At 33.0% G+C, this 144,179-nt stretch overlaps 4 protein-coding genes, 1 long non-coding RNA gene and 1 other non-coding gene across 7 annotated transcripts in view; 2 read left to right on the top strand and 4 right to left on the bottom strand.

Annotated features, from left to right (window-relative positions):
* Positions 1-42,367, bottom strand: part of LOC127183328 (MAM domain-containing glycosylphosphatidylinositol anchor protein 2) — a 274,658-nt gene extending 232,291 nt beyond the window's left edge. Inside the window, exon 1 of the mRNA XM_051139299.1 lies at positions 42,286-42,367. The gene's annotated coding sequence lies outside the window, so the exon portion shown is untranslated. The remainder of the gene's footprint in view (positions 1-42,285) is intronic.
* Positions 42,368-77,676: 35,309 nt separating this feature from the next.
* On the bottom strand, positions 77,677-126,528 carry LOC127183444 (uncharacterized). 2 transcript variants are annotated; one of them, XR_007830039.1, is made up of 4 exons: positions 126,464-126,528; positions 123,345-123,454; positions 95,463-95,582; positions 77,677-78,324 (listed from the first exon to the last, which is right to left on the bottom strand). It is a non-coding gene; the product is annotated as an uncharacterized LOC127183444 (long non-coding RNA). The 2 variants fall into 2 exon arrangements; XR_007830040.1 differs by lacking the exon at positions 123,345-123,454 and having other exon boundaries at positions 126,464-126,526.
* Positions 126,529-127,143: 615 nt separating this feature from the next.
* trnas-gcu (transfer RNA serine (anticodon GCU)) lies at positions 127,144-127,225 on the top strand. Its single transcript has one exon. It is a non-coding gene; the product is annotated as a tRNA-Ser (tRNA).
* A 1,520-nt stretch (positions 127,226-128,745) lies between these two features.
* On the bottom strand, positions 128,746-131,241 carry rps29 (ribosomal protein S29). Its single transcript, XM_051137770.1, has 3 exons — positions 131,088-131,241; positions 129,191-129,290; positions 128,746-129,049 (listed from the first exon to the last, which is right to left on the bottom strand). The coding sequence occupies exons 1-3, from the start codon at positions 131,147-131,149 to the stop codon at positions 129,041-129,043; spliced, it is 171 nt and encodes a 56-aa protein (XP_050993727.1). The 5' UTR covers positions 131,150-131,241; the 3' UTR covers positions 128,746-129,040.
* A 2,014-nt stretch (positions 131,242-133,255) lies between these two features.
* On the top strand, positions 133,256-139,284 carry mgat2 (alpha-1,6-mannosyl-glycoprotein 2-beta-N-acetylglucosaminyltransferase). The gene is made up of 2 exons (XM_051092191.1): positions 133,256-133,420; positions 137,147-139,284. The coding sequence occupies exon 2, from the start codon at positions 137,364-137,366 to the stop codon at positions 138,726-138,728; it is 1,365 nt and encodes a 454-aa protein (XP_050948148.1). The 5' UTR covers positions 133,256-133,420; positions 137,147-137,363; the 3' UTR covers positions 138,729-139,284.
* A 3,996-nt stretch (positions 139,285-143,280) lies between these two features.
* Positions 143,281-144,179, bottom strand: part of wdr20b (WD repeat domain 20b) — a 9,833-nt gene continuing 8,934 nt past the window's right edge. The window contains exon 4 of the mRNA XM_051092146.1: positions 143,281-144,179. This exon is cut by the window's right edge and continues 224 nt beyond it. The gene's annotated coding sequence lies outside the window, so the exon portion shown is untranslated.

The raw sequence follows: 144,179 nt of genomic DNA, 5'->3' as shown, positions 1-144,179 counted from the left end.
AGCGAGAGAGACTGATGAGGAACTTAATGACGAGCTTTATCACGGATCCATCAGGTACGGCGCTAAAGCAAAAGCGGCTCAATTAAAGAATCATTACGGCGAAGCGCTTCCTCCCAGCTGCTGCGTGTCATTTGCATTGACGACTGACGGCTACAGAGCAGCACTTCCCTCCTTTGTTTTACCAAGTTGCTTCAAATTCACGTTCGCCCTTCACTGAAAGTTTCTGAGGGTGAACGGGCGATGATTTTGCTGCGGGGTAGAGCTGGAACACGTCAGAATGAAGTCCACAGAGGAGGAAACGTGATGACGGACCCGCAACCTGCATATTAACACACAAGATCTGCTGCCAAACCTCTCGAAACCAACACGGGCACACTTCATCCTCACAGCCTTCACTAACAGCTTTTATACGTTATATCAGTGTTGGGACAAAATGTTATTAAAGTAACGTTTATGGAATGTTCAATGTTAATATTTGATATGCATTCTCATAATGTTTAAATTAGATCAGCATTCTCAAAATCTTGGCCATAGAGTTCACGCGCTCAACAGACATGACTATGTAATATATAATCATCATTAATGTAATGCTAATACATAAATCATAAAACAATTTCCTTAATTGTCAAAAAAAAAAGTTACAGTGCAAAAAAGTCAGATTTTAAAATGTCAATTTTTTTTCATTAAGTTAATAAAAATGGACTATATTATTAATACAGAAATAAAGAAAATACAAATAAATCATGCCAGATTTTAAAACGTCTTTAGTTTGGTTGTTAATATGTAATATAATTACTAATATTTCTTGTAACGTTTCCATTTTCGGTTACATTACTGTATAAACTAAAAATGCTAAAACAAAAATTTAAAAACACAATAACATTGCAAATACTAAATATAAATAAAACTAAATGAAACAGAAAATATTAAAATACAAACAAATTAAAAATAATACATTTTTTATAATAAAATGTTTTTAATATTTACATCATATTAGGTTTTATTTTGAAAAAAATCAACAAAATCTCCTTATGATGTTATTTGTATTTCATGAACATTCTAAAAACGTTTTTGTAACCTTTAAATAACATTCTAATCAAATCAAGACAACGTTGAACTTTCGTAGAATATTCTAAATAAACATTCAAATAACTATATTAAGGGTAAAAAATAAAGTTAGTAGAACTTGGTAAGGAATGTTTTTGTAACCTTTAAATAATGTTATAATCATGACATTTTGTAATATTTACATCATATTAGGCCATTTTTTGGAAAATCATCATTTTGCAAATCATGCAGGGTTGTTATCGTTAATGTAATGCAAATAATATCAGACAAAAACATTTTATAAACACTTAAAAGTATAAATCATGTTAGCATTTGCTGTAATGCATTTTAATTTAATGAAAAAATTATGCTTTTGTATCACAGTAATAAGTATAATTTTTCTTTAATCACCAGGGTTATTATACAGTTCTCAACTAAAACTAAAAAGTAAAACATTAAAAATAATAATAATAATAATAATAATAATAATAATAATAACTTAAAAATATATATATAAATATAAAATTACTATAATTTAAATTTATTTTTGCATTATTTTAATGATAATTAGGAAAAAATATGCTTAATTGTCGAAAAAGGCATAATGCATTTAAAAAGTATGATTTTCAGTTTTGCATTTAAAAAAACTTATCTTTTTTTATATATATCTTAATGGTGATCAGGAAAATTTTGCTTAATTGTCCAAAAAAAAAGTTACAAAGTGTAAAAAAACAAGTCAGATTTTAAAATGTCATTTTTTTCACAATGATAACATTATTTCAATTGTGTTTTATTATGTTAATAATAACTGGGGGAAATTTGCTAAATTATTAATAAAGAAATAAATATAAATCTTGCCAGATTTTAAAATGTCCGATTTAAAGATTATTTTCAGTTTTCCTTTTTCTTATTATTATATATTATATTATATTATATTATATTATATTACATTGCATTACATTATATATAAAATCAATGGTCATTTAGAAAATTTTGCTTAATTTAAAATAAAAAAAGGTTATTATAAACATTATATATAAACATTATTTCATTTTCCAGGTCAGATTTTAAAATGTAAATTTTTTTCAGATTAATAACATTATTTCTATGTATTTTTTTATTATTAATAATAAATGGGGAAAATTTGCTGAATTATTTTATAAATAAATAAATAAAAATCTTTATTTTTGTTTGATAATTTGTAATATAATTACGAATATTTTGTGTAGTATTTCAGTTTTTTGTTACATTATTATATAAACTAAAAATGACAAAAAACACAAAAACATTACCAAATACAAGAAAACAGAACATATAAAAATATAAACTGATTCAAAATATTAATAAAAACTATAACAGTATCTCAGTGATACTAAAATAACAGTAATCACTGCACATCATTTAGAAAAAAAAAAACAACAACTGTAAATTACTGTAAATTCCTTTTCTGCTCTATTTATCTCATACAGAAACACGAAAAAGAACAAGGGCAAAAACTTTGGATTGAATGCTTTCATTTTTTGGTTTTATTTTGGCAAAAACAACAACTAAGCACGCATTATAAGTCATAGGTGCACGTCTGACATGACATGAAAGCCTGTACCTCAATCACAATGCTTTATTTTGCCCATGCGTCCTTCACCAGGATTACCTTCTCAATGAAGGACGCATTTAATGTGCTCAGAGGTCGCTGCTTTAATGCTGATGCATGCATTTGGAAACAGTCTTCACACCCTGACTGTATTTGTGATGTTTTCTAGTTAGGCTGGCTATATTTTGGAGCAGATCTTCAGTGTTTTTCCTCAGTTCACTGTAATCATCAGCTGATCATTTATTCATTAGATCATTTCTGTGTTTCAGTCTTATGAGCGGAGAGCATCAATAATGCACGTGTCAGCGAGTGTTTGTGAACGTCGCATACGCGCTCTTCTGAATGATTGCATGTGGAACGTCTTTGCGTGTGGTCCATCACGAGCGACTGCTTTGAAGCTGCTTATGTTTATTAAAATGTGAGAATTATCTTCTGGCTGAAAACTGGCGTATAATTTCAGTCCTTCCAGACAAATCAGACTCAAACCTCCAGATTCCCACAGAATTCAATCGTGCACTCTGTGTTCATTTATTAAATAGTTTGGCTAATTTGATGATGCTTTCTGCTTTCAGTTAGACTACAATCAAAAGAAACATCAGTATCAGTTAACTTAAAGCCTTGATGTATAATGCATAATAAAGATCAATACATTATGACGCATTGTTTTGCATTACAAAACAATGCATCATAATGCATTATAATCCATGAGTATTATAAATGGGATTACAATTATTCATGAGATTATACAATACATTATAAGAGGCACTGCGAGATATATTTAAATGCATTAAAAAAATATGATGCATCAGGCTTTAAGATAAAAATATATATATATATATATATATGGTCAATAAAAACTTTAATGTTTTTGAAAGAAGTTCTGCTCACCAATACAGAAAATAATAGTTGTGAAATATTATTAGAATTTAAAATATATATGTATAATATACATAAATATTATATAATAAAATATCATAAAATAAATATTAATTATTAGAATTGTTAAATATTATTATATTACTATTATATTAATTATAAAAATATTAAAATAATTAAAATATGTATGTATATTTATATTGATGAGGTCACCAAGATAAAAAAAAAAAACAGTAAAATTGTTAAAAAGCTTTGTAAATCAAAATTTTCAGCATCATTACTCCAGTCTTCAGTGTCACATGATCCTTCAGAAATCATTCTACACTGTAAAAAAAAACAAACAAACAACAATTTGTTGAGCCAACTTAAAATAATTTGTTACCCCGCTGACTTTTTTAGTCAACTAAAACATTTCAGTTGTCACTTAAATTAACATTAAATAACTTAAAATTCCAAGCTGACTAAACTAAAAATGTTAAGTCAATGGGGTAACAAATTATATGAAGTTGAAACAACTTTTTTAAATTTCATATAATTCTCCTTAAACGCCAAAATAAGATCAAAACTGGAGAGATCAAATTCTAATAAATAAATAAATAAATAAAAAGATTGAGGAATCATTATTGCATTATAGACATTTTGAAAAGTTTGGGGTCAGATTTTTTTTTTTTTTTTTTTTTAAGTGCTCCTTTTAAGTTCAGTCAACTCAAATAAGTTTAGTCAACTTGAATTGTTAAGTTGCACTGACAATTTAGATATTTCAGTTGACTGAACTAAAAATTTTATGCAAAGTAAGATCTAAATATCGCTGGAAAAATCAAATAAATAAATAAATAAATAAATAAATAAATAAATAAATAAAATTCAAAACCTAAAATAAAAAGTTCAGATTGAGGAATCTTAATTTCATTATAAGCATTTTGAAAAGTTTGTGGTCAGGTTTTTTTTTTTTTTTTTTTTTTTTTTTTTTTTTAACGGTGCTCCTACCTTAAAAAAATTAAGTTTAGTCAACTCGAATAAGTTTAGTCAATTTGAAATGTTAAGTTGCAATAAGTGACAATTTAGATATTTAAGTTGACTAAACTAAAAAATGATTGTTAAACTTAAAAGCTGGGCTTGTTACCCAGCTGTCTTAATAATTTTATATTGAATCAACTCAATTTTTTTTTTTTTTTTTTTTTTTTTTTTTTTTTTTTGAGTTGACTGAACTTAAAACTAAGGGTAACAAATTTTAAGTTGACTCAACTATTGTTTTTTTTTTTTTAACAGAGTAATATGCTAATTTGCTGCTCAGGAAACATTTCTGATTAGTAGAATTTTGACATCAGTTGTGCTGCACAATATTTTTGTGGAAATTGATACATTTTATTTTTTTAGGATTCACTGATGAATAGAAAGTTTAAAAGAACAGGATCTAACTGAAATTGAAATAGTTTGCAACATTATAAATGTCTTTACTGTCACTTTTGATGCTAGTGTGTGTAAATTTAATTCAGATTTTCCTCCAAATTCATTATGCAGAGTGTGAGATTCTCTCCGGCCGTGTTGATATCAAGAGTGGATGTGTTATGAAGCTGCCATCAGACGTGTGGTCACACTTTAAGACGGCTAATTTTGGAGGCGGTCTGGTTTTCCACCAGCCTACGGTGATGTCAGTTCCTTTAGTCGTGGAAATAGCGATGCTTAAAATCTGCTAGTGGTGCAATTAGCTGTCAGTCTCTGCCTGTCAGTCAAAAAGCGTTAAAACAACCACCGGCCGATCAGTCAAACAGAAAGGACTGACCGCACCGGTTTTAATCGACCCCTTTTGAACTGCACAATCTGTTTTTTAATTACACGTTATTACATATGATTGTTCTTAAACAACAAAATAAGATCTAAATATCACTGGAGAGATCAAATTAAAAAAATGAAATAAAAAGTTCAGACCGAGTAATTATAATTGCATAAGCATTTTGAAAAGTTTGGGGTCAGAAAGATTTTTTAAACAGATTAATAACTTTTATTCATCAAGGATGCATTAAATTGATCAAAAGTGTAAAGGCATTTATAATGTAGTAAATGCTTTCCGTTTCAAATAAATGCTGTTCTTTTGAACTTTCTATTCATCTGTGCATCCTGAAAAATAAAATGCATTACAGTTTCCACAAAAATATTGTGGAACTGTTTTGGCATTGCTAATAATTAGAGATGTTTGTTGAGCAGCAAATCAGCATATTAGAATGATTTCTGAAGGATCATGTGACACTGAAGACTGGAGTAATGATGCTGAAAATTCAGCTGCACATCACAGAAATAAATTTTATTTTAACAGATATTTACATAGAAAACAGCTGTTTTGAACTACAAAACCATTTCACAGTTTTACTGTATTTTTAATCTTGGTGACTTCAGTGAGCTTCAAAAGACTTTTAAAAACTTATCAATCTCAACCTTTTGAATGCTAGTAAATATAAAAACACACACACACACACACACACACATTACCTGATATACATATTTTTAAGTACTGCCTATTGACTGTAGTTGAACTGCTTTCAAATTGTATTTTGAAGAAAGCTACTGATCATTGGAAGTTCATCTTGCACACAACACCAGTTCTATTTGCAGCTCAAGCCATGAAACTTTCAGGAGCTTCTGATTTTGATGTTAAAAATCAATACGCCTGTAGAGACGTCTGAGCCTGAGTCAGCCGGGCCGTGTATCGACAAGAAAGATGTTCCCAACGAGACAGACATTGATAAGAAATCCCTCTTCATCAATCCAGCCAGCTTCAGCTCAATCCAGACCAATTAGCAAAACCAATCACTGGAATATCACTGCACCACCGGCTCACTGCATGAATTTGAAGCATTGATTTCAAGCATTATTAATAATAACAGGCAAGTATCACTGTTACTAGTTCTCACACATACTGTAGGAACACTGATCTGAAATATTAAACATGGAGACCAGAAAGTATCTGAACATCCAAAAAAGCCGCTCCCTTCGCCTTTAAGATCTATTTTTAGCCCGTGAAGGAGGGAGACACAGTTTATCCCATTCTTCATGTGACACCGTTTTGCAGTTCTCCGTTCACCCGTTTCTAGTGCCGAGCAGACATGGAAATCCATCTTGACAGTGTCATTTCCCTTCAGTCTGCTGGATTGATTTCACGAGCACACGCTCACAATAACCAAACACGCTTTCAAGCTGCATTTCAGGGGGAATCAAGAAGCGCTCCAAATCCACACAACAAACACTGGTTTATTTAGACTTCTGAGGGTTTCCTTTCAAACCAAACTGACTGTTTACACACACAACAACATACACCAGAATAAAAGCTTAGTAAGATTAACGTTATTACCATTATGACGTCTATGCATCTATGAAAATTATCTGCAGAATCTATTAAAGGGGTCTACATTTTTGGAAGAAACAAGGGGTGTTTGCCCACACAAACTCACTGCCATAATAGGGTGTGATGAGCGGTTGTCAGGGTGTTGCTAAGGTATTCTGGGTGGTTGCTAGGTCATTGCTAAGGTCTCCTGGGTGGTTGCCAGGGTATTGTTGATGCCTTCTGGTCATTTTAGGAAGAAACAAGGGGTGTTTCCCCACACAAACTCATTTCCATAATGCTAGGGTGTTACAAGTGGTTGCCACGGTGTTGCTAAGGTGTTCTGGGTGGTTGCTAAGGTGTTCTAGGTGGTTGCCAGGGCATTGCTGAAGTGTTCTGGTGATTTTTGGAAGAAACAAAGGGTGTCTGGCCACACAAAACCCAGTGCCATAACGCTAGGGTGTTATAAGTGGTTGCCAATGTGTTCTGGGTGGTTGCTAGGGCATTGTTAAGGTGTTATAAATGGTTACCTGGGCATTGCAAAGGTGTTCTGGTGATTTCTAGAAGAAATGAAGGTTGTCTGGGTGTTTCCCCACACAAACTCATTTCCATAATGCTAAGGTGTTCTGGGTGGTTGCCAGGGAGTTGCTAAGGTGTTCTAGGTGGTTGCCAGGGCATTGCTGAAGTGTTCTGGTGATTTTTGGAAGAAACAAAGGGTGTCTGGTCACACAAAACTCACTGCCATAATGCTAGGGTGTTATGAGTGATTGCCAAGATGTTCTGGGTGGTTGCTAGGGCGTTGTTAAGGAGTTATGAATGCTTACCAGGACATTGCAAAGGTGTTTTGGTGATTTCTAGAAGAAATGAAGGTTGTCTGATCACACAAAAATCACCGCCATAATGCCAGGGTGTTATAAGTGGTTGCCATGGCGTTGCTAAGGTATTCTAGGTGGTTGATAGGCATTGCTTATGTGTTATGGGTGTTAGCCAGGGTAATGCTAAAGTGTTCTTGTGTTTTTTGGAAGAAATGAAGGGTGCCTTGCCACTCAGAACTTACCACAATAATTCTAGGGTGTTGTGAGTGGTTGCCACAGTGTTGCTAAGGTGGTCTGGGTGGTTGCTAGGGCGTTGTTAAGGTGTTATGAATGGTTACCAGGGCATTGCAAAGGTGTTCTGGTGATTTCTGGAAGAAATTAAGGTTATCTGGCCACACAAAACTCACCACCATATATCTAGAGTGTTATGAGTGGTTGCCACAGTGTTGCCAAGGTGTTCTGGGTTGTAGCCAGGGAGTTCCTATATTGTTCTGGGTGGTTGCCAGGGCATTGCTAAGGTGTTCTAGTGATTTTTGAAAGAAATTAATGGTGTCTTGCCACACAAAACTCACCACCATTATGCTAGAGTGTTACAAGAGGTTCCCAGGGTGTTGCAAAGGTATTCTCGGTGGTTGCCAGTGTGTTGCTAAGGTGTTATAGGTGGTTGCCCGGGCATTGCTAAGTGTTCTAATTAAGAAACGAAGGGCGTCTGACCACACAAAACTTACTGCCATAATGCTAATGTGTTACAATTGATTACCAGAGTGTTGCCAAGGTGTTATGGGTGGTTGCCAGGGTGTTTCTAAGGTGTTCTGGGTGGTTGCCAGGACATTGCTAAGGTGTTCTAGAAGGGTACCAGGACATGGTAAAGTGTTCTGGGTGTTTGCTAAGGTGTTTCTAACTTGCTTTGGTTGTTGGCAGGGCATTCCTAGAGTGATATGGGTGGTTGCTAAGGTGTTGTCAGGATATTTTGGTGACCACAAGTCCAATTTAAAAGTGCTTAAAGCACAGATGCAGCAGGATGAGTAACTGTTCAGTAATAACTCCAAATATAATCATTAGTAATAGTGATGGATGACTAAACGAGTATCACTGAAACACAATCACACAGAAGACACGCTGTTATCATTGCAGAAGTATTTAATCTGCGTGTTTAACACTCACACTCCCAGCTTTCTGCTTCAGCGCTCAAATCCATTTCATGTGTAACTTCACGGCTCCATCAACACCAGCACTAGCAGACTTGAACCAACAGCCAATTAAAGCAGGAGCAAGAGATCTGATTGGATGCTGGATGGATGGGGCATGTAATGACAGCGGTCCTTGCAGCCAATTGGCTGTCAGTCTCTGATGCTCCACAGGGACGCGCTAATTGCACCTCTTGCACTCCTGCATTTCGCCAGTGTCTGATGAGATGCCAATAGAGGCCAAAGCGCGCTTAACCGATCGATGATGGGAGCTGATAAACGAAGAGGCCGTCACACCCTTACACTACTTACTGAGAGACAAGTGCACACACACACATAACTGCAGGCTTAAATAAAATTACATTAAATTAAAGTACACCATTACACCATTTTACTAAAGCTTCACTAGAGCAATAGAATATGTAACAAACTTAAAATTAGAAATGTTGATGTGGAAATAACTGAATTACAAAAATTAGGTTGAAGTACAGATTAAACAGATTAAACATCAAATTATGCACAGTAAACTGCATCTTTCTGTTGTTGCACTGCGTTGTCATTAACTAAAACTAAATGCTAAAAGTGTCTTTATTATAAAAAAAAAGTTATATATTATAAAATGTATTATATGTAAAAACAAAATAAAATAAAATTAGATTAATACATGAAAAAGCTTAATCTTAGAAAAAATAGAAATGTTGGCTTAGCAAATACTAAAGTTATTAAACACTGACAGATATTAAGCATCTAAACTGCATATTTATGTTGTTGCACTCAGTGTTGTTATTAACTAAAACTAAACTATACAAAATATATTTATTATATAAAAAGTTATATATTACAAAATGTTACATGCAAAAAAAAAAAAAATCTAAACTGCAACTTTTTGTTGTGTTGTTACTGTTAACTAAAACAAAACATTAAAAATGGTATTCAGTAATTAAAACTGAAATGTAATATTACAAAAAAAGACAAAATAAAAATGGAAATCAGAAATATTAATTAAAATTATTTTAAATTACTAAAACAAAACGTTAAACCAATAAAGAGCATGACATTAAACTTAAAATCAAAACTAAAAATAGACAACGTTTTTAGAATATTTATAAATACTGTAACAGCACAGAAATAATACTGTATTTGCACAAGTTTTCTGTGTTTGTTGGAAAGTGAAAAAGACATCTATCCATCTATTGGCTTAATTATGACAGGTCGACTCCTAAGTGGGATCCTTCCCCCAGGGATTCTAAGAAAACATTTTTTGACATTTTATTGATCTTCAGTGATTTTGCATTATTCCAAAGACACAATAAAATCAGATCAGTAAGGTAATGCTGTCAACTGGCTGCTTTTTCCATCAAAACGCTCATAACGTGATTGGATGAGAGCTTGACAGATGGTGAAAGATGCCCCACAGCAACTTAAAAACTTTTAAAAATAAACCAATAAGCCATGTCATTATCAACGGCTAATTAAGCTTTTACCTGCTCATTAGCGTAAAAGCAACCAAGAAGAAAATGAACGTCTCAGGACCGTCTCCTCAGAAACAGCGTCTGACACTTTCGCCTGATTATTCGCATGAATCTTTCAAAACATGTCCAGGTCACATCTCATTTCACAATCAAAAGAAAACATATCTGTCCGTAAATTAAGCATAAGATTTTTTGCTTTGAGACCTTTTTATAGCAATTAAGCACATTTTGCGGAGATTTGTGTCCTTAAGAGTCAATCCCACATGAATTTCTGAAAGCTGAATCTATTCTTATACAGACACATTGTGATTTTATCTGTGGGATCTTCTGCTTTAATTACTTTTCATAATGGTTACAAATGTACATTTACATCATGCAAATGAGCAGCGTGTAGCAGTAACACACCACGATATTGCTTTTACCTCCAAATGAGTATCATTTCTAACAGCAGTAATGTTTATGTCTGTTTCAGAGCAGAACACATTAGCTCAGACGATACAGCGAGGAGACAAAATGAGAATTATTTAACATGTGGCTCAATAAACTACGCTCGATTTAATGCTCTGCATATGGAGTACTGAGAAGCACTAGAGTACGACACACTGCACTTTACTGTACACTGCTTACTATCACTTTCACAACAGTATGTGAAACCATACATAGACTCCTGTAGCTCATGTTGGATGCAGGGTTGCCAAATCTGCAATTCTTCCACAATATTGGGCTACGTTTAAACTGTTGCCATGGGGTGAAATTTAAGTATGGACATTACATATTTTGAGTTTTGAAATTTGGAAAACAGCCATTGGCTACTTTGTGCTGTATTTGACTGGCATGGGTTAGTTTTGTCGTGCAGATCTGGCAACCCTGGCTAAAGCAGAACAGACTCTTTCAGTTTATAATTATAGCATACATTTTACAGCTGAACTAAATGATTTTATTTCCATAAAAAAAGCTAAAGGACAGTGGGCATGTAATGTAATCGGTGTGTGACCAAACACAATGCAACACGCCTAGTGTTTATGGAACTCCATTATGCCCCAAATCATGGGACGGCGGGACCAAGATGACCTAGGTTTGCTTTTGAAAATGCAATGTTAAATAAATTACTAATATGAAAGCAGTGAACAACAGTAATGTTTATGTCTGTTTCAAAGCAGAACACATTAGCTCAGATGAGACTGTGAGACAAAATGAGAATTATTTAACATGTGGCTCAATAAACTATGCTTAATTTAATGCTCTACATATGGAGTATTGAGATGCACTAGAGTATGACATGTTGCACTTTACTGTACACTGTTTACTATCACTTTAAAACAGTATGTGAAACCATACAAAGACTCCTGCAACTCGTGTTGGATGCAGGGTTGCCAAATCTGCATTTTTTCTACGAAATTGGACTACATTTACACTGGTGCCATAGGGTGAAATTTAGGTATGGACATTACATATTTTGAGTTCTGATAATTGGGAAACAGCCATTGGCTACTTTGTGTTGTATATGACTGCATTGGGTTAGTTTTGTCATGCAGATCTGGCAACCCTGGCTAAAGCAATACAGACTCTTTCAGTTTAGAATTGTAGCATACATTTTCCAGCTGAACTAAATGATTTTTATTTCTATAAAAAAAAAGCTAAAGGACAGTGGGGGCAGTCCCACGGTGGGCATGTAATGTAATCGGTGTACGACCAAACACCATGTAACACGTTTATGAAACTCCATCATTATGCCCCAAATCACGGGACGGTGGGACCAAGATGACCGATGTTTGTTTTTGAAAATGCAATGTTAAGTTACTAATATGAAAGCAGTGAACAGCAGTAATCTTTATGTTTGTTTCAGAGCAGAACACATTAGCTCAGATGAGATGGTGAGACAAAATGAGAATTATTTAACGTGTGGCTCAAACTGCACTTGATATAATACTCTAAATATAGAGCGCTGAATTGCACTAGAGTGCAACACACTGCACATTTTACTGTACACTGCTTATTATCACTTTAAGTGAAACCATACACAGACTCCTGCAGCTCATGTTGGATACAGGGTTGTCAAATCCAATTTTTTTCCACGAACTGGACTACTGTTGCCATGAAATGAATTTTAGGTAAGGAAATTACATATTTTGAGCTTTGATTATGGGATATTGTCATTGGCAACTTTGGGCTGCTTTTGACTGCCATGGGCTAGTTTTGTCACAAAGATCTGGCAACCCTGGCTAAGGCAGAGCAGTCTCTTTCAGCTTAGAATTGTAGCATACGTTTTCCAGCTGAACTAAATGATTTTTATTTCTATAAAAATAGCTAAAGGACAGTTTAGACAGTCCCACATTGAGCAAGTAATGTAATCAGTGTATGACCAAACACTGTGTAACACACATAGTGTTTATGGAACTCCATCATTATGCCCCAAATCGTGGGACGGCGAGACTAAGATGACTTATGTTTATTTTTGAAAATGCAGTGTTAAAAAATTACTAATATGAAAGCAGTGAACAGCAGTAATGTTTATGTCTGTTTCAGAGCAGAACACATTAACTCAGACAACATGGTGAGGAGACAAAATGAGAATTATTTAACATGTGGCTCAATAAACTGTGCTCAATGCAGCTCATGTTGGATGCAGGGTTGCCAAATCTGCATTTTTTCCATGAAATTGGACTACATTTAAACTGTTGCGTGGCGTGAATTTTAGGTATGGAAATGGCATATTTTGAGCTTTGATTATGGGATATTGTCATTGGCAACTTTGCACCGTTTTTGACTGGCATGGGCTAATTTTGTCACAAAGACCTGGCAACCCTGACTGTATGTATCAGAGCAGGCACTTTCAGTTTAGAATTGTAGCGTACATTTACTAGGTGAACTAAATCATGCCACAAGATGGTGGGACCAAGATGACCTATGTTATGTGAAATGTTAAATAAATGACTAATCTGAAAGCAGTGAGCCATCGAGGCAACATGTGAATGTGATTTTACCATTGATTTTACCAGTAGCATACTGCGTTATTTCATGCCAGGATTAGAGCACAACTGTTCATTTTAGAATAAATATAGATTCGCTGTAAGTAAGTACAGAAACAGAGCTTTGTGTTTACTCATGGACTTTAGAAGGGCTGGTGATTATTAACATTCGCATGTAAATCCACGACTCCCGCCGCTCATGCTAATTAGATAATGCCTCACTTCTACTAGCATCACGCACTTGATGAACGCAGTCCTGCGAGATTGATTCTCCAGAGCGCCTGACAGCCCGGATTACCTTGACAAATTAATGGCTCTATAATTTGATTTTCCAAGGATAGCGATGTCTAAGTGACTCCTGAGGTGAGCAGGGAGACATTTGAAGTCCATTTTCCACAGCCGGCGGATAATCACATCTATATGCTAACGACGTCTCACGCTGGCCTTTCCCCAAACACACACACACACACACACCATAAACGTCCTTACATTCAAGCTTGTTGCTCCCTGTTGGAAACACAGATATTCCTTGTGGACAGACTGAAACTAGTGAAGGCTACTGAATGTTTTGCGAACTACAAAATGTTTCTGTTGCCTCTCGAGGGAGCGACTCTGGAGATGCAGATCTGAGATGAGTTTCTCTCTTCAGTTGTAAGTGTTTGTTTTGGTAATTCCGGGTTATTAGACAAACAAAGATCCCTTCAGAATGCAACTCTCGCTTAAACAGTTTGACAACATTTTACTGCACACTGTAAAAAATAAAAAACACAATTTGTTGAGTCAGCTTAAAATAATTTGTTACCCTGCTGCCTTAAAATTTTAAGTTCAGTCAACTAAAATAAGTTTAGTCAACTTGAAATGTTAATTTGTACTAAGTAACAACTTAGATATTTGTGTTTGCTAAACTTAACAGATGAGTAAGTAACCCAGCTGCCTTAAAAAGTTGATTCAACTCAAATATCTAAGTTGTCAGTATAATTTAACATTTCAAGTTGAATAAACTTTTTTTTTGAGTTGACTGAACTTAAAATTTCAAGGCAGCCAAGTTACAAATTACTTTAAGTTAAGGATAAATAAATATATTTAAAAAAAAATGAAACAATTATATTTAAAGTTTTATTAATGATTAAATCACTTTAAAAATAATTCTGAAAAATAAACAAACATGAATTAACATGAATAAAGTTATACTTTATTATTATTTTTTTTTTACCAGTTTCAGTTTAAATACTCAGTTAAATCAACCTAAAAAGTACTAATCATTTAAATTCTTAAGTTCAATCAACTTAAAAGTCATTTAAACATTTTATTATAGTGAGTTGAAATGACTTGTACTTTTAAGTTGATTTAATTTAAAATTAAGGCAGCTGCTGAACTTAAGTTTTTAAGTTGAAACTGGAGAAAATTTTTACAGTGTAGGTGTAGAAACTATGTAGAAACTATTTTCACTCAAAAATTGCTAATATGCCTAATTTCAGAAATAATTACGAAGAAACAAGTAACAAATCAAATTGAATGTAAACTGGTTGCAATTTCTAAAAATATAGTCTATGCTTATCATGCTGCACCATATGATTATCTTTATAATCCATTTTACACAAAGACCTCAAGCATACGTGTTGAAATGACTTATTACGCACCTAACATTAGTGATCATATTGACATGTTTGCTTCACAGCTAGAGTGACTATGGATGCGGTTTGTGAAGAGGAGCAGATCTACGGTCTGCAGACACGGGTCGCTCCGTCAGCTGCTCCTGTCGATAGTCATTGACTCCAGAAGCACAGCAGACCATCATCATCCCTGACGCTCTGCCTCAGTTAGCATTGAATTAACGGCCCATCACTGACGGCCACGGGCCATCGGTCAGATCACCGGCCACACAAAGACACAGAGGGAGCGCTGAATTAACACGACATGATGATCAGATCTGAAAGGAAATCCACATTCATACTGAATTATGCTAAACAATGGCAACTGCATGAGGTGAACGCATGCTATTGCGATGCTACCTGCACTATTTTGTAATGCAGAAGTAAGCTATTTTCTGAGAATGTGGGAGACTTCTGATTCAAGAATAACAAAAAACTAAAAATTTTTATGCTGGAAACTATAGTGTTCTTAAAATTAAGACAACACATTAAAATAATATGATCAGAAATCAGATCAGAACGTGGAATTGCAAAATATGATTTTTTTTTCCCTCGCAATTCCAACTTTTTACTCTGAATTCTGACTTGTGTTCTCACAACTTTTTTCTTTACATCATGCGATTGAGTTCACGATTCACAATTCCAATTCACAACTCACAATTCTGACTTGCAATTCTGTTCACAACTCGTAATTCTGAGTTCACAAGTTCATGACTCACAGTTCTGAGTTTACAACTCGCAATTCTTTGTTTACGACATGAAATTAGTACAAGAGTACAAGACTTACGATTCTTAACAACTCATGATTCTTTGTTTACGACTCGCAATTCTGAGTAAAAGACTCACGATTCCTTGTTTACGACTCACAATTCTGTGTACATGACTCACGATTCGTTTACGTATTGCAATTCTGAGTTTACGACTCGGAATTCTTTGTTTATGAATCACAATTATGAGTTAACGACTCACGATTCTGTGTACACGACTCGCGATTCTTTGTTTACAACTCGCAATTCTGAGTACAAGACTCATGATTCTTTGTTTACAACTCGCAATTCTGAGTTAATGACTCGCGATTGTTTACAACTCGCAATTCTGAGTACAAGACTCGTGATTCTTTGTTTACAACTCGCAATTCTGAGCTCATGACTCGCGATTCTGTTTACGTCTCACAATTCTGAGCTCATGACTCGCGATTCTGTTTACGACTTGCAATTCTGAGTTCACAACTCGTGATTCTGTTTACGACTCACAATTCTAAATTCATGACTCATGATTCGTTGTTTACAACTCGCAATTCTGTGTACATGACTCACGATTCGTTTACACATTGCAATTCTGAGTTTACGACTCGGAATTCCTTGTTTATGAATAACAATTATGAGTTAACGAATCATGATTCTGTGTACACGACTCGCGATTCTTTGTTTACATCTCGCAATTCTGAGTTCACAACCCGTGATTCTTTGTTTACGACTTGCAATTCTGAGTTTACGACTCTGAATTCTTTGTTTATGAATCACAATTATGAGTTAACAACTCACGATTCTCTGTACACGACTCGCGAATCGTTGTTTACAACTCGCAATTCTGAGTACAAGACTCATGATTCTTTGTTTACAACTCGCAATTCTGAGCTCATGACTCGCAATTCTGAGTTCACAACTCGTGATTCTGTTTACGACTCACAATTTTAAATTCATGACTCATGATTCGTTGTTTACAACTCGCAATTCTGTGTACATGACTCACGATTCGTTTACATATTGCAATTCTGAGTTTACGACTCTGAATTCCTTGTTAATGAATCACAATTATGAGTTTACAACTCACGATTCTCTGTACACGACTCGCGATTCGTTGTTTACAACTCGCAATTCTGAGTACACGACTCAATTCTTTGTTTACGTCTCACAATTCTGAGTTCACGACTCACGATTCGTTGTTTACAACTCGCAATTCTGAGTACACGACTCAATTCTTTGTTTACGTCTCACAATTCTGAGTTCACGACTCACGATTCGTTGTTTACAACTCGCAATTCTGAGTACACGACTCACAATTCTTTGTTTACGTCTCACAATTCTGAGTTCACGACTCACGATTCGTTGTTTACAACTCGCAGTTCTGAGTACACGACTCACAATTCTTTGTTTACGAATCACAATTCTGTGTACATGACTCACGATTTGTTTACGTATTGCAATTCTGAGTTTACAACTCAAAATTCTTTATGACTCACAATTCTGAATTCACGACCCGTGATTCTTTGTTTACAACTTGCAATTCTGAGTTCACAACTCATGATTCTTTGTTTGCGACACGCAGTTCTGAGTTCACAACTCGTGATTCTGTTTATGACTCACAGAACTGTGAGATAAATCGTAATTAGCGATCTTTTTTTATTCTATGGCTGAAATGGGCTTCCATAGCACAGTGAGCTATTTTCTACAGCTAAAATAACCGGCTGTAAATGACAATAGAGACCTCACACATTCAAGCTACAAATGACTGTGCCGATCTTATGTTGAAAATAAGGTGGATAATCAATCATTCATAACTGGATGACAAACGCTCCAGGACGACGCACACGCTCAACTGTAATACTTACTGCTAGAGGTTTTAAACCAACAGTAAGAGTGATGGTTGCATTAGCAAAAGCCATTAATAATTCAATAAATCCTGCGATTTCACTGTGATGTTCTTAAAACAGCACAATATACAAGCTATTCGACAGCAGTTCTGAACTCGCCTCACGCAATCAGTCAGGACTGCTTTATATTCTCATTCAATCCCACAATGTGTACTTTCCTGCTGTTCCACAATCTCTTTCAAACAATAAATAAAACATGTGATCACCCCTATACGAGCTACATCCAAACTCACTGATCCCAGCGCTGTTGAATTATGGAATACAGAATCCGCAGCACCGTAATCCCTTCAGAAACACAAATCAATACATCTCATACTAACTGTATGGAGTATGACGCTCTTTCCACATCATTTGAAACATGCACACGAGCTGTAAAACACATGAGTGCTGTACATGTAATTGGCTTGTTATCTAAACTGTCATCTAAAAAGTCGTGCCTGAAAGTCTAGAAGGTTATGTAGGTCTTATATGAATAAGAATACTTGAATACAGAAAAATAAATAAATAAATAAATAAAACCAATCAATGAATAGACAATAATAATAATAATAATAATAATAATAATAATAATAATAATAATAATAATAATGATAATAAAAAGTTAAATAAAAATAAATTAAAATAAAATAATATTTATAAAATAAATTAAATATAAATTAAATATAAATAAAAAAATAAATACAGAAATGAATATAAATCTAAAAAAATAAATTACAATAACAGTATAATCTCTGTCAAGCCAACATAACTAAATAATCTTTAAAATTTTAATTGCTAAAGACCCACACAAAAGCAGATTCAGAGCCGTGTATGTATGTGTGTGTGGGCTTCGTCATGGTGCATTATCTAATACAGGGATTTAAGTGGCTTTTAATTTGCTTTTATGGAGCAACAAGCACATTCTCCTGCAAACAATGAGTGTGGGATAATATCAGCTGCCTCATACAATTAACTGATCTCATTTACACTATATTTTTGAGATTATATTGCAAACATCTGCCAACACACCCGAACGCAAAACAGGATTAAACCGAAATTGAAGCATTTACGTTAAAACCTGGATCATCTCATTGATAGACAAAAACAAATGCAGGTTTTCTCTGATTCTCTTCAGTCTGTATCTAAGATACAGATAAATAGATTAAAAAAAAAAAAAAAAAATTTACATGAAACAATGAATTAAAAAGTGTTCAGGTGACATTTCGCCCCCAATATAAAAAAAATTATTAGTTTGCATACTATTTTTTCTTTGCATATATATATATATATATATTAAAATAAATATTAAAAAAATGAATGAATTATTATTATTATTATTATTATTATTATTATTATTATTATTAAAAGTTGTTTTTTTTTAACTTTTTCTTTTTTCTAAATTCTCTTATATTCTCTATAATAGATTAATTTTATTACATTTTTACTGCACTGTGTCAAAAAAGCAATACATAATGGTAATGGTAAAGTAGGCCGTATTTTCTAAAATATTAACCATATAATTTTGTAAAATATTAGCCATAATATTATTTAATATGGAATATTTGAAAATAAATAAATAAATATTCCATATGGAATAATATATTTTACAAAATATTTTACAAAATAAACAAACAAATAAGGAATAATACTTGCTGTAAAACATTCCTTCTATATACATATGGGTGAAATATGATTTCTCTTTAAAATTAAGCTTTCTGAAACTAATTGTGTTGCAACATAAAAAAGCATGTCATATTTTATATCTATAAATTGCACTAAGTAATGTAATTTTTGTCAGTCTGAACAGCATTTAAACAGCTCATTTTGTATTTGATTTTCATCTCAAACCCTGATGATTAACGTCGTCGGTCCATGTCGGGGTCAGAGAGCGGGTGCCTTACATGAGCGAGCATTAAAATCAGCAATAGTCGGGTCAAACGCTTCCCCTCAGACGCTGTCAGCAGATAAACTGTGGTGTGACTGAGAACAAACATGGCAACCCATCTCCAGAGCTCGGCCGACATTTGCCCTTTATGTCTCACAGCCACTCTGAATTAAGCTAACATGATCGCCGCTCAAACGCACACACACATCCGCTTCTCCAGACGGGAAAACTGACAGGGTTGAAATATAGAGCAGCATCAGTCGAGAGGTAACAGACGGGTGAGATGATGCAAGAACATGCGAGTCGGACAAACACACATCAGAGACGGACGGGTGTTACAGGAACAGTTCGGCAGAAAATAAACCAAGCGTGTGACTCAGAACAAGAACAAACATGTTTGGAGTGTCATGACAGAGTTTAAAGGGCAAGCTGCTGATTTTTTTCTTTATTAAAAATACTTCTTGTTCGCTGATACTAAATCTGTTATGTTTGGGTCTGTTTTGACCTGAAAATAAAAATAAAAATCTAAAAAAAAAAAAAAAAAAAAATCATAATAAATCAGATTTATAACTATATATTCAGATTTATATTTATATACTCAGAATTATAAGTATATATTCAGATTTGCATTTAAAAGATTTAGACTTATAAGTATCAGATTTACATATATATTCAGACTTGTTACTATATATTCAGATTTACTTCTGTACATTCAGGCTTCTATATTCAGAGTTACATTTAGATATTCAGAATTATAATTATATATTATTCAGAGATAATATATTCAGACTTATAACTATATATTCACAATTTATGTGTTTATATTTATATTTATTCAGATTTACATCTATAATTTCAGATTTATTATTTCCTGTTTGGCACCTCATAGGATTCAGACGATCTAAATTTATTTATTTATTTATTTATGAGATGACTTATTAAAGGCAAAATAACAAGTTCAAAAGACTAAATAAATAAATAAAACCTTTTTTCTACTGGTAAATTCATATAATGCTATATTAAAATTCAAATAACGACATTCCAAAAAAAAAAGTAAAATGTTTTTTGTAATTTTGTATCTTACCAATCATGTTCATGTAGGTTTTGACGTGAGAATTTAAAAAATAAAATAAAATAAATATAAAAATCTAAAAAAAAAAAAAAAAAAAAGTTTAATACATGGAGGCGAAAAAAAAAATGCATATCACAATATTATAAATAAATAAATCATTTTTATTTTATAGCAATATAAATATATATTCTGAATTTATAAATATATATATATATATATATATTTTTTTTTTTTTTTTTTTTTTGGTAATTCTTGGAAATTTGAATTGTCAATTGTCAGCTTATTTTAAAAAATTCTTCAAAACATTACTAAAAATTACAATAATATCTCAATGATACTAAAATAACATTGAACTTCATGACAAATTTGAATATTTTTTGGTGCCATAATCTAAAAACACAAAAATAAACGACTATATTGTACATTAAGCATACCGCATATTGTTTCCAAAACTGGGGTTTTTGGAGGAACTGTAAACTTGACAAAAAGAAGAAGAAAAAAAAATTAATGCAAAGTGAAATAAAAATAAATATTATAAAAAATTCACTGCCACTGTGTGGATATATAATTATTCAATGACTTAAAAAATATTCAGATTTTAAAAATACACTGCAAAAAAAAAAAAAAAAAAAAAAAAAAATTATAGCATCAGTAAGTATCAACATTACTTTAAGGGACTTCAACTTTTTGTCAGTTTAAGATCATTTAAGTTGAAGTAACAAAGCAACTGAACTGAAGTTTTCAAGTTGAGTAGAGGTTTTTTTGTTTGTTTTTTATAGTGTAATTTAATTATAAGTGCTTATTTTTTTAAATCTGATTACATAATTGATTACATATAATCAGTTATTACCCAGAACTGCATACAAATAACTCCTCATATAAAGTGCATGAGAACATCGACTCATTATTGATTTAGTTCGGTGTTCGCAGACAGAAACATGGTACTATAATAAGCATAAAAGTACATTGGTAAAAATCAATATTCAATTACACTGAATATATCTGAACTATATTTAATCAATACTTTTTTGCATTGAAAAAATCAGCACAGCGTCTTTATAAACAAGGCTTCTCTCTCTTCATGCGCCATCTCTTCACGATGAACGCTTTGCATTTGCATGCATTTAAAATGCTGTGTGCTGTGTCTGGAACGGAGCCTTTGAGCAACGGCTTCAATTATGAGCGTCAGTAAATATGAAAAACACCAAAGCAAAGTCTCTTCACAAGTCCAATGCGATGGATACAGAGGCCATCAGTGACTCTGATGCTTCGTTTTTTGTTTTTTTTGCCTTTCTTTCATGCTCAGTTTGTGAAAAAGCTGCGGTGTACATAGAAAGAGAAAGCAAAGTCAAAAGAGAGTCCTTGACAAAGGGCCCCGTCCCCTGAGGACATACAGCACCGCTTTACAGTACAGTTTGAAGGACGTAAACAACAACTTACCTGACCTGAAGTACACTGCTAAAAAAGAAAGAAATAAATAAGACTTGCTTTCAGAATTCAGTTCAGTTTTTAGATTGGATGGTTAGATATAAATAAGTTTTTTCTTGCATTAAGCATTATATATAAACCTCTGCTTTTATATATATATATATATATATATATATATATATATATATATATATATATATATATATAGACAGATAGATAGATAGATAGATAGATTAAATTACTTTCAATTTGAAAGTACATACATTTTTATTTTCCATTTTATTTTATTTATTTCTTTTTTTTTAATAATTAACTTTATTGCCATTTCAGATTAAAAAAAAATAATAATAATAACTACTTTAAATTCGAAAGTACATACATTTTTATTTTCCTTGTTATTTTATTTATTTTTTATTTTTATTTTTTTGGAATAATTAACTTTATTGCCATTTCAGATTTTTTTTTTAAAAAAAGCTTTTTTTTTAAATTACTTTAAATTTGAAAGTACATAAATTTTTTATTTTCTTTAATTAATTATTAATTAACTTCATTGCCATTTCAGATTTAAAAAAAAAAAACTTTTTTTTAATTACTTTAAATTTGAAAGTACATAGTTTTTTTTTTTTTTTTTTTTTTTTTTTTTTTTTTTTAATAATTGACTTTATTGCCATTTCAGATTTTAAAAAAATACTTTAATTTTTTTTTCCTTTTTATTTTATTTATTTATTTATTTATTTTTGAATAATTAACTTTATTGCCATTTCAGATTTAAAAAAGCTCTTTTTTAATTGCTTTAAATTTGAAAGTACATACATTTATTATTTTCCTTTTTATTTATTTTTTTTTTTTTCAGTGTAGTTTATGTTCATTTAGCAAAACTAATGGGAAAAAAAAAACTGAATATCATTAAGCTGTGAAACACAGGTTTCATTTAAAAAGGTCAGCTTTGATAAGGCTTGTCTGAAGTATATTGAAATGAATGTAGGCTGATTATAATTTATATGCACAAAATCTATATCTTGAAATGACTCAGAGCACTTATTCTGTGGGCATTGTAAATTACCAGAGCTCAGCAGTAGGTTCTTTAAGCAAAAATCCCAATCTGATCTTTAATAACATATAAACCTTTCAAGACAGACCGAGCGTGAGCTGTGATGATGATATATGTGTGATATATGTGTGCTTCTGTAGAGGACGCAAGTCAACCTTAAAAAGCTGTTTAACTGCCAAATTCCTGCTGAAGAACTGAACTTCCCTCATGGTTAAGAAGTTACTGTCACCATGGAAACAGGAAAAGTGAAGCTTTGGGAATTATGCAATCAAATCATCTCTCGATAAAACTCAAATATGTTTGTTTAAGTCTGAATGCATGCAATATACTGCAAACATGATTTTCATGCTTAGTGTTATTGTTAGGTTTTTCCAGTGCAAATATCTAAACATTCTAATATGAAGATACATTTACCTGAGATGCAAAATGACTTAAGTCTTGTTTCCTTAAAAAAAGTTATTTATTTATTTATTTATATATATATATATATATAAAGAATAAAATAAAAATTAAGTGAGTTTATGCTTAAAACAAAATGTGTGCCAGTGTGGCAAAAAAAAAAAAAAAAAAAACCTCAAACAAATTTAAAAAAAAAAAAAAAAAAAAAAAAAAGATAACTTATGACCTCATTAGTCATTATATTTTGTCTTGTTTTAAGCATAAATTTAATTTTAAACTTAGATTTTTTTTTTTTTTTTTTAAATTACTTAATATCTAACATTCAAGTATATTAACTAAGATATTCCATATAAAGTATCTTATATAATTAAACTGATCGCCATGACAGCTACAGAACATTCAGCAAACAACAGAATATACAGTACAAACATTTGATAATAAACTCCAGCAAAAACGTAAAAAAAACAAAAAAAACATACATTCATCTAAAAAGAAATAGTAATAATAAATAATAAAAATAAAATTGAATTTAAAATTTGTAAATAAATAAATCATTGTATAATAATATAATATAAGCTACCAGAGAAACAAGACAGAAAATAAAAAAAAAAAAAAAAAAAAAAAAAAAAAAATATATATATATATATATATATATATATATATATATATATATATATATATATTTATTTATTTATTTATTTATTTATTTCTCTTACAGTGTACTGTTAGCTTGTTTGTTTGTTCATGCAGTGTAGCTTATATTCTAAAGCAAAAGTCACTGAAAAGAACTGATAAGGATTGTCTGAAGTATATAGAAATTAATAAAAGCATTTTGATTTAAGAATGTGGAGATATACTGAAAAACAAGACAAAATTACTGAGCTAGAGATTGTAAACAAATATATTGTACATAATAATAATAATAATAATAAAACAAAAAAAACAAATAATTATAAAAAATAATCTTTTAAAAAATAATAATTTATAAAAAAAAAATAAAAAAAAAAAAAAAAAAAAAAAACTGTATCATGTACTTGTGATAAAACTTGTAAAAGTTTTTCTAGGTTCATCTTACAAAATAAGTCCTTCAGAGTTTATTCTAAAAAAAAAAAAAAAAAAACCAAACAAAATTGTTTTTATGACCCCACTGGCAGATATTGTTTCTTGTTTTAAGTATAATTTTTTTTTTTATTTATTTTTTTTTTTTTTTTTTTTTTTTTTTAGAAAATTACTTAATATCTATCTTTAATATCTATCTTTACTTATACATATTACATATAAAGTATCTTTATATAATTCAACTGATTGCCATGTCAGCTACAGATCACATTCAACAAACAATGGAATACAAACACACAATATTTTATATTTAACTTAAATAAAAAAAGTAAATAAATAACATAAAAAAAAAAAAAAAAATCTATAATAAAAAAAAAAATCTTGTATCATGTACTTGAAATAAAAATTGTAAAAGTGTTTCTAGGTTCATCTTACAAAAGTCCTTCAGAGTCCGTTCTAATAAAATAGTCTCATGGCATTACATTTTGGCCAGACCAAAAACTACAGACAAATGTAAGCTACCATATGAACAACACAGAAATACTGAAGAAAAAAAAAAATTATTTATTTATTTATTTATTTATTTATTTATGTGGTGTAGCTTATTTTCTAAAGCACAAGTCACTGAAAAAATAAGGGTTTTCTGTAATATATAGAAATTAATAAAAGCATTTTGATTTAGAAATGTTGATATACACTGAAAAACAAGAAAAAATACTGTGTAAACAAATATATTGTATGTTATAATAATGAATGAGTTGCAGGTTTATACTGTCAAACTTATTCATCACATTTGTAAAATGACAAGTGTACAATCTTGTACAATGTTATTTTTCTCAAATCAAATCGTGCGATTTATCTCAGAGCGAACTGATTTGTTTAAAGCGTCAGATTCTCTGCCTATGGAGGAAACGTACGAAAAACTGCTGCAACACGTGTGCTCTATAATCCTACTGAACGCCGCTTCAAAGACGCACAATATTCCATCCCAGCAATATCCACTTCTTTCTTGTTTTGCATTCGTTTGAACAGAAGCGGCATGAGTCTGGATGATACTTCCAGCTCCGCGGGGAAAGAGGCCCGTAAACCTCTAAGCTCTTCGTTACGGGGCAAGAGCGTCCCTTGATACTCAAGAACCGTGTGTATGATCCATTAGAGAAACTCTAAAGGCACTTTAGAGGAAAGAAGGCCGGGGCAGAGCAGTAAGTCGATGAGCAATGCATAAAAACACAAGCAAAATAAGCACAACAGTCAAATGTAGAATAATCAGTCAAGTATTTTGGCCTTTAGAGCTTTAGGATCTGCAGAATCCAGACCCATTTTATCATGTAAACTGTCTGGCACTTTTACATTATGGAAATATCCTTCTGTTTTGTATTGAACAACATATTGCATTTCAAAGTGCTTAAATCAAAGTGCTTGCTAAATGCATAAATGAGAAACACTGTCCATTTGAAAGATGCAATGCTCACATGCACCAAATGCATTTGCTTAGATAAAACGTATACAAAATATGATTGCAATACCAAGAAACTCAACAGAAATCAATGCATCTGCATTGCATTGCTTATCTACTCTAGCTTGGTTAGCAGGACCGTTTTGTTGACAATTGAACAGTAGGTTTGCCATTTAGTTTCATCTTTTATTTTGTGCAATGGTATTTCCGGACACATCGAGTAGGAGCATCCCACACACGACTGAACGCAATGCAGCATTAATCTGTGCGCGGTCCGTGTAGCTGCTGCTGTTAATGAGAGGGACCCGTATGAGGCACCACATCTCTTTTTTCTACGGTTCATTTGATTTCTTATTCTCTTTATGATATTGTGGGTTGGCACAGGGGCAGGATTGCGATGTTTCCAGCACATCCAGCCCACTCAAGCTCTCATTAGTGGCAGAACTAGGAGCTCGTGTTCTACACGTGAACTTCATGAGCTCTGTCGTATCTGCATCCCTCGAGAAACGACATGGGAATCGAAGCGAAGCCCCTTGTGACCCGGTTCACAGCTGCGGCGTTTGCTGCAGAAGCTCGACACGCTTCGCTAACAATGCAGCGGCGTAGCTGACGACAGCCGGACGTAACGTGGACGTTTGGGATTAACCGAGCCCGAGATGATCATAGTGAATCCCTCATCAGACCTTCAACACATTTTACATTCACAACCACACAAGCCTGAATGTGAAATATACATATTTATGCCTAATTCTCCTGCCGAAAAGATGCTGACACGGTTAAGCTGGATAATAACTGGTCATTTAAATATTGTTGTTGTCCCATAAATTAGCAAAGTTGGGAGTAATTAAATCAAGTTTTGAACAGCGTTGTTTTTGTTAACTAAAACTTAAAATACTTTTGTTAATTGAAATAAAGCTAAAATAAAACAAATATTTCATTTAAAAAGATGCATACACTAAACAAAAATGGAAAATTAAAAAAGGTTAAATACTAAAGTTCCTAACTAAAACAAAAATAAAACATTTATAAACATTAACTATTAAATATAAAACCTAATAAAAATGGCAAATGACTTAAACAAAAATGTAAATATAAAAGTTAATTTGAAATATTATTTAAAAAAGTGTAAGAGTATATAAATACTGCTAAATATATTAATGTAGTAACTTTTGCGCCAATTATAACATAAAGGAATAATCTGACCTTAAATTAATTATAATTCTGTCATCATTAACTCAACAAACCTAAATGACTTATTCTTCAACTGCACACAAAATGAAATTAAGCAAAATGGCAAACTTTTACATTCAATTCAGATGATGTTCCAAAGCTAGCACAAAAAAAAAATCATAACAGTAATTCATATGACATATGAATTCATATGAAATCATATCAAAGTTGTTTAATATTTCAGTGCTGGAAAAGGAAAAAATGTTAGTATATAAACCATAAATTTGCTTCTGTTTCTGAAACAAAGTTATTATATGATTCCAGAAGACTGGAAATATAGTGCATGAGTCAAATGAACTACTGTAGATTATCGCATAGTGGAATGTAGCATACAAACTAGAATATATGCATTAAACTACACTGTAAAAAACAAATTGTTGAGTCAACTTAAAATAATTTGTAACCTGGCTGCCTTAAAATATTAAGTTCAGTCAACCCAAAAAAAATGTATTCAACTTGAAATGTTAAATTATACTAAGTGACTACTTAGATATTTGAGTTGAATCAACTTAAAATTTTAAGGCAGCTGGGTTACTTAGCATCTGTTAAGTTTAGCAAACACAAATATCTAAGTTGTTACTTAGTACAACTTAACATTTCAAGTTGACTAAACTTATTTTAGTTGACTGAACTTAAAATTAAGGCAGCAGGGTAACAAATTATTTTAAGCTGAATCAGCAAATTGTGTTTATTTTTTTACAGTGTAGAAGCTTCTGATATATTTATCAGATCATAAGTTTTTTTTCGTACGATTTTTATGCTACGTTTTCTACAATAATTTTCACAATATTTAGGGAAAAAAATGGTAAATATACATCAAACAAATGATATATGAAAAAAAAAACAGTAAAAATCTTCAGAATATAGAAGAGAATTGAACAGTACGTTTTGGTGTATGCTGCTGAAGTGGAGGGAAAAAAAACTTTTAAAAGGTATTGGAATTAAATTCTACAGATGCAAATATATAAAGTAAAATAAAACAATTGAATGTCTATTTTGGATGTTTGTAAATTTTGGTATAAGTGTGAATATGAACAAAACCATCAGTAATAAAAACCTTTAAAATTTAGTGAGGTAAAAATCTGTAAGTTTTGGTGTTTGTAAGTGCTGCTAAAGTGAAGGAAAAACTTTTAAAGTTATGCACTGGAATTAAAATCCACAGATGCAAATAGACAAAGTAAAACAAACAGTTAAATGTCTGTTTTGGATGTTTGTAATTTTGGTGTAAATGCAAATATCATCAAACCCCTCAGTAAAAACCTTCACAATATAGAGAAGAATAAAACTCTAAGTTTTGGTGTTTGTAAGTGCTGCTGAAGGGTAGGAAAAAACCTTTAAAGATATGCATTGGAATTAAAACCTACAGATGCAAACAGATAAAGTCAAGTAAAAATATAGCTGCAAGCAGCAATTGCGGGGCCAAGCACAAAAGAGGCAGAATGAGGAGTTAAGCACGGCAAGGAGCAGCAGTGAGCAACAGTGAGTAACTTAAGCCATTTTAGGATAATATCAGTTGAAATGGCTGAAAAATCATAAATACAACCAATCGTAATAACATTTTATTGGCTTATCACTTTTGACCAACAGGTGGTGCTGTTTTCAAATTGATGTGACGTGTTCTGTGTGAAATGACAATGACACACACAAAGTTTGCGGTCATTATGTCAAAGCTTTGCAGAGATACAGCCTCATGTAGTTTGGCATCTTTCCAGCAAATTTGTTGATGCGCTAAACGAAAACGGTTTCGTATATCGACACGAAATTCATAACTTTTTGCCAGCATAGTCTGAAGATGATCTGAGTCAAATTTGGTGAAGATCAGACTAACAGTCTGGGAGGAGTTCGAAAAAGTAGGTTTTGTACATTAATCAAAATGGCGGACAGGAAGTTTGGCCAATTTCGGCATAATGGGTATCAATGTTCTCGACTTGACCCAAGGAATCTATTGGCATCAGTTTCATTCCAATAGGCTAATGTACAGAAGTTATTAGCATTTTTGTAAATTTCATTATTAATGTTTAGTGAATGGCGTATTACTTCTGACCCATAGGTGGCACTGTTACCAAATTGGTGTGGCTTGGTCAGAGTGTGGTGACAATAGCACATATAAAATTTGGTGTCAATATGTCAAAGCTTTGCAGAGATACAGACTCGGATGCAATTTGGCATCTTTCCGGTAAATTCGTTGATGCGCTAAACGAAAACGGTTTCGTGTATCGACACAAAATCCATAACTTTTTGTCAGCATGGTCTGAAGATGATCTGAGTCAAATTTGGTGAAAATTGGACTAACGGTCTAGGAGGAGTTCGAAAAAGTAGGTTTTCAACATGAATCAAAATGGCGGACAGGAAGTTCAGCCAAAATTGGCAAAATTGGTATCGGTGTTCTCAGCATGACCGAAGGAATCTATCAAAATCTGTTTCATTTCAATAGGCTAATGTACGAAAAAGTTATTAGCATTTTTTGAAATTTCGTTATAACTTTTGACCACAAGGTGGCGCTGGCCCCAAAATTTTTATGTACATTCAGGGCATGGTGCCGAACATTTTTGTAGTTAATGTCGAAACGATACGCTAATCCGTTCTCAAGATACAGCATTTTGAAGCTAAATTCAAAATGGCCGACACCCAAAATGGCTGACATGGGAAAATTGGATATGGTTCGACTCGGTATGACACACCGAATCTAAAGAGACCAGTTTTGTGATTTTTGGACAAATCATTCAGACGTTATAAAGAAAAATAGCCATTTTTCGTATCTCCTGACCACTAGGGGGCACTGCACCGAAACACTGCAGGTAGACTCAGGTCATGCTTGTTATAACACACACCAAGTTTGGTGTCAATATGACAAACTATTACGGAGATATAGCCTCACATTGATTTTTGCTAGCTTTTCGTAGAATTCTTTTGTGTGTTATTCGTGAACGGCTGGACGAATCAACTTGAATTCCATAACTTTTTGCCAGCATGGTCTGAAGATGATCTGGATCAATTTTTGTGACAATCGGTGCAACGGCCTAGGACGAGTTCGAAAAAGTAGGTTTTGCAAACAATTGAGAATAGCGAAAAAACTAAACCTTACGATTTCTGAATTTTGGTGTCCATTCGACTCGGCATAAGCCAAGGAATCAGAGGAAAAAAGAATTTTTGTTGTGTGGCTTACGGTTCAAAAGTTATTAGCATAAAATTATTGAAATTTTGGACAAGTGGTGGCGCTAGAGAGTTTGAGTTAGAGACTCCAAATTTGCTATGGTTAATGTTGGGACTGTCCTCTATCTGTGTGCAAAATTATACAACTTTCCCGCAAGCGGTTCTATGGGCTGCCATAGACTTGCAGCGGAAGAAACGGAAGAAGAAGAATAAGAACGCCAACGGATACAATAGGTGCCATCGCACCTTCGGTGCTTGGCCCCTAATAAACCCTTAAGTGTCTATTCTGGAAGTTTGTAATTTTGGTCTACATTCAAATATGAACAAACTCCTCAGTAAAAACCTTCACAATATAGAGATGAATAAAACTGTAAGTTTTGGTGTTTGTAAGTGCTGCTGTAAGGGGAGGAAAACACTTTTAAAGTTACAGATTCAATAGTAATTGAAATGTACAGACACAATTAGATAAAGAAACAAATACTTACGTGTATTTTGGATGTTTTCTTTTCACTAATCTGATCAGTGGTTCAAAATTCTTGTTTGATTATTTTCACATATTAGTGTTAAAGCTTTTACAGAGGTAATTCTGGAGTTCTCTTTTTATCATAAATTACAAAAAGTCAACAACCAGACTTTCAACCATGTTCTTAGGAATAAAATGTTGTATTAATCAGTGTGAATGTTATATTAACAAACCCCTCAGTAAAAACCTTTAGAATACAGAGAGGAATAAAACTGTAAGTTTTGGTGTTTGTAAGTGCTGCTGAAGTGAAGGAAAAACCTTTGAAAATATGTATTGGAATTAAAATTGATGCAAATAAACAGTGTAAAATAAAACAAACACTTAAATGTCTATTTTGGATGCTTGTAATTTCGGTGTAAATTCAAAAAAAAAAGAAAAGCTTCACAATATAGAGAGGAATAAAACTGTAAGTTTTGGTGTATGTAAGAGCTGCTGAAGTAGAGGAAAAACCTTTTAAAGATCTTTTCGCTAGTCTGATCAGTGGTTCAAAATTCTTGTTTGATTATGTTCACATGTTAGAGTTAAAGGTTTTCACAGAGGGGATTTTGAATTTCTCTTTTTATCACTTCATAAACCTCAAAATAATAACTTTTAAAAGGTATGTATTCAAATTAAAATTTACAGATGCTAATAGATAAAGTAAAACAAACAGTTAAATGTCTGTTTTGAATGTTTTAATTTTTGTGTAAGTGCAAATATGAACAAACTCCTCAGGAAAATCCTTCACAATATAGAGAGGAATAAAACTGTAAGTTTTGCTGTATGTAAGAGCTGCTGAAGAGGAGGAAAAACATTTTAAAGATATAGATTCAACAGTAATTGAAATGTACAGACACAAGTAGATAAAGTATAATCAAACAAATATGTATGTTTTGGCTGTTTTCTTTTCACTAGTCTGATCAGTAGTTCAAAATTCTTGTTTGATTATGTTCACACATTAGAGTTTTCACAGAGGGAATTTTGAATTTCTCCTTTTATCACTCAATAAACTTCAAAATAATGTCAACAACCAGACTTGAGCGTTCTTAGGAATAAAATGTTGTATTAATCAGTGTGAATGTTATATGAGAAAAACCCTTTAGTAAAAAACCTCCAGAATATAGAAAGGAATAGAACTGTAAGTTTTGGTGTATGCAAGTGCTGCTGAAGTGGACAAAAAAAGCTTTTAAAGGTGTGTATTCGAATTAAAAATTATAGATGCTAATAGATAAAGTAAAACAAACAGTTAAATGTCTGTTTTGGATGTTTGTAATTTTGGTGAAAATATGAACAAACTCCTCAGTAAAAACCTTCACAATATAGAGAGGAATAAAACTAAATTTTGGTGTTTGTAAGTGTTGCGGAAGTGTAGGGAAAAAAAACTTAAGATATGCATTGGAATTAAAATCTACAGATGCAAAGAAATAAAGTAAAATAAAACAAACCCTTAATTGTCTATTTCGGATGTTTGTAATTTAGGTATAAGCGCAAATATAAATAAACCCCTCAGTAAAAACCTTCACAGTATAGAGAGGAATAAAACTGTAAGTTTTAGTGTATGCAAGTGCTGCTGAAATGGAGGAAAAACGTAAAATAAATAAATAAAAAAATCTGATATTTATTGTAATTGAAATCTACAGATGCAAATAGTGTTCTTTCAACAAGCCTGAATAAAAACATGTTATGAAAAGCCAAACAGCCCAAAATCTCAAAATTGGCCATGGAGAGAAAAGGGAGAGGGAAAAGAAGAAAAAAAAAAAAAAAAAAAAACTGCTTTTGCCTGTAGTGTCTTGCTTGCTTCTCAAGTTCAGAGAGCCACTTTTCACACCAGCCAAACACAGACTCGGGTACAAAAGCTCTAGTGTGAAAGTGCCCTAATTCAGTCTCAACTTGCTTGACCTCAGTGGTTTGTAAAAAGCTCCTCTGTAGCTCAAGAGCTTTGTGACAGTTTGGCCAAAGCCATTCAACAACCAGCAGAACCCTGGAGGAGACCCTTGTGGTGAAAATGGCTCTTCCTTTGAGATGAAAGCTAAATGACTCGAGCGAGCGGCTGGCTGCCAGTGGCTTTTGTACAGAGGTAACAGTGAGACAGTTTAATGACAGAGGGGCCGTGAGAGCACGAGCGCATACGGCACGGGGACCCTCCATGAGACTTCTCCATTGTGAAACCCTCAGAGATCTCAACAGGAAGTTAAGGAACGCCAATAAAGTCATCGCGTGTCAGCGTGAATAATCGAAGGACGCTCTGCTCGATGGAGACGGCCTTTGAAAGCCATCCAGGTGGAGGATGAGAAATGAAGCCTCCCAAATGCGTGTAATGATTGCTTTATTCCATTGTGATGAGAACTGTGTTATGGACATGAATAAAGCATTAGCGTAGCCTCTGTGATATCAAAAATGCTTGGGAGAGATGTGTGTGGCGTTTAATTTTGCATGATACTGCTGATGAATGGTGAGCAGATTAAAATAAATGAAAGACAGCTTAAGTTTATTTAAGAACTCAGTGAACTGCAAATTAATGTAATCGTTGCACTGTAAAAATAAAACAATGAAATGAAACAACAATTATTAGATACTGACTTTTTCTACTTCAAAATGTAAATGCAATGTTACTTGCTGTTTCTTTGTAATTATTTTTTTTAAATGTAGCGAAAAACTTTCAAAGAAAATCCCGCAGCATTTTGGTTGCACAATTTAAATCATCACATTATTTTTTTATTTTGCTAGTAAATTATTTTACCTACTAAATTTAACAAATAATTAAATTTAAGACTTATTTGTATTTTCATACTCCAATTGTTATTGTTTTATTTACAAAAATCTTTTTTTCCCCCCGTGTACACAGAGTAAAATAACTTTTGACAGTATATTTCTGTTTTTTATATAACTTTTGCAATTTTGGTAAATTGGTGTATAAACAAATTTCACTTTGAAATTGCTATTAACAAATACTATTAAATTATTACAGATACCATATAACTAATAATTACAAAATGGCAAGTAACACATTGAATTAAACATGTAATTTTTAAGTAGAAAGACTGAAATAGTACTTTTTAGTAAAACATGAAATGTTTTGTAAAATGAGAACATCTTGTAAATAATTTGTTTTTTTTACAACTTAGTTTTCTTTTAAAGGAATAAGGAACAAAGCAAAAATCTATTAAAAAAAAAAAAGACTTTGAGCTGGTCAAATATACAATGTTCACATAAGCTGGAAAAAAAAATCATGCTAAAGAAGCTAAATGTACAATACCATTAATGACTGTACTTATTGGATATTTAATTAAAATGTCAGCTTGACAAAAGGCCTTCCGGATTTCACTTTTTCTCCCATTCAAACGGACAGAGCCTGAACTTACATGAACTTGATCAAACACAGGCCTGAGAACAGCCCGTCTCAAATCAGCTCTCAATACATGTTTACCATCCATAGAATCACAAAGAACTGAAAGAAACGAACATAGTTAGCCGAAGCAATCATCTGTCCTGAAGCCTGTGAATGGAAAATTATCCAAAGAGAGGAATTTCACTTCAGTTTATTCACTATAAAACCCATCCAAGGTCTCACCTGGTTATGCGAACGCATTCAGCACTATGACCGCGATGATTCACTTTACTTCCCACACAGATAATTATGAAGCATTCACCATCTTCAGCGCGTTATTTACTGATTTTATGAGGTTTTCATGTTTGATCACATAAAGAGAGAGTTTTCTAGCAGAATTAGCAGTGTCGATTAGACCTTGTCCAATCTGAAGATCCTAATATTGATGGAGGTTAAACATACAAACAAACATAGAGAAGCCAAGGATAAACAGATATCCGTTTATTAAAGAATCATCCTGTTTTTGTGGAGCTGTGAAATAGTTGTTTTAGGGAAGTTAGCACACATTATTGTAGATATTGATTTAACAATCACTTCTGACGTTTCTTCTTGCACTGTTCAAGGCAGGTTTATTTATATAATCACATTTTTAGATGGGATCGGTTCTTTCAGCTCATGGAAGAAATGGCAGAGAATGAGTCTACTGCATTAAAGAAACGAAAATGAAACTTAGCTGAAAATGTGCTCACGCACAGACCATCAAAGATGTAAGAGAGTTTGTTTCTTAATCAGATTTGGAGATAGGCAGCATTGCAGCACTTGCTCACCAATGGATGTGAATGGGTGCCGTCAGAGTGAGAGTCCAAACAGCTGATAAAAACATCACAATTATTCACAAGTAATCCACACCACTCCAGTCCATCAGTTAACATCTTGAGAAGACAAAAGCTGAAACAAATCCATCACTAAGACGTTTTGAACAAAAATACAAGGAGATGGACTTTTCACTATAGGAAGTGTTATTATGGATTATGGACTCTGATTTCATTTAAAAATGTCCTAATGATGGATTTGTTTCAGATTTTGTCTTCTCAAGATGTGAACTGATGGACTGGAGTGGTGTGGATTACTTGTGAATTATTGTGATGTTTTTATCAGCTGTTTGGACGCTCACTCTGACGGCACCCATTCACTGGAATGACACATTTCTTTTGCTATTAAATGTCAACTTTTCAGATCATTAGTGATACAAGGTTGGATGAGTTTGTTTATTCATCAGGATTGTACAAATGTGCCATTCCATCACTGTCTCACCAATGGATCATCTGCAGTGAATGGGTGCCATCAGAGTGAGAGTCCAAACAACTGATAAAAACATCACAATAATCCACAAATAATCCACACCACTCCAGTCCATCAGTTAACATCTTGAGAAGACAAAAGATGAAACAAATCCATCATTAAGACATTTTTAAATTAAATCAGAGTCCATAATCCATAATAACACTTCCTCTAGTGAAAAAGTGGCCTGGTCTGAATCAGGAGAGAAATCTGCACAGATCAAGCACCGTTTACAAGCCAAAACAGCTGTAAACAAATATATGCCTGGATTTTGATGTGAGAGACAACAGATAATGACGTTTTTCCACTGGAGGAAGTGCTATTATGAATTATGGACTTAGATTTTTAATTTAATACTATTTAATTTAATACTATTAAATACTATTAAATTATTACAGATACCATATAACTAATAATTACAAAATGGCAAGTAACACATTGAATTAAACATGTAATTTTTAAGTAGAAAGACTGAAATAGTACTTTATTAGTTCAAAGTGTCTTAATGTTGTATTTGTTTGAGCTTCTGTCTTCTCAAGATGTGAACTGATGGACTGGAGTGGTGTGGATTACTTGTGGATAATTGTGATGTTTTTATCAGCTGTTTGGACTGTCATTCTGACGGCACCCATTCACTGCAATGGATTCATTGGTGAGCAAGTGATGAAATTACACATTTCTCCAAATCTGAAACTCATTTACATCACATCACTGTCACATATCAGTAATATGCATAAATTATAATAATTTGCAGGATACAGGAAATAATCTGGGATTACTAAAAGAAATGCAACAGTGCTGTTGAACTTGGCAAGCATGTAAACAAAAAAAAAGTCACATTTTCTGTTACCCAAATGTAAAAATCTAGTTGGTTTTGGCATTAGATACTTCATCTTATATGTTCATGTTTATTAACTCAAGATATCAGCTACTGTAATCAAACTACTTATTTAAAATATTAAAAGCATCTGGTTCTAAACACACTAATTATTATTTTTATGAAGATGTACACTGCAGGGTCTATTGTTTATTCTGAATGATCTTGCTGGAAGACTGAGAAACGTTAATAGAATGTGCTACGAATTTATTTCCACTGCTTGATGTGAAATGTGGACAGAATAACAATGTCGCCATGCAAACAACCCTAGGCGATATAACGCACTTTACGCTTTAGCTAGTATTCCCCATACGTCTGTATGATATCATGCAACTGACGAACATACACACATTTTCAAAGGCTTGTATAAATTGATTGGGTTTTATTCCCAGTGCACTGCAATGCCAAAACTAACCTACGTGGCAGAAACTGAGCCTGTTTTCCTGTGAAGTAAAGGGGAGGTCGACTCAGGAACGCCTGGACTGAATGCTGCAGGTCAGGTGGGCGAAAGGCAAAGTGATTTTTTTCTTAAGGGAAATGATTTGCATAATGGAAGAGTGGTTTGTGTTGGAGCTGAGAGCTCCTCGCAGTGGAGTGGAAGAACTCAATCAGATAAAGGCCAAACGAAAGCTGCTCTGGGAAAAGAAATCCAGCCCCGCTTTCATCTGCTATTCTCATCACAAAGAAAAGACACCAAAAATTTGCCAAGCGGCCAACAAGCTTTGGACTTGCCGTTCTAAACTCCAGATTTTAAATTTGGACATCAATAACCTACATTCAATATGTTGCATGCTACAGATGAAAACCAAAAACTTAAATGTTATACATTTTACACATATCATTTGTGTTTCCCAATGATTAACGCTTAAAATAGCTTGTGATGTACTTTTGGTTGAGACCAGATTGCAGTTGAGAGTAAGATATTGATTGATAAATGCCAATTTACAAATGTAAACGAACCAACAAAGATAAACCTTGTGCTTTCAGTTGCTTTTAATAAATAATAATATTAATAATAATAACAAATAATAAATAAATTAAAAAAAAAAAAAAAAAAAAAAAAAAAAAAGATTCATGAACCCGCACTGGATCCCGATCTGAATCAAATGATTCGCGAACCATCATTTCACATCTAGAAAAAAAAAAAAAAAAAAAATCATTTCAAAAAAAAAAATCATTCATTTCAGTGATCTAGACTCTACTGAAGCCCGATCTGAATCAAATGAATCATTCATTTCGATCTGAAATGATTCTCAAAAGCATCATTTCACAGCCCGATCTGAATCAAATGATTCTCGAAATGATTCGCGAATCGCTCCGATGTTCCGATGTAAATCAAATGATTCTCGATCCGCGCTCCAAAGTTTCGATCTAAATAATGATTCGCAAACCATCATTTAGCATACAGACCATTTCATTTCATTTCAAATGATTCGTGAACCCGCACTGAAGCCCCGACCTGAATCAAATGAGTCGCGATCCAAAGTTGCGATCTGAATAACGATTCACGGACCATCATTTCACATCCAGACTTCGGATCGCGAATCATTCATTTCGCGAAATGATTCTCGAACCTGCACCGAAGCCCGATCTGAATCAAATGATTCTCGATCCGCGCTCCGAAGTTTCGATCTAAATAATGATTCGCAAACCATGGCCGTTTCTCAATATGCGTTCTTGTCTGTACTTGTGTTCTTGCGGACTTGTGAAACGTCATCAATCGTCGCCCAAGTACTGTTCCAATTTAAAGTTCACATCTGGCCAAGTACAGTTCAAATCCCCGGATGCGTTCTTGCTCCGCCCCTTTTATCAAGGATGCATCAAGAGGAGACTTGTGCGAACTTGAGCAGCCATGTATCCCAGAATGCATTTCGCACCAATCAGCGAGCGTTAATGGCGGAGGCGAAATCCCGCATAATTTTCAAAATATTATTCTGTCATGAAATGAAGTTTTAAGAGTATTTCAGGCGAGAATGTCGTTGTTTAAAACTCAAATCTGCAGTTTATTTACAAATACCGCGCCTATTTGAAAATTTGTTTCGCCGATTTCGGACATGTGAGTTCCAGGCGAACACCGGGAGCTCAGTGGTCGTGTATCCCGCAGAGAGAGCCTCACCACGGCCAGTCCTTCTGACGTTTGCCGCTGGTCCTCACGTCTCTGTAGTGGTTAATCGAGAGGTATAATTCGTTTTGGGTAAATCTAACAGTTAATTTTTGGTCTCGTTAATCTATTAATGGTCTCGTGAATCTTATCACAGTTATGCTTCATAAATTATTTATCAATCGTAATTCAATGCTGACTTTTTAACATGCATTCGACTGAATTGTTTTTGTCTTCATTTCCGATTACATATGTCTCTTATACGTTATACCTATACTTTTATAATGGCTAATATTGATACTGACACTGCTCAACTGACATTTAACAAAAAAGGCAGAGCTGTGCTTGTCATGTTTCATTTTATTATATATAAAGTAAAGATGTATTATACACAGTGCACATATCGTCTAAATCACATATTAATATGTTTTAATTTTTTTTAATGAGTACGAAAAGAGGGTTGTGGTTAATGTTTTGAAGAAAACAAAGAGGCAGTGGTGTTTGATATCACTTCGTTGTATTGTAATGCGTGTACGCGTTGCGTGAACCACATTTTTGTCGCTATTAATATGTTTAGATACAGAAACAGAAAAGAGGCAGTGTTGTTTGATATAACATTTCGTTTCACTGTAATGTTGTACATTCCCTGAACTACATTTTTGCAGCTATTAATATGGTTAAATTAAAACGAAAAGAGGCAGTGGTGGTTGATATCATATTTCGTCGTATTGTAAATACATACAGTGAACATAACCGGAGTAGAAAAGGCGAGCTGACTGACGTTATCAAGTACGCTGCTGTTCCATTTGCAGAATTACACGACTTGCGTCCTCCCGTCCTCGGGAGTTCGTACTCCCAAGTCAAACTACCAAGTCCGAACTACAAAGGACGCAAGTCCGAACTTTGCGTACTTGGTATTGAGAAACGGCCCATAATTTCACATCCAGACTTCGGATCGCGAATCGCGCCGATGTAAATCAAATGATTCGCTATCCGCGCTCCTAAGTTTCGATCTGAATAATGATTCGCGAACCATCATTTAGCATACAGACCATTTCATTTCATTTCAAATGATTCGTGAACCCGCACTGAAGCCCCGACCTGAATCAAATGAGTCGCGATCCAAAGTTGCGATCTGAATAACGATTCACGGACCATCATTTCACATCCAGACTTCGGATCGCGAATCATTCAGTTTCAGCGAAATGATTCGCGAACCGCGCCGATGTTCCGATCTAAATCAAATGATTCGCGATATGCGATTTGAAGTCCTATTCTGAATCTAATGATTCGCGATTCGATTGGATCGCTTTGAAAAAGTAAATCCGTTCTTTCCATAACTATACGAAATTCGAAAATGAAATGCTGTTTTGGTCTGCAAGTGAATTGCTTAAACTGAATGATCACAGTCGCAAGTTTGAATCAGTCGAAGTTGTTCCAGCGTAAATGACTCACTCAATTGACTCGGTTCATCCGTTCCTTTTTACGCGTCTTCAGCCATATTTACAGGACACTGTCAGTACTACTACTGGCTTGGCTCATTAGTTTTATGACATTAACTGAAATAAGCAGGGAAAAGAGAAAACACTGTTAATGTGACGAGCTGCAGCTCAAAATACATGTTACATTGAAACATTGTGCATTATGATCAAGTTTGTAGCTTAGTCCAAGATCATAAGATTTTAATCTTAAATTAAAATCGATTATATTGAATTTACATGAACTGATTTGATTCATCTTCAAAGCACAGAATGGGGTTAGGTTAAATTAGGTGGAAATACAGTGTAGTCTGAATTTATGAAATGTGTATTTCAGGAGAATTAAAGAACTCTACATGGTCAAATATTCTCTCCAACTAGAGTGTAGTGACCTTTGCATTACATACTAGAGCCACAAGTTTGTGCACCTATATTAAATATAATTAACCGGTTAAGGACATTCTATCAACTCTTATTGTGATATAAATCTAAAGCTACCATACTGCACATGAATGGAAACTCTAGGAATTAAACTATTACTTACTTTAAAACTGAGTCTCCTTAAAATAAAACTAGAGCAGCAGACACATTAATGACTAATAGATCGAGCAGTCGCGGCTCGCGCTACAACACCTCGTTTACAGCAGAACTAGTAATGGGGAATTTGAAGGTAACGTTCAAGTTCATTCATTTGTCATCGCAGAACGCCGTTCCTCCAGGTGCACCACGCAATTACAGTCTCAGACGATAGAGGTTGTAAACAACACGCTACACTAGTGTACACTGGATATAGACGCGCCGTGCAATTTGCCCAAAGCAAACAAATGTGACCGATGGCGGCTAAACATCAGATAACAGCAAAGCAAAGAAGCGGAAACAGCAAAAGTTCAGAATAATCAATCATAAAGCACAACAAAAAGTCAATAAACAGACCAAGGCATTACACTAAAGCAAATAAACACTGGATCCCAAAATACACATTCTCAAATGCTGGATAACACAAACGAAACAGGTTTGGAGAAACACAGCATTCCATCACTGTCACACCAACGGATCCTCTGTAGTGAATGGGTGCCGTCAGAATGAGAGTCCAAACAGCTGATAAAAACATCACAGTAATTCACAATTAATTTAAACCACTCCAGTCCATCAGTTAACATTTTGAGAAGCAAACTATTTAAAAAGTGAACAGCTAAGGACTATCCCAGGTAGCAAATGTAGGTTAATAAATAAATAAATAAATAATAATAATTATTATTATTATTATAACAACAATAATAAATCAAATATTGTGAAAATGATGCTTTAAAAGGTTTCAAAAATATTGAAATGTCCAGTTTTCTTGTCATGATTAGAACATTATTTAAACACTGCAAAATGTTTTTTTTTTTTTTTTTTTTTTTTTTTTTTTTTGTACATTTTGTACACCTTTCTACAAACTTTATTTTTACCCAAAATATAACATTATTTTTCCAAGAAACTAATATATATATATAATGTTATTGTGTTGTAAAAATGTTCCCTGTTAGCTGGGATATTCCTAAATTACTGCATTTGATTAAGAAAGCATGCAGTGATTTTTTTTGTTTGTTTGTTTTTTGTTTTTTTAAACAAAACAAGAACTTGCTTGTAGAACTTTTTTTGTAGAACTTTTTTTTTCCCATCTAGTTGCTAATGCACTGAAATGGCTTGATGTACTACAATAAAAATAAAATAAATAAAATTCATTAAAAATTAGATGCATTTAAAATTGCCATATGCTGAAACTAAACCCATAAAAAAAAAAAAAAAAAAAATCCATCAACTGATATAAAATAAAATATTTAAAAAGGCAACATTTCTCAGTTTAATGTTGAAGTAAAAAAATAAAAAATAAATAAAAACTATACAGACATATTTGTTAAAAATTACATCCATCCATTTTCCATCATTCTTGCATGAATATGAAATAGCTCAACAAACACTTTTTAATCATATTTTCGCACTCGTTTCAATATAATTACAGCTTCCAAGCTCATAAGTAAGAACTTCTCAAAACAACATGAAGGCCACAAAACGTGCAACAGCAGAAGAGATGAGCTTCAACATAAAGCCAATAAACGCTGAAGCAAATGACAAAAACACAACTGGACTAAGACAGCAAGAAGTGCACGACTGTGCTGTATGATCACATTATTCCACACCAATGCAGCTCTGCACTACAAAACCTACACGGACTCAGGTGACCCTAAACCTAAGGACACAGCAATGACTACAAACAACACTAAACAACACTCAGCTCAATGCAGCACATGTTGATTCAGAAAACCAACCAATTCAGCACAAATCAGCACAGGCAAACTTATTTTGCAGAGTTTTGGCTACTCACATGTTTTCTGGAGGGAAGCCAATGGACTCGGCGGCCATCTTGGAACAATCCCATGAAGCTTCTTTCCATCACAGGAGTACAGGCTACCAAGGGCTTGTAGTCATCCAAGAGGTCAAAGTTCAGCTGTTTGTTTCAGCAGCTGGTAGACACCATAACTACAGCATAATAGCAAAATAATTAGATCAATATATTGTTTTTATTTTATTTGTATTTATATTTATTTATACAATTTTTATTATATTTATTTTAAATATAATATAAATATTTTATTTATTTATTTATACATTTTTATTATATTTACTTATAAATATATTATAAATAAATGTATTTCAAATGTATTTATTTAGTTTATTTATTTTTCAAGCAACGTATACAGCAAATTCTCCTCAGTTTCAGTGTATTTAATATAATAGATGTTTCTCCAGTGCACAGTTTTATTTGCAGCATGAATAGACATGTTTAATGGTTTTCTGTGAGAGGTTTTAATTTGTGCTTAAGTCCTCAAGGGAAATTTCTATTTACAGTCATGATTATAGATTCATGTGATTTTGGTTAGGAAAAAATAAAGAGCAAAAGTTGTGTATTTTATTATTATCCTTTTGTCAGATAAATCATAACTCAACTAAATGAGAAACATTTAATGAAAAGACGCATTTTTATTTTTCATCAACAGAACACAGAATGCATAATTGTATAGTGAATAATCACAATCACTTGATTTCATGATTATGCGTCTGTATCTTATAATTCTGATTAATCAAACAGGACTTAAAGGCAGTAAAGCAGTGATTGGTCTCATGCCATTTATTGCAATTTATTAATACTTGTTTCTATTTTATCATTTAAGTTTTAATATGATATTATTTACACTATTAATTTTATTTATAAGTATTTTTTAATTAGCTTTTTGTTTTTGTTTTTTAAATATATCTGTATATTTCTAAAATTTCTTAATGTTTATTATTATTATTATTATTAAATAATGTATTATTTATTATATAATAATTATTATTTATTAATCATTTATTATTTATTAGACTAAATAAAAATGTGAAATGTTGAAATAAAAAATAATCTGAAATAATTTTTGTTAAATATTTAATATCAGTTGATGTTTTATAATGTTTTTTTTTTTTTTTTTCATGCAAGCCATGGTTTTAGGTTAAGTTGTAGTTAATAACCTTCATCTATGAAGAATTTCCTCCTCCTTTACTGTCACTGCTGCTATTTTTTACATTTTTTAACTTTTATTCACAAGTCGATTACAACAAAGCCAGAAGACAGAATAGGATCTCGTATCATCACAAGCTGGATCTGATCTGACACCAGCAGTTCACGGCTTTGACAAAACCCAGACCATTATAAACCGCAACTTTCACTGCGCTATGAACCGGTTAAATGCGCTTCGACCGCATCTAGTCAAAGAATCTTCTTCCAAGAACGATAAAATAAACCTCTTTCATCCAGTGTTGTTTGTGTTCAGAGGTATGATGGGCACGACTAGATATCTACAGTCACTTCAGGCCTTTGTTTCGTCAAATAAAGCTATTGAAAGAATTTATTCAGAGCGGATCGATTCAGCAGAAGGTCTTTCATGCGTGGATCGTGAGGACTTTCAGTGGAGGAAAATGATTGCCGATCGTTCAGAAGAGGCGTATAATAAAGACGAGAAACATAAATGAAAGGGCGTAAACGTGGTTTGAGACAATACTCGACTAAATCTAAAGCTCTAAAACTCAAACATGAACATCATTCATTCATCAGACTCACACTGACCTTCAGCTCGTCTTTATCTGCTTATATTCAGTCCTCAGTGTCTGTGATTTGTTAAACTCGTTCTGAAGATCATTATCAAACTCAGAACTAAATGTTTAAGGTTATGTCATCTTCAATATGATGACTGATGCGCTTGGATTATTTTTATTCATTAAATAGTAAATTAAAAGATACGTTGTATAATACTGATAATAGGTGTTCGTATGTCAATCTTCCATACAGCGGAGTAATGAGATCAGAGTAAAGAGGTTAGGAGAATGTCTTGGAAATGTTTAGAATAATGTTAAAGGATCATTAAAACATTACATTAAAAAATAGCATTCAACATTACAATAATGTTGGAATAACATTCTACAAACCAAAAGCTAACGGATTTTCCATTAAGAAACCTTTCCCGGCTAACCAAAATCAAATGAAAAATAAAAGAAACCAAAAACTAGCATTCTATTTTCATTTAGAAAACTTTCCCGGCTAACCAAAATAAACCTTAAAAATGAACACTCTGAGAATGTTCTGGGAACATTAGAATAACGTTAGAATAAAGTTCTACAAACCAAAAACTAGTGTTCTATTTCCATTTAGAAAACTGTCCCGGCTAACTAAAAATAAACCTTAAAAATGAATGCTCTGAGAACCAAAAATTAACGTTCTGGGAACATTATATTAATGTTATGGAAATGTTAGAATAATGTTTTACAAACCAAAAACTAATGTTCTATTTCCATTTAGAAAACTTTCCCGGTTAACCAAAATAAACCTTAAAAATTAACGCTCTGAGAACGTTTGAATAACGTTCGAATAAAGTTCGAATAAAGTTCTACAAAACAAAAACGGACATTCTATTTTCGTTAAGAAAACTTTCTGAGGAAAAAAAAAAGTATTTTTGGTTTAAAAATAAATAAATAAATAAATAAATAAATAAATAAATAAATACTAGATTGTATTAAGAATTTTTTTTTTTTTTTTTTTTTTTTTTTTGGAACCTTTGAATTTTGGACATTTCAACGTTTCAGAAACATTTGTGACCCTGGACCACAAAACCTAAGTAGCATGGGTATATTTGTAGCAATAAAATTATCAAATTGTCAAAATTATCATTTTTTCTTTAATGCCAAAAATCATTAGGATATTAAGTAAACATCATGTTCCATTAACATATTTCGTAAATTTCCAACTGTAAATATATCAAAACTTCTCTTCTATGTACTGTATTTCTAATCCATTTAAACTCATTCCAACTAAATTACTAATCATGCTAGTAACTTGCTAATCATGATAGAATCGTGCTAACAACATGCTAATCATGCTAGAATCATGCTAGTAACTTGCTAGTCATGCTAACAACATGGCAGTAACATGCTAATCATGCTAGAAAAATGCTAGTAACTTGCTAATCATGCTAGAATTATGCTAACAACATGCTAATAACATGCTAACCATGCTAGCAACTTGCTAATCATGCTAGAAACATGCTAGCAACATGTTAATCATGCTAATAACTTTCTAATCATGTTAATCATGCTAATAACTTTCTAATCATGCTAGAAACATGCTAGCAACATGCGAATCATGCTACCAACTTGCTAATCATGCTAGAAACATGCTAACAACATGCTAATCATGCTAATAACTTTCTAATCATGTTATAAACATGCTAGCAACGTGCTAGTAACTTGCTAATCATGCTAGAAACATGCTAGCAACATGCAAATCATGCTACTAACTTGCTAATCATGCTAGAAACATACTACCAACATGCTAACCATGCTAATAACTTTCTAATCATGTTAGAAACATGCTAGCACTGTGCTAGTAACTTGCTAATCATGCTAAGAACATGCTAGCAACACGCGAATCATGCTACCAACTTGCTAATCGTGCTCGAAACATGTTAACAACTTGCTAATCATGTTAAAAACATACTGCAAAACATGCAAATAATGCAAGGAACATGTTAGAAACATGCTAATCAAGCTAGAATCATGCTAGTAACTTGCTAGTCATGCTAACAACATGGCAGTAACATGCTAATCATGCTGGAAAAATGCTAGTAACTTGCTAATCATGCTAGAATTATGCTAATCATGCTAGAAACATGGTAGCAACTTGATAATCATGCTAGAAACATGCTAGCATCATGTTAATCATGCTAATAACTTTCTAATCATGTTATAAACATGAAACATGGTAGTAACTTGCTAATCATGCTAGAAACATGCTAGCAACATGCGAATCATGCTACCAACTTGCTAATCAAGCTAGAAACAGACTACCAACATGCTAGTAACTTGCTAGTCATGTTTGAACCATGCTAGTAACTTTCTAATCATGCTAGAAACATGCTAGCAACATGCGAATCATGCTACCAACTTGGTAATCATGCTAGAAACATGGTAACAACATGCTAATCATGCTAATAACTTTCTAATCATGTTATAAACATGCTAGCAATGTGCTAGTAACTTGCTAATCATGCTTGAAACATGCTAGCAACATGCAAATCATGCTACTAACTTGCAAATCATGCTAGAAACATACTACCAACATGCTAACCACGCTAATAACGTTCCAATCATATTAGAAACATGCTAGCACTGTGCTAGTAACTTGTTAATCATGCTAAGAACATGCTAGCAACACGCGAATCATGCTACCAACTTGCTAATCATGCTAGAAACATGTTAGCAACTTGCTAATCATGTTAAAAACATACTGCAAAACATACAAATAATGCAATGAACATGTTAGAAACATGCTAATCAAGCTAGAAACAGACTAGCAACATGCTAGTAACTTGCTAGTCATGTTTGAAACATGCTAGTAACTTTCTAATCATGCTAAAATCATACTAATAAGAACATCTTTATATCTATCCATCTATCTAATTAATCTTTACAACTACTTCAAACTGAAAACCTTCAAACTTCTAACTTTTTTTTTTTTATCTAGTTTTAATGTATTATCTTAATCATGAACACAATGGATTGTATTACAAACAGTTTTACTGTTTACTGCACTTTGTTATTCTTCTCGTTATTTCCCTACAGTGGCTAATAAACAGGAAGTCTAACACATTATCCAAAAAATAGCTTTCCGCATTGAAAAATAAGGCGGATAGCAACCCCAATGAGAAGTTCTTTCCACCAGCCATGAAGATCACAATGATGAAGTTTTATATCATCATCATATTCATCTTTTTATTCCCCATCTCTCATCATTCAGTGCATCTGTTCAATGCCTCTTTTTGAAGATTCTTCACTAAGATTCATAGTTTAATATTTGGTGTTGTCACATCATTTCCCACATCAGATGGCGTGACGTGACGTGCGCTGTCTGCTTCTGTTTGGTCTTTCTGATCACTGACATATCAAGTCCCTGTGTGTCTTTCTCCTAAAGTTGAGCAGAAAGTATCAGAATGAGTTCTGAATCGCCCTCGTAATCCACATTTTTCTGGAGGATTTGAATATTTTACTGACTGATGAAATTTAGCCTCCATGCAAATTGATTTGGTTTTCAAATTTCACCGTGGGATCTTGTCTCTAAGCTTCTAACATGGCTGGCAGCCGTGAGGATTTGCGGCTTTAGCGTCTCCCTGCATATCATCCCCGCCGGCCCGCGCCGCGTGCGCGTCCTACGGCGTCATACGTGCCGCTACGCACACCTGAATTCGTACCGATTCATGCAGAATGAGATCAGCTCATGCTTGCTGAGCATTCATTATAAAGCAAATCCTATTCTTGGACAGTTTCTTCATCTTGTTTTACAGTAAAAACAAGATGCATTTAGATGAATTAGATGTTAACGTTTGATTTCAATGAATGCACCTTATGCAAAACAAGGAGATGCATTAATGCATTGGGCATTTTCAGCTTTACATATTTTATTAGTGGCATTTGTTAAAGTTGCACTAGATTTGGCCTCTCTATCGCCACCTGTGGCTGAAACACTAAACTCAATACACACTACAACTCACTAATCAGTACTGGAGACTGCAGTTCCAGGACTGTAGTTATTTGTGACAGCACCACCTAGTCAATCCTACTCCAATTGAGAAGACATTAAACAAACAGGTGCAAAGATGGGTTATTATCCATAACTAAAAATAAAATCATAAAATAGCATGTTCATTACTTTAACAGAAAATAAAATATTTAAAAAAAACTTTTATTTCAGTTGTCAAGGCAACATTTCTCTATGTATTAAAAAGAACTAAATCTAAAAATGTTGAAAAACTATAGATATTAAAAAAAATAAAAACGACAAAACAACAAAATTACTAAAGCTTTACCTAAAATTGAAACGAAAACAGAAAAAAAAATCCAAATGCTGAATTTATTTTTATATTTAATTTATTAATTTATTTTTATATTTTCTTGTTTCATTTTAATTTTAATGAAAGTTTTAGTCATTTTGTTTTGCATTTTTGTTATTTGTTTAAGTTGTATATATATATATATAAATTAAAACTAAAACTGAAAAAGTTCATTGAAATACAATTATTTTTAACTGAAATATAAATATAAAATCTAAAATTTTTAACTGAAGAATATATATATATATATATATATATATAATACATAATTTTAATAATAATAATTTTGAATTTATTTTTATATTTTATTTTTATTTTCTGGTTTCATTTTAATTTTATTTAAGCAAAAGTTTTAGTAATTTTGTTTAGCATTTTTGTTATTTGTTTTTGTTGTTTTTAAATATTTCTATAGTTACTAATATATAATTTTTATATTAAATATAAAAATATATAAAATATTTATAAAATTAAAACTAAACCAGAAAAAGGTTATGTGAAATAAGATTATTTTTAACTAAAAAAAAAAAAAAAGGAATCTAAAAATTTAAACTGAAGAATATATATTAGTGTTAGTTGACATAAAATTTAGTACATAAAATTACACAAAATGAAAAATGATGGAAACTAGCCAAAATAAGTTTAAATTAAAAAGTTTAATTTATATTTTATTTTCTTTCTTTTAAAAATGTTATTGCAGGTATATAATTTATTTTTTATTAATTTAATTAATTAATTTTAATCTCCCTCTTTGCTTCCATTTGTTTGAACAAAAAGTCTGTCATGCTGCTTTGTATTTGTTATTATATTATTTTAATTTATTGATGTAATTATAAACATTTTACTTGATAGCGCAGATAGTTTTACCTTTGACTGCACTTTTGCATATTTATATATATACATTAAAAAAAATAAGGCGTTTCTTTCCAAAAAAAAAAAAAAAAAAGAAAGAAAAAAAAAAGAATAAATGGACTAACATAATAAAAACTGCTTAAAATTGTCAAGAAGGTTACCAGTGGTTATGTTTTAAGTTAGGGCTTATTAGGAGAATATATAAATTAAATTTCACTCATTAAAACAGTAAATTCCTGAAAACTAGTGTCCTAGATATGCAGATATCCTGAGAGGATCATATACTCCAACCCACTGACATCAACAAGCTTCTTTGTGTCATATACTGTACATAAAAAGACATGAATGATTCCTCAAATCACGTTTGTTGTTGAGGAGAGCTGTGCAGTTACTTACTAAGCAATCAGATGCACATAAAACAGGCGAAACGTTCTATTAAAAAAATATTTTCTTGTTTATAGCTGGTGATAAAACGTTATAGGGCCCATATGCCGTTGGCTCCTCTCGTGCATTATTTATCATAAGGAAGCACTAAAGCAGCTTATTTTTTAAAGTAAATGATCTTCCTCTTAAATGCGTTCAAATGACAAAAAGCGAGTTTTACCACCTTTCAGATCCTTATAGGAATATTTAGGGAGGAACATTCTCATGACGTTTTGTAAATGTCAGGACAAAACATTCTTTACTTTATAAACTTTATTAATATTTGATTTATGTTCTCATAAAGTTGAGAGAAAATGTTCTTCTCAAAACATCCTTACAATGTAATTTGTACTTGATGAATGTTTTCATAATGTTGAGGGAAAACGTTCTTAGAGTATTAAAAATAATATTTAGTAGAATGTTGTTCTAACCTAAATTTGTTACCTAGGTTTGTTGTTTTCAGGTTTGGGCTTTCGTTGTTTAGTGCTCGTTTTCTTTTACGATAGTCGCTCGTGTTCGTTTTCCCGCCAGCATAAAGTCTCGACTCAACAGATGGCGGGTGCAGTTGGTCTACATTAGCGGTCTAATCTACATACAGCGCTCAGAGAAACAAAACAATGCATAAGTTGTGTGCGAAAGCTTCCTCCGACGGGTACTAAAGTCCTGCAAACACAGTCTGCTTATTCCCCATCTGTTGTGAGGCAGAGACGCCTCTTTTATATGGAAAACAGCTCTTATATTTCCACCTGAGCGACAGATCGTCGACCGAAGCCGGCTCACCGCAGATCCATTACGATGAATGATTCTGACATTTTATTAATAGAGAAGCTGTCGGAGAGCAGCGATGAGCTTTTTATATTCAATAACGGCACCCGGGTGTGATTACACTCCGGACGGAATGACACAATAATCTGGAGGAATGGAGAGACGTGTAAAAATAAATACATGCGTCTGAGACTCTGATGAGGAGCTACTAATTAATGCTCTTGCCTCGTGAAGGTCATTAAACTATCTTCAGATCTTCAGACTGATTTATTCGAGTGTGCTGTCTCTTTTCTAACCGATCAGACGTACGGTTTTCCTAAAAATAATGATTAAAACTAGGAAAAATCCCATAGACTTACATTGACGGAATGTTCAAATGAGCCAAAACTATTCAAACTCCAATCTCTCGATCTCTCTATCACTAGCCGAGCCTAGCAACTAAAATCATGTTAGTAGCTTGCTAATCATGCTAGAAACATGTTAACAACAGGCTAGTAACTTAGTAATCAAGTTGAAAAACATGCTAACAACATGCTAACCATGCTATAAACAGGCTAGCAACATGCTAGTAACTTGCTAATCATACTAGAAACATGCTAGCAACATGCTAATCATGTTAAAAACATGTTAATAACTTACTAATCATGTTAAATCATACGACCCGTTAGCAACATGCTAATCATGTTAGAAACATGCTAACAACATGCTAGTAAGTTGCTAAACATGTTATAAACATGCTAACAACATGCTAACCATGCTTTAAACATGCTAGCAATATGATATTAACTTATTAATCATGTTAGCAATATGCTAGCAACATGCTAGTCATGTTAAAAACATGTTAATAACTTGTTAATCATGTTAAAACATACAACACGTTACCAACATGCTAATCATGCTTGAAACATACTAACAACATGCTAGTAACTTGCTAATGATGTTAAAAACATGTCAGCAACATGCTAATGATGTTAAAACATGTTAATAACGTAGTAATCATGTTAAAACTAACACAACATTAGCAACATGCTAATCATGCTAACATCATGCTAACTATGTTAGAAACATGCTAGTAACTTGCTAATCATGTTAGAAACATGTTAACAACATGCTAGTAACTTGCTAATCATGTTAAAAACATGTCATCAACATGCTAATCATGTTAAAACATGTTAATAATGTATTAATCATGGTAAAACACACTAACGCATGATTAGCAACATGTTAATCATGCTAGAAACATGATAGTAACTTGCTAATCATGTTAGAAACATGCTAACAACATGCTAGTAACTTGATAATAATGCTAAAACATGTTAACAACATGCTAATCATGTTAAAACAAACTAACAACATGTTAGCAACATGATAATCGTGTTAGAAAAAATGCTAGTAACTGGCTCATCATGCTAGAAACATGCTAGTATCTTGTTCATCATGCTAGAAACATGCTAACAACATACTAGTAACTTGTTAATCATGTCAGAAACATGCTAGTAACTTTGCTAATCATGCTAAAAACATGTTAGCAACACGTTAATCATGTTAAAAACATGTTAATAACTTGTTAATGATGTTAAAACATACTAACACAATGTTAGCAACATGCTAATCATGCTAGTAACTTGCTAATCATGTTAGAAAACATGCTAATCATGCTAGAAACATGCTAGCAAAATGCTAGGAATTTGTTAATCATGCTAGAAACATGCTAGCAACATGCTAATCAAGTTAAAAACATGTTCATAACCTGTTAATCATGTTAAAACATACTTACAACACGTTACCAACATGCTAATCATGCTAGAAACATGCTAGCAAAACGCTAGTAACTTGCTAATCATGCTAACAACATGCTATCTGTCTGTATCTATCTATCTTACAGACTATTTTGCCTTCAAAACATTTAAGCTTTAAGCTTTAAAACTACTTTAAACTTCAATCTATTTCAGACTGAAACCGTCAAACTTTTAAAATCTTTTCAAACTTTCTGGTCAGGCTTTCTCAAGCAAACTTCAAAACAAAATTTTTTTATCTAGCTATGATTTAAAATAGCTGTTTTATATGTGAATATATGGTCAAATGTAATTTATTTTTTGTGATCAAACCTGAATTTTCAACATCGTTACTCCAGTCAGAAATCATTCTGATGTGCTGATTTGCACGTTTCAAGAAACATTTATGATTATTATCAATAATACTTTTGTGGAAACCCTGATACATTTTAGTTTTCAGGATTCTACAATGAATAGAAAGTTCAAAAGAACAGCATTTTATTTTATATAGTTCTATATAATTCTAATGTTATATAATTCTAACCTAATTTAAATTCTGATGAGAAAAGTAACAATCTTTGAGTGTTGGCTTAAATCATTTTTAGTCTACATGTTTTACGAACAGAAGAGTGATAGATAGATGAATAGAGTTTAGGTATTTTGCATAACCCTGATATTAACACTTGCAAATGGGAGTCGATGTGCTTGTGTTTAATGTAAAGTGTTTGGAAATGACTTCTAGTGGATAATTATGCAGCCATTGTGAGTCAATCATCAATCAGAAGCCCTGTGAGCACCGACCAATCAGATGCAGCGCAGATTTGCTCACACACAGCGGTGTGGTCTGGATTTAATGTATGTTTGATAGTAAATAAAGACAGAAAGCAGTGTGAGAGTCTGTAATTGCATGCATGAGTCAGATCTGCATTGCACACACATAGGAAGCGCAGAGCGGAGGGACATGCCACTGAATCGCTAGAAACACTGTACATTTATGAATATTCTATCGTGGCTTTTAACTTCAGCACATGAGGCAGGAATGCATTAAATACCATGGTTTTGCACTGGACGGGATGCTAATGCTGCATGCTGCTTATATAACGCATCTTATATAATACACACACACACACACGGTGACTGTCTCTCTGCATGAAGGAAAAGACAGTGATTGTGTCTTAAATAATGTAGTTTAATTCTAACAGAGGTTTGATGCTCAGTGTCGTTTTCAGGTCAGTTTGTATGAGCGGTCTGAGAAATATAAATATTGCATGTGCTTGAATTGTTTGTACTGTAATTCTCTGTATCGCTCAATCTGGAAAAAACTACAAAAGGATGTAATGAATGAATAAAACAACAAAGGCGTGAATGCTAATCAGATTTTGTGTCTTGTTTTAGTTTTAATATCTTCAGTAGTGCTGCTGTACAGGGGGTAATAGATAAACACGGTTTCTCAGAGAGAGCTAAACGTGTTCACAGCATGTGCTGATATCACACATCACACCTGCTTATGAAGTATCATCTCTGAATTCATCCTCTAACAGGGAACATTCTTTTTGTTTGTTTTTTTCCAGTAATTTTAGCTAAAGTTTTAGTCATTTTGTTGGATTTTGTCATTTATATAATCAATTATTAATATATTTGTGAATATATTATTGTCTATATAGTTTTTACACATTTTAATTTCAGTTTTAGTTATTTTAGCATATCAAGTTAAATAAAAAAGAGAAAGGTTGCTTAAAACAAGTTTAGGGTTTAAGGCTGAAATAAAATATATATGGGTGAAAGACAAAAAGGGTTTACTGTTGCTTTAAATTAATTAATTAATTAAGTTTTCTGATAAATTTAATTGCATTTTTGTTGTTTGTTTTTAATAAATATTATACATTTCCTCTAATTTACAGAAGACACTCACTAACATGTCATTCAGTGTAACAAACTTGTCAGGCATATTTACAACAAAAATCAATTTATGACATATTAAAAGACTAATTACTTTTACCCCAAATATTAATTCGTTGTAATTTTACATTTTAAAAAATGTGTCACTATCCTAGGTTTTGCCAGTTTGTCAGTAAGATTTTTATTACTCATTTAAAACACAATAACATTTAATATGCTCCCTTATTCTTTTATATATTTAATATGTACAAGTCAAAATAAGCATGTTGTTTGAATTTTTACATAAATATTGTGTTACACTGAAAGACAATGTAACATTATTTCAACCAAATTGACATTTTATTCTCCAAAAATTTACTTGAAACCTTAAAAGTAGACACTTTACTTACATTTAACGTGCTCTCTATGGACATGAAATCACTTTTTAACATCTTTGACCCATATATATGCGTATCAATGTGTAATGTGTAACATTTTTCTGAAATATTTCAGTTGGACAGTCACATAACATTTTGAAATGTTGCTACTTGTTTCAGAATGTTTAAAAATAAGTATTTAAAAGTAACAGAAACAAAAAGTTCAAAAATATTCAAAAGTAACATTTCCATGTTTGCAAGAATTCTAAAATGGAATGTTTCCTTAACGTTTCCATAACAAAGAAAAAACATTTTTTAAACATCTAAAAAAAGACATTTTGAACACTGAATTAACAGTTTCACAACTTAAGGAAATGTTATTTATATGTTGTTGGTGGAACTCTCTTCTGAAATGTTACATTTGGATGTTCATTTGAATGTTTTTTTTTTAAATGTTACACTCGTTTCAGAACGTTCAGAGAAATTCAAAAGTAACATTACCATAATGTTTTCCCTTAGCATTTGTATAACCAAGAAAAAACTATTTTAAAACAAAAAACTGGCCGTTTTGAACATTCACAGAACATTACGCTTTTAAAATTTAATGGGAACATCAGCAAAACATTCTTAGAACATATTTCTGTTAGCTGGATAAACAAACCATCAAAGCAGCAGAAGCTCCTTGGTGAGTTCTGAAGCTCTGACTGATTCCATTCATTCATAAAACGGCACATTGAGCTTCTCGTACTGTAATGAAACAGGCCAGAATCGGCTCATGCTTGTCTGACCTGTGTGTTCAGTGACGCTCCAGAGAGCTGGACGAGATGAACCAAAGCATGAAAAGCGGCCTGATTATCTCCAGCGTGAGTCTGAAGCCGTTCGGTTGCGGTGAAGCAGGTGTTGAGTTCAGGCGGCGTGCCGCTTTGCCGCAGGTGCAGCGCCTTCCACTGCTGCCTCTCTGAACACCACAGTTCCCATGCTGTCCGCACAAACGCCAACAAAGAGTCTGGTTATGACCACTAATGAGACACTGTAAAAACTCATATGATCAATATGTCATGGCAACATGTCATCAAAACAATTTAAACAACTTCAACTTCATTACGTTCTATAAGAGTATGATTATACTTTAAAAAATTGTTGCGGCAACTAAACTTCAGTTTTAAAATTAAAGCAGTGTAATTTACTGTGATTATCATAGTAAAAAGTAATATATTTATAATGCATTTATTTTATACTAAGTATAGTTGAAGTCTACTAACACATTAACTGACAATGCACAGTGCATATTTTTTAATATTAAGCCTAAAATATGTTTTAAAGTTATAATAAAACTCAAATACTTCGCATTTAAAAAATGATATTATTTAAAGTGTATTTAAAGTATATCTGCAACAGTTCCACTTTAGCAAAATATACTTCAGTATATCTTTAGTTGGATTTCTGCACAATTAAAGTGCATTAAGTACAAAATTAGTTGTTCCAGTTTAGCAGATTAAGAGCAAATGTACTGTTTAGTACACTAAAAGTACAATTGCATGGTGTTTTTATTAAGTACATAATATGTAAATATGATTGTAGTATACTTTTGTATACTATTGTAAATACATTTATTTTTCACTAGGGTATTTACTATATCTGGACTCTGGGTTTAGATACTGTAAATACCTGCTTTATTTTGCAATTTTTTTGCATAGTTAGTTTCAATGTGATTTAAAGACAAATGTGAAAACTAGCTTAATAGCGTATATAATAATATATTTAATTTTGCTGCAAATTTACAGAAAAGACTTAATAATGTGTCTATTTTTTATACTAAAACATATAAAAATGTGCACTTCATTATTTAATGTATCATATTAATATCAAATGAATTTATCAAAGGCAGTGTTATTTTAGTATCACTGAGATTCTATTTTTATTCATATTTTAAAATTTATTATTTAAATTTTTTAAATTTACTATCTAAATTTTAAACTTTCATTTAAATTTTTGTTACTTTTTTTGTATCATTTCCCAGTTAAAATTTTAGTAATTTTGTTGTTTTATATTTTATATATTATTCATTATTAGTATCATTGTTATTTTCTATAAAAAAAATGTTTTTTTTTTGTTTTGTTTTTTTTTAGTATATAAAGTTAAACTGGCAGCTAGCAGAAATAAATTACATTTAAGGTTTAAGGCTGAAATGAGAAAATGTTTTCTTTTATACTACTAATAAATATTATTTATAATATATTATATACTATTCATAATAAATATTAATGATAACAATTAAGGCTGTAAGAAAAAAAGTTTTTATACTACTAATAAATATTATTTATAATATCATCAATACATATGATTAAAAACAATAATAATAATAATAATGTTTATAATACATTCTAAAATATTACATATTGTTATATAACTATAATAACCCTCTTAAAGCCTCAAAACAGCCAAAATAATATAAGAAAACAAATTAGAATCTAGATTCTGATTGGATGAGTTACATTTTACACTGATATAAATACGCCTGTTATGCATGTTGGATAAATTACAGATTCGTGCAAGAACTCTGTGATATTTCTCTGCATAATCGTAACCAAACTCTACATTGTTTGCTTACAAAAATCATTTAGCATCACCTCTTTCCTGATACATGGTTTATTTGGCGCTGTATTTTCTCATTACTTTATCACTTGCATGCATAAATAATGCATGTAGTCCTGCCCCTGACAGCCACATAAACATCTACATCGCAGTATAAATTATTGCCGTGATTCTACCATCACGCCACCCATGCTGAAGAGATAATGTGTTTTAACAGTTAATTCTGTTCATTACACAGCTGTCGATAGGCAGTTCCAGCAATGCCTCATGGGAAGGTGTTTTCTATACCCATGAGAAAATACAGTATATTAGCGTGAGATTGCTCAATGGTTCAATCAGCTGGATAATGTCCGTAATGCAATTTCACTTACTCAGGGGCTCACGGACTGACAAAAACAGTCTGCAGTCCATGACTTGTTAACTAACCAGTTCCCTCCGGATGGAGGCCGTCGTGTGAATGTAGACGGCAACTGAAACGCTCTGCTGGTCTGATCGATGACTGTCAATCTGCGCTCGTTCTCAGTGCTGACTGAAAGCTTATGTGTGGCACGTGGGTTTAACGTCATCACTCACTGGATGATTCAGGTTCAGATTTGAAATAATGACAGATTTTGCTTTTCTTCATAAGAACCTAACAGGTAACACATTTAAGTTATAGAAACATTGTGGAAACATTGTTTTGGAATGTTTCTGAAATGTCATTATTTAAAAGTTACAATGTTATTCAAAGATCACAAATCATTTCTTACAATGTTTTACTAAATTTGATCATGCATAAGATCCTTCCTGTTGTAGCGATTTGAATTCAAACACACACTTTGAACTTTAGTTAATTTCGTCAACAAAAACAAAAAATATGACATATAAAGACGAGACTGAAATGTATTTAAAAAAAATAAAAACTTGATGTCACAATGCAAGACTGCATAGAATACACAATCAAATCACTCAAATCTCAGCAAAAAATATGATTATGAATGTGATTTGTTCAGATTTGTTAGCAAAACAAAAAAACACTATAATATTACAATATAAATATTGTATATTTATTTTAAATAAAACATTGAATTATTGAATATTTACACATTCTGAACAATTAAATTTTTAAGCAGTGTATTGGAAGTTACTATGCAACACTTTAAGAAAAGTCTAAAAACACATATTTTTAACTCGTCAACAAGTGTGGGTACAAACTAATAACAATGTGTTATAATCATAAATTAAAGGAGAAGTCAATTTCCAGAACAAAAAATTTACATATAATGTAACCCCCTTGTCAACCAAGATGTTCATGTCTTTCTTTCGAAAATAAATTATGTTCTTTGAGGAAAACATTTCAGGATTTTTCTCCATATAATGGACTGATATGGTGCCCCGATTTTGAACTTCCAAAATGCAGTTTAAATTCGGCTTCAAAGACTCTAAACGATCCCAAATGTAGTTGTAAACGATCCCAGCCAAGGAAGAAGGGTCTTATTTTCATAAAAAAAATATATACAATTTATATACTTTTTAATCTAAAACACTCGTCTTGTCTTTCTCTCCCTGAACTCTGTGTATTCTGGCTCAAGACAGTTAGTGTATGTTGAAAAACTCCAATCGTATTTTCTCCCTCAACTTCAAAAATCATTTCAAAATCATCCTACATCGCTGCAGAAGAACAGACACAGTGTTTGCAAAGTGAACATGCAAAAAAGATCAAACGCCCTTAATAAAAAAGGTAAAACAGCGATATAGGACGATTTTGAAGTTGAGGGAGAACATGAGATGGGAGTTTTTCCACATACACTAACTGACATGAACTGAAACAAAAACAGAGTACAGGCAGAGTAAGACAAGATGAGCGTTTGACATTAAAAAGTATATAAATTGTATTTTTTTTAATGAAAATAACCAATCGTTTCGCTAGATAAGACCCTTCTTCCTCTGCTGGGATCATTTACAACCCCATTTGTGATAGTTTGAAGCTGCATTTAAACTGTATTTTGGAAGTTCAAAATCGGGGCACCATATCAGAAATGTTTTCCTCAAAAAACAATTTCTTTACAACTGAAGAAAGAAAGATGAAGAAAGACATCTGTAAATTGTTGTTCTGGAAGTGGACTTCTTTAAAATGTTGTTTTACTTGTAAAGTAAATTTATCTTGATTTAAGAATTTTTAGATATTTATACTAGAAAGCAACACAAAAATACTAAGAAAATCATGTGCTCTTGCTCTTTCTTTATAAAAGTAGAAGATTGCATGTACATGCATGACCTTTATTGAAATAACCATCAGCCTACATGAAGCTTACAACAGCTTTTGTATTATGTATGACCTCATCTACATATAATTTCCATATGCATGTGTCCATCCAGACATGACACATTACTAATAATAAGAAAAACCCCTTCTCAGAATAAGAGTTTTTATTTAAATATTGATACCGTCTAGTTTCAGGGACTATTTAAAAAGTATGTTTTTTATATATATATATATATATATATTGGACGTTTTGAACATCTAGAGAACATTCAGAAACAGCCCAAAGTTTTCATAACTTAATAGGAAATATTCTAAGAGCATATTTTTGTTAGTTGGAACTAATAAAGTGAACTTATATGACTTTATACTTTAAATATATAAATGTTTGTGCATGAACACACTTTTACAGCTAATGAAACATCCTTACGGTTTAAAAAAAAAAGTCATTTAAATGCAAACCAGTGGTCTAAACACATCACTACTTTATTAAATAAATTAATTATATCATAATATCATGACTGTATTCATATGCCTCACATTCACGTCCACGTTCCCTATCCGCGTGTCCTTCCAGCCCCGTTCCTCCTCTAGACCATCAAGCTGCATTTATTTATTCATTCATTGGGGTTCAGTACAGGAACAAGGCCACAGCGATCACATGGGGAACTTTTTAATCAAGCCGATGTGAGCAGCCGACTGAATGATGCTCGCCGACGCGTGCTTGTTTATCCGGGCCACAGCTGCCAGAGGGGAAGCGCTCCGGGTACAACACGATCCCTGGATGAAGAACCGGGCCATCCCGTACAGATAAAAAACAGCGTTGGTGATCGTTCCCATTAATGACGGGCGGAACGGTGCTTCATGTCATTTGAGATGGAATGAGGACAATTAGATTTGGAGTGGCAGCAGATTTTCTCAAGTGTTTTCTCAATGCAAAACGTGATTGGCTGGTTCTCAGCTAACAAAATATGTTCAAAGAACTTTTTGCTAACATTCCCATAAATTATAACAAATGTTATTTTTGAACATTCTCTGAGAGTTCAAAACGGCCAGATTGTTAAACGTTTTTCTTTGTTATGTGAACATTAAGTAATCTAGTGCTAAACCTACAGGAAAATAAAATTAAATGCACATTTTGCCCTGTTGCACCCCTATACTTCATGTTTAGTTTCGACTCGTTTGCAAACTGAATTTTTCACTTCAGTTTTTTCATAATAGGTTTTGTTATTGATAATATCCTCACGTGAGTTCAGCTCTTTTCAAACCAGGAGCTCTACGCACGCAATTACAGCATGGAAATGACGGGGTCAATGTGATATAAACTCATACAATGATATGCTAATTGCTCATCAGCCCCAAAAGTGCAGTGTGGGAGCTCTTTGTAATGTATTAATGTGATCCATCTAATTTATGCACTGCACATTAATCTCTATTCCATTCTGGAAATCATTTGGCATCACCATTAGCCAGCAGGTAATAGCATAACGGACGTGTCACGCGAAGAAAATGCAATATGCTAATCTGTTTGATTTGCCATTTTTATCACGGTCAATAAACTTCGGGATGATTTGTGTATTGGGGATTAAATCCAAATGCAAGTTCTATCTGAAGTTCACGGTACTTCAACAATCTTGGATGTTTTTTGTCTGTGTGTGTGTGTGTTGGAGTTGTATTTGCCTTACTGTGATGAAAAATTGCTGTTATATCACAGTCGTCTTGGAGCACATCTTCCCCGGTGATGTAGGACGAGCCGCTCAAATGGAGCATTAAAAGCATCGTGATTGCCTTTAGACAAGATCACTTACCGCACAAGTGCCAAGACCGCCGCTGAATGCATCATTCAAACCAATTCATTTACACGGCCCTTTCAATCCACACCAGCTCACTGTGAATATAAAAAAAAACCTCAACTTTAAATCAACAGAAAATTTCATTTTACCATTTATTTCTGTCTCAAAAATAAGACAAATGACATCCAGCAGCATTTTTTATAAACAGCAAGTTGGAGAGCACCAGTAAAAATGCTTCATTTTAGTATTTTTGTTTTTTCAGTTCAAACTACATTATTGTTTTGGAATTGGAGTGAAAAGTTATTTTATACTACTTTAAAAACAACAGCAATGGATTCTCTGCAGTGAATGGGTGCCGTCAGAATGAGAGTCCAAATAGCTGATAAAAACATTACAATAATTCACAAGTAACTCACACCACTCCAGTCCATCAGTTCACATCTTGAGAAGACAAAAGCTGAAACAAATCCATCAAGACATTTTTAAAATGCTAAAATACAAGTGCATAATCCATAATTTTCACTGGAGGAAGTATTATAATGGATTATGGATGTATTTTGGTTTTAAAACATCTTAAAGTGGATTACTGTGATGTTTTATTAGCTGTTTGGACTCTCATTCTGACGGCACCCATTCACTGCAGTGGATCCACTGGTGAGCAAGTGATGGAATGACACATTTCTCCAAACAAACAAACTCATCCTAATCTTGTATCACTAGTGATCTAAAAAAATGACATTTAATATTAAAAGAAATGTCATTCCATCACTTGCCCACCAATAGATCCTCTGCAGTGAATGGGTGCCGTCAGAATGAGAGTCCAAACAGCTGATAAAAACATCACAATAGTCCACAAGTAATCCACACCACTCCAGTCCATCAGTTAACATCTTGAGAAGACAGAACTTAAAACAAAACCATCACTGTTTTTGATGTTTTTAACTAAAATATGAGTTCATAATCTATAATAACGCCATAATGTGTTGTCTCTCACATCAAAATCCAGCCACACATTTGTTTAAAGCTCTTTTGGACTGTTTTGGCTTGTAAACATTGCTTGATCTGTGCAGATTTCTCTCCTGATTCAGACCAGACCACGTTTTCAATGGAGAAAGTGTTATTATGCATTATGGACCTTTAGTTACAAACGTCTTAATGATGGATTTGTTTCATCTTTTGTCTTCTCAAGATGTGAACTGATGGACTGGAGTGGTGTGGATTACTTGTGGATTATTGTGATATTTTTATCAGCTGTTTGGACTCTCATTCTGACGGCACCCATTCACATCCATGGGTGAGACAGTGATGGAATGACACATTTCTCCAAATCTGATCAACAAACAAACTCATCCTAACCTTGTATCACTAATGATCTAAAAAGATGACTGTGACGAGTGGGGCGGGGCCGAAAGCCATGGGAACGGAACGAGGCCGGTGGAGTATAATGATAATGAGCGACACCTGCGCCACTCACCGGTCTCGAGTCGCACGGAGGAGCTCCGGAAGGATAAAAGGAGGAGCGACAACAGTGGAAGACTTTATTTTGTGTTTTGTGTGTGGCAGTCACCCGTGAGGGGCTGCCGCTTTACTTTTGTGTTTGTTTATTTTATTATTAAAGTGTTAAATGTTCGCTGGTTCCCGCCTCCTTCTTCCCGTTCTACGAACCTTGTTACAATGACATTTAATATCAAAAGAAATGTGTCATTCCATCACTTGCTCACCAATGGATACTCTGCAGTGAATGGGTGCCGTCAGAACGACAGTCTAAAAAGCTGATAAAAACATCACAATAATCCACAAGTAATCCACACCACTCCAGTCCATCAGTTAACATTAACATTAACAAAAATATGAGTCCATAATCCATAGTAATGCTTCCTCCAGTGGAAAAAAAAGTCCATCTCCTGTTGTCTCTCACATATTCAGCCACATATTTGTTTAGAGCTGTTTTGGCTTGTGAAGAATGTTTGATCTGTGCAGATTTCTCTCCTGATTCAGACCAGACCACTTTTTCACTGCAGGAAGTGTTATTATGGATTATGGACTCAATGTATTTTAGTTAAAAATGTCTTAATGGTGGATTTGTTTCAGCTTTTGTTTTCTCAAGACTGATGGACTGGAGTGGTGTGGATTACTTGTGGATTATTGTGATGGTTTTTATCAGCTGTTTGGACTCTCATTCTGATGGCACCCATTCACTGCAGAGGATCTATTGGTGAGACATGGAATGATACATTTCTCCAAATCTTTCTCCAATGTATATATATATATATATATATATATATCTACAGGGTTTATATAGTAAAAACAACACTAACATTTATAGTGCTACTGGTAATAGTAATAGTTAAAATATTAGCCTTATGTGATATAGCATAATGATGAAGCCATAAAGCCCAGTCTATCTGTTGCTGTTTGAATTAGTTACATGTGTTATATAGTTATCTGAAGGTTACCGCGGTACTTATGCAGCTGTGGTTCAGCACACCGGAGTAAAATGCCACATTTCCATATTGATTAAAGGTGACGCTGTGGCCTGAAAATACACACATCATCGTTACTGGCTGGGAATAAGCAGATAAAGCTGCTCTTGATACAATATATAACACGAAAAGAAGTTGTTGCACTGCATATCATTTTAGATTTAGATATGCATGATGAAAATAAAACAAAAACTAGAATGAGCATGCATGTGCATGCACTGCAAAAGATTTGTGAATGTTTCATATGCACAATGCACATGAAGTGGTCAGTGTGCTGATGAGAGACCATTTCTCATTGCATTTGTGTCACATTGTGCCAAAAGTCACTGGCACACATTCAAACACTCTTCATCTCAGTTTCACATCGGCAGATCGGCTTGTTTTCCGGGAATCTGTCAGCTCCGTTCGGAAGCCCGACGGCACGTCATCTATTTGAGAGACTAAATTATTTTCTGTGGTATCAGCAGCTTGAGACAGACGGACGCAGACATGAGTTGTATAAGCTAAATAATACATGAAACTGTGATAGAATCTGTGCAAACAATGAAATCTGTCCAACTACATTTTTGCATCCCATCAGCATCTGAAAGCAATTCTAACTACAATATCAGCTTCAGACTTTATACCCAAATCCTTCACTGGATTATGGCCGCCAAATAAGGGTCTCGATTTGGTTATCAAATCACTGATTCAATAGAGAAGCTGTTTTCATTGACCTTTAAATGATTGATCTATTCATACGTTTCAGTCGTGGGTTTACCAGATGCTGCCTCTCGCTCTGTATTTATACTCTTTATGCTGCTCGCTATTTCTTTAGATCAAACTAATTCACTGCTTTTCATGATTCAGATCAACTTTGGTGTGCTGTTCTATTTTTAAAGCAAAACTTACACTTGATCAAATTTATAATTCAGATGCTTCTGAAAGAAGGTTCTTTTGCTCACCACGGATGCATATATTTATTCAAAAATACAGTAAAAATTGTGAAATATTATTACAATTTAAAACAACTATTTTCTATGTGAATATCTGTTAAAATATTATTTATTTCTGTGATGCGCAGCTGAATTTTCAGCATCATTACTCCAGTCTTCAATGTCACATGATCTTTCAGAAATCATTCTAATATGCTGATTTGCTGCTCAACAAACATTTCTGATTATTATCAATGTTGAAAACAGTTGTGCTGCACAATATTTTTGTGGAAACTGTCATACATTTTATTTTTTAGGATTCACAGACGAATAGAAAGTTCAAAAGAACATTTTTACAACAACAAAAGAGCATTTATTTGAAATATTTCTTTGAGATTTTGTAACGTTATAAATATCTTTACTGTCACTTTTGATCAATTTATTGCATCCTTGATGAATAAATATATATATGGGTCATTGAGGGTCATTGAGGATCATTAATTTCCTTAACATGTTCTCAGTATTTAAAGTGTTTAGAAACAAAGTATTTGCATTTATTTTGAGTTTCTGTAAATACTGATCTCATATTTTTGTTGTATAATTTCAGAGTTGCCTTCTTAAATGTAGTTAGCAGACTTATTTTTCCTGTAAATTGCATAAAACTGATAAAAATGTTTTGAAAATACCATTCGCTTAAGCATGCTGTAGCAGTGATTCATATTTCAATATTTCACAGAAATTAGGTCTATTTTTATTTTTATTTTCATACAGTTATTCCTATTATTGGTCGCACCACATGATGAGTGGTTGCTCTAAATGACGCAAAGGCCTTATATCATTCAGCGATCTGTCAGGACACATTAAAGAGCCACAAAACAGTATTTGTTGTTTGAATTTCTTAAAAAAAAAAGTAACCAGCTCTGTCTTGTTTGTCGGCGTGTTGTCAGTGTCCTTTTTGCTACGTGATGTATTTTTCACTGAGAACATGATGTTTGGCATAAAAGTGCCATGGTTTGTCGGACGTAGCAATAGTAACTAAGGAAGGGGCGGGTCTTTGCGAAGGGTCAATGTAGCGAGAGGTTGCTGGCTCAGGTTTTGAGATGACAACATGAACATCTTTCTTACAGTAAAAAATGAAGTCTTAAGTTTGTGCTTGACTGCAGCATCAGAATGAACATGTTGCCCAAGGCGAGTATTTATTTTACTTTGCCTGACAGTGAAATCTGGTAGAACAGATTAAAATTGTTAGTAGTAAATAAATAATAAATAACTAATAAATGCATAATTACCAAACTAAAATGACATGCTCTAAATTACTTTTTTGCATTTTGTCTCATATTGTACAAAGATTAAACATAAACCGTCTGAAATGACCCAAAATGCATAAAAATCTTTTCCAAATGATACTAAAATAATAAGACACTAAAGTATTTTATGTATATAAACCATCAATTGATTATAAAAGCACAAAAACTGCCAATCTGGGACATAAATCTATAATGGAAAACACTCTGCAATGGTCGCACCACATGACATTTGGTCACACCACATGACATTTTAAATTTAGTCAAAATTTAAACACAACAAGCTAGCTTCCCACAAAATGTCACTATGAAATATATAGTAAAAATAAATACTTAAAGAAATAACTGAATATTCAATGTTTTTTAGGTCATACCACATGATATCCAAACGTGGTAACTACATAGTCATTAAAAAGGTTGTTGTTTTCCGAATCTGAAAGAGAGTTACAAAACAGCTTGATGCTTCAAAGGGTCACTGGCAAATTGCTATATGAAGCAAAGTTCTATCTCTGAATGGATTTCAACATAAAAGCCCCAAAATGGTAGTTTCTTGCTGGTCGCACCACATGATATTTCATCGAATGGAAATCATCGGATAAAGTTTGTTTGTGTATTATGATGGAAACATAAATACAAATGCTTTGCAATTTTATACAGGATTAGAAAACACTTTGAAAATCTTGCCAAATAGTGCAGAGTAGTTTTATCATTTTAAACCAACATAACATTAAATGCAATGTTTACTGCTAAAAATGGCAAACCCACATACTGTAAAATAAAGGTCAAATGAAGCCACTCACATAATACAGTTTGACCTTCTAGGGTTGAGAATCAAAATAAATGTGAACTGACTGTATTAGCACACATTAGGTTTGTGAGCTCCGGGTGAGTTTCAGGCTTTATGAATTACACCAGGAACACGCTGGGTATGAATAGGCAATTAGAATACAAATCCGCACCTTTAATTACCTTCATCATGGATCAGAGAGCCAAATAGCAGGACTGGAGCTAACGCTCGACTCGGGATGCGGCGACACACATTATAACGGATCCGACGCTCTCGCACAAACAGCTCTAAATCCTTCTCGTTTATTCATCTCTGTATGCTAATCAGCCGACATTTCACACAAGTTCAGACAATGAAAGAGCAAGGTCGAATTTAGTACTCGCCGATTTTGATTTACAATATAATGTTGGACCGCAGGACACGAACTATAATTTGAAACGGCCATACGCTTGACATTTTATGACTTTGGCCAAAGTCTACTCATTATTTTTACATTCAAATGCCTATTTGTACTCTGGGATCAAGCTGCCATTGAGAAAAGCAACATGTTCAGGCTGTCAGGTGTCAATGACCTGAATTTCAGTAGAATTGTTGTTGTTTTTCTTTGCTTAGCCTATTTTTAAGACCATTAAAATATTGCATTATGACATTATTTCATCACATTTTCCTCACAGAATTATAGTGGTTGTAAGATTATAGACTTTCTTCATGCAAAATATATGATGGTGTATTTATTTAATTTAATTATTTACACAAATGCCCTGATGATTAAAGTCTAAGCATCTAAACTAAACAAAGAATTGTAAAATATAATTTACTTTTTTTGATAGCGTTTTTTGATCACCACTTCTGTTGCTTCTTAAAAAAATAAATAAATAAATAAATTAAAAAAAAAAATAGATAAAAGTAATAAATAAAAGTAAAATAAATTTGTTAAAATAATAATAATCTTTAGATTAAATATTAAATTAAATTGAATTAAAATATTTACATAATTGCCCTGCTGATTTAATAGTCTAAGCATCTAAATTCAACAAAGAATTGCAAAATATGATAAATCATTTTATATTGATATTAATATTAATAATAATCTACAGTATGCCTTTCATGATTGTATATTTAATTTTTTACACAATTGCCTTGCTGATTAAATAGTCTAAGCATCAAAATGCAATAAAGAATCATAAAATAGCATTTATTATTTTGACATTGATTTTGATTGCAACTTCCACAAAAATAATTGTATAAAACTGTAACATAAATAAATAAAATCATCCTCATCATCATTTTAGGTATGCCTATTACCATAAAATATTTAATTTATTTAATTATTTTTACATTTTAAATTTTAAATTATTTACATATTTTATTCTGCTGCAATCACAAAATATCATTTACTATTTTTGATACTGATATTGATTGCCACATAAAACTGTTAAAATAATATTCTTCAATATGCCTTTCACCGTGATAAATTTAATTAAATATTTACATAATTGCCCTGCTGATTAAATAGTCTAAGCATCTAAACTGAACAAAGAATTGCAAAATATGATTTATTATTTCTGGCATTGATTTTGATTGTCACTGCCACAAAAATAATTGTATAACACTGAAAAAATATTAATAATAATCTACAGTATGCATTTTATGGTAGTATATTTTTATTTAATTATTTACATAATTGCCTTGCTGATTAAATAGTCTAAGAATCTAAACTCATCAAAGAATTGCAAAAACAAATCATGTTTTGACACTGATTTTCATTGCCACTTCCTCAAAAATAATTGAATAAAATTGAAAAAATATTCATAATAATTTAAAGTATGTGTTTCACCAATATGGTATATTTAATTAACTGCATTATTTACATAATTGCTTTGTTGATAAAATAGTCTAAGTATCTAAACTCAACAAAGAATCTCGACTACATCATCTTCAAGCCGTCACGTCTTGACAGGCAGCATATTCTGCTTGAAAGCCGCCATCAGTGTAATCCAGCACATTTGAAGTCGAAATAAGAAGAGACAAAGTCAGTGTGACTAATAATTCCAGCACTTTCCTCATAAAAACACATGACAACTCGCCTCTGAAGTGTGACGCTCGCACTGCGCTCAAATTCAAATCGTGTCGGGCTTTAAGAAGCTCATGAATAAACATGAGGCGCGTTTAATTATTGCCCCAATTTGAGAATTTCGGCAGTCTGGGGAAGTTAATCTGCAGAGGAGGGGATTATGATATTACACCTGCGAGATGAGACACGTATCTCAAGATGAGGCAGAAGCGCGTCCAACCAAAGCCTTTAATTGGGACGATATTAGTCGTACCTGCTCAATCCGGTCCGAGGTTGAAGATGTCCAGATGTTTGTGTTCGCCACCCATCTTATCAGAATCCGTAGAGGCTGATTACAGACTGAGGAACAGGAAAAGACTAAATAAAATAAAAAACAGCATCAGTAGAGCACAAACTGAGGTCAGATGGAGCGCTGATGCTCGACTGTGAAACTGATTTAATGAGCTGTTGATGTGACTCATGTCAGATTTTTCACATTTTCAGAGCTGAGAGTTTGGAAAAATTCCGAAATTCTTAAGAAGCATGTCAAAACATTGCACATCTAAGCTAAATATTTAAGGCAAGACACTGCAGGTGAATAATGTAAAAACGTACCAAATAAATATTTCTTACAAATCCACTTGGTTGCATTAAGAACTGCAAACAATTTTTGTATTCCAAATTTTCTTAAATGTCATGTTTAAATATGCAAATGATGCAGTAGTTATTTAAATATGCACTTGAATTGCAGACATTTTCAGAACAGAAAGATTCAAAATTTTTGTTTGATTTAGTTGACATATTAAATGTTTTTACAGGAGACTTTGGATTTCTCCTTTCATCACTTCATAAACCAGAAAATTATCAACGCCTGTTTCCACCACAGGATAAAAAAATAATAAGAATAATAAGAATAATACAATTGTTACTTTTGATTTCAAAGTTAGGAAAAAAGGAAAGTAAAAGTTGCAATTACCTTCATTATTTTTTATTCTGTGGTGGGAAAAAAAAAAAAAAAAGAGAGAGAGATGTAAACTTAGAATTGCAAGAAATAAGCTCGCAATTATGAGGGAAAAAATCAGATTTTCTGATTATGTAAGAAAAAAGTTAGAATTGCAAGATTTAAACTCAGAATTGTGAGAAAAATATGCAGTGAATTGCATAAATCAGAAAATACTGTCAAGAGACAAAAAATCTAAACACACTTTCACCTAAAATGTTATATAAAACCAGACACATGATATATGAACAAACCCCTCAGTAAAAACCTTCAGAATATAGAGAAGAATAAAACTAAGTTTTGGTGTATGTAAGTGCTGTTAAAGTGGAGGAAAAACTTTTAAAAACATGCATTATAACTGAAATTTATAGACAAAAGCAAATGCTTAAATGTGTATTTTGGATGTTTTTTTCTCTCTCTGCTATAACATTGATTCAAAATCCTTGTTTGGTTTCACTGACATATTAGAGATGAAGGTTTTTCCAGAAGGGATTTTGGATTTCTCTTGTTATCACTCCATAAATCAGAAAATACCGCCAAGAGACGAAAAATCTAAATACATTTTTAGCTACGATGTTATATAAAACCAGGCAAATGATATATGAACAAACCCCTCAGTAAAAACCTTCAGAATACAGAGAGGAATAAAACTGTAAGTTTTGGTGCATGTGCACGCTACTGAAGTGGAGAAACAAACTTTTAAAAATATGTATTGAAACTGAAATTTACAGACACAAGTAAATGTTTAAAATGTGTGTGTGTTTTCTTTCTACTAGTGTGAACAGTCAAAATTTTTGTTTGGTTTTGTTGACATTTTAGAGTTGAAGGTTTTTCCAGAATGCCTTTTTGGATTTCTCTTTATATCCCTGTATAAATCAGAAAATACTGACAAGAGACGAAAAATCAAAATGCACTTTTATCTAAAATGTTATATAAAACCAGACAATTTTGTTATATGTACAAACCCCTCAGTAAAAACCTTTAGAATATATATGGGAATAAATCTGTAAGTTTTAGTGTATGTGCACGCTACTGAATTGAAGGAAAAACTTTTATATTCATTGAAATTAAAATCTACAAGCACAAATCGATAAAGTGCAACAAAATAAACACTTAAAACTCTATTGTGGATGTTTTCTTTCCACTAGTCTGAAACCACACATTACAAACAGCCAAACAATCTCCAAATTGACCAGTGTTTGACAAAACAATGTTTATGCCTGTAGTGTCTTGCTTTAATAAACAAAAACAAGATTTAGCAGATGTTTAGAGCATCTTTAATGATGTTGCAGTTCTGTGGATTTTTTTCAGTGTTTTTCTGAATTCCCTGCAGGTTTGGTTACATTCAAAACTGAACTGAAGAGCATTTTTGGGGCTTTAGTTCAGTTCTGCTGCTCGGCAGAAGATTCTGCTTGATCTCGTTGGATGGCTGCGTTTTTTTTTTTTTTTTCTTTGCGCTGAAGCCAAACAAAACGGTTTTGAAAAGCTGCTTGTCTGGAAATAAACAGGCTTTGGAGCGCGTCCTGCGTTCTTCACCTCTCATAGCATACATCAAGTGAGTGTGAAGTTTTGGTGGTAAATCCAAAGAGACAAATACTTCAGAAAACATCAGCTGCAGGTGATACTCACCCTCATGACACCAGTGTACCACGGTACAAACCCAAAAACACAGTCTGGAAGAAACGTGTGGTGCGAGACGCGGAGGAGGTGATCAAATCAAGAGTCAAAACTGTTTAGAAAAAGATGATATGATTATACATTATAACAGAATGTACTATAATATGATAAATTTATTAATAATGATAAATATGAGACATGGTTTGGAGGATCTGGCATATGCTTTGATGTGTTTCTCCCATCCTCATTTCTCAAGCCTGGACTCTAAAATCATATGGATTTTTCTCATTTTCATTTTCATTTTAGTCAGAATCTTCGTAGTTTTTCTAGTGTGTTTTTTATTTATTTATTTTCTGTTTTTGTTTTTCTAAATGTTTTATATACATAGTACAGTTAAACTAAATTAAAAAAAATAGGAATGTTGCCTTAGCAACTAGTTATAATAAAAAAAAAGTTTGAGTTTTTATATATATTTATTTTATTTTAAATAAACCATTTTTTTTCAGATTTACTTTTAGTTATTGTAGAAAATCAATTAAACTACATGAAAATGAAAAATGTTTTTTGAAAACTAAATAAAATATATATGAAGAGTTTAACTTTTTAAAAATTTTCAAAAATCATGTTTTTCATTGTGCATTCTAATTTCAATGAAACAGTTGGGTTGTTTTGATTAAGTAAAAATAACTAAAATAAAAGACAGCTATAAAAACATGATAACATAATAAAAAACATGATTTTTGAACATTTAAATTAAACACTTCATATATAAAGTTAAATATAAAATACAATATATACACCGCTCAAAAGTTTGGGATCAGTAAGACGTGTAATGTTTTTTAAAGAAGTCTCTTATGCTCATCAAGGCTGCATTTATTTGATCAAAAATACAGATAAAAACTATAATATTGCAAAATGTTATTATAATATAAAATAATGTTTTTTATTTGAATATACTTTAAAATATAATTTATTCCTGTGATGCAAAGCTAAATTTTCATCAGCTGTTACTCCAGTCTTAAGGGTCACATGATCCTTCAGAAATCATTCTAATATGCTGACGCCACAGCCATTTCACCCTGCAGCCCAAGACTGGCTACCCACTGAAGCTAAGCAGGGCTGAGCCTGGTCAGTACCTGGATGGGAGACCACCTGGGAAAACTAGGTTGCTGTTGGAAGAGGTGTTAGTGAGGCCAGCAGGGGGTGCTCACCCTGTGGTCTATGTGGGTCCTAATGCCCCAGTGTAGTGATGGGGACACTATACTGTAAAAAGCACCGTCATTCGGATGAGACGTTAAACCGAGGTCCTGACTCTTTGTGGTCATTAAAAACCCCATGGCACTTCTCGTAAAGAGTAGGGGTGTATCCCGGTGTCCTGGCCAAATTCCCTCCTCTGGCCCTTGTCAATCATGGCCTCCTAATACATTGAATTGGCTCTATCACTCTCTCTCCTCTCCACCTGTAGCTGGTGTGCGGTGAGCGCCGTTGTCCTGTGGCTGCCGTCGCATCATACAAGTGGAGGCTGCACACTGGTGGTGGTTGAGGAGAGATCCCCCCCCATATGACTGTAAAGCGCTTTGGGTCAGTGGCGATTTCTTTAAGACTGCAAGGGAAGCTCAGCTTCCCCTATAATGTCACAAAATTAATGGTCAAATTATGTACTATTGTATTAACATTTTATTGACTAAAAATGCGTTAGAAAACGTTCATCTCAAAGACGAGTTCGTTCAGAATCAGTTAGATATAGCAGGTCGGCTGACTTGACTTTCTTCTCATACATTCCCGTAGCGTCACAGTGCATTTCCCCCGTTGAAGCCCAGCGTCCAATGACTTCAATGGGGCTGCTTTGAACGTTTTTTTTTCAGTGCTTTGAAACTAGACGGTCATTGGATAAACGCTGCGATTATGTCCCGCCCACGGACGCTCAGCGTCTCTGGGGGTGAATGAGGAGCAAATGAGGAGTGGGCTGGCCTGGACGCCGAGCTTCTGCGTGATGATTGGAGGGTCTGTCGAAAGATTGCATCTCCTTTTGACTGACAGCGATTTTGTACTATAAGGAATCGCTGAAGCTATTCGCGCTCAGTCCCATCGTGGATTTCTCAAGTTCAGTCGAAATAAAACTGCTGCAACCTATTTCTTTATATTTGCTTGGCGAAATTGCTTGATTTTCATCATACATTTCACACAATTATACACCACATTCCTTGTTTCACTTTTACAGAGTTTAATATTTTTTTTAGATCGTTCATTCATTCATTCATGTTAATATTTAATGTAGTAATCATATATATATATATAGATTACTACATTAAATATTAACATGGAGGATGACTATAAATTAATATAATATATATATATATATATATATATATATATAGTAATCTTGAAAAATTTTAACATAACATAATGAAACCTTATATTTCTATTAAAATACTTTAGAAATAAATAAATAAATAAATCTCCATAATAACCTTATTTAAATTGCAAAATATTTATACTATATAGTAGCATCTGACTAAAAGAAAAAATACATCATATTTTGCATAATAAAACTAAAGCTTTTTTTTTTACGATTGTTTGCATTGTGACTTACTTATGACAATAAGGCACATTCTTGTGAATAAATAAATAGACAATTTTACGATGTAGGCCGAAAATGAGCTTCCCCTATTTGACAGACCAGTAGCCGCCACTGCATTGGGTGTATAGCAATACACAATGAAAGCGCTATATAAATGCGATCATTCATTCATTCATTATTATTAGAATTATCAACAAATGTTGAAAACAGTCGTGCTGCTTAATATTTTTTTTTTGGAACCTGTGATTCTTTTTTTCAGGATTCTTTGATGAATGACAAGTTAAGAAGAACAGCATTTATTCAAAATGTATTTTTTTAACAATGTAAATCTATGCTATCACTTTTTTTATTAATTTAACACATTCTTGGTGAATAAAAGTATTCATTTCTTTAAAACAAAATGTTGTTTTTTTTCGCATTTTTGATCAAATAAATGCAGCCTTGATGAACATAAGAGACTTCTTTAAAAAAACATGACAAGTCTTACTGATCTTTTGAGTGTTATAGTGTGTGTGTCTGTGTATATATAAATATCTATATATACACATATACACATATATATATATATATATATACACACACACACACACATTATCCACAAACATAAATGTCAAGTTTTGCCAAACCTTTAATGATGCACATGTGTAAGTATCCCACAATGAAAAGTGCTGGACTTGCTTTTCCAGTGTTCCGAATATCAGCTGACTTATGATCAGGATGTGAAAAGAAAAAACAATAATAGAAAAAACATGCAATAATTGTATTGGACGGACAGCATTAAACATGCAACATACTGAGGTGATTTGACAACAATACTAAATCCTACTGTTTGATCACATACTGTAGCTGGATGCAAATTATTTTTTGGTGAAAAAACTTCACTTAATATGCAGCATCTACTAGACGAGAAGACAAACGTGAGTTCTCTGTAATTCTGCGGCTATTTCATCTATTGTTTATTAAACCAGCGACTACATGAATGCAGAGACACACAAGTGTGTGACATGACAAAGGCTTGTCAGTGACATTTCACATTTAATTGACTGTAATTCTCTTTCCTTGTACCTGCGTCACATTAACAGAGACATCAGCCTAACCTGTCAGCATGCAAAACACAATCACTGTCTCATTAAGGGACCTTGTACACCTCAGACTTCTGGAAACGTCAACCGCCGCGGCCTGTGTGAAACTAAAGCCGACTCCAATTATACAGATAACACCTTCTGCTTTATATGACAACTAGTAGTACATCAGTGTCAGAACACGTCTGTGTTCACAGGACGAGCGGCGCTGCAGGTGTGACGCGTCGCTGCTGCAGGAGAGAAACTTTACGTCATCCTTATGTCTCCTTCATGTCGCTCTAAACCCGCGTGACGTTCTTTAAGATTCGCACAAGATGTTAGGAAGGATATTCATGCTGCTCTTTTCAATGAAACAAAAGTGGCGCACCCTGCTAACTTCAGAAGTGGCAAAAAACACTGAAGGCATCACATCAGAAGACTTGTATCATGGCGCTCGCAACACAAGGTCATGGGTTTGATTCTCAAAGATTCTCAAAGAATGCATGAAGTGATATAATACCTTGAATACAGTGTAAACTGCAAATATAAATGTAAACTATAAAAAATGATTTGGTGTTAAAACCATGCTAGTATCTTAATCATGCTAACAACATGCTTGTAACACGCTAGTCATGCTAGAATCATGCTAGTAACTTATTCATGCTAGCAACATGCTAATCATGTTAGAAAACATGCTAGCAAAACATGCTAATCATACTAGAAACATGCTAACAACATGCAAGTAACTTGTTAATCATGCTAGCTTCATGTTAGTAACATGCTAATCATGTTAGAAAACATGCTAGCAACATGCTAGTAGCTTGTTAATAATGCTAACAACATGCTTAGTTACATGCTAATCATGTTAGAAGCATGCTAGCAAAACATGCTAATCATACTAGAAACATGCTAACAACATGCAAGTAACTTGTTAATCATGCTAGCTTCATGTTAGTAACATGCTAATCATGCTAGAATCATGTTAGTAACTTGTTAATCATGCTACAATCATGCTAGTAACTTGTTAATTATGCTAATAACATGCTAGTAACTTGCTAATCATGCTAACAACATGCTAATCATGTTAGAAGCATGCTAGTAAAACATGCTAATCATACTAGAAACATGGTAACAACATGCTAGTAACTTGTTAATCATGCTAGCTTCATGTTAGTAACATGCTAATCATGCTAAAATCATGTTAGTAACTTGTTAATCATGCTACAATCATGCTAGTAACTTGTTAATTATGCTAACAACATGCTAGTAACTTGCTAATTGTGTTAACAACATGCTAATCATGTTAGAAGCATGCTAGCAAAACATGCTAATCGTACTAGAAACATGCTAACAAAATGCTAGTAACTTGTTAATCATGCTAGAATCATGTTAGTAACTTGTTAATAATAATGAAAACAACATGTAACTTCTTGATTATGCTAACAACATGCTAGTAATTTGCTAATTGTGCTAACAACATGTTAGCAACATGCTAATCATGTTAAAAAACATGCTAGTAACTTATTAATAATGGTAACATGCTAGTAACATGCTAATCGTGTTAGAAGCATGCTAACAAAACATGCTAATCATACTAGAAACACCTTGTTAAGCATGCTAGCAACATGTTAGCAACATGCTAGTAACTTGTTAATAATGCAAACAACATGTTAGTAACATGCTAATCATGCTACAACCACGCTAGTAACTTGTTAATTGTGGTAACAACATGCTAGTAACTTCATAATCATGCTAATAACATGTTTGTAACATGCAAATCATGTTAGAAACATGCTAACAACATGCTAGTAACTTGTTAATCATGCTGGTTTCATGTTAGTAACATGCTAATCATGCTAGAATCATGTTAGTAACTTGTTAATCATGCTAGCAACATGTTAGTAAACATGCTAATCATGCTACAATCATGCTAGTAACTTGTTAATTATGCTAACAACATGCTAGTAACTTGCTAATTGTGCTAACAACATGTTAGCAACATACTAATCATGTTAGAAAACATGCTAGCAGCATGCTAGTAACTTATTAATAATGCTAACATGCTAGTAACATGCTAATCGTGTTAGAAGCATCTTGTTAAGCATGCTAGCAACATGTTAGCAACATGCTAGTAACTAGTTAATAATGCAAACAACATGTTAGTAACATTCTAATCATGCTACAGTCATGCTAGTAACTTGTTAATTGTGGTAACAACATGCTAGTAACTTCATAATCATTCTAACAACAAGTTTGTAACATGCAAATCATGTTAGAAACATACTAGTAACATGCTAATAATGCTAGAAACTTGCTAATAACTTGCTAATCATGCAAACAACATGCTAATCATGTTAGAATCATGCTAGTAACTTGTTAATCATGGTAACAACACACTGTTAACATGCTAATCATGCTAGAAACATGCTAATACTTGTTAATAATCTATTAAACATGTTAGTAATATGCTAATAATGCTAGAATCATGCTAGTAACTTGCTTATGCTAACATGCCAGTAATTTGTTAATCATGCTACCAACATGCTAGTAACTTGTTAATCATGCTAACACACCAGTAACATGATACTCATGCTAGAATCATGCTAGAATCATGATTAACAACATGCTAACTACGTTTATCATGCTAGAAATATGTTAGTCGTGTTAAACATATGATTAGCATGTTGATTAGATCAGCAACATTTTTAAACTTCAAGCTTTTATAATAGTTGTAAACTTTCAGGCTAGGCTTTGTCAAAAACCTAAAGTTTGTTTTGACAAACGTTTTTATTCAGTTTACATTTGCTCTTGCGCATATATTCAAATGTGAATACAAGTATAAATAATAATTTTATGGCAAAATGTCTTTTAAAAAGTGCCATTTGTGAATTTATCACATCATTTTCTCTCACTCTGCTGTCACTGTCAACTTACATTTCAAAACATGTTGAATTCTATGAATTTTATGCATTAAATTTTTCAATTTAGCTTTATTAAATATAAAAAATAATCTCCAGATGCATTTTCGAACACTATCAGGACCGTTCCTCTATATTCACCTGCTGAATATGAGATCAGATGCTGTTTGAAGAATATTCAGAGGTCTGATATTGACCGCTTTTCGAGGCCTGCGGCTTTCATCTGCGCTTTCCTGCGGCCCGATGCTTTGCCATTTGTCACGAGGAGGCAGCGACATGAACGGAGTTTACAGACCGCCTGCGGAGGAGGTTGAAGGGATCATGAGGAATCAAAAGGATCCTTCCCACAGGACCGCAGCTGGAGCACTCGGAGCGGCGGATGAGTTTCTGAGAACAAAAATAGAGTCCGGCGGGAGACGAGGTGAAGAGCCGGCATACACATCAAACGGGCTCCTGAGATTCTGTGTGATAGTGGCGTGACGTCGCTGCTTTGAACTTCATCTTCCTCAAACCCTTCATTAATTAAGTCCAGTGGGCTGCGGAGTTAAAGAAGATGAATGCATGTAGAGGTCAAATGGATACTGAAAAATGAAGCACTTTGAGGCTCAAGTTCAGCCTCCAGAGCATCTTCACGAATCCCCCCCCAAATTCATCATTTTTGCTCTTTAGTAAATAGACACCATAGGAATAATTCAGCCAAATATTGCATTTTTCTGACATTTTGCTCACCCTCAGGCCATCCGAGATTAGGATGAGTTTGTTTCTTCATCAGATTTGTAGAAATGTGTATTTCCATCACTTAATCACCAGTGGATCGAATGGGTGCCGTCAGAATGAAAGTCTAAACAGCTGATAAAAACATCATAATAATCCTCATCACTCCAGTCCATCAATAAACGTTCATCACCTTGGACACTCATTGTGACGGCACCCATTCACTACAGTGGATCCGTTGGTGAGAGTGATGGAATGACACATTTCTTCAAATCTGATGAAGAAACAAACTCATCCTAATCTTGGATGGCCTAAGGGGGAGCACATTTACAGGAAACCCTCATTTTTGGCTGAACTATTTCTTTAACCAGCTTGAAAATACCATGTTACCCGTAACGTTTTAGAAAAGATGCATCAAGTACAACATCATCATAAATACTGCAGCTGTTTGGTTATTAGCTATTATTCAGTTAACATTCACCAACAGATTGTGTGGCTCTGGGTAACATCAGAAAGAAGGAAAAGAAAGTCATTTCAGTGAATGAGAACAATATTTTTTCTTCAGAATAAGACCAGGAACATGAATTAAAGTAAATATAGTCAATGTTAATTTAATCTGACATTAATAGCACAAAACAAACAATGGCTTCAGTCGATACCAATTTCAATACAACAGCAACAGCTTGACCTTCAAGCTCATCTGAATGAACAAAACATTATTTCTTAGGTAATTATTCGGGGCGAGAAAGAATCCACTTACAAACAACAGAACAAAGAGTGTTTTGGGTCTAACGGCAACAAGTGTTAACATTCAGAAACTGAAAAAGTGCTAAAGCAATCAAAGTATTAAATGACTGCCAGTGCTCAATGTATAATTGTTAATTACTATTCATTCAGATTTGCTGCTGTTGGAGTTTGACTAAAGCTGTTATTAAAATGAGCTGTAGAGTCCGTTTCTTCAGGCCAAACGTTGTGTTTATGTTCAACTGTAGATTATTACAGAAGTGATTCAGACAAAATCAGTGAGCCACCGTCTCTTTTCCACTTATCAATATTCAATATTAATGATTAATAATTCAGCATCAGCTGCATTTGCAATATAAGATCTAATGCATAGTTATTTGATGCATTCATTTTAATACAGAACTATGTTTACATAAAGTCATGAGAAATATGAGAATTATAAACAGGATTTAATAGTTACTGAATTTACTGATCTAATGGTAAATGAGGAAAACATACCTGTTAATTGCACCAGGGTTCAGATGTTATTTATATCCGTACATTATTAGTTCAAGGCTGTTAAATAAATATGAAAGAATATTGGAATGGAACATGCGGCAGCATGTCATAAATCACAAAGCAATAAACACTGTGCATGCAGTGATCTAATTAAAGAACAATGCCCAACGCTTTCATAAGTGTCATTTCAAAGTGCCGTCAATTTCATCACGATTAACAGGGTTTGTGTGTAGTTCTTAAAATTGAAGGCCTGATTTGCACTGTCTGTTTGGTCATGTTCACCTGCTTCTCTCATTTGCTATTTTTACATTGACTATCACTCTGTATAGACTAATACAATCAGATACAACTATCATTTCTCACATATTTGTTACAATATATACTGACAAATAAATGTAAGATTGACTTATATAATGTGAGATTACTAGATGCTTCCAACCGATTTCCTATTGAACTGTCAGCAACTGTCAGCTCAAACTATTTCAAATATAGTGAATTAAGCTACAAACTCCACCACAATGCACAGTGTTTCCATCCAACATGTATTTTCAGTTGCAGCTCGTCATTCTAGTGTTGTGTTTGCTTTATTGCCAATAAATAAAGTTTTATTTCGAAACTCAGAATCAAACCATTTCATCGCAAAATGATTTACGGTTTCGGAGCGCTCCAAACTGATCGGGTCTCGAAATCATTTGATTTACAGCAGGTTTGCGAATCATTAGATTTAGATCGCGACTTTGTGTATCACAAATCATTTAATCGGAACTTTGGCGTGAGCTGATCAATCTTTTGATTCAGAACTTCGGAGCGGCATTTCGTGAACGAAATGATTCGCGAAAGACGCGAAAAGTGAAGGAACAAGCAAACCGATTCAACTGAGTCATTTCCGCTAGAACCGCTCCGATTGATTAAAACTCGTGACTTCGATCATTCAATTCAAGCGATTCACTAGCAAAAAACTGATTAAAAGAGCCATTCAAAATAGCTTTTCGAAACTCAGAATCAAATCATTGCGTCGCAAAATGATTCACGGTTTCGGAGCGCTCCAAACGGATCGCATATCGCAAAATCATTTTATTTACATCGGCAAAGCAAAACGATTCAATTGAGTCATTTCCGCTAGAACCGCTCCGATTGATTCAAACTCGTGATTTCGATCATTCAGTTCAAGCGATTCACTAGCAAAAAAACAGATCAAAAGAGCTATTCAAAATAGCTTGTCGAAACTCAGAATCAAACCATTGCGTCGCAAAATGAGTACTGTCTCGAAATTTGATTCAGATCGGGACTTCGTGAATTGCAAATCATCTGAGCGGAACTTCGGAGCAAGCTGATGAAACTTTTGATTCGATCAGAACTTCGGAGCGGGTTCGTGAATCATTTCGCGAACTGAATGATTCGCGAATCATTTGCTTCAGATTGGGATTTCAAACCGTGTTTCGCGAATCATTTGATTTAAATCGGAACTTCGCATATTGGGAATGATTCAGATCAAGACTTTGAAGCGCGTATTGCGAATCATTTCATTTAGATCGGAACTTCGGGTCGGACTCGTGAATGTTTTGTTTCGAATCGGAACTTTGAAGCGAGTTTGAGAATCATTTCGCGAACTGAATGATTCGTGAATCATTTTTCCACGTACTTGTCTAAATCATCTTTGAACGAAGAAAAGAGAGATTTAGAGCCAGATTTGTGTTTATGTATGTGAAATTTAGCAAGCAGGAAACAAATTTAGTTACATCTTGCTATATTCTCTTTTTAGTCAAACAATTCAAAAGAAAACATCTTTAAAACAGAAAAAAGTCACTTATAAAATGAGATTAGATTAACATTAAATAAATCAGAACAAAATGTCTCTGTGGTTAATTGGCAAACAAGTGAATGAATCTTCCTCAGAAGAGACAAAAACAACAACTCACTTTAATGTCTGGCTTGTATTATAATTATGTCCATAAGCTTTTTGTGAAATTTGGATGAAGTCATGAATCTGTTGTTTGACCTTTTCATAAGGAGAGAACTAGTTTCCAAAGTTGGACATCACATATTTAAAGTCTAATCATTATATATCCATACTGTGGCTACTGTTTTTCCATCCCCAAATTTAAGAACACTTGGATGAACCCTGGATAAAACACCAAGCTCAGGTCTTTCAGGAAAAACCAAACGCACAGGAGGCTTCCTGAGAAATCACACACACATTTTAGCCAAGCCTGAATTGAGTGTCATTCAATCAGCGCAGCGTTAGCTGACCGACAGACCCGTCTCGTGTCACGATCAGAGAGAAACACACCATCTGTTCCTTACAGCCTGGATGCCGGTTCCTGTCCTGGAACAATATGCGCCTGCTGCCGTACAATATAAACACAAGCTGCCGCTGAGAGACGGACGGAGTGCTAAACAGAGACTCGGTTTCAGCTGTCAGGAGGGCATATGGAGCCATTCCACGATGAGGAAAACACAGACAGAATCTTGGAATCCAGATTTGAAAATGGATATAACTGCACAGAATGTTACAGAAATTGTTTGTTCATCAGATTTGGAGAAATGTGTCATTCCATAGCCTGCTCGCCAATGGATGTGAATGGGTGCCGTCAGAATGAAAGCCCAAACAGCTGATAAAAACATCCATAAGTAATCCACAGCACTCCAGTTAATCAGTTATAGGAGAATTCCACTTCTAGAACAACAATCGTCCAAGATGTTCATGTCTTTCTTTCTTCAGTCGTAAAGAAACTGTGTTTTTGAGGAAAACATCTCAGGATTTTTCTCCATATAATGGACTGATATGGTGCCCCAAACTTCCAAAATGCAGTTTAAATGCAGCTTCAAACAATCCCAAATGCGGTTGTAAATGATCCCAGCCAAGGAAGAAGAGTCTTATCTAGCAAAACGATCGGTCATTTTCATTTAAAGAATACAATTTTAAATACTTTTAAATCTCAAACGCTCGTCTTGTCTTGTTCTCGCTGAACTCTGTGTATTCTGACTCAAGACAGTTAGGGTCGAAAAACTCCAATCGTATTTTCTCCCTCAACTTCAAAAATCATTTCAAAATCATCCTACATCGCTGCAGAAGAACAGACACAGTGTTTACAAAGTGAACATGCAAAGAAGATCAAACACCCTTAACAAAAAAGGTAAAACAGTGATACAGGACGATTTTGAAGTTGAGGGAGAACATGAGATGGGAGTTTTTCCACATACACTAACTGACATGAACTGAAACAAACACAGAGGTTGGGAAGAGCAAGACAAGACGAGTGTTTGACATTAAAAAGTATATAAATTGTATTATGTTTATGAAAATAACTGATCGTTTCGCTAGATAAGACCCCTTCTTCCTCGGCTGGGATCGTTTAGAGCCTTTTGAAGCCACATTTAAACCACATTTTGAAAGTTCAAACTCGGGGCACCATATCAGTCCATTATATGGAGAAAAATCCTGAAATGTTTTCCTCAAAAAACAATGTCTTTACAACTGAAGAAAGAAAGACATGAACATCTTGGATGACAAGATTTTTTTTTCATATTCATTTTTCATTTTTCAATGGACTTCATTGGTGCCCCGATTTTGAACTTCCAAAATGTAGTTTAAATGCGGTTGTAAACAATCCCAGCTGAGGAAGAAGGGTCTTACCTAGCAAAACGATCAGTCATTTTTTTCAGAAAATAAAAAACTGTATACTTTTTAAGCACAAAAGCTGGTGTAGCACAGGCTCTGGGATGCGCATTCACGATGCTACAAATTAGTGATGGGTGGTTCTTGAACAATTCGTTCATTTTGAACGAATCTTTAATGTGACTCAGGAAGAACGAGTGGTCTCGGCGAGTGATTCGTTCAGTCACGCATGCGCAACATCCTATTAGGTTCTGTACTGGAATTAGTTCACCTGTTTCGAGTCTTCTGGTTTTTCGAGTGGTTTGTTCATCTTATGGGTCTGTCACGTGATGAACGAACGACTCAAACCCGAAAACTTGTCAGATAAGAGGTGAGATGAGTTAATCATAGACTAAAGACTCAGGTAAACAATGAATGAATCTTTTCTGTTTCTTATAGCATTATAGTTTTGTCTTGTTTGTAGTGTGATCAGCGTTTGTATAAGCAGTAGATGTGTTAGGGAAGTAACACACAACATTTTAATTATATTTTGCTAAAATGAACGAAATGACTCGAAAAAAGATTCGTTCATTTTGCTGAACGAGACTCAGAGTCGGTAAAATGATCAGAACTTCCCATCACTACTACGAATCACGTCTAAGTTCATCGTCTGTGTACTCCGGCTCAAAAAGGTACAGTATGTTAAAAAACTTCATGTTATTTTCTCCTACAACTTCAGAATCGTCCGACATCATTGTAGCTTTTTGTTTGTAAACAGCGTTTGACTTACTTGCACTTTTTTAGTCTTTGCGCGTTCGCTTTGTAAACACTGGGTCTGTAGTTCGGCGTGACCTTTCGACGTGATTCAATAGTACGTGGACGCGCATCCCAGAGCCTGTGCTACATGAGCTTTTGTGCTTAAAAAGTATACAAATTTTTATTTTCCAAAAAAAATGACCGATCGTTTCTCTAGATAAGACCCTTCTTCCTCGTCGTTTAGAGCCTTTGAAGATGCATTTAAACGACATTTTGAAAGTTCAATGTCGGGGCACCAATGAAGTCCATTATATGGAGAAAAATCCTGAAATGTTTTCCTCAAAAACCATAATTTCTTTACGACTGAAGACAGAAAGACATGAACATCTTGGATGACGAGGGGGTGAGTAAATAATTTGTGAATTGTTGTTCTAAATGTGACCTTCTCCTTTAAGACCATAATAAGGCTTCCTCTTTTGTAGTTTTAATTACCAGTAATAAACCTGCTAAAACACATTTGATGTTTGACATGAATCTGGTTCGACCTGCTGTTTGTTTGTGTTGACGTTCATCTCAGCATCAGTAAATCAGTTTCCCGGCTGATGATTTGTGACCCAGTGAAACGCGTGCGCCGCTAAATCACAGCCTCTATCACGCGTCATCCTGTGTCAATCTACGTGAAATAACCCTGTTCGGCGTGTCCTTCTGCAGATACGGGTGTGATGAACGATCCGCTAAAGTGCCTGTGTGAGGCCTGAGCTTTGAAATGACTTCCCATCGCCGGCGGGGAGAAACACGCCGTATCACGCCTTTGATCACACGTTTGAGGCTGTGGATTCAGCTTCAAATATTTCCCGTTTCTATTCAGCAGGTATTTGAAGCAAAAGCCAAATGTGGGATTTTTCCTGCTCTTTGAAGTTAAATAGTTCGACATTCGCTTATTAACATACGACCGCATTTGCATATCAACACCCGTTCAGCATTCAGCATCGTGACCCGCGCAGGAAGAGGTCAGCCAATCACAACAGACCTCATTAGCATAAACTCTTAAAGGCAGAGCAGCAGAGACAGGGTCAGAGAGAGCAGAAAATGATTGTGCAAGAAAAACATGTCAAAAATCTCAGGTAATAAGGGTCAGCAGTTTAAAGCACTTGGTCGAAAAATGTGTTTTTATAACGTCATTCTCTTGCGTTTGTAATTGCATCTTCTGAGGCATTTCAACAGGAATATGTTGTGAACTGCTAAAGATTGTCTTTTAAAATGAGGTCAATTATTGCACTGCAGCGAGTGAAATGATCCCAAAAGACCTGCGACTGTTTCGTAATCACTTAATGAGCGTCTGTGTGTGTAATGTGATGGGAATCGATCTTAGTAATGCAAAATAGATAAAAGACATCAAAAGTTTAAACGCATTAAACGAAAACTTGTCTAGATCATATTTCTCCTACAAAATCAAAAGGGAAAAAATAAATTATATTTTGTTTAAACAAAATGAAGCTTATTTTTAGGACTATTTTTGCAGTGTGACATTATTTTCATGATGGTTAATTTTATTTATGTGGATGTTTTCATTGGATTCTCATTACTGTACTACTGTATTTTTGTAAAAAATGGGAAGAAAGAAAAATGAGAAGAAAGCAATTAATTATTTCCGGGTTTTTTTTATTACTATTTTTGCTTTAATTGCCAACTTAATGTCATGAAAATAATCCAATAAATGAAAACTGGTCCAGGTTTATTTTATTTTATTTTATTTTATACTTTTTTGCATTGTGATGATTTATGTGGGTGTTTTACTTCTTTTTAGTGATTTTTCTTTGGATTCCCTTTATTTTAATACTGTATTTCTGCAAAAACTACATTTTAAAAACATTTTAAAAAGAGAAAAGAGCACAACAAATACTAAATTAATCACTTTAAATATTTTATTATTTTTCATTACTATTTTTGCTTCATTTGACAACTTAATGTCATGAAAAAATTGCAATAAATTAGAACTGGTACAGATTTTTTTTTTTTTTTTTACTTTTTTGCATTATGATGATTTATGTGGATGTTTTACTTCTTATTAGTGATTTTCCTTTAGATTCTCATTACTGTACTACTGTATTTCTGCAAAAACTACAGTAATAAAATTATTACAATTTTAATCAAGAGAAAAGAGCACAACAATTACTAAATTGATCAAATGAAATATTTCATTATTTTTAATTACTATTTTAGCTTCAATTGACAACTTAATATCATGAAAATAATGCATTTAATGCATTTCACCACAAATAATTTTATCTTAAATCATTTAAGAAAATGAAGTCTATTATTAATACTATTTTTAGAGTTTTGCTTTGTGATAATATTTTCATGATGGTTAAGTTAATATTTTTTTTTTATTAGATTCTCATTACTGTACTACTGTATTTCTGCAAAAAGTACAGTAACAAAATTATTTATTAAAATTTTAATCAAGAGACAAATACTAAATATTTCAGTATTTTTCCATGGCTATTTTTGCTTCAATTAACAACTTAATATTGTGAAAATAATGCATTAAATAAAAACATTCCCAGATCATATTTCACAACTGAAATCAAAAGACTTTTTTAAGAAAAAATTGACACTATTTTCAGATTTTTGTTTTGTGATATTTTTTTTATTATGGTTAAGTTCATTTATATGGAGTACAAAATTCTCATTACTGTACTACTGTATTTCTGCAAAAAGTACAGTAATAAAATTATTTCTTCAAATTTTAATAAGGAGAAAAGAGCACAACAATTACTAAATCGATCAATTTAAATATTCAATTTAAATATTTTCATTACTATTTTTGCATTAATTGCCAACTTAATGTCATGAAGATAATGCAATAAATGAAAACTGGTCCAGATTTTTCTTTTGCAACTTTTTTTTTTTACTTTTTGGCATTGTGATGATTTACTGTATGTAGATGTTTTACTTCTTATTAGTGATTTTCCTTTAGATTGTCATTACTGTAGTACTTTATTTCTGCAAAAAGTACAGTAATAAAATTATTTATTCAAATTTTAATGAGGAGAAAAGAGCACAACAATACTAAATTGATCAATTAAAATATTTCATTAATTTTCATTACTATTTTGCTTCAGCTGACAGCTATCATGAAAATAATGCATTAAATGAAAACTTACTCAGATCACATTTCACCACTGAAACAAAAAGGACTTTTTTCAAAGGATTTTTCAGATTTTTGCTTTGTGATTTTATTTTTATGATGAATAAGTTCATTTATGTGGATGTTTTCATTAGATTCTCTATTTCTGTAAAAAGTACTGTAGTAAAATGATCTGTAAAAAACAAAATAAAACCCATCATTTTCTTTATGCAAACTACACATTGTATTTATTTTGCTTTTGAGGTCAGATATGAACTGGACATGCTTTTTTTTTTTTTTTTTTTGGTGAGTTTCTCCCAAAACATCATAAAATCGCGAACCAAGCACGGTGCAAAACTGGAAATAAATTCAACAAGACTTCAAAACACGTTGCACTGAAAGGAAAAAAAAAGCTGTAACTCCTGTCTAATGATGTCGAGTTAAAAGGAAACTCCTTCAATTATTCAACCCGGTGCAAGCGCTCGAGCCAGAGATGCTCATCAAAGCAGCGTTCACCACAAACACACACTCGTCTCCGGCCCAGAAATGTTTGTCGATTCATTATCAGGGAACTCGATGAGCGTAAATGACATTAAAATACCGTCGAGAAGCAAAACAGAGCTGGGAATCTGCGAACGGCGCGTCAAAAAGATTCATCTGGAGTAAGTGACACGCATTAGTTTCATAAGACGCCTCTTCATTGGGCGGCTGTTTGCGCGTCTCCCGTCAGCCTCAATCACGCCGATGTTGGGATTTCACACAAATCTTTCTGAGGCTTTTTCACTTGAATATTTCAAAGCCATCAGAGAGAATCGCTGCGAGCAGATAGTGGGCTTTCAAATGCCTGCGAGCTCTTTCTCTCCAAACACCATTTGCCATCCGTGAAAGACTTTTCAGATGACTGTTTCTGGCTGCGCTCGGCCCTCTGACGCCGGTTTTGTGCTCTGTGTTCACGCGTCGGCTAGACGAAATGGACTTCTGTGGGATTTTCTGATGATTAATGCTGTTTGCCAAGTCAAGCATCACTAGAGCTACACTTGATGTCGCATTCACAGCACCGCATGCCCTCTTTTACCTGTAGTACTCAAGTATGCACTCAAGTCAACAACCCTCTACACACCTTTGCAATACAATCGCCATTGGCAAGTAAACTTTGTGTGTGTGTGGGTGGGTGTGTGTGGAGTGGCCGCTCTTAGGGAGCCTGAAACATCCAAACATAAAAAAAATATCCAAAACATATAAATATATTACCAAAATTAATAAAAAAGTACACTTATGTATTAAATAATTCAAATATTTAATATATTAGATTCATTAAAAGTTAAAATATTAAAATGCAAACATCTTCTGTGGCATTTAAACAGGAATATGTTGTGAACTGCAAGAGACTGTCTTTTAAAATGAGGTCAATTATTGCACTGCAGCAAGTGAAATGATCCCAAAAGGCCCCTGACTGTTTCATAATCACATAATGAGCATCTATGTGTGTAATGTGATGGGAAAATTTTTAGTAATGCAAAATAGATAAAAGACATCAAAAGTTTAAGTGCATTAAATGAAAACTTGTCTAGATCACATTTCAAACATAAAACCAGTAGGGAAAAAAATATCTTGTTTAGGAAAAATGAAGGCTATTTTTAGGACTACTATTATGATGTTATTTTGCACCTAAAATGTAGAATTGAAGAAAAAATATATACATGTTTGTGTATTGGACATTTACAGAGCAACAGATTTTGTGTGACAGTAAATCATACAAGTCGTTTATTTTGTTTTAAAATCTTGCATGAGGTGGCAAGGTGGGGCTTTTTTTCCCCACACACAGGGTAAAAGGCTCATCAGCATGGGGCAAAAGGCATACAGTATTGACATAAATATTTAGCTAACATAATGTTTTTGTTTTGTTTTTGTTCGTTTTTTTATTACATGCAGGAAAATGCATTTCACATTTGCATGCAACAAAAAATATTTCACAATTGCATGCAACAAAATAAATATTGAAATTGCATGCAATAAAACACATTTCACAATTGCATGCACCAAAATACAATGTGAAATTGCATGCAATAAACTGTATTTCACAACTGCATGCACAAACGTATTTTGAAATTGCATGCAACAAAACACATTTCACAACTGCATGCATTAAAATGCATTTCACAATTGTATGCAATAAAATACATTTTGCAATTGCATGCAATAAAATGCATTTCACATGTGCATGCAATAAAATACATTTTGCAATTGCATGGAACAAAATGCATTTTGAAATTGCATGCACCAAATGCATATTGAAATTACATGCAAGAAAATGCCTTTCACAACCGCTGGCATCAAAATGCATACCGCAATTTCATGCAGCAAAATGCATTTCGTAACCTTATGCAACAAAATACATTTTGCATTTGCATGCAACAGAATGCATCAGCAACCAAGCATCAAACAAATTTGCACATGCATCCTGAAAAGCGAATGTTTTGGAAAGTGCTACGCCACTTTTTTTGGCCATCTTGTGGTTTAGAGGAAAATAATAACATTTATGTAAAAAGTACTTTTTTAAAAATTCAATAAAGATGTACTAAATATACATAAAACACATTCACAGACTCTGTCCAGGTTTCACTCTCAGGTCACATTTACTCTTCTTCTGATCCAGAGAGACCACGTTCCCTGAAGCAGATGGCGAAGCTATGCAGAGATGAAAAATATCCCATTAGCTCCTGGAAATTAATGGATTTTGCTCTTTAGAGCCGAGCCTGGAATGAACCTGCGCAAGATTCAGGCCGGCTCTGTGTTTAATCAAAGCTCCATCGTGTCACACGCTGCCGAATGTCAGCGTGACCTCATACGCACCTCCATTACACCTGGACCGTCGAGCAAAGCATCAGGTGCGTCTGTGAGACACTAAGGACATGATGAGAACAGCATACTAACATACTGCACATACTGTCCCGCAGTGTATATACACTACAGATCTTTAGTATGCATGGGTTACAGAGATAACAAGCACACTGCATGGAGTACTATATCCCACGATGCAATGCATGCAGTTTGACCTTTCACTTCCATTATATATAACATTTGTATTTTTTATTATATTTTTAATATTTAGAATTTGAGGGGTTTTTTTATATATATATTTTTAATTATACCACCTTATATTTTATTTGTAATTTTATTTGTAATTTTTATTAATCATATTTTTATTTTAACATTATAATATTTCTAATATTTGTATTTTATTTATTATATTTGACATATATATATATATATATATATATATATATATAATAAAATACAAATATTATAAATATTATAATGTTAAAATAAATATATTAATAATTTATTTAATTTATTATTATATTATAATATTTGTAATAAAATATGTAATTATTTTATTATTACACTATAACATAATATTATAAATTATGAAATTTGTATCAATTATTGTATAATCAATATAAAAATACTATTTAATATCATTTTAATTTTATTTAATATTTGTATTGTATTAATTAGATTTTTTTAAATATTTTATTTATTATATTTTTAAAATATTTAGAATTTAAATTTTTATATATTTTTTTAAATAATTAATCTATTAATATTGTACCACATTATATTTTATTTGTAATTTGTATTCATAATATTTTTATTTTAACATTATAATATTTATAATACTTGTATTTTATTTGTATATTTGTATTTGTATATTGTATTTTGGTATATTTTTTAATATATTTTTATAATATTTAGAACATTATTATATTATAATATATCATATTATATTATATTATATTATATTATATTATATTATATTATATACACACACATTATTTCTAATATTCGTAATCAAAATGTTTAATTATTTTAATATTATAAATCATAATTTTTTATTCATTATATTTTATATTTTTATGTATTAAATTTATTATCAATTTTTATAATACTTGGAATTTACAATTTTTAGAACATTATATATACACACATTATTTACATACAGTCCTACATTTATAATATTTGTAATCTAAATATTTAATTAGTTTAATAATATAAATTATAATATTGTATTCATTCTATTTTTATATATTTAATTTATTATCATTTTTATTACTTATTTTATAATCAAATATAATTTTTATAACAAATTTAAATTACAACATAGTTAGACAACAATGTTAAAGTAATAATAATAACAACAACAATAGAAACAACAAAATGTGAAACTTACTAAAAATAGTTTTATATATATGATATATTTATATTATGCCTATTTGTTGGACATTTTACTATATTGTTGTTGCTGCCAGGTAATTATTATAAATGCCATTTTATAAAAGTGAAAACCACTTTGGTTTTTATAGCTCCACTCCTGAATAAACAATAAAAACGCTGCTATAAATTACCTTTTTAACAGTAAATGTTCCTCATGGTCTATTTTGACATATATTTCCCATAATCCCATCTAAACTAAGCTTTTTAGTCTTTGTCTGCTTCTACTATTATGCAAACTCATCTCCATGTGTTTGTCAGATCACCGCAGTGACATGATGCTCTATTGCCATCAAAACTATGCAAGCTGTGGCACTAATTCTACATTTTACCCATTAAACCAGAATGCATTCAAATGCACAGGCGCTCGTTAATGAAATGCATATGAAGCAGTGGGTGCCGCTGCAATAGTTTGAGGTGAGATATCAGTGGGATTTTCTAATTAAGACACACTCATGTCTGGATAACCGGGTTGTGATTAACCTTTCCTGCAGATTCGGAGCCAACTACACAGAGGCGTTCATCTGAGAGCTTCATGTTTAAACATGCACGCGTTTTGTTTTGAAGTTATGATGAAAATGTTACACTGTTTGAGAAATCCTGTGGAAAATAAGCTGCTGTTGTTTGTAGAAACTTCTGCCTTCAAGTCATGCTGGAACGATTGTGTTTGCGCACAGGAACGAAGCCGCAACGTCGTAATTACAAGTGGGAAGCTGCGGGATTTGAGTGCGTTATTTAAAAAAGTACTTCCCCAAATATGATAATTAGCCGAAAATGTGCTCACCCTAAGGCCATCCAAGATTAGGATGAGTTTGTTTCTTCATCAGATTTGTAGAAATGTGTCATTCCATCACTGTCTCACCAATGGATGTGAATGGGTGCCGTCAGAATGAGAGTCCGAACAGCTGATAAAAACATCACAATAATCCAAAAGTGCTAAAATGTGTGTATACATATACAAAAATATGATTTCAGACATACTGTATGCCATAAACTCATCTGGAATCTCATTCAAACAGTATAAGATTCTTTTCGACTCCTTTTGTCGTTTTTCTGAACTCAACAAGACGCACGATTTGAGGAGAAGCGCTGCAGGACGTGTGGGGTTTGTTGAGTGATCGCGGTAGTAATGCTTGACTTGGCTTTCTTTCCAGCAGGAGTGATGTGCTCTCAGCGTTGTGTTCATCAAGCAGACGTGTCCCCATCTGTGATCCAGATCCGTATTGTTTTTCTGCTGTGCTTAAAAAATCATAGGAGGAAAAACATTCCCTGGGGAAAAACTGCACTTGACCCTTCCTGATATAACCCGGCGTGACTCGATCTGTCACTCTCTCACATCGCTGGTGAGAAAAACATCATTAAAAGCTCTGAGCTTTATTCTCTGGGGTCGTGAAGTACATAAATACATGTCCAATTTCTTTGTACTTTCAGATGAGCAGTGTAAATATCCATATCACAGCTAAACTATTAGTGTAAATGAGTGTGAATTAAAGGCTTGCGGTGTTTATTCCTACATGCTCAGAAAAAAGTACAAAAGCTGTCACTGGGGCATTACCTTTTAAAAAGTATACTTTTGTACCTTATTTTCCCCTAAAGGATGCATATCAGTTAGGGACTGTATTCTGTATTTGTTTGTTTGTTTTCTACTTTAAAATAAAATTTAATAATAAAAAAGCATGTTTAATTAATTGCAATCATGAAACTTGTATTACTTTAAAAACAGAAATATATTAAAAATGTATATTTTTAGGGCCGTATTAAATATTTTAAATTTTTCTAGCAATTTCTGTTTTTACTAAATATACACTCAAAACTTTGGGATCAGTAAGACTTGTAATGTTTTTTAAAGAAGTCTCTTATGCTCATCAAGGCTGCATTTATTTGATCAAAAATACAGAAAAAATTGTAATATTGAAAAATGTTATTACAATATAAAATAATGGTTTTACTGGAGTAACAGCTGATGAAAATTCAGCTTTGCATCACAGAACTAAATTCAATTTAAAATGATATTAAAATAAAAACAATTATTTTATATTCTAATGACATTTTGCAATATTACTGTTTTTTTTCCGTATTTTTGAACAAATAAATGCAGCCTTGATGAGCATAAGAGACTTCTTTAAAAAACATTACAAGTCTTATTGATCCTAAACTTTTGAGTGGCAATGTACATTTCTTTCCATTTTGATTAACCTGGATTCCAACTTAATGGTCTAATTAAATTTTAATAATAAAAAAGATAAATTAACTGAGTTCATAAAAACAGCTGAATTTGTTTATTTATTTTTTGTTTATTTATTTACAATAATAGGGCCCTGTGGTTTTTTGTTTGTTTGTTTGTTTTTTGTTTTGTTTTTGCTTTTGCTTTTGCTTTTGCTTTTGTTTTTGTTTTTCGGAAATCCTGTGCTGTGTATTTAAACTTTTCTGGTAATCAAATACAGACATAAAAAAAAATTAACAACTCATTATTATTATTATTGCATTAAGAGGTACATTTTGCGGTACAATAATAATATAGTTGTCACAATTTGTTCAAGTTAAACTCCCAGAAATGCAAGTTTATATCATGCAATTCAGAATTGTGAGATTTAAACTTGCAACTCTGATGAAAAAAAAAGTTAAAACTATGAACAGGAAACTTGCAATTGTAAGAAAATAAGGCTTTTTTTTCCCATCAGAATTGGACTTTATAACCAGCAATTGGAAGTTCATCTCACATTTCTGAGAAAAGTTGTCAGAATTGCAAGAATTGTAAGATAAAAAGTTGCAATTACCAATTACCTTGCAATTACCTCAAGCATCATAGCAGCATGTTTTTCACAGGTAACACCAATTTTTTTTTTTTTCCATAAATCCTGTGCTGTGTATTTAAACTTTTCTGGTAATCAAATAAAGGCATAAAAAATTAACAACTTATTATTATTATTGCATTAAAAGGTACATTTTGCGGTACAATAATAATATAGTTGTCACAATTTGTTCAAGTTAAACTGAACTTTTATTTTGACAGGTTGCCATGAAGCTCTTTAAACTTCTTTGTGTATATGCTACGACAATAGTTTTTCTCAAATTAAACAATAAAATGTCCTCATATTTTGAGACGTAGATGTTAAAAAAAACACTGTTTGCATTGCATGTGTTTAAGTTTGTGCATCAGACGAAACTATGCCACACAGAACAATGCAGACTTACTCATGATTAATTCTGCTGTTAGATTAAACCATATCAAATACAAAAAAATGTATATAACATTTAGTAAATTGTAAACCACTGCTTTATTTGTATCAAAATAAGTGTAGTATGTTAGTATGCTCTTTCAAAATATTCTCCAGCTAAACTTATAGTAAGTTTTTAAACGCAAAGACTAAATGTCACTCGCATGTGAGTTGCAGTTTTATATTGCATTCTTTTACGTGTTAATGTAGGCTACACAGGCAGCACAAAGGTGCAGTATGCATGAAGCAGTGCACAAGTCTGATCATCCACGCACTAAAATCCCACCTTTATTAAGAATCTGCTTATGCTGATTATGACGACTGACAGGAGGCGACAGCTGCTTTCAATCAAACGCAATTACATTTGCTGTCAATCATGCACAGCAATAACAAAAGCACTGACGACTGTTTGTCATTTCAAGGCGAATGCCGTCACCCAGATCTCCTCATTAACAAGCCGTGGCTCTGATTTTAGATTAACACATTAGCTTTCTGTCGCTAACATCAATTACTCAGCCAACTACTGCTTTACTTTTCCTTTGAAAAGGAGGTTGTTACTAATGCTGCTCATGTCCTGAGGAGACGCAAGTATTATGATATGACGAGTGATTTTGGTCAAATTAAAACAGATGCATTGGACAATTTCACATTTCTTTCTTCTTTCTCCTCTTTGATTAGCTTTTACCATTTTTTTTTTAAAGAATAGCTCAGTCAGAAATGAAAATGTGCTGAAATTTTACTCACCCTCAGGCCATCCGAGATGTAGATGAGTTTGTTTCTTCTTCAAATTTGGAGAATGTAGCATTCCATCACTTGTTCACCAATGGATGTGAATGGGTGCCGTCAGAATGAGAGTCCAAACAGCTGATCAAAACATCACAATAATCAACAAGTAATCCACAAAAATCCAGTATATCAGTTAACATCTTGAGAAGACAAAAGCTCAAAACTATGAAAGCCCATTTCTGCACTGCATACAATGATTTTCTTACTTAGTAAAAATATCTAAGCATTCTTGAATCAAGATGCATTTACTTGACAAGTAAAATCACTTAAGATACTAAGTCTTGTTTTTAAAAAAAATTGTTAGTTTTTGCTTAAAAACAAGCAAAAACTATCTGCCAATGGGGCAAAAAAAAATCATGTTTAGGCTCTTAATTAAGATCATTTTTGCCCCTTGTTTTAAGCAAAATTTTGATAAATTTTTTTAGAAAACAAAAATCTTAAAATCTGAAGTTGTTTTACTTGTAAATTCATCTTGATTCAAGAATTTTTAGATATTTATACTAGAAAACAAGACAAAAATACTACGTAAGAAAATCATTTTTTGCAGTGTGCCCCTGATTTAAAAAATTTAAAAAGTAATTACAACTTTTTATCTCACGTTTCTGACTTTTTTCTCGCAATCGCAAGTTTTCATCTCGCAATTCTGACTTTTTCCCAGAATTGCAAGTTTATATCATGCAATTCAGAATTGCGAGATGTAAACTTGCAACTGTGAGGGGAAAAAAGCTAGAACTGTTGAGCAGAAAACGTGCAACTGTAAGAAAATAGTATTTTTTCCCATCAGAATTGGACTTTATAACCAGCAATAGCAAGTTTATCTCAAAAAAGTCAGAATTGTAAGATAAAAAGTTGCAACTACCTTGCAATCTGCAGTTAAATGGACTTCTGTAGAGAACACTCAAGCATCATAGCAGCATGTTTTTCACAGGTAACAACAATAAAAATGTTTTCAAAACATAAATCTTCCATCAGAACAACACCTTGACATCATGTTGTTATATTGTATAAAATTCAGTAAGAGTAAACAGCATAAATTTTTTATTATATTCTCATTCTCAGAGCAAAGCAAACTGTAGTGAGCAGCTGAATGACCTGCAATAACCACTAAAGCTTAAATCTTACAAAGCCTAAACTTTAAAACCCCAGTGCAAACGCAGGAACACGTGTTAATGAATCAGTGTCATACTTATTTTGGTCCCTGCTGGGCTCATTATGCCGATGTGTTTGTCTTTCTCTGCACTCATTTACTATTATTGATTTGTTCCTACGCTTTCAACCTCTTTTCCAATATCAGTTAGTAAGCAGCGCCTATTAAGCCGGAGTCTTTACAATGAGAAACTCCCCGTGGTTTTGGCGAGCAGCCATGTGCGCTACATATGGGAATAAAACCAATCCGCGCACGACGTGGGTGCTTGCGATAATAAACTAGACCGAATCCAAACTTCATTTCGTTTCATGAGGTTTCTGCACTCCTCCTTTTCACAAGAAAAAGAGGCAAAAGAATTGAAAGAGACGTATTAATTTGAGCCTCCTGCCGTGAAACTGACAACAGCCACACATGAAAGCTTCTCCCGTCCCTGTCATCATTATTCCGTCATTGAGACGTTTTTGCCTGCGCAAAGCAATGTTATTGCTTTCTGATATAGTTTGCAGCCATTCAGTGGGATCTTGAACAAAAGGTAGAGTAGCACCAGCTCTCTTGTAATTCTTCACCATATCTTCAGAGTCAGAGAACTTCTTCCGACCCGCTTTGTGTTCTTTATTTTGTTCAAAGCATTAAAAATAAATCACAAATGAATGAATATCAAGTGGAGTATTGTGTTTTATCACATTAGACTCTCTTGTGTAAATGTTGCATTTTCACTGACCCAGTAGACCAGATATTAATGAGATAACTTGATTCATTTATTTTTAATATAGAAATAGATTTAGGGCAATAGACTGTAGGTGAATACAAATTAACTGATATAATCACCATTCTCCAGAATTGTAAGTTTTATGAAATGTTGTTTAAATATGCACTAATTTGCATAAAATGCCACCGAATAGATCTGAACACTGGATAAAGGCAGGTTCAAATTTCTTGTTTGATTTTGATGACATATTATAGTTAAAAGTTTTTACAGAAGGGATTTTGGATTTCTCTTTTTATCATTTCATAAATCAGATAATATTGTCAACTGACAGAAAACAAACATTTTCAGCTGTTTTTAGGAATGAAATGTTGTATAAATCAGTGTGAATGATATATGAACAAACCCCTCGGTAAAAACCTTCATAATATAGAGAGGAATAAAACTGTAAGTTTTGGTGTATGTAAGTGCTGCTGAAGTGGAGGAAAAACATTTAAAGTTATGCATTGTAATTGAAATCTATAGACGGAAATAGATCAAGTTCAATAAAACAAATGCTAAAATGTGTATAGTTGATGTTTTCTTTCCACTAGTCTGAACATTGGGTCAAAATTCTTGTTTGATTTTGCTGACATATTAAAGTTAAAGAAGTAAATTTACTCAATTTACTCAATTACTCAATAAATCATAAGATACTGTCAAAAAAATATATTTTAGCAATTTTTAGGGATAAAATGTTGCATAAATCAGTGTGAATGATATATGAACAAACCCCTCAGTAAAAACCTTCAGAATATTGATAGGAATAAAATGGCTAAGTTTGGTGTATGTAAGTGCTGCTGAAGTGGAGGAAAAACTCTTTTAAAAATATGCATTGTAGTTGAAATCTATAGACGGAAATAGATCAAGTTCAATAAAACAAATGCTAAAATGTGTATAGTTGATGTTTTCTTTCCACTAGTCTGAACATTGGGTCAAAATTCTTGTTTGATTTTGTTGACATATTAAAGTTAAAGAAGTAAATTTACTCAATTTACTCAATTACTCAATAAATCATAAGATACTGTCAAAAAAATATATTTTAGCAATTTTTAGGGATAAAATGTTGCATAAATCAGTGTGAATGATATATGAACAAACCCCTCAGTAAAAACCTTCAGAATATTGATAGGAATAAAATGGCTAAGTTTGGTGTATGTAAGTGCTGCTGAAGTGGAGGAAAAACTCTTTTAAAAATATGCATTGTAGTTGAAATCTATAGACGGAAATAGATCAAGTTCAATAAAACAAATGCATGCTTGTTTAATTTTGTTGACATATTAAAGGTTTTTAAGAAGGGGATTTTGCATTTCTTTTTTTATTACGTTAAAAAAAGATGGTGTCCAAAAAAAATACCTTTTCAGCTATTCTTAGGAATAAAATGTTGTATAAATCAGTGTGAATGATATATGAACAAACCCTTCAGTAAAAACCTTCAGAATACCAAGAGAAATAAAACTGTAAGTTCTGGTGTATGTAAGTGCTGCTGAAGTGGAGGAAAAACTTTTTTAAAAATATGCATTGTAATTGAAATCTATAGACGGAAATAGATCAAGTTCAATAAAACAAATGCTTAAAAGTGTATTTTTTGATGTTTTCTTTTCACTAGACTGAACACTGGTTCAAATTTCTTGTTTGATTTTGTTGACATATTAAAGTTTAAGAAGGGAATTTTGTATTACTCTATAAATTATAAGATACTGTCCAAAAATACCTTTTCAGCTATTTTTAAGAATAAAATGTTGTTTAAATCAGTGTGAATGATATATGAACAAATCCTTCAGTAAAAACCTTCAAAATATAGAGAGGAATAAAACTGTAAGTTTTGGTGTATGTAAGTGCTGCTGAAGTGGAGGAAAAACTTTTAAAGTTATGCATTGTAATTGTAATCTGTAAATAGATAAAGTTCAATAAAACAAATGCTTAAATGTGTATTGTTTATGTTTTCTTTCCACTAATCTGAAAACTGGTTCTTGTTAATCTGAAAAATTCTTGTTTGATTTTGTTGACATATTAAAGTTTAAGAAGGGAATTTTAAATTTCTCTTTGTATTACTCTATAAATCATAAGACACTGTCAAAAAATACACTTTCATCTATTTTTAGGGATAAAATGTTGTATAAATCCGTGTGAATGATATATAAACAAACCCCTCAGTAAAAACCTTCAGAACACAGAGATGAATAAAACTGTAAGTTTTGGTGTATGTAAGTGCTGCTGAAACGGAGGAAAAAACACTTAAAGATATGCATTGTCATTGTAACCTACAGTCGCAAATATATAAAGAGCGAAAACATACACACTTAAATGTGCATTTTGATGTTTTCTTTCCAGTAGTCTGAAAAAACAAAAAAAAATAATAAAAAGCCAAATAAGCCCAAAATCTCAAAACTGGACCAGTACATAAATTTGTATTTAATACAGTATTAATACACTGCAGGCAAAAAAAATATAAAAATTACTGGTTGTAGATATAGAGTATTGAGTATTAAAGTTTTGCTTAATAATTTGAATTAGATTTTATTTTTACATTTTCTGATTTCATGTACAGTTTTTGTTACATTTTTAGTAACGTTGTGTGTTTGTTATTTTGAATACTTTTTATTGTTTTTAAATGTCTACATAGTATTTATTAATTTTTACTTCACTTTACTTTTGTGTTCCACAAAAAAAAAAAAAACAACTTGGTTTTTCTTCTAACCAAAAACCAACTGTGCAGATCATATGCAGAAAGTTTTCAATAAACAGACATTGTGTGGAAAGTTAGAAATGTTTATTGTCCCCTAGATCCATCTGAAATTGCATTACGAGATTCTCACAGGCTCGCCGGCTGAATATTAGATTTCTAGAAAAGTCAATAGAGGGCCTCGTCATTAAAGTGAATAAATATTCCCACTCCTTGAAGCGATCTCAAATCCTGCATTTCTCAAAAGCTTTTCTGAGTTTTTTTCTTTATTATCGACAGGATAATGTTGACACACACTATTCTGCCTCGTGGCTTTTGATATGAAAGTGAATGTGTGTGAACAGAGAAACTCGCCAATAACTCAATAGCTGAATGACTTTATTAGACAAGATTACTTCACCTCGCTGTCTGCGGTTGGAGGCTAGCGTCTCTAGCTGCACTACATTAATTTCAGATTTGACTGATCTCTGTATATTTCAGCTATGGCCAAATACAGCTCGACTTTGGTAACCATAAACCAGCTTTTTTGGAGATTTGTTTTGATTTTAAACAACAACAACAGCTGCCACAGATATATTTACACACTCTAAACACTTTCCAAAGTTGCACATAACGATTTCTAAAGAACATTTTGCAAGAAAATAATTTTTTTTAATACTTAAAAATGTTGTAATTTACTAACAATTGTTTGAAATTTACTAGCAAGCAAAAACAGTTTTAAATTACTTTTAATGTACTTTTAACAAATTTAAATTCAACAATTTACGCTTATTATTCACTTAGTATCTGATAATTAAATAAAAAAAAACTGCAAATAAAACATTGCATTGAGTTTGGAATTTTTACATATAAAAAGTACTATTTACTTGTAAAATGTACAGCAATAATGTTTTATTTACAACTTCTAAATATTTACAAAAATATGTTTTATAGTCCATAAACACACAAAAAATGGTCTGAAATTGTTACCATTACATTTTACTATTACTATTAAAGAAATGGCAAGCAACAATGAGTTAAATATTATGTTTTAAGACTGAAATTGTATTTTCTATTTTGAAAACTAATACACTGAAAAAAATTCAGTGTAGAAACCATTTCCTCCCAGAGATTTTATTGCAAAAAAATGGCAAGTAACACACTGAATTAAACATGAAAATTAAACAGTATTTTCTTGTCAAATGTATTCCAGTCATTAAACTTAAAAAAAAAAAAAAAAAAAAAAAAAATAACTTTTTTTTAGTGTACATATAATTTTTAGCACATTTGTCAGACATTGCATTCAATGTATCTACATTGACCTGTTTATGCATCCAAAAAATGCATTAATGGAAACTCACAACTCTCCATATTGACAATTATTCTGGCTAATATATCAATGTGTCGCCTTTAAAATCATGCAGTGACTGTTGTGCAGGGTCTCGTTCTTCAGTCGCATCTGCAGAGATGTTTGCCTTGAATTTCTGCCGCTCTGTGCATCTTAATTATCTGTATTATTCTCACAGCGGTGGCACAAACCCGTGACGCCTAGGGATCTGATTGGTATTTCTGTAAGGTTTTTAGAAGCTCTGGAGACAATTTACTTCCTCTCCTCAAGTTAATTCATTTATTTATGTGTGGCGAATGAAGATTTAGCATTGTTAGTTACACAAACACAATGACATCTCAGGGAGATTAAAGCGTCCCGTCCACCGCTGCGCATGCTGTGAATTAATTAGCTGGTTAGGAACAGAATGATCCCTTAGAGTAGTAAACACAGCTCAAACCAGCACATCTACGCTGACCTGATCTCACACACACACACTCACATGTTCCTGACGTGCAAACAAGCAACAGAAACATTCTCAGAGAATGCATGCATTAATACAATCCTGTACATACTGTATTACCAGAAATGTAATGCAAGTTGCATTGAATTAAAACATCTGCCAAATGCATTTACATTCATAATAAAAAATAAGGAAATAAAAGCATTTGTTACCCAATTTCAAATAATGAGTCAAGGAAGACATGGTCTGTTTCTGAAAATTTAGTGTACAGTATACTACATTATTATTTTGGCACAACTTATATACTATTATAGTATTATTAATATCAATATTTTCAATATTAATGATTATTCAGTAATACGTGAAGAGTTTATTTGCAAAAACAGATAACTCCATTTTTTAAAATGTTTAAAAATCATGTTTTTTATAATGTTATCACATTTGCATTGTGTTTTGTTTTTTATTTATTATTTTACTTAATCAAAATAACCCAACTGCAAGTTTGATTGAGATTAATTGTAATGCATAATGAAAAAAACATGATTTTGAAAATTGTTAAAAACTGTTTTTGCAAATAACGTCTTCAGATATTGAATATTTATTAATATATAAATATTATACTCAGTAATAAATTATTTTTTTTTGTATTTATTTATTTTTTGTTGTTGTTGTTGGCTCTTACATTTTTTTGTTAAACATTACTGTTTAAGTTGAGCTTATTTTTATTTTATTTTAGTTCTTTTTTTTTTAACCATATAGCAATTATTTAATTTCTGCATCTCTAATGTTAACTTTTTTTTCATTAAATATTTTAGCTTTAGTTAATAATAACCCTAGAATGCGCCATCTTTTAAAATTAATATGTGCAAAACTACACATTAAGAAAAAAAAAAAACCCAGTAAGTAAATATTGAAATTTTGGTACAAGGAAAATGCTAAGTGGAATATTTAATAATTACATTCAAGAGTAAAATTATAGGTTTTACCAGAGTTATCTTAGTTATTTAAATGCAAAAATATAAAAAAAGTACTTTAAATATTTATTTTGGTTATCTAAGGCAACACTTCTCATTTATTTTAACTTGATGTACAAAAATAACAAACTTAAATAAAAATGTACTAAAACTAATAGAAAAAGACAAAAACACACAACAAAATTACTAAAACTCTCAACACAGAAAATACAAAACAAAAAGAATTTAAAATAAAAACTACAATACTAATAACTCTACACAACAGACTTTACAAAGCTTATTTCAGGCCAAAATCACATCTTAACAGGGCTATTAAAAAAAAGCCACATTTTCAGTAAAAATCCCCCTGAAAACTGTAAATGATCATGGTAAACTCTCAGCAAATTATGGCATGTTGACAACCTGCTCCTGAATAAGCTCAGCTGTGGCGTTTCCAGTGTGGAAAATGGACTGTAAGTGGGAATTTTTCTTGCCACTACAGATGGTGATGGACTCTTGTGTTACACTGAAAGGCGCGATAACAACATGTAAAACACACAGCTGAAAATCAAACACTGCCAAGAGAAGCTATCGAGGCTGATGAAGCCGCGGAAAGCCAATTTAAGGCCAGGTATTTCAGTGTTTGCCAGAAAATGCATCAAGTCATTGAAAAAAGAAAAAAAAATAGAAGATGCAGCATCTAAATCCATCCACTTCTGAGATAATGTATGTATTTGAGCGCCGGCTTGTATCTTAGCAAGCGTGCAGTCTAATTAAAGGCTTTGGATTTCTCCCAACGGTGCCGACTTGCACTTTTCCAGCCTTCAGTCAAGTCGTAATGATCATGTTTATGGGAAGAACACACACGAACGCTTTCCTATTTGAAGGCGTATCAAATAAAGAAACACGCAGAAGCAAATTGGTCAAAATGGTAAACATATTTAATAAATAAATACACGTGGAGCGAGGGATGTGTGGAGGGAGCTGTCAATGAAGGACGGTCTTTTTCTTTTTGCTTCAGTATTATGGCCATAAATCTAAACTTTACAAGAGTAGTTCACTTGAAAATGTTAATCTGAGATGAAAATATATGCTCTGCCGTATCAGCTGTTTGGACTCGTCATTCTGACGGAACCCATTCACTGCAGAGGATCCATTGGTGAGACAGTGATGCAATGACACATTTCTAGAAATCTGATGAACAAACTCATCCTTATCTTGCATCACTAATGATCTGAAAAGATGACATTTAATAGCAAAAGAAATGTGCTACTCCATGACCTCTGCAGTGAATGGGTGCCGTCAGAGTGAGAGTCCAAACAGCTGATAAAAACATCACAATAATCCTCAAGTAATCCACACCACTCCAGTCCATCAATTAACATCTTGAAAAGACAAAAGCTGAAACAAATCCATCATTAGGGACGTTTTTAACTCAAAAATAGGTCTATAATCCATAATAACACTTCCTCCGGTGAAAAGTCCATTTCCTGTTGTCTCTTGCATCAAAATCCAGCCACATATTTGTTTAGAGCTGTTTTGTAAACAATGCTTGATCTGTGCAGATTTCTCTCCTGATTCAGACCAGACCACATTTCACTGGAGGAAGCGTTTTTATGGATTTAAAAACATCTTAATGTTTTTAAATCCATAAAATGAATACTTAATGAATACTTCTGGATTATTGTAATGTTTTTATCAGCTCTCATTCTGACGGCACCCATTCACATCCATTGGTGAGCAAGTGATGGAACGCTCAGATTTTTCCAAATCTGATGTAGAAACAAACTCATCTACATATCAGATAGCCTGAGGGTGAGCACATTTTCAGCTAATTTTCATTTGTGGCAGAACTGTTCCTTTAATCTTTCTAATTTGCTTAATTGGTAAGAGCGATTGCACATTGTACTAAACAATATTGGCACAGCTTGCCTCTCGCTAATGACCTCTGGGTGTTACACGCTTTTGTTCTCCAGTGTTCAGTCCAGAGAAACTTGCTGACCAGCCCATAACATTTCAGCGTCTAGAAGGTTTGTATATGATTTGGGTCGTACGGCTGTAAATTGTACACAAAGTACTAGTTTTCTTGGCTCATTAAACACATGCAGGAACGCTTTGTCTCTTAACGCCGCTCGCGCTGATTGATTTTTTGTTTGCGTCTGTAGTAATTTCAGTCTGCTCTTGTTGACTGACCTCTGTCAACCGCAATTACGGTCAATGCCCAAATTTTCCTGACACTATACTTTTTCACTCAAAATGTGAGTGCTGCAGTTTATACAGCGATTGATGTTTTGTCAAGTGAAATCAGCATTGTAACTTCTTGCAATAAGCACCAAAAATAATTAGTCATGAATGATGCTAGTCATAAGGGTCAGTTTTTTTTTTTTAATTGAGATTTATGCATCATATAGATATACATACAACTATTTAAAAATCTGGAATCTGAGGGTGCAAAATAATCAAAATATTGAGAAAATCACCTTTAAAGTTGTCCAAATTAAGTTATTAGCAATGCATATTACTAATCAAAAATTAAGTTAAGTTTTGATATATTTACAGTACAATATCTTCGTGGAACATGATCTTAATATCCTAATGATTTTTGGCATAAAAGAAAAATCAATGCAATGTATTGTTGGCTATTACTGCAAATACACCTCTTCTACTTAAGACTGGTTTTGTGTTATTACTCTCATTGAGTTAATCTATATACTAGCATACTCATAAATATGACCTTTTATCAATACAAATTGATCAGTTTAAGCACTAAAGCACTAATCTAAAGTTAATAGACATGAACTGAGCCACAAAACTTTCATTTTGATTTCATGGCCCCTTAAAATGAGATACTGAGTTGTTTTTACAGCATTAGATGAAATCAAATCAACTGAATGAGTAATTTGCATATATTTCCAGGGAAAGTCATTGACTGGATTGCACAAATTCTTAATTCTCTTAATTCTTTTTGAGAGAGAGAATTTGCAAGGCTATTATACAATAAACATTAAAATGAATAATAGTTATGTACTGTACACACTTTTATGAGACATTTCTTATTGGAAAAACAACATCTGATTCACTCCTGTATTACGTCATAAATTAATTATAATTCTGTATGAATCATTTCTATATTGGAGATCAAAATAAGTAAACTGCCTCGTATCCGCTATCAGAAACATTCAGGATCAATGAAATGTTACATCCTGTAAGAGCTGCACTTAAACCATTAAATATGTTGTTACTTATCAATTATACAGTTCAAGCGTCCGTGCTGTAGTTGGATAACATAACATAACATAACATGCTGATTTGACGAATAGTCACAACAGGGGCGTTTGCAATGAGAAGAAAACAATCTCATGTTCTCCTCATGACTATGACTGGCTGATTTACCTTGTCAAAAGGATAATGACCACATCGCGTGCTCACAAATCAGCTTGAAAGACTGTATAAATGTATAAAAGCTCACTCACTCTCATTCGAAATTACTTAAAATGGCTTGCATTTCAATGCCCACAACCCATGACTAAATAGTTGTTGACTAATGATCTAAAAGATGTGTGTCCTTCCATTAAAAGAGTAGTTCACTTGTAAATGGTCATTCGAGATGTAGATGTAGAAGGAAATGTGTCATTCCATCACTGTCTCACCTCTGCAGTGAATGGGTGCCGCCAGAATGAGAGCCCAAACATCTGATAAAAACATCACAATAATCCACAAGTAATCCACACTACTCCAGTCCATCAGTTAACATTTTGTCATTCTGACGGCACCCATTCACTGCAGAGGATCCACTGGTGAGACAGTGATGGAATAACAAGTCCATCATCCATAATAACTCTTCCTCCAGTGAAAAACTGATCTGGTCTGAATCAGGAGAGAAATCTGCACAGATCAAGCACTGTTTACAAACCAAGACAGCTCTAAACAAATATGTGGCTGAATTTTGATATGAGAGACAACAGGAAATTATGGCGTTATTATGGATTATAGAGTCATATTTTAGTTCAAAATGTCTTGATGGATTTGTTTCAGCTTTTGTCTTCTCAAGATGTTAACTGATGGACTGAGTGGTGTGGATTACTTTTGAATTATTGTGATGTTTTTATCAGCTGTTTGGTCTCGTCACTATGACGGCACCCATTCACTGCAGAGGATCCAATGGTGAGACAGTGATGCAATGACACATTTCTACAAATCTGATGAACAAACTTTTCTAAATCTTGTATCATTAATAAACTAAAAAGATAACATTTAATAGCAAAAGAAATGTGCCGTTCCATCACCTCTGCAGTGAATGGGTGCCGTCAGAGTGTGCGTCCAAACAACTGATAAGAACATCACAATATTCCACAAGTAATCCACACCACTCCAGTTCATCAGTTAATATTTTATCATTCTGACGGCACCCATTCACTGCAGAGGAACCACTGGTAAGACAGTGATGAAATGACACATTTCTACAAATCTGATGAACAAACTCATCCAAATCCTGCATCACTAATGATCTGAAAAGATGACATTTAACAGTAAAAGAAATGTGTCATTCCATCACTTGCTCACCAATGAATGTGAATGGGTGCCATCAGAATGAAAGTCCAAACAGCTGATAAAAACATCACAATAATCCACAAGTAATCCACACCACTCCAGTCCATCAGTTCACATCTTGAGAAGACAAAAGCTGAAACAAATCTATTATTAAGACATTTTAAACTATCTCCTGTTGTCTCTCACATCAAAATCCAGCCACATATTTGTTTAGAGCTGTGTTGGCTTGTAAACGCTGCTTGATCTGTGCAGATTTCTCTCCTGATTCGGACCAGACCACTTTTTCACTGGAGGAAGTGTTATTATGGATTATGGACTCAATGTATTTGAGTTAAAAACATCTTAATGATGGATTTGTTTCAGCTTTTGTCTTCTCAAGATGTGAACTGATGGACTGGAGTGGTGTGGATTACTTGTGGATTATTGTGATGTTTTTATCATCTGTTTGGACTTTCATTCCAACGGCACCCATTCACTGGTGAGCAAGTGATGGAATGATACATTTCTCCAAATCTGATGAACAGCCTGAGAGTGACATTTTCAGCAAATTATCATTTTGGGTGAACGACTCCTTTAAAAAAAATACATATGTCTCCAATTAAAAAACAAACAATTATATACATAATTTCATGCATATTCACTAAGATGCAAATGAAACTCATTTGCAAGGCTATAACGCTAGAGAACCCTCACATACAGTGCATTTATAAACTGCTGCTTTTACTTGCAGATAAAAAAGCGTAACCTCACTTGCTCCGTGACCCTCAAAACACTCAAACTCACAATATAACCACTTCATTTTTTATTTTCTGATGGCCCCCTAGCACGTGATGTGATTGATGCCCTGGATCGTGGCTTTACATGAAACGCAGATGATTTGCAGCCTGACAAATGAAGCGAGAAAAACAGGAGGTGCCGTCGACTCATTTTTCACGTTATAATGAACTACAACATCAGGGAGGAAACACATCAAGCTCCAGCCGGAATAATGACGCCAGTTGTTCGGGTCACGGACCGGCTCACGACATCGGAAGGTCTCGGGATCAGGTTAGCGAGCAGCTTTGTGACGTCCTGTCGTGCAGGAATCATAAATTGGTGGCTGTGCTCTTGCACAATTTAGTGAAACACCTCCAGCTTCATTTTTGATGAATAATTCATGCTTCATTAATTGGAAAGTAAATGAATTCCAATGTTTCCATACATGAATAATGTGAACGATTAGTCCGTCTGAATCATTTACCAGCATGCCTTAAGAATCCTGGTAGGCGTCTTTACTGTATCACTTAAGATGCTTTCACTCTTGAGCTTCTGGTGACAAGTCAGTGTGTGTTTGTACAAAAACAATACTTTTTAGTATTTACACAGTCACTCTTTTCCATGTAATGAAAACAAAATTATAGTAGATTAAATTATAGAATTAGTAACTCAATGCATAAACTCAATAAATAAATAAATAAATAATAAATAATTTAGTTACTGATCAAATTATATTTTTTAATTATATTTTGTAACTAATAACTAATTTATTTACTTAATATTATTTACGTACGCATTAAACATTACATATGGGATTATGAAAATATAGTGTATATTCTACAGTACAAACCATATTTTCATTACATTTCTAACTGTACATCATTCACATGACATTATTTTTATTTTACATTTCATTTTAATTTTAGTTAAGTTTTAGTTATTTTATTGTATGTCATTTTAGTGTTTTTTAATGCCTATACAGTTACTATTACTTTTTATTTTACTTTTACTTTGTTATTTTAGTACTTTAAATTAAACTAAATCAAAATGAAAATTCGAATAAAAAATTATTTCAGTGAACATTTTATTTTAACATTTGAAGTAAAAAAAAAAAGTATTGTTTTTTTGTTTGTTTGTTTGTTTGTTTTTCAAAAGATTATGGAAATATGGTGTATATTCTACAATAAACAAAATATTTTCACAACATTTCCAGCTATACATCAATCAAATTACAAGTTTTTGTTTTGTCCATTTCATTTAATTTTAGTAAAAGTTTTGGTAATTTTATGTTTTTGTCATTTTCAGATTTTTTAAAAATAAATATATATATGTATCTTTTTATAAATAAATTATTACAGAATTACCTCAATAAATAAACTCAATTACTGACTAAATAAACTAATAAAGAATTTAGTTACTGACCAAATTAATAAATTATTTTGTAACTATATTTTTTGTAACTAATAACTAATTTGTTTACTAATTATTTAATTACACATTAAATAAAGTTACCTATCAAATAAATAAATTAGTTACTTATTACATAAATGAAACAACTAATTTATTTACTCATGAGTAAATACATTTACTTAAGTAAATAACTAATTTACCTATTAAATAAATAATTAAGTTGCTTATTAAATAAAATAATAAGTTACTTGTTACATAAACACATTTCTTCATTAAATATTTAAATAAAAGAACATTTTTAATTTATTTTAAATTTAACTGAGTTAAAGTAAATAATGTAGTTACTTATTAAATAAATAAGTAGGTTACTAACCTGCAACTTGTGTACGCACACACTAAATATGTTGTGTGACTTCAGAAGACTTGTGCATGAGTCATACGGACGAATGTTATGATATTATGAATTTGTGGTGCTTTTGTGTCCTTTTTGAAGCTTGAAAGCTTCAGTCCCCGTTCACTGTAATTGGAAAGGAGTGACCAGAGCACCTTCTGGATGGGAAAAAACTGAACAGAAAATACATTTTGAACTACTGAATTACTCATTTAGGAGGGTTTTTTTCATATTATGAAAAAGCTACAAACACCCGTCAGTTCAGGGCAAAGGGAACGTCCTGGAGTGCGAGACGCACTTGTGTGAATTTGGCTGGCGTCCTCACTTTTAATCGGATTTGGGCAGGTTTACATTTATGCATTTGGCAGATGCTTTATCCAAAGTGTGTTCATGCTATACATTTTCCATTAAGTGTTCAATTTGCATTGAGTCTGTGTTGATCCTGGCGTTTCTAATGTCATGCTCCAGCAGATCAGCTAAAAAAAAACAATGAAGAAACCCTGAAAAACTGGTTCTCATTGCTTCTAACATCAGTAAAATAGTGTACATTGTGTAGTGCAAATACTGTGGCTCCTTTAATAAATTGCTTGTGATGTTTCTCATTCATGAGTCGCTTTGGGTAAACGCGTCGCTGAATGAATAAATGTAAATGTTATGATAAAGACGACACTTGGGAGTTTGTTGTCTTATGGCAGTTTTTAAATACATAATATTAAACACATTAGACAGTGAAGAGCTGTTTTTGGCACTCAATAATACATTTTTGAATAAACCTCCCTGATCAGATTTAGAAGCACTGATGTCAGACTGATTCATTCGTTATCAATAATCTGACCTTTTGCTTTGCGTCCTCAAAAATTTGTTATAAATAAGCACATAAGATGAAGCACTGTATCTCTAAAGACTAAAATATGGTGTATATAAACCATATTAAACAAATCATTCTAATGACATTTAGAAGTTTTTTTTCCATTTCATTTATTTTTCATTTATTTATTTATTTATTTATTTATTATTAGTACAAGTTTTAGTAATTTAGCTTTTGTCATTTTTAATTCTTTTTAAATATTTTTTTAATCAAATTTTATTTCTGTTTTTCTGTTTAATTATTTTAGTACATAAAGTTAAACTAAACTAAAATCAGAAATATTCACTTTTATTTTTTTTAATACTTCAAATTACAATAAAAATGAAAAATCTCATTAAAAAATGTATTTTATTTCACTTAACATTTTATTTTAACATTTAATGTAAAAAAAAAAACTATAAATAAAACAAATGTAAATATGCATCTGTAAAACATTGTTTTTTTTGTTTTTTTGTTTTTTAAAGACAATGAAAATATAGTGTATATAAAAAAAAATATTTTCATTACACTTCCAGCTATACATCATTCATATGACATTTATAAGTTTTAGTTTTTTTCCCATTTCATTTAATTTTAGTACAAGTTTTAGTTTAATTTTAATGTTTTTGTCATTTTCAGATATTTTAAAATACAATTTTTTTAAATCACATTTTATTTATCTTTTAATTTTAGTTAAAGTAAAGGGAAATAAAGTTGTTGTTTTTTTTTTATTCCAGTTAATGTTTATTTTTAAGTAACAGAAATAAGTAATGAATAAAAAGTACATAATCAAATAAGACGTAGCACTTTTTTCAAGAGATTATAAAAATGTAGTATATTCTACAATATAAACCATACTTTCATTACATTTATAACTATACATTATTTACATGACATTTATAAGCTTTTATTTTTATTTACATTTTCATTTTAGTTAAAATTTTGGTCATTTTATTGTTTTTGTCATTTTTAGTTTTTTTAATAATGTCTGTACAGTTATTATCCATTTTTTATTTCACTTTTTTAATTTATTTTAGTACCTCAAATTAAACAAATATTTAAAATAATTAGACTATGAAAATATGTTGTATATAAACCTGATATAAATAAAAATATTATATATATATATATATATATATATATATATATAATTTATATATATGTAGATGTAGAGATTTTTATTTTAAGTTTTAGTAACAGTTATCAATTTTTATTTCTCTTTCAGTTTTAGTACCTCAAATTAAACTTAATCAAAATGAAAAATCTCATTTAAAACTGTATTTTATTTCAGATAACATTCTAGTTTAACATTTAAAGTGGAAAAAAAGATAAATAAAAAAGTAAATATGCATCTGTAAAATATTGTTGTTGTTTTTTTAAAGCATTATTAATTTTTCACTTTTAGTACCTCAAATTAAGCTACATCAAAATGAAAAATCTAATTTAAAAATGCATTTTATTTCAGTTAACATTTTATTTTAACATTTAAAGTTAAAGTTAAAAAAAAGTTATAAATAAAAAAGTAAACATACATCTGTAAAATGCTGTTTTTTATTTTTTTTTAAAGATTATGAAAATAAGGTGTATATTCTACAATACAAAGCACATTTTCATGACATTTCCAGCTATACATCAATCACATGACATTTGTGAGGTGTCGGTCGTTTCACACGCGTCTTTGTGCTTCTGTCGCTGATTGATTTTTCGTTTGCGTCTGCAGTAATTTTAGTCTGGATCAGCCTGCTCTTGTTGACTGACCTCTGTCATCTGCAATTACGTTCAATGTCCAAAATCTCCTGACGCTTTCCTTTGTTCCACCAAAACGGTGAGCGCTGCAGTTTTACACTGCGATTGATGTTTGGCCAGTCAAAATCAGCACTGACATAAAACCTTAATGCAACTTCCTGCAATTATCAAAGAACAAACTCTAAAGCAATCATTGATCATATTAATAGAAAAACAATAACTGATCATAAGTTTATTTTGATTAGTCGTGCTTTTAAAAATATATTGTTATGCTACCTGAAAATTGTAATTAAGTTCGCAGTGTTGCTACTTTTAGTTACTCCCAGTATTGGCGTATATGCAGATTGAACGTTTCTCAACGCCAGCCCATTTGCAATTCAAATGCATGAAGGACGACAGCTCGTGCGCTCATTTATTGAGCCGAGGTTAGAAATTATGACTCACCGACAGTTTAACCACTCGTCAAGGGAAAGAGAGAGAGAACCAAGCAGGCCAGATTTAAACATACGTTCGTTGTAAAAGTTAAACACCCACGTACGGTGCACTCCAGATCCTGATTTACCCACTCGTTCGCTCTGAACAGACGAGACATCCACGCATCTCTGGTCCTTCAGCGCTATTATCGCCACAGGAAATGCAAGGCCACAGGCTAACGCTGATGGTCCTCGATGACACCGGCGCATGCCCATCATGGGCACAGGGCAGATTAGCTCTTTGTGTGGAAGATTGGAGAGCTGCTCGATGGGCTAATCACCCTGTGCTTCACGAAACCGCAGCTGAGAGGTTCCAGACTCATACAAATGTGTGTCTGATTTCGTGTGATGAACATCCGATGCCGAACAGGACAGAATCCTGGATCCACGTGCTTGTTGGCTTTGGAACAACATTCCCATTAAACAATCAATGTGCTATTCTCGCATAACTAGACCTTTGACTGTGTCGTTTAGGCACAGATTCATCTGAAGAACGTTCTGAAATGTAAATCAGAACTGCATTAAATCTTATCAGGCAAGCTTTTGCATGTTTTGCATGGAATAGTTATGCCAAAAATGAAGTCAGAATAAAGTCGAAATACTTCGAGAATAAAGTCGACATACTACGAGAGTAAAGTCGAAATACTATGAGAATAAAGTGGAAATACTTCAAGAGTAAAGTGGAAATACTTCAAGAGTAAAGTGGAAATACTACGAGAGTAAAGTCGACATACTACAAGAGTAAAGTGGAAATACTTCGAGAGTAAAGTTGAAATATCACAAGAGTAAAGTGGAAATACTATGAGAGTAAAGTCGAAATACTACGAGAGTAAAGTCGAAATATCACGAGAGTAAAGTCGAAATACTATGAGAATAAAGTGGAAATACTTCAAGAGTAAAGTGGAAATACTACGAGAGTAAAGTCGACATACTACAAGAGTAAAGTGGAAATACTTCGAGAGTAAAGTTGAAATAGCACGAGAGTAAAGTGGAAATACTATGAGAGTAAAGTCGAAATACTACGAGAATAAAGTCGAAATATCACGAGAGTAAAGTGGAAATACTACGAGAATAAAGTCGACATACTACAAGAGTAAAGTCGAAATACTTCGAGAGTAAAGTCGATATACTACAAGAGTAAAGTGGAAATACTTCGAGAGTAAAGTTGAAATATCACGAGAGTAAAGTGGAAATACTGTGAGAGTAAAGTCGAAATACTACGAGAATAAAGTCGAAATATCACAAGAGTAAAGTGGAAATACTATGAGAATACAGTCGACATACTACAAGAGTAAAGTCGAAATACTACGAGAATACAGTCAACATACTACAAGAGTAAAGTGGAAATACTTCAAGAGTACAGTGGAAATACTACAAGAGTAAAGTCGACATACTACAAGAGTAAAGTGGAATTACTTCGAGAGTAAAGTTGAAATATCACGAGAGTAAAGTGGAAATACTATGAGAGTAAAGTCGAAATACTACGAGAATAAAGTCGAAATATCACAAGAGTAAAGTCGAAATACTACGAGAATACAGTCGACATACTACAAGAGTAAAGTCGAAATACTACGAGAATAAAGTCAACATACTACAAGAGTAAAGTGGAAATACTTTGAGAGTAAAGTCGAAATACTACGAGAATAAAGTCGAAATATCACGAGAGTAAAGTGGAAATACTACAAGAAAAAAGTGAAAATACTTCGAGAATAAAGTCGAAATACCATGAGAAAAAAGTCAAAATACTACGAGAATGAAGCCGAAATATTTCTCCACTCCAGTCCATCAGTTAACATTTTGTCATTCTGACGGCACTCAAGAGGATCCGTTGATGAGACAGTGATGGAATGACACATTTCTACAAATCTGATAACCAAACAAATTGATCCTAATCTTGTATCACTAATGAACTGAAAAGATACAAAGAAATGTCTCATTCCATCACTGTTTCACCAATGGATCCTCTGCAGTGAATGCAGTGCCCTCAGAATGAGAGTCCAAAACATCACAATAATCCACAAGTAATCCACACCACTCCAGTCCATCAGTTAACATTTAGTCATTCTGACGGCACACATTCAATGCAGAGAATCCACTGGTGAGACAGTGATGGAATCCGAATGAAGAAACAAACTCATCTACATCTTGGATGGCCTGAGGGTGAGCACGTTTTCAGCAAATCTAATCCAAACAAGCAAATGAACACAATATAAGGAATTTTTATCAACTGCACCTAATATACAAACATCTTCCACACAGTTCTTGAACAATGCCGCATCTCATTCAACAAAACTGTCTGACGCTCACTTGACACTCTAGATTGCACCTGTGGATTCGTATTCAAACTAAACGTCTGGGTTTTCACATGAATGAAGACCTTTTCAATTTGCCCAGCTCGATTTGTCTGTTGGAAAACGAGGAGCGACAGATCGAGTAAGTGAGCGCAGTTCAAATTAAACAACTCCCGCTGAACTTGATTCAGTCTGACAGAGAGAAAAGGGCAGCTGTGGCGATCTGGTCTTTTCATTTCAGCCAGCCGAATATAAGTCGGCTTACTTGTCTATCATACGCTCGTCTCGAAGCTTGCTGCACGAAAATATGCCTTTTTCACCCAGAAGCAGCTTTGTGTGAGTGACCTACTGTAGCTGAGGGCAAGATTTGGAGAAGTATTGTTTATTTAAAGTGATGGTGTGTCTGCCATTGCTATCAGCTTAGATTTATGTTCAGCAAAGGAAGGTCTTATTCAGTACTTGAATCGTACTGGTTATTCTGAAGATGAATTACAGTAGTAATGGAAATATATAAGTTCAGTACTAAGCCAAAAGACTAAATACAGTGATTGTTGTCTTATAATTGACCCTTCCTGACCAATACTATTTTAGAAACTCTTTCAGCTGCCATATTATCAGACAATCATGTTTCTTTTGTACGCTTTCAAGAATGTAACTGTAAACATGTAAAATGCACAAATGCATGAATAAAACTGGTAAAACTGTAACTCAAAGAGTTCAGCATGGCACTAAAAATCCCAAAGTCATGAGTTTGATTACCAGGGAATTCATGAAGAAAATCTTTACATTAAATACATTTTAAGCTTTTATTCAAGTCGATTGAATAAAAGCTTAAAAGCCATATGCATAAAAATTCTGTTTACAATAAGTTTAACATGCAGTTGTTAATAAGAACTAACAAAGAACACAATCAGTTGCAAATATCTTGCATCATATTTTAATAAATAATTTTTTTTTTTTTTTTTCTCAGTACAAAAAGCTGCATTAAAAAGGAATGCATGAACCAAACTTTAACATGACATAAACGTTAAGTGCACTGTAAATCATCCTGAAAAAAAGCTGCCAAATGCATGAATATTAATGTTTACAACAAAGGTAACTAGAACTAACACAAAATATGAACGCGAAGTAAAGCATTTAGTCAAATGCACCTCATATGACAGTATCTTACACAATTTATATTTAAATAAATATTTAATTTTTTTAATTGATAAGTTTATTATTTTCAGTTTTATGATTACAACCATCTCAGTTTGTCTGTTGGAATCAAGGACCAAAAAGCACATCTAATTAAATAATGTTTCTATTGTACGTTTTCCAGTTTATTAAAACTTAAACATGCAAAATGCACAAATGCATGAATAAAACTGGTAAAACTGTAACTCAGACAGTTCAGCATGGCACTAAAAATGCCAAAGTCATGAGTCTGATTACCAGGAAATTCATGCAGCAAATCTTTACATTACATAAATTTTAAGTGCAATACAAGTCGCCTTGAACAAATGCTGAAAAAAAAAAAGCCAAATGCATAAAAATTAAATTTTTACAATAAGGTGTTATTTTCAGTTTTATGATTACAACCATCTCAGTTTGTCTGTTGGAATCAAGGAGCGAAAAAGCGAAGCTCAAATTAAATAATGTTTCTATTGTATGTTTTCCAGTTTATTACAACTTAAACATGCAAAATGCATTAATAAAACTGGTAAAACTGTAACTCAAACAGCATTGCATTACAAATGCCAGTCATGAGTTTGATTTCTAGAGAATGCATGTATGACGTCTTGAATAAAAGCTGACAAATGGCTGAAAAAAAGATGTTTATAACAAGTTTAGCATGCAATTGTTAATAAGAACTGGCATGCAATTTTGCATACTTTATATTTCTGAAAAACATTCAGTTTTATGCTTTCAACAAAAATGGACCAATGCAAATTAATTTAGTTCAGTCGATTTTCGGTGCCAGACTACAGACGTTTGGTGTTAATCTTTGCTGCTAAATATAATTCACACACAACCAAAAACAGCCTTCACTTTGTGCCAGTCAGCAATTACAGTATCTGCAGTGCTGACAATACTAAAAAAACAAATAGCTTACTACATAATGAACTGCAAAATCTTTATGAAGTAGGAAAACACAGCACTACTTTAGAAACTAGAATGAAACTATCTACACTCTATTATAATCAACACACTCACTTAGATTCGTTCAACACAACAAGAGTGTTATAATATGTTGTAGCATTGCTCATTTGCGGTTCAGGTGCAAAATGTGGCAGCTGAATTGAAAAGTGAGTCTCGCAAAACAATGCGTTTGATTGCCAGGGATTGCAAGAACTCAAATAAACCTTAAATGCAATGCAAGTCACTTTAGATGCTGCTGAATGCATGCATACATATGTTTACAATAAGGTTACAATGCAATTGTTAACAAAAGCAAACAATGAACAATTAAAAGTATTTATTAGTTGCACCTCTTATGTATATGTAGACCTCTTATTTAAGAAAATATGGTATAAATCTAAATTCATCAATCTTCTGTCTGTTGGTGCCAACATTGCTGACATTTGCAGTGTTAACTAAAAAAAAAACATGTTGCATTGCATTGCTCACTTGGAAAATGTGGCAAGTGAATTGAAAAGCCTGATTGTGTTAGCACACCGGACTTTGAGTATTCCTGACCTACGGGAACTCCAAACCGTTTGGAGATTATCCAAACCTCCGGTCCAGAGTCGTCTAAAGAGGGTCGGGTGTGAACTGACTCTTTGCATGATGTTAAATGTCACTCCTTGATCTTTCTGCACTCAAGAGTAATTCAACTTCCCAAAAGGCTACACAGCTCACAAAAGACACTTTTACGGCTTTGGCTCTTGTATCTGATCGTGTTTTTGGCACAAGCGTCTGACCTGGCTTCATGCAAGATGGTTTGTTTAATTAAACTGCAGCTATGTAAGTGAATTAACACTGCTGAATAACTTAACCAGTAGTCCCCAGCTAAAAATGATGACCTTTTTGTCATAAACAAAGAAGAAAGCCAAAATACTAAATGTCATGGATGAATATTTACAGAGTAATCCACTATTTTGTAGAAGGGAGTGAAGATGCAATTTTCACCTGAGATTCGGAGCCAAATTACGGGGGGGTAAAAATAGCATCAGAAAGATTGTGACATCATTATATTATTTTTACAGAGACTGGTAGCTCTGTTAGTAAAATCTCAATCTTTGTTACATTACTTGCTAATGGTGACTATTCAAAAAAATGGAAAAAAGCACTTTTCATCCCAAAGTTTGCATTCATGTAATTTAAAATGTATTAAAGATATCTTAACATCCTTTTAGAATTTGTTTTTTAACACACTTTTCTTTTGATATCTTTATTTCTCAGGCCCTATATGATTCATTTCCAGAGATTTGGGGATCTTAATACAACTTTATACACAAAATGTACAATTTTTTAGTGGTCAAAAAACATAAATCACTTTTGATAAACATAAATCGCATACAGCTGACACTTTTTTCTTTTAAAGAGGATCATCTGAAAAATAAATAATGTTGAAACTAGAAACGTATCTTGTTTCCCTCTATCAAAACATTTGCATTAAACATCACAGTGTGAGTGCTTAAAATACTCATTTTCCAAAGTTTGCAACTCAATTTCTTGTTAACTTCAAAAATTTGCAAGCTATCCTAATATCAATTTAGATTTTGGTTCTTAACCAACTTTTCTTTTAGTAGCTTCCTTTTTGAGTCCGTCTATGGCTCAACTCCAGAGATTTGAGGATCTCAATGTGCCTCCGTGAGTAAATTGTACATATTTTCAGTGGACAAAAAACAAATATGTATCATTTTGCATACAGCTGATACTTTTTTTTTAAAGGAAAATATCTAAGGAACAAATAATGTTCAAATTAGAAATGTATCTTATTTGTCTCCATCAAAACAACTATTTTAAATAGAACATATTAAGTGCAAAAATATTAATTTTCCAAAGTTTGCATGTCTATAACTCAAGAAATATTAAAGATCTCTTAACATCCTTTCGGTTACTGGTTCTTGACCAACTTTTCTTTTGATATCTTCATTTTTAAGTCCCTCTGTGGTTTAACTCCAGAGATATGAGGATCTTAATGTGCCCCCATGAGTAAATCGTACACATTTTCAGTGGACAAAAACCAAATGTGAGTCACTTTGCACACAGCTGATACTTCTTTCTTTTATAGAGGATCATCTGAAGAACAAATCATGTTGAAACTAGAAACATATCTTGTTTCCCTCTATCAAAACGTTTGCATTAAACATAGTGTGAGTGCTTAAAATACTCATTTTCCAAAGTTTGCAAGTCTGTAACTCCAGAAATCTGAAAGCTATCCTAATATCCTTTTAGATTTTGGTTCTTAGCCAACTTTTCTTTTTGTATCTTCATTTTTAAGTCCCTCTGTGGTTCAATTCCAGAGATATGAGGATCTCAGTGTGCCTCCATGAGTAAATTGTACACATTTTCAGTGGACAAAAACCAAATATGTATCATTTTGCATACAGCTGATACTTTTTTAAAGGAAAATATCTAAAGAACAAGTAATGTATCTTATTTCCCTCCATCAAAACAACTACTTTGAAAACAACATATTAAGTGCCAACAATATTAATTTTCCAAAGTTTGCATGTCTGTAACTCAAGAAATATTAAATATCTCTTAATATCCTTTCGGTTTCTGGTTCTTAACCAACTTTTCTTTTGGAATCTTCATTTTTAAGTCCCTCTGTGGTTCAATTCCAGAGATATGAGGATTTCAATGCACCTCCGTGAGTAAATTCTACACATTTTCAGTGGACAAAAACCAAATGTGAATCATTTTGCATACAGGTGATATTTGTTTTAAAGAAAAATGTCTAAAGAACAAATAATATCAAATTAGAAACGCATCTTATTTCCCTGCATCAAAACAACTGCATAGAACATGACATATTGAGTGCCAAAAATATTCATTTTCCAAAGTTTGCATGTCTGCAACTCAAGAAATATTAAAGATATCTTAATATCCTTTCGGTTACTGGTTCTCAACAAACTTTTCTTTTGGTATCTGTAATTTTAAGTCCCTATACGGTTCAGACCCAGAGATATGGGGATCTCAACGCGGCTCCGTGAGTGAATTAAATACAGCTGACATCATTACTGCAGGCCCAGGATGCTGTGCATAATACCTGAGCTTGAGGCCACACAGCCTGCATGATGATCATCAGCCAGTGCATTCACACTTCCACCATCTGTCATAGCTGGAACACCAGGAGCTTTTGTGTTTTAAGGTCTCAGATCTGACTATTATGTGCAGTTGCACAGGCCTGTTAACCCTGAAAACTGTTCCTGAAATATACATAAGAACATGCAGCTCACACACACACTCACAAACACAGCCTGTTTATACTGGCCTTGAGTTTTCGCCTGTTTGCGAGCCGTGCCGCACACTTCAAATGGCGTGGAATATTTAATTAGCTCCGCCTCGGTTGATCGTCTTATCTTGGCTGACTCTTAACTTATCCTATTTGCATGTCTCTTTTAACGGAGGGCTTCAGAAGCGCCCTTGAGGGTTTAAAAACAGCCAGGCACCTTTAGCTCACCCTGTCCACATCTGCAGCTCCGCCCGCGCCTCTATTAGCATGGCTTTGAATACTGAAGACGCACAGCGAGCTGCGTGGTGCACTAGCGTCTCCTCAGGACACGACTGGGACTGAAATGGTGAAAAAATCCACAGATGCACATTGAAGGAGGAACCCGAGCCATATATAGAGCAGATCACAGATCTTTTCACACCAGACAGGAAGCCAGTATTACTAACAACCTAGCAACACGCAGAATGCCCTAGCAACCCGAAAACACCACAGGAACTGCTAATGATCACTGTTCCTGTAATAAAATACCAAAGTAGCCTGGCATACAGTCAGAATTTAACAATGAATCTCACAAAACCTGTCAAGAAAAAGTATTCGGGTCATAATTCACCCTAAAATCAAAAGATAAGAATAGTAAAAAAAATTTTTATATATATATATATATAAAAATCACAAATTCCAAAACTTTTCTTTTACTATTCTTATCTTTTGAATTTATTACCCATTTTTAATGACTACTTATATAAATAAATATAAATATAAATATATACGTATACATATATTTATATACAAGTAACTAGGCATTCAAAATTGGTATTAAAGTCTATATTTCTAATACAAATTTATTGAAAATTATTATTCTATATGACTATTTTACTATTAACTAGGCAATATTTCATGGCTATGGAACTTGTAGTATCAATAATTAGAATTAATATATTGTATAATATTAATAAATAATAATAATTGAACAATAATTTACAATAAATTTTTATTAAAAATATAGACTTTATTACCAATTTTTAATGCCTAGTTACTTATATATAAATATACGTATATGTATATATGTACATACAAATATATATTATCAAAATTTAACTACTAACTAGGCAATATTTAATGCTATAGAACTTGTGGTATTCAGAATTATAGTAATTAATAATTTATATAATTATATAATGTTAATAAATTATAATAATTTAATCATTATTGTGTCAGTAAAATGTATAACAAATATAGACTTTATTACCAGTTTTAATGACTACTTTTTTTTAAATTTAATGATTAATTTTTTTAAAATTATTATTTTATGACTATTTTACTATTAACTAGGCAATATTTAATTACTATAGAACTTGTAGTATCAATAATTCTAATTAATATATTATATAATATTAATAAATAATAATCAAATAATAATTTTTAATACATTTGTATTAGAAATATAGACTTTATTACAAAATTTTAATGTCTAGTTACTTATATATAAATATATGTATATATGAAAATATAAATATATATTATGAAAATGCAAAAATTAGTTTTACTATTTTACTATTAACTAGTCAGTATTTAATGGCTATTGTGGTTTCAATAATTATAATAATTTATCATTTATATACTTTTATATAATATTAATAAATTATAATAATTTAATAATTATTGTTTCAGTAAATTTGTATTAGAAATATAAACTATTACCAATTTTTAATGCCTTTTTATTTCATATATTTATGACATTTTTTCACAAGTACACATTTTCATTACATGAAAATAAAACCCATATTTAGATAATAAATGTGTATAAATATATGTATATATGCAAATATAATTTCTTTACATAAAACATGTAGAGATTTTATTTATCACTGTTAAATAGTCATGCTAGTCATTTAATTTATCAACTGCACTTATTTTTTTGCTGCTAAATATACATTTGTCATGTTAATAGAATAAAAAAGTCCTCATTTATTTATTTTTAGAAATGCACTTTACATTTTTTTTTTTTTTCAGAGACTATTACAATAATAATCACCATTAAGAATTACAAAATAAATAAATATATATGCATATAAAAATAAAAATGTCTAGATGCATTATAATTTGGTAAGAAATGTGCATGATTGTCTATAAATTAATGTCAAAATGAATTATTTCATGTGCAAATCTCTTTCATTTATGCAAAATAATTTATTTAATTTATCACATATAAAGACGATGCGATTCAAACAGCAAGTACAACAGCAAAATCAAATGCTCACATCTACTATTTGTTGAATCCTTGTGCAACTACACAGGAGGAAAGTGTTTCACTCTGACTTATTGTTATCGTATCACGATGAAATCATGCGAAGCTGGTGTGGAAAAAAGATAAGCTCAAAGGTCAAACCCCGTCGCAAAGACTGCGAGGAACAAGCGTATCTTCACGTGCATTCAGAGGCAGCCACGGCGAGCGGATACAAACCATGTGCGATGATGTTTCCATGCCAACCAACCTCTGAAGCAACATCTGAAATGTCCTGTTATCTTGGAAATAGATGGGAAGCCAAAGGATACGCGGCTGGCAGAGTAAATCACGAGGTCAAGGCCTCCGTTCAGCTGTTAGAAAGGGCTTCCAGCGACACATTTAACATTTTACGGCCAAAAGCAGAGCATTAAAAACCAGCAGATATCCATAAATATCTCTTACTGTGTATCCATGATGACTGTTAGTACGTCATCGTTCAGATCATCCTCCTGTAGGTCATAGTTTGGGTTGGTTGGATGATAAAACAGCATGAGCGGATGGCAGCTATAAACCTAAAGGTGAAAACCACTGCTTTTAACCTTAAACTGGTTTTATTGTCTGTCTGAACACAGATATAAACCTGTTTTGAACTCATTCGTCATGTGCATTAAAAGAAACAGTCGAATGCTTGCTTTTATAAGGGCTACCATACGTGATTGACTGTATTTTTACAGTTATATTGGTGAAACGTCAACTCTTCAAATGTTTTACACTTCTGCCATCTAGTGTCTGACACCAGGATTACTAGTCAAGAACCTCCATACATGTATCTAGAATTCAGTACTTCGTGTACATTAATGTCATATTAATTCTACATTAATATAATTATGTACATATTTATAAACATTATAGGTAATATTTTAAGTGTAAGAAAAACACACACACACACACACACACACACACATATATATATATATATATATATATGCATAAAAACAATAAGTGTAATATTGCTCTAAATTGTTGTTTTTCCACCCAAAAAAAAAAAGTTCTGTTTAATTTAATTGCATTTTTGTTTTTGGCTTTTCTGAGCAAAAAATAAGTATCATACATTTTTCCCTAATTTATAGAAGACACCAACTAAAATGTCATTCAGTGTAACAATCTTGCCATATTTACAACAAAAATCACTGTATGACATATTAAAAGACGAATTTCTTTCACCCCAAATACTAATTAGTTGTAATTCTACATTTTTTAAAAGGTGAAATTTGCCACTATCCTAGGTTTTGCCCATTTGTCACTAAGAATTTTTTACTCATTTAAAACACAAGAAAATTGTTGTTGTTTGAATTTTTACTTAAATATTGTGTTACACTGAATGTCAATGCAACATTATTTCAACCAAATTTTGACATTTTATTCTCCAAAAACTTATTTGAAACCTTAAAAGTAGACATTTAATTTAATGACATAAAATCACTTTTGTAAAATTATTTTGATGTGAACATCTTAACGTCTTTGAACCATATATATTGCCCTGACAAAGGGAAGAGGTTTACAGATTTTATGCATCTTTACACGGCTGAGTTAAGACTGCTCTGTGCCTGCTTAAATTCTGTGTACAAACGTAATGCAGCATAAAAGCCCGACTAACTTAAGCCAGCTCTGACACATTATTATTAAAGTCAGCACTTAAGAGGTGCTTTTGTGTCACTTTGCGGTGTAAATTTGGAATAATTTACATGGATGAGTTAAGACTGCTCTGTGCCTGCTTAAATTCTGTGTAAAAACATACTGCCATATAAAAGCCAGACTAACTTATGCCAGCTCTGACCTACTTAGTCCTTAGCATTAAAGTCAGCACTTAGAAACGCATCTGTGCCACCTTTGCAGTGTAAATTTGGCATAATTTACATGGATGAGTTAAGACTGCTCTGTGCCTGCTTAAATTCTGTGTACAAACGTAATGCAGCATAAAAGCCCGACTAACTTAAGCCAGCTCTGACACAATAGTATTAAAGTCAGCACTTAGAAGTGCTTTTGTGCCACCTTTGCAGTGTAAATTTGGCATAATTTATATGGATGAGTTAAGGCTGCTCTATGCCTGCTTAAATTCTGTGTAAAAACGTAATGCAGCATAAAAGCCCGACTAACTTAAGCCAGCTCTGACACAATAGTATTAAAGTCAGCACTTAGAAGTGCTTTTGTGCCACCTTTGCAGTGTAAATTTGGCATAATTTACATGGATGAGTTAAGGCTGCTCTGTGCCTGCTTAAATTCTGTGTAAAAACGTAATGCAGCATAAAAGCCAGACAAACTTATGCCAGCTCTGACACACTAGTATTAAAGTCAGCACTTGGTAGCATGTCTGTGCCACCCTTGCAGTGTAAATTTGGCACATGGATGAGTTAAGGCTGCTCTGTGCCTGCTTAAGTTCTGTGTAAAGACATACTGCCATATAAAACACAGACTAACTTATGCCAGTTCTGACCTACTTAGTCCCTAGCATTAAAGTCAGCACTTAGAAGTGCTTTTGTGCCACCTTTGCAGTGTAAATTTGGCATAATTTACATGGATGAGTTAAGGCTGCTCTGTGCCTGCTTAAATTCTGTGTAAAAACGTAATGCAGCATAAAAGTCAGAATAAATTATGCCAGCTCTGACCCACTTAGTCCTTAGCATTAAAGTCAGCACTTATATGCATGTTAATGCCACCTTTGCAGTGTAAATTTGCCATAATTTACATAGATGAGTTAAGGCTGCTCTGTGCCTGCTTAAATTCTGTGTAAAAACGTAATGCAGCATAAAAGTCAGAATAAATTATGCCAGCTCTGACCCACTTAGTCCTTAGCATTAAAGTCAGCACTTATATGCATGTTAATGCCACCTTTGCAGTGTAAATTTGCCATAATTTACATAGATGAGTTAAGGCTGCTCTGTGCCTGTTCAAATTCTGTGTAAAAACGTAATGCAGCATAAAAGCCAGACTAACTTATGCCAGCTCTGACACACTAGTATTAAAGTCAGCACATAGAGGTGCTTTTGTGCCACCTTTGCGGTGCAAATTTGACACATAGATGAGTTAAGGCTGCTCTGTGCCTGCTTAAATTCTATGTAAAAACGTAATGCAGCATAAAAGCCATTTAAATAGGCCAGCTCTGACCCACTTCATCCCTTTGTATTATAGTATACAGTGAAAATTGTTGTGTAAACTAATTTATTCTTTACACAGTCTGTGTAAAGATATGTAAATACCACTTCAGACACGCTTCTGTGCCACCTCTGCATTGTAAATTTGTAAACTCTCAACAACAAACGTCAGATATTGATTGTTATTATGACTGTTATCTTGATTGAAAGATTCAAACATGAGCACGAAGTGGTTGAAAAATAAATAAATAAATAAATAAACGCATAAACGCCTTAACTCGTGTAATTTGAAATAAAACACGGTGTATTCGACGCCAAACACGTGACAGCAACTACTTAACATGTTCTTAAACAAAAAACTTAAAAATACAGTGCTGACTCTTGTGTTTTGAACGATTTTGAGTGATAAAATGTCGTGATAAAACTCACCTCAAACTCTCTTTGGGAAGCAGTGTTGCATTCAATTCACCAGCGGGCAGATGGCGCTGTTTCCATGCAGTGATTTCACTCGTTTACCTATTTACACAGGTATATACAAATTAGTGTTTTTCGTTATACATAGTATCTCATTTTTATATATTAACAACTAAATTAATTATACTAATATTTTTAACATTAATATGTGTTTAATATGTGTTTTGTGGGCACAAAAAATATTATAATGATTTTTTTTTATTTTATTTTAGCTTATTCACTTGTAAACAAAATATTATGAATATCCATTGAAGTAACATTTATGATATTTTATGCCACAAATGCAAATTATAAAGAAGGACCTCCCTGCTCATTTCTGACCTATTACCTATTACAGCATGATTTGTTTTGCTTCATTTAAAGTCATTTTGGTCACTTTGTTTTTAAATGGTTGCTTTATATTATTTAAACATGGCGTAGCCAACATGATTAGACTTTGTAAATAAAATCGTAAAACTGTAGTGGAGGCGTTCCTCATTAATATTAATCAGGGCGTTAGCTGCGCCGCCGTTGAGCTGCAACTCTGCGGTTGAGCGTCCAAACAAGCACCGTAATTAATATTCATGAGTTACGTCATCTGTTCGTTTTTACATAAGCAAACTATTTGTAAAATCCATAAACTGGTGCGGCGTCAAGACGAGGTGGCCGAGTGGTTAAGGCGATGGACTGCTAATCCATTGTGCTCTGCACGCGTGGGTTCGAATCCCATCCTCGTCGACTGGTTTTGGGTGTAAATAGTAATTGTTGTTATGGTTACGGTTGGAGAGAATGTGTTCGCTTCCCGTTCAGAAAATAAGAAAGTGCAACAGATATTGATAATAATATGAAACTCTGGTCAGCGTTACATTTTCACATATATTAAATTAAAGAATTAATAAAAATACTACTGGAGTTGTCGCTTAAATTTGTCTGTTTTTATGTTTGCATTAACTCAGTGGATGAGTTTAGTTATTTATTATTAGTTATCTATTGATTGGCTGTTGTTTTTGTTTTGCATTTTTATTAAATTACTGACAGAATAATGACAGTTCTAATTCTATATACATTTTATAGTCCATTCTACAGAGTTGTAAACATCTTAAAAATGTATTTTTTCACAAATTTTGTATGTATGCAAATTGTATAATATCCAAAATACACATTTCTAGTAATTTTGCAGTTAATTCTCATACTGTATTTTCATTGTATTTTTTGGAATATTTGTTCTCTCCCCAAATTTGTCACTACTGAAGTACGGTAATATATAATTTAATTAGAAGGGTTATACTGACCTATTACGATTTTGCTTACATCTACATTGTAAATATATATATTTTAATTTTTATTAAAACATTTTCAGAGATAAATCAATAACAGTTACAATTATAACAATATTTCAATTGTGATTTATGAGATTTGTTGTATTTTGAATGCCGTTTTTCTTTGTAAAAAGCAAAAAGTTGATCATACTGATTTCAAACTTAAGGATTCATTTGTCTGAATATACACTGAACCAAAAGCTACCATAATATTTTCGTTGATAATTCAGTATACTTTATTTTTGACAAAACATCACGTGACAGTGTTGTGTTTTTGTAGCGACCAAACTGCATTTCAGAATTTTAACCTCCTATTAAAATATTAAAACTTTATTTCCCCCAAATATAGGATCAAGTGTTCCCTTCTGTCACTACCTTTTGTCATGAGTGTTATGGACAATTTATGAAATAACACCTCAAAAAATTAAGTGAAAAACAAAAAGATATTTTTAAAAACAATGGAATAAAATGCAAAAAAGACAAACATAAGTTTCATAAGTTGAAATTTATGGGTTAGGTTTTGAACCACCACACAAATGCAAGTTCCCAATAAATGATTTTATATATATTAAGCTTACTAATATTTTTAATATTATTTTGTGTTTCAATAGATATTAACAAATGCTTAAGTGTGTTGTGGCACAGCACTTTGCACCAATTCGGTAGAATAGCCCATATTTCAATCTACACAGATAACAGAGTTAATAAAATTTTACTAACAACTCTTGCATTTGGTCAACGAATTATGATCCAAATAACTATTTGATGTATTTTTCCTCTGCACACCTTTGGACAAAATCACATTTTCACATTTATCTTTTGACGTCTTCTACATCTCAAGTTTGCTTAAGTTTAATTTTAATTGCATATACAGTACCCATAACATTTCCAGGTTTATAATTTCAATTAATTGTAAAACGACAGAAGCTAAACAGTCTCTGCAACCAAACTCATTTTTATTTCAACTTTAGACAAGCATCATTAACCAAGACCTTCTCCAGATGCATGTTTAGGTGTTCCCAATCAATGCTTATGAAAATTATAAAAAACAAAGCTAATAATCCATTGATTTACTGAATTTTCAGTTCATAACCCTTCTATAATAAAGGAAAACACTGCAACTTCTTAACAGAAACAAAAAAATGTTTATTGAGTTTTCCACAGTAACTCCATGTCAGGATGGTGCGCGGGAGGACGTCGACCTCACATCATGGAAGTTCGGCCGTCTATAAATTTAGTCCAGCTGGACGACAAAGTAAGAGAAGAAAAGTTAGATTAGTTTTATGATGCATCGATACGTCATGCATCTAAATTCACAGATGAAATGCAGACATGCTAAACCCAAAGCAGAAGTCAAACACACTTAAAAAGTAGAAATACTTGCCTTGACAAAGCCAATATCTTTAGCGTACTGTCTGAAGCACTGACGGCACATGTTGAGTCCGTATTTGCGGATCAGACCGTGTCTGTTTGAGCAAACCCGGCTGGAAAACACAAGAGAACAAGTTAGAAATGCATCCAAATCCAGATGTTATAAACAACAGCGTATATTTCAAAAGAAATCCACTTCAAGACTTCGACAGATGACAAAATGCATCCAAAACATAATAAAATACAAAACTAATTATAAGGGATTAATATTTGAAATACATCAAAATAATGAATGTAAACCAAAATACTTTAATTTCATTATTATGATCTGCAATCAACCTTACATACGAAAACTCAACTTCAAACTATAACGTAAGATGTTTGACTGAGACATCACAAGATTCATATTTCATCAGCTCATACTTAGATGAGATGGACGATAGGCTAAAATGTTTAAATGTAAAGTTCCTTAATTAAAATTCATAAAATGTAATTATTAGTACTAGTACTATTTTTTATTTTTTAATAGATTAAGTTATTTTATGACTTTTAATATGCTCATTTAACAAGAAAGCAATATAAACCGCTTCATTGCTGAAGAAAACGATCTTTAAAGTAACTTCCTAAATATATTTTGAAGGCAAGTTTCATTTTTGTTTTAATTATTTTAATCATTCTTTTACGTATTTTTAAAGATTTCACCTTTTTTAAAAATTTATTTATAATATTAGACAAAGCGTTTTGTAGTTTTTTTTATTTTTATATATCTTTAACAGGATACTGAATAACCAGATTTTTTTAAATGAATACCATTTTTTTTAAATGAATACCATATAAAACTAAAATAAATAAATATATATATATATATATATATATATATATATATATATATATATATATATATATATATATATATACACACATTTTATTATTTATTTAGGTAATTCTTGGAAATTTGAATTGTGTGTGTGTGTATGTATATCGAGATTAAAATCTCTTTTAAAATATATTAACAAAAATATATTTTTCTTCAAATATATGCAAAATAAACAACAACAACATATATATATATATATATACACATATATAAACGAAAATATATATTTTTAGCAACATATATTTTGGTCATTTTTTAAATATATAGTAAAAAAAATAATAAAAAAAATATATATATATAATTATTTTTTTTTAAGCATTTAAAATACATACCCAAGAAAATATATTCACATAGGTCACATTTAAAGAAAACTTTTTTTGTGTGTCTATAACGCATGTAAACAGTTTACAAAGTTTACACTTAGGCTAAAAAAAAATTCAAGTTGAGAACGTATTTTCTTGCCCTTGAAACACATTTTGAAATATATAAAGTATAATATATACTGTCATTTAAAGGGGCAGTTCACAAAAAAACGATATTTCCGTCGTTAACTTTAATTTCCGGTCCCCATTGACATCCACAGGAACTTTTTCACACTGTAGGAGTCAATAACGACCAGCAACAGTTTTGTTATCAATATTCTTTAAAATATCTTTTATGTTCAACAGAAAAAATAAATGCGTTCGGATGCAGAACAACGTGAGGGCGAGTGAACGCCAACAGAATTATTATTTTTTTAAGTGAACTTTTGATTCCCTTTAACAACACGGAAGTCAGCGGCAGCTAATACTGTGCAAATATTAAGGCTGAAAGTTTTACTACAGCGGGTCCAGTTGAACTATGATCGCTATGCTGCGGGACCAGAACAACAGCGGACCGATCTTCGCCGCAGCCGCCATATTAGCGCGCATCATCATCATCCATGTGCTTCACATTCACACACTTATAACAAACGCGAAACGGCCTGCGCGCGCCCAAATCACGCAAAATCATAAAGCCTTCACATTAAACACGCGACTGATGCAAAACTGACCAGGATCGGGATCCCTGGCCGTATTTTCTCGGGTGACTCCAGTAGAGCTGCTGATGGCCCATCTCGTCTCTCTCGATCGGGATGTCGAAAAGGAAGTCGAGCTTGTGCGCAGGCGCAAAAAAGACGCGCTGCTTCTACGGCACGGAGCGCTTCCTGCGTCACTGCCGGCGACGGCGCCGTGTAGCGGTCGAGTGGCGCATACAATAAAATTAAAAGAATGATTGTAATAAATTATTTTAAATGAGTAGTTGCAAATATTCTGTCATTATTTATGTATAAATGACTGGAAATACGTTTCGACACTGAAAATTGGGGTGATAAAACACCTGTGTGCTCAGTTTCATCTACACAAATGTAAAGTTGATGGATTTAAAGCTCAATTTGTATTATTATTAATCTTATTATTATTATTATTATTATTACTTTTTGTGTATATATTTCAAGTTATCTTATGACCCTATATGCTCATCATTTAACAAGAAAGCAAATTAAAGACACTTTCCCGATAAAGATAAGTTTGTGAATGTACTTTTTACTTTATTTATTTTTAACATTTTCTTGTTAAACAAAGTACATTTTTACTTCGTTTATTTATTTATTTTCAATTTTTTTTTAGAATTGTTTTAATTTATAATGTTTTTGTTATTTATTATTATTATATTTTTATAGATTTCAATTTATTTTATGACTCTCATTATTTAACAAGAAAGCAATTTAAAGTGCTTTATTGCTAAAGAAAATGCTTTGAAAAAGATAACTTTGTGAATGTGCTTTTTACTTTGTTTATTTTTAACATTTTCTTGTTCATTTTATTTATTCTTTAAGTTTTTCAAAAAAAAATGTAGATTTATTTTTAAGTTGATTTATTATTATTAAACAACATGTTTTTGTTATTTATTATTATTATTATTATTATATTGTGTTTTTTTATGTTTATGTTTATGTTTAAGTAATTTTATGACTCTATATGCTCATCATTTAACAAGAAAGCAATTTGAAGTGCTTTACTGCTGAAGGACATGATACTTTCCTTATAAGGATAACTTTGTGAATGTATTTTTTTACTTTTTTTATTTTTTTGCTTATTTTATTTATTCTTTAATTAATTTTTCTAAGTTGTAAAAGTTTTTTTGTTTAATTTTTAGATTATTTTATAATTATTAGACATGTTTTTGTCATTACTATTATTTTGTTTTTGTTTTTTTTATATATTTCAAGTTATTGTGTGACTCTTTATGCTGATCATTTAACAAGAAAGCAATTTAATTTAATTTAATTTTTTAACTAATTTTTTTTTTTTTTTTACATTTTCTTGTTTATTTTATTTATTAAAAACTTTTTGTTGTTGTTGTTTTTATTTTTAAGTTAATTTATAATTATGAGACGATGCATTTTTGTTATTACTATTATATTGTGAGTTTTCTTTCAGGGTACTGATCGGCCAGGAACGTTTTCTTTATGAAAACCCATATTTAAAAAAAAATGTTATTTTCAAATATATTTATTAAATATATTTCAAAATATAAAGAAAAATCTCAAAAATATATTTAGCCATATTTACGTTTTTTTGTTTGTTTTTTTTTTACTTACATTTTAATGTATTTTTAAACGCATTTTAAAAAAAAATATACAAAACAAAAAATACAAAAAACATTAAGGCTTGATTGCAAAATTGAAAATGTATTTTCTTGCCCTTTGAATATATTTAGAAATATATTTAAGTATATAAAGATTGAAACGAAACAGATTTTCAATTTCAAAAAAATACTTCCTTTCATACAGTAATAGATCATTCCACTTAGGTTTGGAGAACGTTCTCCTAATGTTTTCATAACGTTCTATAAACCTTTTTTTCAATCTAAAACCAAACACATCTCCACCTAGTGGTTGAAATGGCAAACTACACAAAAAGGCGTCACGCTTTTATAACAATTTAATTGATCTGGCGAAAAAAACAAAAACAGATTATTCATATTTACGCAAAATCCTTTATTTCGTACCAAGATTTAAGTAGAAATGTTAAGATGAAGTAATTTAACAAATTAGTCACAAAGTGTACGAAACCCCAACGATCATTACAATCGCTAAATACATCTAACACGAGCTTTTTTGCATGCATAACGAGAACTTTCCGAGTCTTTTATAACGCTAAAGCGCGAACAGAGTGTGAAATGTGACATCATGCGTGTCCTGACAGCCGAAGCCCCCCAGAGGTTTGCTGATATTGTGGGAGCCTTTGGTTCCGCACGGAGCCTGAGCAGCATGACACGCGCTTTAAATTAAAATGCGCTTTTCTGTGGACATGACAGCCGCCATACATGCCTACATCTGCGGTGAGGCTTCGATTCTCTTTGCGTTTGTGTGTTTCGTATGGATCCGAATGCGGCAGTTCTTCAATAATATTCCGCTTTAAGAATCGGTAGCAGCAAAGCTAACCAGTGACAGTGCATCACCAACATGCACACATCGGTATGCATGCTCGTGCATCGATTATCGGTCATTTTAAACGTGTAATATTAACAAAATACAGTTTGTGAGCAACGCAATGGCATGTTTTTTGGCTTTAATGCTTTTTTTCTGGCTCGCGCAGCTGCTCGCTTTAGCACGCAGCTGCAATCAATGCATGCTTGCTTGCTTCATACTTCCTTATTTTTAAACTTTATCCCGTGCATATTTGTGCAGTCAAACTCTTTCTTACTTTTATGCAGCTCTAGAGTTGCATTAGTCGACAGTCATGCAAATGTAGTGTAAACAAGCTCGTATTTCCCCATATTGTGTTTATGCGCGTAACGTTACCCGTGCATGTTTTTCCCGTAGGTTTATTCATAGCCTTGCTTTGGTCGTAAAAATACCAATGCATTAACCTGCTAAAGCACACAGAGCACGACATAAATGAAGAAATGAAGGGTTGGTTGTACTGGTGATTCACTGCAGAATGTAGTAGTGAATTATATATAGATGCAGTACTGCTTTAGTGTTATTAGTCTTAACAGATGTTAAGATAATTGGTACAGTAATGCATTTATTTAAGCGGAAGACTTATGGAAGCAGCTTTTATAATATGCATCATTAATTTACCATTTCATTAGATTAATGCATGTGAGTTATATGTTTGTTATGTTTTGTCTCACATAGTTTTTAGTGTGAAATGTTTGAAACAAGGTTCAGTTTGGATATTGACAGTACAGACAATAGTAGAGTAATAATATAAAGTATAGAAAGTGGAATTTGATATATGCAAAAGTCTCATTTAGTTATTTCTCACATGTAATCATGTAAATTCAACAACTGTTTACATGCATCCTAATAGTCTGTTAATAATCTAAACTAACTTGATCTAAATGAAAAAGACTTCACCTTTTTAGATGCTGCTTCTAATTCTCATTAGCAACCTGAAAATAAAGCTACCTTGGCGTATTTTTAAATATGTAGAAAGTGTAAACAGCTACACCCATGCTGAGTTGCATGCATGCGTCAGATCATTAGCCACTGTGTTGGATCTCGCTTTTTTTTTTTTTTGGCATCTCTCGGAATGAGTGTTGTATTTGTACGTCGAATTAAAAATGGTTTAAATGTTCAAAAACAATCTAAACTGCGTTTAGTTTCATTGTGTACTTATAGACAGATGGTATAAATATATAATAAAATACCATGTTAGGAATCTGTTTACATTTGTATTATGTGGTTAATCATGTAAATGGGTGTTTTTATCCAGTTGCACAAAGATTGTGTTGAATCTTTGTACTGGAAACATTATTTTTGTACTTTATTATCTGTACTATCTGTGCTGCACTGTCACTGTTCTGATCTTCTAATTAGCGGTTCTTCAGGTTAAACCCACGGAGACTAGTTAATTAGGTCTGAGCCCCTGTGAGTTTATACATTAGTTGAATCCAGGGCCGCATTTCTTATATTAATACTGTTTTAATACTATTAATCTCATGTTTCATAGTGCACTTGGTAGAGAAAGATTTGATATGCACAATGCAATCGATCACAGAATGTGTTGTGCATTTGAAATACAATCATCTTTAACTTAAGCCATGCATTTTGCGTATGGTCAGAAATAAAAATAGCAGAGATCTAACAATAGGCCGCATTAGGAGAAGTTGCCTTTTCAGCAATTAATCCTTTCTTGAAAGTTTCAAGAGAACAAAATGCTCTTTGAGCAAGTGCAGAGTTGTATTTTTGTGCTTTTTCATGTTATGCAAATGATATTGATTCATTTTAGATGCATTGAGTGGAATTTAAAACAAAAAAAATTAAAAACTAGGCCTAAACGTAAGATGCATGTATAATTTCCTTGCATTTGGATCAAACCGTTTTACCATAAACAAATTAAACTTGATGTGATGCATATTTGTCAGTCACACAGATTTCTGTAACTAAATGTTTTAAATACACAGTAACCAGGTTTATATATTTACCATCAATAAATCTGAATTGTTTTAAAACTGAATATTGCTTGTTCCACAGATAATCATATTTCAACAGTGTTCATGCATTTTAACGGTATACATTTAATAGATTTTAAAATGAACAAATTTATGCTGATTCTAAACTGTTTAAATAAATGCATTTTAAAAATGGAATTATTTGAATACAGTCAAATGGATGCAAAAATAAATGCATTTTCAAAATAGAATTATTAAAATGCAACCAAATAGATGCAAACAGGATAAATCTAACCTGTTTCCTCAATGTATGATTGACAGATGTGACCCTGAACTACAAAACCAGTCATAAGTGTCCATTTTTTTAAAACTGAAATTTATATATCATCTGAAAGCTGAATAAATAAGCTTTCTATGGATGTTTGTTAGGATAGGACGGTATCTGGCTGAGATACAACTATTTGAAAATCTGCAATCTGAGGGTGCAAAAAAAATCTAAATATTGAGAAAATCTTCTTAGTTCTTAGCAATGCATATTACTAATCAAAAATGAAGTTTTGATACATTTATGGTAGGAAATTTACAAAATATCATCATGGAACATGATCTTTACTTAATATCCTAGATAATTTTGACCCATACAGTGTATTTTTGACTGGTTTTGTGGTCCAGGGTCACAAACATGCATCACATTACCTTTATATGTTTGCAATTCATGTCATCCAAATATATCTAAGTTTTATATGCAATTCAAATACGTAAATCTTCAATTTAGGCCTAAATATATTGGGTGTAGTTCCATTGTTTACAATGAATATTAATATTTTTGTAAGGTGAATTCAGAGATATTAAAGGAGAAGTCCACTTCCAGAACAAAAAATTGACAGATAATGTACTCACCGCCTTGTCATCCAAGATGTTCGTGTCTTTCTGTCTTCAGTCGTAAAGAAATAGTTTTTTGAGGGAAACATTTCAGCATTTTTCTCCATATAATGGACTTCATTGGTGCCCCGATTTTTTAACTTCCAAAAAGCAGTTTAAATGCGGCTTCATACGATCCCAATTGTGTAAACTAGTGAATTTATCAGTTATTTTCATAAAAATAATACAATTAATATACTTTTTTTATGTCAAACGCTCATCTTGTCTTACTGTGCCTGAACTCTGTTTTGTTCCAGTTATGTCGAAAACTCCCATCTCATGTTCTCCCTCAACTTCAAAATCGTCCTATATCGCTGTTTTACCTTTTTTGTTAAGGGTGTTTGATCTTCTCTGCATTTTCACTTTGCAAACACTGTGTCTGTACTTCTGCAACGATGTAGAATGATTTTGAAATGATTTTTGAAGTTGAGGGAGAAAATACGATTGGAGTTTTTCGACATACCCTAACTGTCTTGAGCCAGAATACACAGAGTTCAGGAAGAGAAAGACAATACGAAGAACATCAATTAAATGAAAATAACTAATCGTTTCGCTAGATAAGACTCTTCTTCCTCGGCTGGGATCGTTTACAACCGCATTTGGGATCGTTTGAAGCTTACGTTATCTCTAAATTTTTGTTCTGGAAGTGGACTTCTCCTTTACAGTGAATTTCTAAGATGTAATTTGCCAAAAAAAAACTAGACCATGCTAATTAAAACCACCTTTTTGATTTATCTTCCTCAGGTTTTAAAAGGCGACTCATTAGCCTCTAAGAAAAATGCCTTATGGGAAACACCATCGTTCGAATACATTCCAGAATTAGAGGACCAAGTCTAAGCTGCATTTTCTATGATAACGTTTTGTACCCAATCTGCTGGCGCAGAGCTCTTTTTCATCGCAAACCTGCCGTCCTCGTCTCCCGAATCGTCTCTCCGACCGTCCCACAGGGCGACCGCCTATCATGAGATTCCGAATTTACAAGCGAAAGGTGGTAATACTGACTCTAGTGGTGGTCATCTGCGGATTCGCCGTCTGGAATAGCGGGAAACCGAAGAAGGCGAACGCCTCCGTGTTTCCCAAAGAGGCGGAAGCGGGTAAGCGGAGCAGCGCCGGCGGTCAGGTACAAATACAGGTTACCGTTCCGGTAACTCGTAAACCGGTCAACGAGACTCTTCCGGAAAAACAACAGCAGCAGCAGCAGGCAGCTGCCAAACCTGAAGCGGACAACGCCACGCTGGTGTACAGAGGAATTGTCTTTCAGCTCAACTTCGATCAGACCCTAAGAAACGAGGAGAAGTTTCGCTCGGTGCGCCAGAAGGACGACCTAGCGGTCGTGGTCCAGGTTCACAACCGTCCCGAATACCTACGCCTGTTGGTGGACAGCTTGAGGAAAGTGAAAGGAATCGAGAACGTCTTGCTGATATTCAGCCACGACTTCTGGTCGCCGGAAATCAACCAGATAGTCGCGTCCGTCGACTTCTGCTTGGTCCTTCAGATATTCTTCCCCTTCAGCATCCAGCTCTATCCTCAAGAGTTCCCTGGGAACGATCCCAGAGATTGCCCTCGAGACATTCCCAAGAAAGATGCCTTAACCCTAGGCTGCATAAACGCAGAGTACCCAGACTCTTTCGGACACTATCGGGAAGCCAAGTTCTCGCAGACCAAACACCACTGGTGGTGGAAGCTGCACTTCGTTTGGGATCGAGTCCGAGCGTTGAAGGACCACCAAGGACTCTTGTTGCTCATCGAAGAGGACCACTACCTCGCTCCCGACTTCTACCACCTTCTCAAGCTCATGGCGACCCTCAAGAAAGAGCAATGCCCCGACTGTGACATCTTGTCCCTAGGAAGCTACGGTCACGTCGGCTACTCCAGCAAAGCCAACAAAGTGGAGGTGAAGGCGTGGAAGTCCACCGAGCACAACATGGGAATGGCGCTGAGCAGAGACACCTACCAGAAACTCCTCAGATGCACCGATGCCTTCTGCACCTACGACGACTACAACTGGGATTGGTCGTTGCAGCACCTTACCGTGACCTGCTTGCCCACGTTCCTGAAGGTCATGGTCAGCGAGGCGCCGCGCGTCTTCCACGCCGGCGACTGCGGCATGCACCACAAGAAGTCGGCTTGCATGCCGAGCGGCCAGAAGACGAAGATCGAGAACATTCTCCAGAGCAGCGGGAACCAGCTGTTCCCCAAACAGCTGCTCATTACAAAGAGACTCCCCGCTTCCGGGGCCAAAGGCGTGGCTCCGCACGTCAAAAACGGAGGTTGGGGAGACATCAGGGACCATGAACTCTGCAAGAGCTACCTTCGATTACAGTGACTTTGTATTCTCTCGTTTTTGCATCCTCTAATGAAAGCCTTTAAGAGTTCTTTACGGACTATTTCTTCATATTGCCTGTTTTATTGAGATATTCCAAATAAAAGAAAAAGATGTGACGTTTGGATTTGGTGGTTATGAGCATCATTGAAGTATTATTAAACAAGTGTTATTGTTGTCATCTATTATTAAATAGCATTTTTGTGCCATTTCGAAGACGACGTTTGTATGTATGATTTTACGATTTGCAAAAGCATGAACTTTCGTATGATTATGTATATGTGTGTGTGTATATATATACAGAGCTGCAGACAGTGTACTTGTTTTGATCATAACGCCACCTTCTGTTTAAGGTTATGCTAAAACGACTGGGCTATTTTTGATATGCAGATGAACTATTTTCTATTTGCTTGAATGTCACTGACCGTTTTCCGGGTGTAAGGTTGTGCTTCATATTGAACGTATTCCAGTATTAGAATGGTTTTGAAGCTTTTGCAAGACATTAAAATTGCATTGACTATCTCGCGGTCCTCATTAGCCCCTTATAGACGCTTTGTCCCATTTACACAAGCTTGCAGAGCTCTGGCCTCAATCTTCACAGATCTAAGAAAGTGTGGAAAATAAAGCCTTTGGAGCTTGTAGCGAATTTAATCAGGGTTGTTATCATAACCTAAAATACCATAAAAACATTTTCTTGAAATAAATTAAGCATTAACTAAATTAAATAAAACGTAATAATAATAATTTATTTGTATAGCACTTTTTCTACATAAAATGCAACTCAAAGTGCTTCACAAGCATAAAACAAATGTTTAAAAAACAACATCAACATGGTACAAATGATTCAACAAGTATAAGCAAACCAATAATAACAATAAGACTAAAAAAGATTTTAAAAAATAAAAGGGAAAAAATACTTAAAACGTAGTAAAAAAGACAAATGCAACAAAATTTTAACAAAAAATGTAATTAAATTATTAAAATATAATCTAACTTAAAATAACAAACTGACTAAAATTTGTATTTCTTTTTAGTGTTTTTCATCCATGCACTCTGAGAACCACCATCCAAAATGTAAAGCAATAGTTGATACAAAAACAATTTACTTACTATGTTGTTTTAAACTTTTTTTTTTTTACCTCAAAGGAGGATGAAATAAGTTTTTAAAAGTGCTTTGGTGTTTTTTGTTCATACAAAACCCCATGGGTTGTAACTTTATAGACAAAAAACAGCTGAAACATTCTTCAAAATATCTTCTTTTACTCTGAGAGAAATGGTGTCTATGTTTGACACCTTCCCTCTTTTGCATGTTGCATGTTATGAAATATTTTGACTTCATTTAATAATTTTTTGACACTTTCAGCTGCCAAAAAGAGTGCTGCAGCTCCATTTAACACTTTTTCCATGTTTGAAGTTCAGTTCAGAAAATGCAAAAACAGTTAGTAGGTTTCCTGATCCTGCTTATAGGCTTCCACAAGAGATTTTCAAGCACTTTAAGAGGGACATATCTACCAGACGTGCTTCCTGAGTGTCCAATTCATAGTGACACTCACAGACTGGTAAAATGTTGTATTTGGGATGTTTTCCATTAGTTAAAGACACTTTAGTGTTCAAGAAAGTGGTGGTTGACCATGCAAAACCTATAGTTGCAATGCAAAAATGGTTGATAAAGTGTTTTTAGTGCATTGCTATATGGTTGCCAGTGTTTAGGCAGGTTTCTATGTGGTTTCTTCCTGTGTGGCATGAAAATTGTGCTACATCCTCAAATCTTTGTAATCTTCCAGTCTGTAGATGCAACTTGGTTCCTCCTTGAAAGTGCATCTGTGGGATTTTTCACATATCCGATCGGCACGATTTGAAGTCTCTTAAAGTGCATGCTTGGTTTCTTACCAGAATCTTTTCAGCTTCTAACTCGAAGAACTCCACTGAAATGCATCCTATTAATCATTAAAAGCTTGTGTTAGCAGTGGTGATAAAATGCAGATCAATGCAGTGGAACGGAGAACCGCACCAATGGTCTGTGCAACAACAACTAGGATGCATATCACTGATGTTGAAATAGAAAACAAATAGTCAAAAGAAACTAGTCAGAAATCTATCTTTTTGTCAACTCGTTTTCTTTCAGGACAGTTTTTTGGTTTCTTTTAGGAGCTAACTGATTGATTTAAGCTCATGCACCTTAGTTACTGTTTGCAAAAGCATTATTTGTGGGTAATTATAGCAATAATCAGCCAAAAACTGAGATCAACCAGTTCCAAAAAGAAATACAAAACCTGTGCTAAACAAAACAAAACAAGCAGACAAAAAAGATGTAAAGATGTAAAGTATTTGGTGATAATATAACAAGAAATATATAAGCAATAAGGTGTTTTACTCCAATGCGATAAAATGAAAAAGAAAATCCGCTCTGGGTCAAAATGACCAGAACACAACATGAGGTGCATTACCCACAGATCCGTTTATAAACTGCATTTTTTTCCAATTACAAATGTTGAGCTGATATTAAACACTTCAGCATGGTTTGACCTTTAAGATTCGTGACAAGACGAATTACTCTGGTGCCACCATGTGTTCAATGCACTCAGACACCAACATGCTACTATATAATGTTAATGGATTTAAAGTTCAATGCCAGTTTGCATAAAGAGTAATAAATTAGAAAGCAAATGACAGGCGGGACCAGATGTAATTATGTGAATGCAAATGTCAGTATTGCTATTGGTAAGAGTTAGTGATCTGAACAGCGTTTGTGCTGCAGAAATTATAAAAAAAAATTGCAATGCATTTTTACAAGAACTGAATGTTCAAAACGTAATTATGAGGTTTGTCTTGGATTGCACAAAACATATTTTTAAATGCACAGACGAAAGAAACGTGTACAAAACATGTTCATCAGTCTTGAAAATAGTCCTTGTGTTTGTGCCAAGACCAAACTGTCTCTCTGTGTTAATTTCCCAATTATAAGCAATAAGTCTGGAGGAAAACAGAGTTTGGCACATTAGATGAAAGGCTGTTTGAGGGATGAACGTTCAGCATTCAAACACAAATATTGCAAACTCAAGCAGAGCATAAAACGGGTGTTTAGTTTGGTGTTGTGATTAAAGATTTGCCTACAAACTCAAAAAGCTGTGCATTATTTTGACCCAGAGAGGACTTTCTGAAAATGTTAGATATTATTTTGCTTTATAATAAGCACAACATGCTATCTTTTCACACAAAAAATGTACCAACAATTTAATAAAAAAAAATTTTTTCGCTTATTTTTCAATGTCATAAAACTAGCGAGCTAAGCCAGTGGTAGTACTGGCGTTGTCCTGTAAACATCGCTGAAAAGGCGAAAAGAGGAACAGATGAACCGAATCAACTGAGTCATTTACGCTGGAACCGCTCCGATTGATCATATCAAGCGATTCTCTAGCAAAAACCAGATCGAATTAAAAGAAACATTCATTTTCAAATTTCGACATCGTTTTCAAATTTTCGTTTGTAGAGACTGAAACGAAGCTTTTCAATGTGGATTCGCGAATTATTTGATTCAGTTCGGGACTTTAAATCGCGTACCGCGAATCATTTGATTTAGATCGGAACTTCAATGTGGGTTCGCGAATCTTTTGATTCAGTTCGGCACCTCAATGTGGGTTTGCGAATCATTTGATTCATTTCGGGAATTCAGTGTGGGTTCGCGAATCATTTGATTCAGTTCGGGACTTCAAATCGCGTATCGCGAATCATTTGATTTAGATCGGAACTTCAGTGTGGATTTGCGAATCGGTTGATTCGCTTCGGGACTTCAGTGTCGGTGCGTGAATCATTTGATTCATTTCGGGACTTCAGTGTGGGTTCGCGAATCATTTGATTCAGATCGGGACTTAAATGTGGGTTCGCGAGTCATTTGATTCAGTTCGGGACTTTAAATCGCATATCGCGAATCATTTGATTCAGTTCGGAACTTCAAATCGCGTATCGCGAATCATTTGATTCAGTTCGGGACTTCAATGTGTGTTCGCGAATCATTTGATTCAGTTCGGAACTTCAAATCGCGTATCGCGAATCATTTGATTTAGATCGGAACTTCAATGTGGATTCGAGAATCATTTGATTCAGTTCGGGACTTCAATGTGGGTTCGCGAATCTTTTGATTCAGTTCGGGACTTCAGTGTGGGTTCGCGAATCTTTTGATTCAGTTCGGCATTTCAATGTGGGTTTGCGAATCATTTGATTCATTTCGGGAATTCAGTGTGGGTTCGCGAATCATTTGATTCATTTCGGGACTTAAATGTGGGTTTGCGAATCATTTGATTCAGTTCGGCACTTCAAATCGCGTATCGCGAATCATTTGATTTAGATCAGAACTTCAATGTGGATTCACAAATCATTTGATTCAGTTCAGGACTTTAATGTGGGTTCACGAATCATTTGATTCAGTTTTTTGATCATTTGTATTTTTTTGGAGTTTCAGTTTCTGTTTAAATCATTTAAACCATAATAATTAAAACATAAATATAAATATCACATACAAACAACCATCTGAAAACGAAGAACGAGTCAATATATGCTTAATTAAGATCAATTTTATTTTATATATATATATAAATTCCTCTGTATTAGAAATACAACTGTTCTCTATTTTGTGTAATTATTATTTCAATCCATCATAAATCCGTAATTTACAGTATTTACACACTGTACAATAACCCGTTTCGTTTGAAACAATATTAAAATAAATGTTCACAAAAGATATTTAATTCTCTTTATACTTTTACAGCATTTCCAGGGAGTCCTTTACGACTCCACACATTTGTAAAGCCATTTTCTTCTAATTATTTAGTGCAAATGATTTTCACTCTTTAACAAAAGTATGATTGCAACATCCAGCGCCGACGGAGCGAAGCCACACGCCGTTACGAAACGCATCAGCGGCTTCCGGCGCGTTTTTGTTCCAATGCAATTATGAGAAAAACACAATCAGTGCAAAACAACTCGACAGCCTGTTTGTTCTGAGCTCAGAAATCCAGTGAGGACAAACGGAGGGTCGGCATGAACGTGAAAGGAATGGAATGTGATTCTCTGAACTACGCTGGATATAAAACACACACCACGAACCAAGAGGAAACGATGCTAATTACTGAAAATACTCAACACAACACTGAACATCAGTTTAACTCTCAAAACCTGCCGAGAACAACGTTTCACCCCAAATCACCATTCGTTTTCATTATTTTCATGACAATTACACACATTTCCCCCAACTCTCGGTAGCTTATTGAAATGTGAAAAACATTATTGTAATACAGTAGTGAAAACTCTCCTGTTTAGAATTATTTTGCTTTTAATTAAACTCATCATAAATTAAATACTATTAGGGTACTTACAGTTGTATTTCACAATATATTGCATCACAGTAATAAGAATCAGACAGAAAACGTGTTCAATTGTCAAGACAATAATGCATGG

Source organism: Labeo rohita, chromosome 20 (assembly GCF_022985175.1).
Source record: "Labeo rohita strain BAU-BD-2019 chromosome 20, IGBB_LRoh.1.0, whole genome shotgun sequence".
NCBI classification, from domain to species: domain Eukaryota; kingdom Metazoa; phylum Chordata; class Actinopteri; order Cypriniformes; family Cyprinidae; genus Labeo; species Labeo rohita.
Note: the sequence above shows the minus strand (reverse complement) of the source record. Positions and strands in the feature narration are given on the sequence as shown.

Bases quoted from the DNA above. Each gene is read 5' to 3' on its own strand.
- rps29 (XM_051137770.1), bottom strand. From the start codon at position 131,149: ATGGGCCATCAGCAGCTCTACTGGAGTCACCCGAGAAAATACGGCCAG. The intron at 129,291-131,087 runs GTCAGTTTTGCA...TGTGTTTTCCAG, and splicing joins GGCCAGGGATCCCGATCCTG to CCGGGTTTGCTCAAACAGAC.
- mgat2 (XM_051092191.1), top strand. From the start codon at position 137,364: ATGAGATTCCGAATTTACAAGCGAAAGGTGGTAATACTGACTCTAGTG.